General features: G+C 35.1%; 8 protein-coding genes and 1 pseudogene across 11 annotated transcripts in view; 3 read left to right on the forward strand and 6 right to left on the reverse strand.

Moving 5' to 3' along the window:
• The window catches only part of LOC144438087 (uncharacterized), a 44,481-nt pseudogene extending 42,876 nt beyond the window's left edge, over positions 1-1,605 (reverse strand). Inside the window, exons 1-2 of the transcript XR_013481024.1 lie at positions 1,517-1,605; positions 320-424 (exon numbers count right to left, since the gene is read on the reverse strand). The product of XR_013481024.1 is annotated as an uncharacterized LOC144438087 (transcript). The remainder of the gene's footprint in view (positions 1-319; positions 425-1,516) is intronic.
• Positions 1,606-6,522: 4,917 nt separating this feature from the next.
• On the reverse strand, positions 6,523-22,026 carry LOC144438088 (uncharacterized). The gene is made up of 4 exons (XM_078127117.1): positions 21,337-22,026; positions 20,036-20,090; positions 18,272-19,617; positions 6,523-7,425 (listed from the first exon to the last, which is right to left on the reverse strand). The coding sequence occupies exons 1-4, from the start codon at positions 22,024-22,026 to the stop codon at positions 6,766-6,768; spliced, it is 2,751 nt and encodes a 916-aa protein (XP_077983243.1). The 3' UTR covers positions 6,523-6,765.
• A 4,898-nt stretch (positions 22,027-26,924) lies between these two features.
• Positions 26,925-31,753, reverse strand: LOC144438090 (ganglioside-induced differentiation-associated protein 1-like). Its single transcript, XM_078127118.1, has 6 exons — positions 31,659-31,753; positions 30,948-31,042; positions 29,539-29,731; positions 29,077-29,244; positions 27,588-27,800; positions 26,925-27,247 (listed from the first exon to the last, which is right to left on the reverse strand). The coding sequence occupies exons 2-6, from the start codon at positions 31,011-31,013 to the stop codon at positions 26,925-26,927; spliced, it is 963 nt and encodes a 320-aa protein (XP_077983244.1). The 5' UTR covers positions 31,014-31,042; positions 31,659-31,753.
• Positions 31,754-35,319: 3,566 nt separating this feature from the next.
• LOC144438248 (ganglioside-induced differentiation-associated protein 1-like) lies at positions 35,320-42,182 on the reverse strand. 2 transcript variants are annotated; one of them, XM_078127295.1, is made up of 5 exons: positions 41,948-42,182; positions 41,580-41,772; positions 37,975-38,145; positions 37,413-37,634; positions 35,320-35,837 (listed from the first exon to the last, which is right to left on the reverse strand). In XM_078127295.1, the coding sequence occupies exons 1-5, from the start codon at positions 42,017-42,019 to the stop codon at positions 35,524-35,526; spliced, it is 972 nt and encodes a 323-aa protein (XP_077983421.1). In that variant the 5' UTR covers positions 42,020-42,182; the 3' UTR covers positions 35,320-35,523. The 2 variants fall into 2 exon arrangements, with proteins under 2 accessions (XP_077983421.1, XP_077983423.1); XM_078127297.1 differs by having other exon boundaries at positions 35,692-35,837; positions 37,424-37,634.
• Positions 42,183-42,288: 106 nt separating this feature from the next.
• On the forward strand, positions 42,289-44,661 carry LOC144437836 (EKC/KEOPS complex subunit Tp53rkb-like). Its single transcript, XM_078126865.1, has 2 exons — positions 42,289-42,586; positions 43,995-44,661. The coding sequence occupies exons 1-2, from the start codon at positions 42,358-42,360 to the stop codon at positions 44,480-44,482; spliced, it is 717 nt and encodes a 238-aa protein (XP_077982991.1). The 5' UTR covers positions 42,289-42,357; the 3' UTR covers positions 44,483-44,661.
• Positions 44,662-46,430: 1,769 nt separating this feature from the next.
• Positions 46,431-55,698, reverse strand: LOC144437658 (cytochrome b-245 light chain-like). 2 transcript variants are annotated; one of them, XM_078126654.1, is made up of 5 exons: positions 55,526-55,698; positions 52,466-52,532; positions 51,907-51,981; positions 50,741-50,824; positions 46,431-49,963 (listed from the first exon to the last, which is right to left on the reverse strand). In XM_078126654.1, exons 1-5 carry the CDS (start codon positions 55,581-55,583, stop codon positions 49,726-49,728), a joined length of 522 nt encoding a protein of 173 aa, XP_077982780.1. In that variant the 5' UTR covers positions 55,584-55,698; the 3' UTR covers positions 46,431-49,725. The 2 variants fall into 2 exon arrangements, with proteins under 2 accessions (XP_077982780.1, XP_077982781.1); XM_078126655.1 differs by having other exon boundaries at positions 49,961-50,006.
• A 261-nt stretch (positions 55,699-55,959) lies between these two features.
• On the forward strand, positions 55,960-64,607 carry LOC144438091 (DNA replication factor Cdt1-like). Its single transcript, XM_078127119.1, has 10 exons — positions 55,960-56,718; positions 57,926-58,144; positions 59,177-59,331; positions 59,729-59,920; positions 60,797-61,058; positions 61,556-61,744; positions 62,091-62,234; positions 62,635-62,747; positions 63,932-64,020; positions 64,450-64,607. The coding sequence occupies exons 1-10, from the start codon at positions 55,960-55,962 to the stop codon at positions 64,605-64,607; spliced, it is 2,280 nt and encodes a 759-aa protein (XP_077983245.1).
• Positions 64,608-72,370: 7,763 nt separating this feature from the next.
• On the reverse strand, positions 72,371-83,155 carry LOC144438317 (divergent protein kinase domain 1C-like). Its single transcript, XM_078127383.1, has 3 exons — positions 83,003-83,155; positions 75,364-76,215; positions 72,371-72,791 (listed from the first exon to the last, which is right to left on the reverse strand). The coding sequence occupies exons 1-3, from the start codon at positions 83,153-83,155 to the stop codon at positions 72,591-72,593; spliced, it is 1,206 nt and encodes a 401-aa protein (XP_077983509.1). The 3' UTR covers positions 72,371-72,590.
• Positions 83,156-83,507: 352 nt separating this feature from the next.
• LOC144437848 (phagosome assembly factor 1-like) lies at positions 83,508-116,222 on the forward strand. Its single transcript, XM_078126876.1, has 13 exons — positions 83,508-83,571; positions 86,713-86,795; positions 97,035-97,118; positions 101,935-101,978; positions 107,278-107,437; positions 108,610-108,716; positions 109,296-109,408; positions 111,340-111,473; positions 112,142-112,225; positions 112,661-112,743; positions 114,193-114,289; positions 115,206-115,337; positions 115,941-116,222. The coding sequence occupies exons 1-13, from the start codon at positions 83,508-83,510 to the stop codon at positions 116,016-116,018; spliced, it is 1,263 nt and encodes a 420-aa protein (XP_077983002.1). The 3' UTR covers positions 116,019-116,222.
• The last annotated feature ends 27,957 nt before the right edge of the window (positions 116,223-144,179 follow it).

A 144,179-nucleotide genomic window follows, 5' to 3' on the forward strand; every position in this document is an offset into this window, starting at 1 on the left:
TAATACTGAAGCATTTCGTTATGTAAAATCATGAAGACTCTCCTAAAGAGCACACATTTTATGAAAATATCTCTTTCCTGGAGTGGCATTCCCCTTATAAGTTATAATTGTTTACATACACACGTACATTTGTACATCAATACATACACACTCACCATTCCTTTAGCATACTGAACCAGCTCAGTTGTGCTAAAAGGGAGTTTCACTGTCTAATTCAAATCCGATACTGCTGACTCACAAATTTCTGCAAACAACAAACTTGTCATCAAGTCAATATGATACAATGGAATGGGTGGTGTTATGTATTACTACAACATACCTTTGTCAGAGAGTGTGTTATTCTCAAGTCGGTAAAGTAACACTTGATATGCTTTATTCAAGTCTCGTTCATATAGGCTGAATTCCAACTCTTCATTGTCCATTTCTGATTCAGAAAGCAAATGCAATTTAGTGACTGTTTAGTACAAAGACAAAAGATTGTATATTTTGACCACTAGGGGCGCTGTGTCATGGTGGGGAGAATACGTACTTCAGCATGCAAATTGTCCGTGTCTGTATGTTGCAACAGTATGGACCCATTAACAGAGGCTTGCGGGACGCCGTGCTGACGTAGTTACCCTTAGAAAGCAGATGTTGACTGTTTACTAATACATAATGTTTATTGGTGAACTGACCCGTCATGATTACTGTAGTCTGTAGTGTACAATAAATTCAAGGTGGACGTGCTCTTATCAGGCGGGTACGCGCGGTCCTACTAATTTATGCCCGAGACTGCCCGGACGCTGCCCGGGCCAAATGTAGGAATCTTTTTGCTGTTCTTGGTGCAGATTACTGCTTTTAAACCAAAACAAATCTTTGTCGCAGCAAAAATCAGAGTGTGAAGAGTTGAAAACACCGTTTTTACACACAACAAAATCCACGACCAAGTGATCTTATTTCAGGACGGCATTTTGATAGTCACACTCGACCATTCTACGATAGGGGTGCCAGGAAAGTTAACTTTGACGTGTGTAAGAACACATGCATGTTTGTGACACAAATATTTCACCATCCTTTTGTAATTACACAGAAAGTCTCTTGGCAAACATCCACGACTGTTGACAGTTTCTATATCGGGCGTTGCATGCAGTACTAAAAACTTTTCCGCCCATGCTATAACTCCTGCAACCCCTCCTACAAAATGGTCGAGTCTTGAGTACAAGATGGCGTTCAGTTTACTGAGTTAGTAGTGCAGGAACAGGGGTGCAATGTTTGTGTGATAAAACGGTGTTTTAAGCATTTACAAATCTACTTTTGCGTGATAGTAATTATGTTATATCTGTAGTGTGGAAATCTGTGATTAAAATGGTAAGAACACTTCTACTTTGGGCCCGGGCAGTCCCGGGCAATGTACGGGCAGTCCCGGGCATAAATTAGTACTAGTAGGACCCGGTACGCGGGTCTTGATTGTTCACTTTCGTCAATTTTGTCCATATATTCACTGTCAAATTACTTTACCTGATGATTAAGTACCTACCTAGAGTTTATCTTGTCTAGAAAGTGATTGGAGAGGGCCCCAGGATTGATTATCCGCACAGTGCAGTCCACAGACAGTGTCTATGTTGTCGTACCAGAGACGCCAACCAAAATCTTTACTAATAAGTCGTGTCATCGCTCATGCGCACATTGGTATTGTTTGTCTCACGTCTGTTTGGTTAGATTGGTACATGTACACTAACTGAATTGAAAAAAATTAGACTCCACGAATACGCTTCACCACAGGGCAAAACATCGGGAGTGTCATTTGAATCATAATTTTATGAGAATACTGTGTTGAAATATGAACCTCATGTTGTTGTTTTGACATTGTAATAATTTGATATATTTTACCATAGACCCTCCCTCCACCATGGTGGAGGGGCTGTGATTTAAACTAGCTGTAGGAGAGGGCGCACAATCAAAACGTGTCTCTGCGTTTATTAAGGTTCCGTTCATTAGTACAGCGGGTGGGATGGGTGAGAGAATGGGGAGGGCGGGGAACCTGAAATTTTGCGTCACTGTTATTGGAGGTGACGCAATTTCTTTAAATTTCGCCATGTCTTTGATAAACAAATGAATAGAATACACATTTGATAAAATCATGAATATGGTTTATTAATATCTTAACATGTATACCAAACATTTTAGTTTTAATAAAAGTGCCAATGGCGTTGAAGCATAACTGTTGACAGTAAACTGTAATTTTCTGTATTGATAATGTGGTCTTGTTGCTAGGTATATTTATATTTGCAATCATGTGGGTGTGATCTTATTGCCAGGCATATCTACATAATTCATTTACTTTCCTGTCACTAGTGCTATTTGGGCATTATACGTCATTGTTTACATGTTGCTATGGGCATGGTCATGATGCTTAGGGCATTTACATGTTTAAAATAATGTTTATTCAAATGCATTATCCATTGTTATATTTGTATTTAAAAAACCACTATCATTTGACTGTTGCTAAGGGCATGCTCACGGTTGCTATGTAAGTATGACACACTCACAATTTGCAGACTAACACTTTTAGAATCATTACCAAATTTCATCCCCCAGTAATTTGAGAGGTAAAGTTCAATACCAAAATCACTTGTATCAACTACAAGACAGACAGACAGACAGACAGACAGACAGACAGACAGACAGACAGACAGACAAACATACAGAATGACTAACTGACTAACTGGCTGACTGACTGACTGACAGACGGGCATTTCACCTCAAACCAAACTGTGGTTCAGTTAGGTAGAGAACGTTTATAAGAAAAATCCTGTGTTACTGGCACACACTTTAATACATTATATTGAGAACCCATAAAAATGTTAATGGATTAATTAGATCAATCATTTCTGTGCGCTCCTGTCTAAATATTCCTGAGACATATCACCAAAACAATCATTGGAGTTTGTTTTTTTTTACCAAAAATGACATTTTCTGACCCAAATCACACATCTGTGATACAATCATTTTACTTTCAATTTCCCAACTCGACACCACATGTAATGTTCCTACCAAATACCAAGTCAATCGGTCAGACAGTTTTTGAGTTTCAGTTGTTCACACACACACACACACACACACACACACACACACACACACACACACACACACACACACACACACCATGCCTATAGCACTACTAAACTTCATTAGTTTAGTTATATTGGCAATTGGTCTTCTGAAATGTATGACATCTTTGAAAGTCTAGATATTGATGAGTTGATTCCATGTAATACTGGGATTGTCAGGTTACGTAAACATTTGAATTGTACTGAAAACTGGTATATGCATGTTCGTAATAAACCGAAATTACGCACGTACAGTATCTTTAAAAGAACACATCGCCGTGAAAATTATTTATATTTAGATTTGTCAAGAGCTGAACGTTCTCTTTTTGTTCAGTTACGAGTAGGAATACTTCCACTCAGGATTGAAACAGGTCGTTTTAGGGGCGAGGTGTTACATACTCGCCTGTGTGTGTTATGTAATGCAAATTCAATTTGATTTTTTAGATTTATTGATTTGATTTATTGATTTCACCAGGAAAAAAAACATACATAACAAATAAATTAACAAAATATATCAATTAAATATATTAAATATATAAATTAAGTCAAAGAATATTCAATCAAATACATCAGTAATTACATGGACCTGGTGGGGGTTGTAGAAATAGTTCTACAGAACTAGGATGAATCTCACTTTTTATTTCACTGTTCATTCTATCATGATTTAAGAACACATTTTTACAATATTATACTTGAGTCTAATCCAAATTTTCTAAACTTTAATGAGACTGAGAAATGGAACTTTATAATGATCAATATGCCTAGAGCAACTTGTAAATTTATTCACAAAGCTTACACCAGAAGGTGTAATCATCTTTATATAACAGTGTAGTATGTTACTTTTCTTTACTTGTTATGACTGTCCTCTTTGCACCCCTTATTTTTAAGTGCTTTATACGAGTAATTCAGTTTTGTAGTGACTAATAAGCCCGGTGGGCTGGGTGATGTGTTTGCTTTCTGATATTGTTATTGCCAATTTGTAAAATGTATATCACATGTCACTATAATAAACAACCTTATACTATGCCAATAGACAAGCGACCTATCGGTCAGAATAGCTCCGCTGTTTTTTTTTTATTTTATTTTTTATTTTGGTGACGTAGAAGTGGTTCAGTTCTTCAGCTCTTCACTATGCAGTTTTGTTTTAGCGATGCAATAAAGTGGTTAGTGGTTCATATGATGTCTCACTATAAAACACATGTTACACAGAAGTTGGTAATGTATTGTACTTTTATACCATAGTCACCATTTTTATAACAAAAATCTACTGTTATGAAAAATTGCACAAAATCTCAGAAAAAAAATGACTGGGAAATGCACACAAGAAAAAGAAAAATAAGAGGAATTTGAGGTTGGCTATAAATAATTCCAGTGTCAGCTTTAACCCTGGAAAATTTTAATGATAAATGAAATAAACTAGGGATCTAAAATAATTTTGAGGCAATTTGAATTTCAATTTTCTAACAAATTTACCCAGTCAACAACATTCAACTTGTACAAGTTGTAGTAGATATATATAGGGAAGAAATCTTAGTTTCCGGACGGCAACAATCCCCGCCAAGTACCCGAAAGAGAGTCATTCTCAGCCATACGTTACAGTGGTAACACTCATTCATGTTCTATTACCTTTCATAAAGAAAACACAACGAAATGGTTGAAGTGATCTTTTTTTTATTTCTTTTCATCACAACAACAAAATCTGCGTGATCAAAAGTGTTGTAAACTAAACCAGAAAGAATTATCGGACTGGCTAAACTTCCCAATGAACTGGAGTAAGGTCCAAGTCCAAGTAAGCCTCGATAGTACTATAGTACGTGAGAAAATCGTCTCAAACTAGCGATACAACTTTCAAAATATAACTTGACATGTCTTCATTTGTTAGAGTTATACAATCCAAGACGCGTTTTCACTCGAAAACAACAATTCTGTGAATAATGACACTCTGAACGCAGCGATTTCTCGGACGATGTTACCACTGTAACGTATGGCTGACAACGACTTGCTTCCGGGTTAGTCCCTCGTGCATCCGGGTACCTGGGATTGTCGCCGTACGGAAACTAAGAAAGATGGCGATTAATACATACATCGTCTGATATTTTAATTTACAGTGTTTCTTGTGACCGGCGCCTGTCAGCAGACTCGGCCATTTTTTCATCATTCCATTGTATTTAAACCTTGTACTTGACATTTCGCAATATTTATAATTCTCAACAAAATACCTCAACATGCCTCACTTCGCTCGTACTCAAAGCAGCCCCTCGCGGTATGATCACTGATGACATGACGAGAGAGAACCTTTTCGGATTTACATGTAAAACGGGGAAAGATACGCAAAATGTAATGCAAAGTCTGAAGCCAAATTAAAGTTGTAATTATTTTAATTATTTTTACTTGCCAAATATTTGCATTTTGGAAATGGCAAGACACGTTCATGTCGTTTAACTTTACATGTGACTGTCGGCCAATAAACAAAGTTTGGTTGATTCACAGTCCGCAGTTAGACTGCTCTTGCATAACTTCAACCGCATGCCTAGGCATGCCTTCCTTACGCAAGTTGTCTTAATTCTGGTTCACTGTCACTCCAAATTGCACGACAATATAGAATTAATCACAAGTTACATGTTATCTGAAAACATCACATTTTTATAGTGGGTCTGAAGTGTGATTCTAGTGAGTACCAAGAACGTCCTGTGTTACTTGCTGTGGAAATTCACCCGGTCAAATGAGGTCAGCTTCAGCTTCTGGTCGAATCAGGATAGAGTATGCAAATAAGGATGTTGCGGACTGGCTGATTATGTAGAAGGGGTGCAGAATTTGGATTTGAAGTTTACAACCCTGTTTCGAATAAACGCTTGTCACTTCATGCATTTGGGCGCCCAATGCCTAAAATTATGACTATAGCACATATTACATTGCTTGTTTGACGTCAATAGTGTCTTTTGAAAAGTGGCAGTTTACTTAAAGTCTCGTCGATTGATTTCCAATATGGCGTCGGTCATAATACTCATTAACATATTCATTTTTTTTTCAAATTACAAAAAAAAAATCATAAAAAATAAAAATGAAGATGTGCTGACTTGAAATTAACAAACCTGAGTAAGCTACCCCCTGCGCATCAACACACCAGATATCAAAGCAATCTAACAAGAAGTTTTCACGGAGATGATGAAAATGACATTTTATGAAAAAAAAATCATAAAAAATTGAAAATGGCACAGATCAATTTGGCATGAACAAAGCTGAATAGCCTCCCCCAAGGGAACATGCACACCAAATATCTAAGAATTCTGACTGTCACTTTCGCAGAAAATAATGAAAATATAAAAGTTTGACGGACACCTATGATTCACTCTACTCTCTATACTCTATACAACCTATACCTAAAGCTACGCTTTCAGCTTTCGCTGACAGCGGAGCTAAAAATCTGGCTCGAGATGATTTCCTGCAAATTTCCTTCAAGGTATCCTGCAACCGATCATTCCATATTGTCCATAGAGTAAAAAAAAATATGGACAACCTTTTACAGTATAATCATGACATCTGGTAAACTACTCTGGCCAACTGGGAATTACATATGAATGTTTTTTTTTCATTTTTATGAATTCTCCTATGTAATTTCATATCGTGACACAAATATGGTTTATGATCTACATGGAGTCTCATATGAACATTTCGATTATTTCCTTGATGAAATCTTTTTATCACGCTCCTTACATACAAATAGTCTTTGCTTTGTATAGATTCCCATGTGTTTGTTCAGATTACCACTGTGAGCGAAACTTTTACCACACTCCTTACATACAAATGGTCTTTCATTTGTATGGATTCTCATGTGTACTTTCAAATCACTACTTTGAGTAAAACTTTTACCACACTCCTTACATACAAATGGCCTTTCCTTTGTATGGATTCTCATGTGTACTTTCAAAGTACCTCTTTGAGTAAAACTTTTACCACACTCCTTACATACAAATGGTCTTTCATTTGTGTGGATTCTCATGTGTACTTTCAGATTACTACTTTCAGTAAAACGTTTACTACACTCCTTACATACAAATGGTCTTTCATTTGTATGGATTCTCATGTGTACTTTCAAATCACTACTTTGAGTAAAACTTTTACCACACTCCTTACATACAAATGGCCTTTCCTTTGTATGGATTCTCATGTGTACTTTCAAAGTACCTCTTTGAGTAAAACGTTTACCACACTCCTTACATACAAATGGTCTTTCATTTGTGTGGATTCTCATGTGCACTTTCAAATTATATTTATGACAAAACCTTTTACCACAATCAGTACATACAAATAGCCTTTCATTTTTATGGGTTCCATTGTCATCTCCTGTAGCACTGGACCCTAAACAATGCTCCTCAGAGTCTGACAGAGTCCGTTCATTGCTAATAATATCACAATTTCCACATGTCATTGTATTTTCTGGAGAATTCTGGCTCTCATTGGTCACTAACACATCACAGTCACTTCTTGTACTATACTCTATACAATGCTCCTCAGAGTCTTCTTCAACCATGACTTCATCCAATGTAACAAGTCCATGTTGACAAAGACAATCTATTACCATGAATTTATCTGTTAACACAAAAAATAAAGGTGTTAGTCATGTGACTCACTGATCATAAATCTAAACTAACATTTTATGAATATTATGATTGTCATTAATTTTAAAAAGGCAGTGATCATCTGAAGACTATATGTTACGAACAAAGCTTGTCCATATATGTGATTTATATGAATGCAAAAATGTAATGAAACAACCAAGATCCGGAACAACTCATAGCAGATGTAAACAAAGCACATGACATTAGAAGGATAGAAGAAACTAAATGGTACTGTGCTGTGTAAGTCTTACCCATGGAGATGGACTAAATAACACCATAGCACTGCATTTAATGCTATATGTCAGGAAGATTCCTTTCAAGCAGTTGAAATGACAAACGGACAGAAAATACAGAATTCTGCATGTTTAATAATCAATTTTGTAATTTACCTATGGTCTCTGAACCAAGTTTGTATTGATCTGAAGTAAAGATCCCTAAGTACACCTGTACATTTGTTGGCAAATAATTGAAAAATAGTACCAATGGTGTTGTAGCACAATTGTACAATTCCTGATTACTCCCTGTTATCTTTGCAATATATACCATTGCATTATTTGGCTCTTTCTGTGTGTGTGTGTGTGTGTGTGCATGGCCTTGCTGCTAAGCACATCATACACACCCAAATTTTACTGTTGCTTAGGGAGCTGCCCTGTTGCTAGATATATTAGCATACATTTTTTTGACATACGTAAGCATACTGTTACACTGCTATCTTTGCAAAACATATTTGCATTTAGCTGTTGCTAAGAATGCTACAATTGCTAGGGCCAGTTGTCTTGAAAAATATCTGCAGAATAACTCCTCTAGAATATTTTGGCCCCATTAACAAATAAGTTTTCGGGGTATAACTTCTGTGGTATTGCCATGGCCAGTATTATGTAAAATCTAGCCACCCAACCTCAACCCCCATGTCATGTTACCTGGGTACGGACTTGTCACTTCCCATACAAAATTACCATATACTTGTAAAATTCCGCCTTATTGGCTCAGATTAAACTAGACTTTAGACAAGATTCAACTTCAGCAGACGAACGAATATGTAATACTTTATTTGCCGCTCATTTTTATATACCCAGAATGCTCTGGAATAAGTAAGTTCCGATTCCGGTGGAATGCGGTACATATCAATACACGACATCCCTCTTTTTCTTCTAAGTGAAATAAGTCATCAAAAGTAAATGTCCTGATCATGCACATGTCCCTTAATGGTAACGTTCTTTGGGGTTTTGTTTTTAACCAAACAATTAACAGCTTAAAGTTCTTCAGCTTCCAGCTTAACAGTCAACAGTTAATAGTTCCAACAGTTATTTAATTATTAATTCTTAAGTGGAGAAACAACATAGTCAAGACTTAAACAGTCAAAACGATAAGTCAAATTACTCAGTGTTCAAGAATAACTTTCAGGCTGGGGTGGACTACCCATTAACTATATGCCTCAGCCCTGTCATTTAGGGGATTATTCTGCCCCTTTACAATAGCATCATCCCATGATGAAGTCATCATATTTCACATCAAGTTGTCAGCTTGTTCATCTTCTCCTGGCAAATCAGTACTTCATCCCCCACGTTGATTTCTGATGGTTTTGCACCACTTCGCAAATCAGCGGTTATCTTAGACTTGGCTTTCTGCTCAGTGTCACGGTCTTGAACTTCGACGTCATCATGATGATGCGTTGACAAGTCTGGTAGTTTACCACATAGTTTACGACCAAATAACAATTCTGCAGGGCTGCAACCAGTTGTAGGACGAGTGAGTGCCCTGTACGATGCCAGATATTTTCGAATCTCTCTCCTCCAGTCTTGCTTTTCAACTTGTGCTATCTGCAGTCGTTTCAATAGGGAGGAATTCTGGCGTTCTACCTCTCCATTGCCCTGTGCCCACTTTGGAGTAACTTTAACAGCTTTGATGCCATTGACTTCACAAAATATCATGTAGTCTTCAGCTTTAAACTGGGGTCCATTGTCAGACCAAATTGTCATGGGAATACCATGACGACTAAGATGTTCCTCTAAACAGTCAATCACCTTATCTGCTGTGGTAGATGTCATTATCGCCACCTCATAATACCGACTGTAGTAGTCTGCCAGTACGAGTAATGAATGACCGGATGGGAGTGGTCCCAATAAATCAACAGCTAAGTCTTGCCAAGGACCGTCTGGTAGCATCGTTGACCTAATAAGCTCAGCTGGTTTAGCTACAAGTTGACATCCATGACATGAACGAACAAAACGTTCCGCGGCCTTATCATAGCCTGGCCAACTTTAGTACGCAAGTTCTGCTTGGTACCAACAATACCAAGATGTCCTTCATGGGCTAGAGCTAGGGCTTGCTGTCTCAACTTTGCAGGTAACACAATACGAGTCCCTCGCAATATCAACTGACCAATCATACACAACTCACCAGCCACATGTTGGTATTGTTTACAGCTTTCAAAATGACCTGAATTGATTGCCCTTCTGACCTCTGCAAATTCTGGATCAAGAGCTGAAGCTTCCTCTACTTCGCGTGTTGTCAACGAATATGTAATACTTTATTTGCCGCTCATTTTTATATACCCAGAATGCTCTGGAATAAGTAAGTTCCGCTTCCGGTGGAATGCGGTACATATCAAAACACGACATCACTCTATAGGGAAACACTGCCATTTACCTCCTTTCTCCCTTTCTGTTACTGTGGTTCCCCAATCTTAGCAAAAAGGAGAACTTTTCCATAAAAATTCATATTTAGCAGTAAATTCTGCTAAATCACACGCATTACTCATTGGTGGTAGACACAAACCTCATAATGCACAAGGTTCAGTTCAGTTGAAAGATATGGCTATTAACTTTGTCAGTAATACCTCTTATGTTGGAGTATATTTGGATAGTAAAATGTTATGGAATTGCCACATTTTAGAAGTGAAGAAAAAAATGAGTAAGCTAACTGGTATTTTGTACAGACTTCGTTATACAGTTCCTCAGCATATTCTTTTGATGATATATAATACACTTGTTCTTCCCCATCTGTCATATGGACTTGAAGTATGGGGCTGTACATATCAGTCTTACCTCAAAGATATACTAATCATCCAAAAGAAAATTGCTCGCATAATTACCTTCAGTAGTTACAACACCCACTCCCCCCCCCCTTATTTAAACGCCTCCTAATGCTAGATGTATACAAGCAACGTGATTACCAAATAGGAATTTTTGTTCACGATGTGATCAATGGCAATGTTCCGCCATACTTCTCAAATTTCTTTTCCAAGATAGGTCATTGTTACGACACCAGGCAACAGAAGCGAAATGATTTAAGCATCCCAAAATACAACAATAATTACGGTCAATTTAGCACAAAGTTCACTGGGGCCAAAATTTGGAACTCTATCCCTTCCCATATAAGAGACACTCGAAGTCGGACTACGTTCAAAGCTAATTTCAAAAGCCATCTTCTTAGCCAGTATTAGTTGATCACTTGATGTATACCATTTTGTTCTTTCTTTTAAGATTTGTCATTGTTTCCGAATTTAGTTAAATACTTCTCCGGATTTGTGTGATATGTATGTTTTTGTTTTGTTTTGTTTTGTTTTGCTTTGCTTTGTTGTTGTTGTTTTTTCTCTGAGGACAAAACTCGATTAGTTGTTTCGTCAACTATTTTTGCCCTCATTAAAAATAAATAAAAAAAAAAATATATATATATTCAGACCAAAGGCATATTTTTGACCCAAAACTCACATCTCTAATACAATCCATTTCATACAAAAATTTCTATCTCTACACCCTCACCAAGTACTATAGCATGGCAATCAGTCTGGAAGGTTTTGACATTAAGTTGTTGAAATACACACACAACATAGATACACACATTTCACCATGCCTTTAGTAATACTGAAGCATTTCGTCATGTAAAATCATGAAGACTCTCCTAAAGAGCACACATTTTATGAAAATATCTCTTTCCTGGAGTGGCATTCCCCTTATAAGTTATAGTTGTTTACATACACACACGTACATTTGTACATCAATACATACACACTCACCATTCCTTTAGCATACTGAACCAGCTCAGTTGTGCTAAAAGGGAGTTTCACTGTCTAATTCAAATCCGATACTGCTGACTCACAAATTTCTGCAAACAACAAACTTGTCATCAAGTCAATATGATACAATGGAATGGGTGGTGTTATGTATTACTACAACATACCTTTGTCAGAGAGTGTGTTATTCTCAAGTCGGTAAAGTAACACTTGATATGCTTTATTCAAGTCTCGTTCATATAGGCTGAATACCAACTCTTCATTGTCCATTTCTGATTCAGAAAGCAAATGCAATTTAGTGACTGTTTAGTACAAAGACAAAAGATTGTATATTTTGACCACTAGGGGCGCTGTGTCATGGTGGGGAGAATACGTACTTCAGCATGCAAATTGTCCGTGTCTGTATGTTGCAACAGTATGGACCCATTAACAGAGGCTTGCGGGACGCCGTGCTGACGTAGTTACCCTTAGAAAGCAGATGTTGACTGTTTACTAATACATAATGTTTATTGGTGAACTGACCCGTCATGATTACTGTAGTCTGTAGTGTACAATAAATTCAAGGTGGACGTGCTCTTTATCACAATAATATCAGGCGGGTACGCGCGGTCCTACTAATTTATGCCCGAGACTGCCCGGACGCTGCCCGGGCCAAATGTAGGAATCTTTTTGCTGTTCTTGGTGCAGATTACTGCTTTTAAACCAAAACAAATCTTTGTCGCAGCAAAAATCAGAGTGTGAAGAGTTGAAAACACCGTTTTTACACACAACAAAATCCACGACCAAGTGATCTTATTTCAGGACGGCATTTTGATAGTCACACTCGACCATTCTACGATAGGGGTGCCAGGAAAGTTAACTTTGACGTGTGTAAGAACACATGCATGTTTGTGACACAAATATTTCACCATCCTTTTGTAATTGCACAGAAAGTCTCTTGGCAAACATCCACGACTGTTGACAGTTTCTATATCGGGCGTTGCATGCAGTACTAAAAACTTTTCCGCCCATGCTATAACTCCTGCAACCCCTCCTACAAAATGGTCGAGTCTTGAGTACAAGATGGCGTTCAGTTTACTGAGTTAGTAGTGCAGGAACAGGGGTGCAATGTTTGTGTGATAAAACGGTGTTTTAAGCATTTACAAATCTACTTTTGCGTGATAGTAATTATGTTATATCTGTAGTGTGGAAATCTGTGATTAAAATGGTAAGCACACTTCTACTTTGGGCCCGGGCAGTCCCGGGCAATGTACGGGCAGTCCCGGGCATAAATTAGTACTAGTAGGACCCGGTACGCGGGTCTTGATTGTTCACTTTCGTCAATTTTGTCCATATATTCACTGTCAAATTACTTTACCTGATGATTAAGTACCTACCTAGAGTTTATCTTGTCTAGAAAGTGATTGGAGAGGGCCCCAGGATTGATTATCCGCACAGTGCAGTCCACAGACAGTGTCTATGTTGTCGTACCAGAGACGCCAACCAAAATCTTTACTAATAAGTCGTGTCATCGCTCATGCGCACATTGGTATTGTTTGTCTCACGTCTGTTTGGTTAGATTGGTACATGTACACTAACTGAATTGAAATTTAGACTCCACGAAAACGCTTCACCACACGGCAAAACATCGGGAGTGTCATTTGAATCATAATTTTATGAGAACACTGTGTTGAAATATGAACCTCATGTTGTTGTTTTGACATTGTAATAATTTGATATATTTTACCATAGACCCTCCCTCCACCATGGTGGAGGGGCTGTGATTTAAACTAGCTGTAGGAGAGGGCGCACAATCAAAACGTGTCTCTGCGTTTATTAAGGTTCCGTTCATTAGTACAGCGGGTGGGATGGGTGAGAGAATGGGGAGGGCGGGGAACCTGAAATTTTGCGTCACTGTTATTGGAGGTGACGCAATTTCTTTAAATTTCGCCATGTCTTTGATAAACAAATGAATAGAATACACATTTGATAAAATCATGAATATGGTTTATTAATATCTTAACATGTATACCAAACATTTTAGTTTTAATAAAAGTGCCAATGGCGTTGAAGCATAACTGTTGACAGTAAACTGTAATTTTCTGTATTGATAATGTGGTCTTGTTGCTAGGTATATTTATATTTGCAATCATGTGGGTGTGATCTTATTGCCAGGCATATCTACATAATTCATTTACTTTCCTGTCACTAGTGCTATTTGGGCATTATACGTCATTGTTTACATGTTGCTATGGGCATGGTCATGATGCTTAGGGCATTTACATGTTTAAAATAATGTTTATTCAAATGCATTATCCATTGTTATATTTGTATTTAAAAAACACTATCATTTGACTGTTGCTAAGGGCATGCTCACGGTTGCTATGTAAGTATGACACACTCACAATTTGCAGACTAACACTTTTAGAATCATTACCAAATTTCATCCCCCAGTAATTTGAGGTAAAGTTCAATACCAAAATCACTTGTATCAACTACAAGACAGACAGACAGACAGACAGACAGACAGACAGACAGACATACAGAATGACTAACTGACTAACTGACTGACTGGCTGACTGACTGAATTTAAACAATCATTTCTGTACGCTCCTGTCTAAATATTCCTGAGACATATCACCAAAACAATCATTGGAAGGTTTGTTTTTTTACCAAAAATGACATTTTCTGACCCAAATCACACATCTGTGATACAATCATTTTACTTTCAATTTCCCAACTCGACACCACATGTAATGTTCCTACCAAATACCAAGTCAATCGGTCAGACAGTTTTTGAGTTTCAGTTGTTCACACACACACACACACACACACACACACACACACACACACATATACACACACACCATGCCTATAGCACTACTAAACTTCATTAGTTTAGTTATATTGGCAATTGGTCTTCTGAAATGTATGACATCTTTGAAAGTCTAGATATTGATGAGTTGATTCCATGTAATACTGGGATTGTCAGGTTACGTAAACATTTGAATTGTACTGAAAACTGGTATATGCATGTTCGTAATAAACCGAAATTACGCACGTACAGTATCTTTAAAAGAACACATCGCCGTGAAAATTATTTAGATTTAGATTTGTCAAGAGCTGAACGTTCTCTTTTTGTTCAGTTACGAGTAGGAATACTTCCACTCAGGATTGAAACAGGTCGTTTTAGGGGCGAGGTGTTACATACTCGCCTGTGTGTGTTATGTAATGCAAATTCAATTTGATTTTTTAGATTTATTGATTTGATTTATTGATTTCACCAGGAAAAAAAACATACATAACAAATAAATTAACAAAATATATAAATTAAATATATTAAATATATAAATTAAGTCAAAGAATATTCAATCAAATACATCAGTAATTACATGGACCTGGTGGGGGTTGTAGAAATAGTTCTACAGAACTAGGATGAATCTCACTTTTTATTTCACTGTTCATTCTATCATGATTTAAGAACACATTTTTACAATATTATACTTGAGTCTAATCCAAATTTTCTAAACTTTAATGAGACTGAGAAATGGAACTTTATAATGATCAATATGCCTAGAGCAACTTGTAAATTTATTCACAAAGCTTACACCAGAAGGTGTAATCATCTTTATATAACAGTGTAGTATGTTACTTTTCTTTACTTGTTATGACTGTCCTCTTTGCACCCCTTATTTTTAAGTGCTTTATACGAGTAATTCAGTTTTGTAGTGACTAATAAGCCCGGTGGGCTGGGTGATGTGTTTGCTTTCTGATATTGTTATTGCCAATTTGTAAAATGTATATCACATGTCACTATAATAAACAACCTTATACTATGCCAATAGACAAGCGACCTATCGGTCAGAATAGCTCCGCTGTTTTTTTTTTTTTTTTTTTTTTTTATTTTGGTGACATGTAGAAGTGGTTCAGTTCTTCAGCTCTTCACTATGCAGTTTTGTTTTAGCGATGCAATAAAGTGGTTAGTGGTTCATATGATGTCTCACTATAAAACACATGTTACACAGAAGTTGGTAATGTATTGTACTTTTATACCATAGTCACCATTTTTATAACAAAAATCTACTGTTATGAAAAATTGCACAAAATCTCAGAAAAAAAATGACTGGGAAATGCACACAAGAAAAAGAAAAATAAGAGGAATTTGAGGTTGGCTATAAATAATTCCAGTGTCAGCTTTAACCCTGGAAAATTTTAATGATAAATGAAATAAACTAGGGATCTAAAATAATTTTGAGGCAATTTGAATTTCAATTTTCTAACAAATTTACCCAGTCAACAACATTCAACTTGTACAAGTTGTAGTAGATATATATAGGGAAGAAATCTTAGTTTCCGGACGGCAACAATCCCCGCCAAGTACCCGAAAGAGAGTCATTCTCAGCCATACGTTACAGTGGTAACACTCATTCATGTTCTATTACCTTTCATAAAGAAAACACAACGAAATGGTTGAAGTGATCTTTTTTTTATTTCTTTTCATCACAACAACAAAATCTGCGTGATCAAAAGTGTTGTAAACTAAACCAGAAAGAATTATCGGACTGGCTAAACTTCCCAATGAACTGGAGTAAGGTCCAAGTCCAAGTCCAAGTAAGCCTCGATAGTACTATAGTACGTGAGAAAATCGTCTCAAACTAGCGATACAACTTTCAAAATATAACTTGACATGTCTTCATTTGTTAGAGTTATACAATCCAAGACGCGTTTTCACTCGAAAACAACAATTCTGTGAATAATGACACTCTGAACGCAGCGATTTCTCGGACGATGTTACCACTGTAACGTATGGCTGACAACGACTTGCTTCCGGGTTAGTCCCTCGTGCATCCGGGTACCTGGGATTGTCGCCGTACGGAAACTAAGAAAGATGGCGATTAATACATACATCGTCTGATATTTTAATTTACAGTGTTTCTTGTGACCGGCGCCTGTCAGCAGACTCGGCCATTTTTTCATCATTCCATTGTATTTAAACCTTGTACTTGACATTTCGCAATATTTATAATTCTCAACAAAATACCTCAACATGCCTCACTTCGCTCGTACTCAAAGCAGCCCCTCGCGGTATGATCACTGATGACATGACGAGAGAGAACCTTTTCGGATTTACATGTAAAACGGGGAAAGATACGCAAAATGTAATGCAAAGTCTGAAGCCAAATTAAAGTTGTAATTATTTTAATTATTTTTACTTGCCAAATATTTGCATTTTGGAAATGGCAAGACACGTTCATGTCGTTTAACTTTACATGTGACTGTCGGCCAATAAACAAAGTTTGGTTGATTCACAGTCCGCAGTTAGACTGCTCTTGCATAACTTCAACCGCATGCCTAGGCATGCCTTCCTTACGCAAGTTGTCTTAATTCTGGTTCACTGTCACTCCAAATTGCACGACAATATAGAATTAATCACAAGTTACATGTTATCTGAAAACATCACATTTTTATAGTGGGTCTGAAGTGTGATTCTAGTGAGTACCAAGAACGTCCTGTGTTACTTGCTGTGGAAATTCACCCGGTCAAATGAGGTCAGCTTCAGCTTCTGGTCGAATCAGGATAGAGTATGCAAATAAGGATGTTGCGGACTGGCTGATTATGTAGAAGGGGTGCAGAATTTGGATTTGAAGTTTACAACCCTGTTTCGAATAAACGCTTGTCACTTCATGCATTTGGGCGCCCAATGCCTAAAATTATGACTATAGCACATATTACATTGCTTGTTTGACGTCATAGTGTCTTTTGAAAAGTGGCAGTTTACTTAAAGTCTCGTCGATTGATTTCCAATATGGCGTCGGTCATAATACTCATTAACATATTCATTTTTTTTTCAAATTACAAAAAAAAAATCATAAAAAATAAAAATGAAGATGTGCTGACTTGAAATTAACAAACCTGAGTAAGCTACCCCCTGCGCATCAACACACCAGATATCAAAGCAATCTAACAAGAAGTTTTCACGGAGATGATGAAAATGACATTTTATGAAAAAAAAATCATAAAAAATTGAAAATGGCACAGATCAATTTGGCATGAACAAAGCTGAATAGCCTCGCCCAAGGGAACATGCACACCAAATATCTGGAATTCTGACTGTCACTTTCGCAGAAAATAATGAAAATATAAAAGTTTGACGGACACCTATGATTCACTCTACTCTCTATACTCTATACAACCTATACCTAAAGCTACGCTTTCAGCTTTCGCTGACAGCGGAGCTAAAAATCTGGCTCGAGATGATTTCCTGCAAATTTCCTTCAAGGTATCCTGCAACCGATCATTCCATATTGTCCATAGAGTAAAAAAAAATATGGACAACCTTTTACAGTATAATCATGACATCTGGTAAACTACTCTGGCCAACTGGGAATTACATATGAATGTTTTTTTTTTCATTTTTATGAATTCTCCTATGTAATTTCATATCGTGACACAAATATGGTTTATGATCTACATGGAGTCTCATATGAACATTTCGATTATTTCCTTGATGAAATCTTTTTATCACGCTCCTTACATACAAATAGTCTTTGCTTTGTATAGATTCCCATGTGTTTGTTCAGATTACCACTGTGAGCGAAACTTTTACCACACTCCTTACATACAAATGGTCTTTCATTTGTATGGATTCTCATGTGTACTTTCAAAGCACTACTTTGAGTAAAACTTTTACCACACTCCTTACATACAAATGGTCTTTCATTTGTGTGGATTCTCATGTGTACTTTCAGATTACTGCTTTCAGTAAAACGTTTACTACACTCCTTACATACAAATGGTCTTTCATTTGTATGGATTCTCATGTGTACTTTAAAATCACTCCTTTGAGTAAAACTTTTACCACACTCCTTACATACAAATGGCCTTTCCTTTGTATGGATTCTCATGTGTACTTTCAAATCAATACTTTTTGTAAAACGTTTACCACACTCCTTACATACAAATGGTCTTTCATTTGTGTGGATTCTCATGTGTACTTTCAAAGCACTACTTTGAGTAAAACTTTTACCACACTCCTTACATACAAATGGTCTTTCATTTGTATGGATTCTCATGTGTACTTTCAAAGCACTACTTTGAGTAAAACTTTTACCACACTCCTTACATACAAATGGTCTTTCATTTGTGTGGATTCTCATGTGTACTTTCAGATTACTACTTTCAGTAAAACGTTTACTACACTCCTTACATACAAATGGTCTTTCATTTGTATGGATTCTCATGTGTACTTTCAAATCACTACTTTGAGTAAAACTTTTACCACACTCCTTACATACAAATGGCCTTTCCTTTGTATGGATTCTCATGTGTACTTTCAAAGTACCTCTTTGAGTAAAACTTTGACCACATTCCTTACATACAAATAGTCTTTCATTTGTATGGATTCTCATGTGTACTTTCAAAGCACCACTGTGAGTAAAACTTTGACCACACTCCTTACATACAAATGGTCTTTCATTTGTGTGGATTCTCATATGTACTTTCAAAGCACCACTGTGAGTAAAACGTTTACCACACTCCTTACATACAAATGGTCTTTCATTTGTGTGGATTCCCACGTGCACTTTCAAATTATATTTATGACAAAACCTTTTACCACAATCAGTACATACAAATAGCCTTTCATTTTTATGGTTTCCATTGTCATCTCCTGTAGCACTGGACCCTAAACAATGCTCCTCAGAGTCTGACAGAGTCCGTTCATTGCTAATAATATCACAATTTCCACATGTCATTGTATTTTCTGGAGAATTCTGGCTCTCATTGGTCACTAACACATCACAGTCACTTCTTGTACTATACTCTATACAATGCTCCTCAGAGTCTTCTTCAACCATGACTTCATCCAATGTAACAAGTCCATGTTGACAAAGACAATCTATTACCATGAATTTATCTGTTAACACAAAAAATAAAGGTGTTAGTCATGTGACTCACTGATCATAAATCTAAACTAACATTTTATGAATATGATGATTGTTATTAATTTTAAAAAGGCAGTGATCATCTGAAGACTATATGTTACGAACAAAGCTTGTCCATATATGTGATTTATATGAATGCAAAAATGTAATGAAACAACCAAGATCCGGAACAACTCATAGCAGATGTAAACAAAGCACATGACATTAGAAGGATAGAAGAAACTAAATGGTACTGTGCTGTGTAAGTCTTACCCATGGAGATGGACTAAATAACACCATAGCACTGCATTTAATGCTATATGTCAGGAAGATTCCTTTCAAGCAGTTGAAATGACAAACGGACAGAAAATACAGAATTCTGCATGTTTAATAATCAATTTTGTAATTTACCTATGGTCTCTGAACCAAGTTTGTATTGATCTGAAGTAAAGATCCCTAAGTACACCTGTACATTTGTTGGCAAATAATTGAAAAATAGTACCAATGGTGTTGTAGCACAATTGTACAATTCCTGATTACTTCCTGTTATCTTTGCAATATATACCATTGCATTATTTGGCTCTTTCTGTGTGTGTGTGTGTGTGCATGGCCTTGCTGCTAAGCACATCATACACACCCAAATTTTACTGTTGCTTAGGGAGCTGCCCTGTTGCTAGATATATTAGCATACATTTTTTGACATACGTAAGCATACACTGCTATCTTTGCAAAACATATTTGCATTTAGCTGTTGCTAAGAATGCTACAATTGCTAGGGCAAGTTGTCTTGAAAAATATCTGCAGAATAACTCCTCTAGAATATTTTGGCCCCATTAACAAATAAGTTTTCGGGGTATAACTTCTGTGGTATTGCCATGGCCAGTATTATGTAAAATCTAGCCACCCAACCTCAACCCCCATGTCATGTTACCTGGGTACGGACTTGTCACTTCCCATACAAAATTACCATATACTTGTAAAATTTCGCCTTATTGGCTCAGATTAAACTAGACTTTAGACAAGATTCAACTTCAGCAGACGAACGAATATGTAATACTTTATTTGCCGCTCATTTTTATATACCCAGAATGCTCTGGAATAAGTAAGTTCCGATTCCGGTGGAATGCGGTACATATCAATACACGACATCCCTCTTTTTCTTCTAGGTGAAATAAGTCATCAAAAGTAAATGTCCTGATCATGCACATGTCCCTTAATGGTAACGTTCTTTGGGGTTTTGTTTTTAACCAAACAATTAACAGCTTAAAGTTCTTCAGCTTCCAGCTTAACAGTCAACAGTTAATAGTTCCAACAGTTATTTAATTATTAATTCTTAAGTGGAGAAACAACATAGTCAAGACTTAAACAGTCAAAACGATAAGTCAAATTACTCAGTGTTCAAGAATAACTTTCAGGCTGGGGTGGACTACCCATTAACTATATGCCTCAGCCCTGTCATTTAGGGGATTATTCTGCCCCTTTACAATAGCATCATCCCATGATGAAGTCATCATATTTCACAGGTAACTTCCTTGTGCGAGTTGGTCTACAGGCAGCTTGTGGCACACTAGATTTACTAGGGTCATCCACTGGTGCTTCTACAGGTGGTTCCACTGCTGTATTATTAGTTTCAGGATTTACAAACAATTTCACAGGGGACGTGTTTCGCTTGTAACCAACACCTTCAGGTGATTGAACAGTTACCTGGTTACCTCTCTGTGCACAACGGTGTGTGGGGTGTCATTGAAGTTAGTTGTCAGCTTGTTCATCTTCTCCTGGCAAATCAGTACTTCATCCCCCACGTTGATTTCTGATGGTTTTGCACCACTTCGCAAATCAGCGGTTATCTTAGACTTGGCTTTCTGCTCAGTGTCACGGTCTTGAACTTCGACGTCATCATGATGATGCGTTGACAAGTCTGGTAGTTTACCACGTAGTTTACGACCAAATAACAATTCTGCAGGGCTGCAACCAGTTGTAGGACGAGTGAGTGCCCTGTACGATGCCAGATATTTTTGAATCTCTCTCCTCCAGTCTTGCTTTTCAACTTGTGCTATCTGCAGTCGTTTCAATAGGGAGGAATTCTGGCGTTCTACCTCTCCATTGCCCTGTGCCCACTGTGGAGTAACTTTAACAGCTTTGATGCCATTGACTTCACAAAATATCATGTAGTCTTCAGCTTTAAACTGGGGTCCATTGTCAGACCGAATTGTCATGGGAATACCATGACGACTAAGATGTTCCTCTAAACAGTCAATCACCTTATCTGCTGTGGTAGATGTCATTATCGCCACCTCATAATACCGACTGTAGTAGTCTGCCAGCACGAGTAATGAATGACCGGATGGGAGTGGTCCCAATAAATCAACAGCTAAGTCTTGCCAAGGACCGTCTGGTAGCATCGTTGACCTAATAAGCTCAGCTGGTTTAGCTACAAGTTGACATCCATGACATGAACGAACAAAACGTTCCGCGGCCTTATCATAGCCTGGCCAACTTTAGTACGCAAGTTCTGCTTGGTACCAACAATACCAAGATGTCCTTCATGGGCTAGAGCTAGGGCTTGCTGTCTCAACTTTGCAGGTAACACAATACGAGTCCCTCGCAATATCAACTGACCAATCATACACAACTCACCAGCCACATGTTGGTATTGTTTACAGCTTTCAAAATGACCTGAATTGATTGCCCTTCTGACCTCTGCAAATTCTGGATCAAGAGCTGAAGCTTCCTCTACTTTGCGTGTTGTCAACGAATATGTAATACTTTATTTGCCGCTCATTTTTATATACCCAGAATGCTCTGGAATAAGTAAGTTCCGCTTCCGGTGGAATGCGGTACATATCAAAACACGACATCACTCTATGGGGAAACACTGCCATTTACCTCCTTTCTCCCTTTCTTTTACTGTGGTTCCCCAATCTTAGCAAAAAGGAGAACTTTTCCATAAAAATTCATATATTCAGACCAAAGGCATATTTTTGACCCAAAACTCACATCTCTAATACAATCCATTTCATACAAAAATTTCTATCTCTACACCCTCACCAAGTACTATAGCATGGCAATCAGTCTGGAAGGTTTTGACATTAAGTTGTTGAAATACACACACAACATAGATACACACATTTCACCATGCCTTTAGTAATACTGAAGCATTTCGTCATGTAAAATCATGAAGACTCTCCTAAAGAGCACACATTTTATGAAAATATCTCTTTCCTGGAGTGGCATTCCCCTTATAAGTTATAGTTGTTTACATACACACACGTACATTTGTACATCAATACATACACACTCACCATTCCTTTAGCATACTGAACCAGCTCAGTTGTGCTAAAAAGGGACTTTCACTGTCTAATTCAAATTCCGATACTACTGACTCACAAATTTCTGCAAACAACAAACTTGTCACCAAGTAAATATGATACAATGGAATGGGTGGTGTTATGTATTACTACAACAACATACCTTTGTCAGAGAGTGTATTATTCTCAAGTCGGTAAAGTAACACTTGATATGCTTCATTCAAGCCTCGTTCATATAGGCTGAATACCAACTCTTCATTGTCCATTTCTGATTCAGAAAGCAAATGCAATTTAGTGACTGTTTAGTACAAAGACAAAAGATTGTATATTTTGACCACTAGGGGCGCTGTATCATGGTGGGGAGAATACGTACTTCGGCATGCATGCATGTAAATTGTATTGAAACAAGATTTTCATGTCCGCGTCTGCATGTTTCAACACTATGGCATGGACCCATTAACAGAGGCTTGCGGGACGCCGTGCTGACGTAGTTACCCTTAGAAAGCAGATGTTGACTGTTTACATAATGTTTGTTGGTGAACTGACCGTCATGATTACTGTACAAATTAAGTTCAAGGTGGACGTGCTCCGCTCTTTATCGGGCAGGTACCCGGGTCTTGATTGTTCACTTTCGTCAATTTTGTCCGTATATTCACTGTCAAATTACTCTACGTGATGATTAAGTACCTACCTAGGTTTTATCTTGTCTAGAAAGTGATTGGAGAGGGCCCCGGGATTGATTTTCCGCACAGTGCAGTCCACAGACAGTGTCTGACGAATAAGTAGCAACGCTTCAGAACGTAATACGCATGCGTATACGTTCTGCAGCGTTGCTCTAAGTCGTGTCATCGCTCATGCGCACATTGGTATTGTTTGTCTCACGGACTGTCAGTCCTCCATGTCTGTTTCAGTACGTGTAACCATGGAAGTTCTACTTCCATGGTGTAACTAACTGAAATTGAAAAAAAACAGACTCTACGAAAACGCTTCACCACACGGCAAAACATCGGGAGTGTCATTTGAATCATAATTTTATGAGAAACACTGTGTTGAAATATGAACCTCATGTTGTTGTTGTTGTTTGACATTGTAATAACTTGATATATTTTACCATAGTCTGGATAGACCCTCCACCAGCATGGTGGAGGGTCTATGATTTAACTAGCTGTTGTAAGTTTATCTCATAGATATGTGAAAAACTTAATTAAATATATACTTACATAACAGCTATCTGTGCAGAATGCAATAGCTGCATTGCAAAGTTTTTTTTTTTAATTGTTTTGTTTGGGACTTGGGGGCCTAGTGTTTTTTTGTGGCGGGTCACTATTTTTCGTGCGAGCATTTCGGGAGGGTCGCTATGAGGAAGAGGGGGGGGGGTTCACTATTTTCCATGCAATGATTTAGGTGTATTACATATTTCAAGTACAGTATGAGAAACACAACATTTAATGAAGATAGCTTTCAAATACATTAAACTCTTGTATATAATAAGTATTCTTTAACAAAAAATAAATATAACTTTAAAGGTTTGATAAATATTGTTCGACGTTCCATCTGCACGCCCTAAGTAATGTCCCTCCACCAAATACCAAGACAATTAGTCTGTCCCTTTTTTACTAGTTGTTTATACCAGGGACGTATAAACAGACTGTTTATACGTCCCTGTTTACACGCACACGCACGCACCGGCGCTCGCTAAATCATATGTTTATTTACAATATGAAGCTAACACTTTTAACCTGTTCTTGGATGATGAATAGAGACACATAAAACTCTATGACATTTCATTTAATCATTAATTATACTTTATTTGTATATATTTTCTGTTTCATTCTTGATGCTTGGATATAAGGTTGAGCAAAACATGAAATTTGACTTTGAGAGCAGACGAAGATCTACACCTTGTGCAAGTAACTCGCAAATAAGCCTTAGCGGGGACACTGTTGATCAGATAGGATCGAGATTCGGTGGAAACGTTCTAAGGGGGTGTTTAGATTAAGATGATGATCCCATCAGTGAAAATGTCTTTTCGGTTAAAAGTCTGTAATTCCAAACTACTGAGCAGATACGGCTGAAATTTGGTGTGAGCGTTTATAGGATGTTTAGTTTATAATTAAGACTTGTTCATAACGTGATGATCCCATCTGTGATATGCAAATTAGAGCTAAAAGGTGTCTTTTTGGTCAAAAATCCATAATTCCAAAACTGCTGAGCAGATTAGACTGAAATTTAATGGAGATACTCGTGGATATGTGTACATGAACTTGTGAAGGTGAATTTACAATATGATCATGATCATCCCATCAGCGATATGCTAACATGGTCTAAAAATCTCATTTTGGTCAAAAACTTACATCTTGAAAACTACATGGTGATTGAGGCTGAAACTTGGTAGGGGTGTTTCTGGATGTGATCCTGCACAGTTATTGTTCAAAACATTTTGACACAACTGGCCCTTAGCAACAGTGAAGTGATGATGCATATTACAAAGATAACAATACACAGGTTGGCAAAAGAATAAAGATTCAAAAAATGTATGTAAATATACCTAGCAACAGTACCACACCCATAGCAACAGCCAAATTATGGTTTATATTGCAAATATGAAAACTTGGGGGCCAAATGAAAAAAGATTCCGAAAAGGTATGCAAATATGTCTAGAACAAGATCACACCTATTGCAAGACAAATAAACGGTGTCTAATAATGGAGTAATAGGCAAGCACATAACTATTCAAAAATATATGCAAATATGCATGGCAACAAGACCACGCCCATAGCAACAGCCAAATGGTGGCGTATATTTCAAAGATAATCGACATGAGTAGCCACCTGCAACAAATTTCCAAAAGATGGAAGCAAATATGCATAGCAACAATAGCAACAGCCAAATACAGTTGTGCTACAGTGTCATTTGCGCTCTTTTTATGGTAGATATATGTACCGAATTTGAAATGTGCATTCTTTAGAAGTAGCTTAATTACTGAAATCATTAATTGTGTAATTTACTCACTAAAACTATTAGCTATATCAACAAAAATTTAAGTACATATGTTCTGTGCTATGTTTAAAGTATATACTGAATTAAACTGAATTCGAAGTATACATTCTTAAGATATAGCCCAATTACTAAAAACAATTAATTATGCACATCTAATATGCATGTCTTGCAGATACATCAACTTTTAATAGTCTGAAACTTGACAAGTAAGTATTAAAGTAGGCTAGTAGCTTAATGGCATTGCCAACTTTGGTGTGAAAGTTACTTAAAGTTTATTGGTAACTTCGTATATGGACCCCATTGACTTAAGTCTGAAACGTTATTTGTCACTAAATGGTCTATACGTTGCGGTATGCAATACCCAATACAAGGAGTGGTCTAATTTCTCAAGTATATTGTAGATATGATCCATATATACATCATGTAGTATTGTTGCTGGTGTTCAGTGTAAACAGAGGTAAAAAAATAATCCTGTAAACTTAAAGATATGTTGTCGTCAACACTTTGTAAATAATTCAACATCTTTTTAGACTATCATTATTTATATATCATTTCAACAAGCACATTTCAACCAAATATAAACTAACATAAATTATGGTTCAAAAAGCATAACTAGAGAAATTACACTAGATATTCAAATGAAGCTGTGAATATTCAACTATATGCCGTGTGCCAAAGAATACCAAATTCATTACTTGTTTCAGGAAAGATGTGCATCCAGAAGCATAAAATCTAGCATTGTCTAAGTAAATTACCTTGATACATTTAGAACAGTTGTGGCAACATCTCAATACCTCTAAAAACACGACCCAACTATCATTGTCTATTTAATTTGTCAGAGAAACAATGAGTCATGAACATATTTGTTGTATGCCCTACTTCATTTTTCAAAGGAGAGAAACCACATACAGGTATTTTCAGAGTTGGTCAAATGGTTGTAACTAGCTTTTCCAGATGAAAAGTTGTTGTCCATGTTTGACCCAGTGTCTCTTTTAACCATTCCTTTCTTTAACATACTTATAGCCAAATGCCATGGCAGCACCAATCAACCCAACGCCCAGTAATATTGGTACCACTTTCTTTATTTTCTTGACAATTAGTTTTCTAATCAGCATCGAGAACAAGGGACCAAATTCAACAATACAAGCCTTCTTGAAGCTGGGTCGTTGCTGTACTCTCTTATAATATGCAGTTAATAAAGGTTTGGAGTCTTGGAAGTGATGTAGAAGTCCAATAAACTTCAATCTGTTAAGAAGTACAGCCAAGAATACATCAGCTGCAGTAAATGTCTGACCTAGAAACCAGTACTCATCATCTGTGAAGGAATTGAAAAAGAAATTTGCCAATAGCATCGGAACACAGTTGATTATTATAAAAGTGTGTTAATTCAGTGAAATTAGCACCATAGTCAAGTATTCAGTTTAGGTTTGTGGTTGTGGTTGCTATGGCTATGGTTTAGGTCAATGTCACCACTCATTTACTCACCCACCCACTCACTCACTCACTCACTCACTCACTCACTCACTCACCCACTCACTCACTCACTCAATCAATCAATCAATCACTCATTTACTCACTCACTCACTCACTCACTCACTCATTCACTCACTCACGTTACAATTGCCTAGGACTTCTGAACTTTCAGTATTGTTTACCTTCTGAAAAGTTCTGACTTGTTTCTTGGAGTTGGTTTTCAATTTCTTCCAAGATAACATCCAGGTTTTCAATTTCCTTGTTGACAACACCAAGATCTGAGAACGTCTCTTGAAACCTTCTAAACTTGTTCATCTTCATTTCATATGTTTCCTTGTAGTCAGGATATTTTATCATATATTTTTGATACATTTCATCCGATAACTTTAGGTTCCCTTCAAAGTAAGAGAAATATGAACTTGTAATTGCCAGCCATCTTTAATTATGGGAAATGTGGTATCATTCCACTTACAAACCTGAATCAATCGTTGTTATAAACAAGCTGTTATTATTGATTGTAAACACAAATCTATGAGTCTAGGCTGCCCAGAGACCTTTGCAGGATGATAGTATCCTTCAGATTACCCCCAGATTAGGCAACAACTGTAAAGAAGCCAAAAAGGTCCCATGAATCAGAGCTTGCCTTATAACTCACAATTATTCTCCAACCTTCAGCAGAGTGAAAATGCATGATTTGAAAGGATTTCAAAAGTAACACTATGGCAGGATTAGGTAGACACCAGTAATTACACCTAATTACAAGGAGTGACGAATGGGGATATCACTTTTTATAGATCGGTTCTCATATTTTATAAAATGGGATTAGGGGAGAGTCACGTTTTACTTTTACTCACTGCACTGTCTAACTTTACATTATTTTGTGATATTGGCAACCCACCACTGCCTGGTCCCGCTGCCAGTTCTCACTGCTGCCATATCCCACCATGACATTGCCCACCCTTTTGCAGTAATATCTGAACATAGCAGTTTTATCTCTACCGACAACCTTGCAGTGAATCAATTGTTAGTTGTGATGTGAGGAGGGGAGTAAGTCTGAGAGTGGTAAGAAATTGGATATTGATCTTTGTCCCAATGCAACAATGTTGGTAGTGTGTCCACATTCACTAGTCTTTGGGAACGTGGGCCAATAGATTCAAACACAGGTATTAGTCAATGCAGTGTCTTCACAATGGTGGTAGTAGTGGTGTGAAACAACCAATGTAATTACAATTTTCAATGTGGTGACAGCAGTGCGACATGCCGTGCATGTTGTTAACAGTGATCATGAGTCTCAGCCTTGGGTCCCTTTTCATGTCTGACAACATTTTAACCATGTTTTTCAAAATATTTAGATGGGGAGGGGTGCTGTTTTAGAGAAAGGGAATTGAGGGAGCCTGGCCTATTTTTAAGAAAACAATGCGGGAGGGAATGTCACATTTTACATTAACAGTATAGGCGTGATTTCTCCCTGCCCTCCCCCTTGTAATTTCTGAAGGCTAGCTAAGAAAAAAAATCACAAGTCACTATAGATAAGAACATGACCCCACATGTGCATATGTGGGCTAAAATTCTTGTTTTTGCTGAAATGTATGGCTAAAACTTGGAGCTGTAATAAAACAAATGAAGAACAGATGTCTAGTGCATTGAATAATTCATGGAAAACTAATTTACCTAGTATCAGTTTTGTAGCAGCAGCTGGGACTTTTGAGTTTCTTGTTAGGTCTCTATGATATATACAACCATAACTTATAATTTCAATTACTACATCATTAATTCGATTTCTCCATCGTCGGACATTCTGTCCATCTGCACTTTCCTCATCTGGCTGAAGTCTTGGTGCTGGAGAAATGAATCGAAAACACACCAAACCATATTAACAATGAATATAGAGTGCTGAAATTATGTTAAATGTGTGTGTGTGTGTGTGTGTGTGTGTGTGTGTGTGTGTGTGTGTGTGTGTGTGTGTGTGTCCGTCCTTTGAACTGTGATATGATGGGAAATGTATGACTAACAGAGGAAATCATGAAAACTTTCAAAATATGGTAAAATGTATCTTGCATACGTAATTCTTATTATTTATCAATTTGAAATTAAAATCTATTAATTTACAAATCCCATTACAAATGGACATACATTCTGAAAACTGCTCATCCAAGAAATCAACAATCGTATTGGAATCAGGAACATTTTGACCATTGAACGTGACTGTTGGAACTTCTCCTTTGGGGTTAATCTGTAGATACCATGGTTCCTTGTTGTCTCCACTATGTGGATCTAGTATCTCTTCCTCATATTCCAATCCCTTTTCTTCCAAAGTCAGAAGTACCTGATGAAGTAGAAAAATAAACACTCAGTTCTGTTCTTTAATATATCATTATTGAAGCAGTTCAAAATCCGAGTCGATAATGAATACCATGATGTTCGACATAGCTATTAATACCATATTGACTTGTTTACTTTTTTCTGTCTTGATATGTTCTTTATTTATTTAATTTCTGTAACTCTTCTAGTGACCATTTGTTATATTTTTTATACATTTGTACCTAAGGCCAGTGGCCAAAGAACCAAATAAACCATAGGTGTGTGTGTGAGTGTGTGTTTGTTATGTAATAGCTTAATTTTGATGGTCTACCTTGTAGGTCAAGGTAAAGGTCAACGGTCACTCATGAGGAAGCTTGCATGTGATTATATGGGGTTTGACACTTGAATAGTCTTGAAGTTGGTTAGTTATGTAGTGATTCTTGCAGCCATTCAGTAAAATTACATGAACACCAAAAATAATGCATGTGTATATTTCTTTTCCTCAACATTTCTTGCAAAACATGATTTAAAAGAAATTGGCAATGTGTAAACACTGCAATGTGTCTGTGATAGGCAGGAATTGGCTTGATTTTGATAATTGCCCTTGAAAGTCAAGGTCAAAGGTCAAGGGCTCCATTGACAGCTTGTGTCCGATAATATGGGGTAGACGTTTGAATGGAGTCGCTATGTATTACAGTTTTTTAATTATGCAGTAAATAATGATTTATAACTACAAAAATGGCTGCCACTCAGTAAAAGTGACATGAGCACCAAAAATAATGCTCGTGCATATTTATTTTCTTTATTATGACTTGCAAACATCATTTAAAAGAAATTGGCAATGTGTAAATACTACAATGTGTCTGTGACAAGCATGCAATGGCTTTATGTTAATAACTGACCCTGAAGGTCAAGGTCAAAGGTCAATGTCACAAAAGATAGCTTGCATCTGATAGTATGGGTGGTAGACACTTGAATGAAGTGTCTGTGTTTTACAAGTTTTGAGTCATGCAATAAATATTAACTACAAATATTGGTGCCATTCGGTCAAATGACACTAAAGAGATGGAAATAAGACATACCCTAAATAAAGAAATCAATTCAAGCTGTATTCACCACATCAGATTTTAATCAGATTGGTGGTCAATATTGTGTAGAGCTGGGTACATCATTTGTATTTCCATTGTTTTACTTCATAGAGTTTTTTTTTAATGAAGCATGATACTAATATTTATACTTACCCTCTGTGAGAAGTATGAAAAAGGATGATAATATATTGTCAACTTTCCATTCCTAGTTGTTGCCATGGCTACTATAGAATCACTGATTCTTGGTTCTGTTAAGATAAAGACAGAATACTTATCACACAAATACATTGTGACATATATCGAGAGAATTTTTTATATTCTTCTTCTGTTGTTTCCTTTAAAACTTTATGACATCAGCAAAGTACCCACAATTGACATTTCAATAAATTGACATTTATCACGATGACTTACAAAGTCCATTGGCCAGCACTGCAAGCAGAAATATTCACTGCCATGACAAACCAAAACGGCCTTTACCCTACCTGATACAACGACAGTCCGCCTGGTGGGCTGTGATCACAGTTACCTTTACTCGACAATCGCCATTTCATGACGTCTCTTTTAGTCTGTTTGTGTTAACTTGAAAATTATAAATGGTGTCAACATAACAATGACCCCCCCCCCCCCCCCCCCCCCCCACGGAGAATCGGGTTATCACTTGAAAGATAGCAATTCACAAGGACAAATACTTGAATGGAAACATTTCGGTAGCATTTATAATTGTTACAGTAGATTAATGACGTAATTATGTTCGAGTCTGAGAGATTAATAACGCTGGATATGGATATACCAGGCTGCTTTCGGTGTCATGGAAGGTGAGAGGAGAGTCTGTCAAATTCTTGAACACTAGAAAATATTGATTACCTTGCAAATGTGAAGTGGTGATTATGCGTACGGCGGCTTTATAGACCTCTGTTGTGGGAACACTTCGGTACGTGTCCGAGATCTTGTAGTGGCAAAGTTTGTAACCCCGGCTATGATTCACAGGTCACACTGGTGTGCTCTGATCCCGGGGATGTGCTGTACATAAATTTGTATCCAGATATATTAAGGGTAGAACATATAAGATTATTTCAGAGCTGCGATGATACGGGGTCGAAGAGTTCTGTTTCCAAAAGTAGTTCTCAGGACGGATGACCTTGAATAGGCATGTACATGCAATGATCTACATTACAATGAGGTGGGGTGAAATTTGTTTAAAGGGAGGCCAGGTCTTTGATAAAAAAAATCAATAGAACACACCTTCACACCTTATTTGATAAAGTCATGGAGTATGATTTATTGATATATTTTCATAATAATACATATATACCGAACAATTCAATTTTAACACAACTATTTTAACATGTTTAATAACCAGTCAAACGTAATTTTTAAAAACATGAAAAATGGTGATAGATTAATTATTAAATGTATTATAATTGAAATGGCAGTTGGTTTCCTCCTCCTCTTTAATTTCCAAATTATGAAAAGCAGGTTGCATAAGCAATAATTACAATAACAATAAAAATACACATCTAATATGCATCAACTTTTAAAAAGTCTGAAATGTGTTAAGTGTTAAAGTTGATAACTTGAGACAGGCCTCTAACAACTTTAGCCTAAAGCTTGTTATAAAAGTAAGTTGGTAACAGATGACGGCCTTGCCAACTTTGGTCTGAAAGTTGGTAACTTGATATGGACCCCATGGACTCAAGTCTGAAACGCTTGTGGTATGTGTCTCAAACTGGACCAGGTCAAAACTTTGTGGTATACCACCCCAAAGAGTGGTGTATTACCCAAATATGTATTGCAGATAAATCACATGGTATAATATTGCTGGTTTTCAGTTGTAAACCGATGTAAATGATTCTGTAAACTGAAAGACATGTTGTCGTTGACATTTTTAAAATCCCTCCACATCTTATTGAACTATCGTTATTTATATATCATTACAACAAGTTATTCTAACCAAATACAATTGTATATGCTATTATATACTCTATGGCTCAAATGAGTAAACAAATGAAATTACACCAGATATGCAAATGAAGCTGTGAGTATTCAACTAAATGTCATTTGTCAATAATTACCAAATTCATTTCTTGTTTCAGAAGTGTGCATCCAGAAGCACAAACTCAAACATTTTATGTAAATTACCTTGATGCATTTTGTAATAATTGTGGCAAATTAAAATCTCAATACAAATGATATTTTAAGAAAAACACAACCCAAATATCATTATCTATTATTATCAGTGAAACAATGAGCCATGCATATATCTGTTGTATGCCCTACTTCATTTTGTAATCTAAATTAACAAAGGATAGACACCACATACATGTATTTTCAGAGTTGATCAATTGTTGTAACTAGCTTTTCCAGAAAAAGTTGTTGTCCATGAGTGTCTCCATTAACCATTTCTTTCTTGACATACTTATAGCCAAATAAGCTATATTCATCATGTATATCTACCATTATAAGAAATTCATTTCAAATATAAAGTTTGGCTTTGTTGGTTTGTTTGTATGTATGTATGTATGTATGTATGTATGTATGTATGTATGTATGTATGTATGTATGTATGTATGTATGTATGTATGTTTGTACCATGGTATAGTCTTAACTAGTGATTGACAGGAGATTAACTTTACCAGTAGTCAATAAGGAACTGGCCATATATTTCGTTTGCGAAAGAAATGCCACTGAATGTATGTATGTATGTGTGTGATTATTTATGTATGTATGTATGTATGTATGCATGCATGTATGTATGTATGTATGTATGTATGTATGTATGTATGTATGTATGTATGTATGTATGTATGTATGTATGTATGTATGCAACAACAACCAATCACTCAGTTTAATATTTTAAAAATCTGTTTTATTCTTTGAAGGACTGCATAACATGAAATCATTTTCTGCAAATTCTCAGTAAACATTAACAATCTATATGTTTCATATCTAACGTAATAAACATACTGCACACAAAATATGTTACATTAGTTTTAAAGATAATATATATACTTTTATTCCCCATAAAAATACTAAAATTCAGAAAAACTTGAAAAACATAAAATAGACAAAACAAATATATCAAGATGTAGCTGTACAATCGTTAAAATTCATGACTTGTGTTTCATAAAAATGATTTTAAACTTAGAATTATTATATGGATGCAGGAGATTGTGAACATCTAGCAACTGTATCCACCTTCAAGTTACACGTTGCCAAGTTTTGCCACTGAGGGCGCCAATCACAATCAAACCGCTGAGAAGTCAGGTCCAAACGGGTCCAAATATATGTTCATACTCATTATGGCGGGGGGGGGGGGGGGGGGGGGGGGGGGTATGAATATAGGATTTGGAGATATTATACTTCAAAGGCTGAGCAATCAAAGTTGTGAGGATATAAATAATAATCTTAATTAATTGTTTTGAACAAACATGAAAATGAATTTCAAATCTGAGTAATCAGTCGAGTAATGGGAAAGTTGAAATTTAAGACAGTGTGTATTGTTCCCAGATTTCTGAATATGATTGGCGCCCCCAGTGGCAATTTCATGTCCAGTTTATTCTTTCTCATAAATTTCACTACTTATCTTTAACAGAAACTGAAAAGAAACAATATTCTAAAGTTATCACTGAATGATATATAAATATTTTTTTTCATAAAGAGATGCTACAGAAAAATGAATTCTGAAAGAGAGTTCCTGTGGTGTTCTGATAGTCCATAACTTTGTGTAGAACATAGATCATCAGAGAACCAACAATGACTGCTTTATTCTCATTTCAAAAGTAATGGCAAGAAAAATTGGCAAAACTAAGTTTTCATACTAACTATTTGAACTTTGTTCAGAAACTATAAAGTTATCTAGACTTAGAGTCGGATATTTTGACTTGAAATGTTCTATAATCTATAACCATCAATCAATCAATCAATCAATCAATCAATCAATCAATCAAAAAATAATAATGAAAAGAAATTGTATAACATCAAAATCCAATACGACATAATGTTCTATGGCACTGAACAGGAACAATAGTAGATCAATGTAAAAAGTTAGAGAAAGCTCTTGCAAACAGATGTGTCTTGATGTCCTTCTTGAATAAATTGTCTTTCTTGATTTAATCATATATTGGTTATATTACCATAAAAGCTATGTTTGTAAGTTGTATGATATCAGCTGCAAATTTTACTATTTGATCAAATTTTCATAGTTTTTTTTTTTAATCACAATGCTCTGAAATAATGGTACAGTCTTTGAATATATAAACTTGAAAAGATAGTACTTCTACCGAACTATGAGAACATCTATAGAAATTAATGTGGGCACACTGTCCTCAGTCAAATACAGTGCATTTGTAAGTTTTTTGGCTTTACACTTATTTCAATACATCAAAATATATTAGTGTGAAAATATTATCACTTTCAGTGGTAAATTCTCAATTATCAGAAATACTAATGGTAGATTTATTGAAGTTTAAATGCACCAAGACAAGTACATTTACAGTAGCATTATCATGCCTTATGTTTCCACATGGTGGGGGTAGGGGTGGGGGTGAGGTGGGGGTGGGGCATTTCACTCTGGGCTGTACCCCTCCTTACAATCACACTTTATGTCACTAGGGGTAATTAGTAATGTACAATTGATTGTACCCCCTCCAATCACACTTTACCTCACACTAGAGGGGTATACTCAGTATCAGTGGACAATTAGTTGAACCCCCCTCGATCACATCACACTTTATGGTGGAATGTACTTATAGCCAAGTACAACAGCTGCAATCACCAAACCAACCCCAAGGACGAAAGGTGCTATACGTTTGATTTTCTTGACAATAGCTGGTATAACAATCAACCTGAATATGACTGATGGAATATTTACAACTGCCTTCCTATAGGTGGCTCTCTGACATAGTCTTACGTAGTAGTCTGTCAACAGAGGCATAGAACCTTGAAAGTGGTAAGCCAAGCCAGCATACTCAACTCTATTGAGAAGCACACCTAGGTACACATCAGCTGCAGTGAAACTTCGACTTATCAGCCAGTGTTCCTGATCTGCAAGTGAAAAGAAAACGTTTGCGTTAATATGTAGGTCAAAGGTCACATAGTTAGCATGATAAGGTCAAAGGTCACACCATCTTAGTTCCACTAAAGCCCTGTATGCATTTTGTATCAGTGTTCTAATGTACTTATCACTTTAATTGTGTCTTACATAATTATATGTTTGACTGATCTGGTTGAGAGAGTTTTTGTTTGCTTTTTTTTTCTATCTTTCAACAGTTTGTATTGACCAGAGAAACATGGCCGAAAAAAGGAAGACAACAAAAAAAGCCAGGGAATGCAAAATAGGAGATATAAAGCTGAATTACACACACTTACATAATTTACAGCAAAACACTAATTAATTTCAATATGCAGCCATCAATGAAAATTGAAATTTTATGAAGCTCCAGATGTAACTGCAGCAACCCAGGGCAAGTCCTTTCCATGCACCCCTCCACCACCCCCACCCCCACCAAAGATATGAAACAATTTGAGATTCTGATAATAGATGTCAGTCAAATTTTCATGATTGGTACAGTTTCCAGTGGTGCTGCACCTTTGTGTTGCCATGGAAATGAGTAATTAATAGGTTCTGAGGTCATGTAGAAACATATACAGTAGCTGTGTTTATAGACTGCCTGTCTAGACTGTGTACCTATAAGGCACTGTTAAGCACAAACTCAACACTTTCAAGAAAAACTGAAGATACAAATATTTGCTCAAAAAAGCATTTTGTATGGATCGACTCTTACTGATGGCATTGAACAAAGCTATAATAAATGCAGTGACTGCCAGTGTGGCATATTGTAAATCAATTTTGGTTGATTGACTGACTGACTGACTGACTGACTGCTTGATTGTTTGACTGACTGATTGACTGATTGACTGACTGACTGACTGACTGAATGCTAGTTTGATTGATTGACTGACTGACTGACTGGCTGATTGACTGATTGACTGACTGACTGACTGACTGATTGCCTGATTGATTGATTGATTGATTGATTGATTGATTGATTGATTGATTGATTGATTGATTGATTGAATTCATCAAATTCATATTATTTGCTTTAATAATACTGATGTTTAATTGTTTTCAATGTGCTATTGGCCAGTGCCTATTGTCAATCCATCTAATTCCGTTTTCAAATAATCCAGATGGGTATACTATGAATGCTGGCATGTCAAGTCTCACAGAAATACAGTGTATGGAAACTTTCAGTGTAAAGCCATGAAAGAAAATCCTAAGATCATAATGTGTGTGTGAATATCAGTCATTTCCAAGTCTAAATGCTTGATAGTTAATGCTGTTAGACCCTTGATCAATTCAGGTAACTCTAAAAGAGTCCAAACATCCCACAGCCCCAAACACACTCTCAAAGGCATATGCCAGAGGTACTGTCATCCTTATATTTTGTACAGCAACCTTCCGAGCACAAATCTGAGATCTTGTTTAATACGAGACTAAATGCTTGAGTGCATTTCTCTAAATCCCTGGTGTCTCATTTAGTTGCCATGGAAACGAGTACAGTAATTGGTAATTTGAGTACATGCAGTCATAAAAAACACAATATATTGATATCTTACTTGTACCATACATTAGTCTAGTTTTGCCAAGTTCACTTTCAATTTCTTCCAGGACCATATCAAGTACTCCAATTTGTTCCCTGACATTGTTGATATCTCTGACTACAGTTCCATACACATCAAGCTCTGTTTCCTCGTCGTCATCATCATCAGACGTCTGTGCTCCATGTAGATGTCCTCGAAACTGATGTCTGAAATGGTCTCGTACCAAGCCTATTTGATCTGACGGAGTCAAAGATAAAGAATCATACAAATTCAGTGCAATAATATTTTAATGAAAATTGAGAAAAAGCAATGAAATTAGAAGATGACAAAAACATGATAGGTACTGCCTAGTGATTTTTAGCCCTCATTTCTGTTCATGTGGAGCACTCTCTTATGAGAAATGTTTGAATTGTGGTATAACTGGAATATGAATGAATGACCATTGTGCGTTTTTCCACTGAATTTGGCTGAAAACATGCCTTCAGTTACAGATTGTGGTGTCACTTTAAAATCCTTGTAGCTCCTACCTGGTAAATTCTGTGGTACACTGTCTGGTATACTGGAACCTAGCACCTACCTGGTAAATGCCGTGGTACATTTTCCGGTATACTGGAACCTCTTGTCAGTTTACTCCTGAACATTATACATCCAAGTGTAATAAACTCAACTGGTATACTGTTGATTTTACTTCTCCAGTAGCGAACCTTCTGACCTTCAGAAGTGTAGTCAGGTGGTTGTAGTCGTGGAGCTGTAAAGTTTGAAAATATCAATAAAAACCTGTTAATGAATGAACATTCAGATGACGGAACAACGACTAACTAAATAATTAAAGTGTCAATTTGAAACTTGCAATCAAATCTCAAGAGATGAGGTACAGTGGAACTGGAAATACAATATTGTAAAATGTTGCAAATTGTTGAAAATATATTGTTACGTCACTAACAATGATGAAACATCACTACTTCAATGACTTGTCTTTGAATTCAAACAGTTTCTTTACATTAAAAATATGCTTATTTGGGGTATGAGAAATACTTATAAAAAAAGAAACACTCTTATGTACACTTTGGCATTTTTGAATTTAGCTCCTCACGAAAGGGCAGCAGTAAGACTTTCATGCTTCTATGCTGATGAAGTTGGTGAAATTGGTAAAATCATGCTGTAGGCAAACTAGATTGGACACAAACTAAAACCAATGTTGCATGACTTGGGTGATACTGATAACAAATGCCTTGATATGCAAATAGACAATCTGTAATCAAGATTTGTGTAAAAACTGAATGAGGTTGAATGTGTGGCCAGTTGAGGAAAACTTGCTATCAGAGATGTCACCTTAATGCGAGTGTATAATTACATGAACGTCTATTGACAACTTATATCAACTTGTTGCAACAGTAGTTTTGGTCTGTGTCAGAAGTCTGTTTTAGTTTGTATACAGCTTGATTTAACTGTTGGTGGGCTTCAACTAACACTGTGTAGGGCAAAGCTTACATATCTTTGACATGCAAGCTGATTGTTGGCTAAATTGTAGTCAAAAGGCTATCCATATAACGAGAACCCCTAGTCTAGAGGCTATCCATATAATGAGAACCCCTAGTCTAGAGGCTATCCATACAATGAGATCCCCTAGTCTAGAGGCTATCCATATAATGAGAACCCCTAATCTAGAGGCTATCCATATAATGAGAACCCATAGTCTAGAGGCTATCCATATAACGAGAACCCCTAGTCTAGAGGCTATCCGTACAATGAGAACCCCTAGTCTAGAGGCTATCCATATAATGAGAACCCCTAGTCTAGAGGCTATCCATATAATGAGAACCCCTAGTCTAGAGGCTATCCATATGAGAACCCCTAGTCTAGAGGCTATCCATATAATGAAACCCCTAGCCTAGAGGATATCCATACAATGAAAACCCCTAGTCTAGAGGCTATCCGTACAATGAGAACCCCTAGTCTAGAGGCTATCCATATAATGAGAACCCCTAGTCTAGAGACTATCCATACAATGAGAACCCCTAGTCTAGAGGTTATCCATACAATTAGAACCCCTAGTCTAGAGACTATCCATACAATTAGAACCCCTAGTCTAGAGGCTATCCATACAATTAGAACCCCTAGTCTAGAGACTATCCATACAATTAGAACCCCTAGTCTAGAGGCTATCCATACAATGAGAACCCCTAGTCTAGAGACTATCCATACAATTAGAACTCCTAGTCTAGAGACTATCCATACAATTAGAACCCCTAGTCTAGCGGCTAACCATATAATGAAAACCCCTAGTCTAGAGGCTATCCATATAACGAGGACCCCTAGTCTAGAGGCTATCCATACAATTAGAATCCCTAGTCTAGAGGCTATCCATATAACGAGAACCTCTAGTCTAGAGGCTATCACAATTAGAGCCCCTACTCTAGAGGCTATCACAATTAGAACCCCTAGTCTAGAGGCTATCCATATAACGAGAACCCCTAGTCTAGAGGCTAACCATATAATGAGAACACCTAGTCTAGAGGCTATCACAATTAGAGCCCCTAGTCTAGAGGCTATCACAATTAGAACCCCTAGTCTAGAGGCTATCCATATAATGAGAACCCCTAGTCTAGAGGCTATCACAATTAGAGCCCCTAGTCTAGAGGCTATCACAATTAGAGCCCCTAGTCTAGAGGCTATCACGATTAGAGCCCCTAGTCTAGAGGCTATCACAATTAGAGCCCCTAGTCTAGAGGCTATCACAATTAGAACCCCTAGTCTAGAGGCTATCCATGACTTCAAATCTCTTCTCACATCTAATTCAATGAGATGATGAGATAAAATGTCATTTCAAACAACTTAGCCTGCACCCACACAGTCTTCGAATTCTGCGCAATTAAGTTAGTCTTTATTGGGGACAGTTAATACGCTACTTGTACATTGTTTACATCATTACATTCCAACAGTCGACGTTTATAAATCATTTGCTACTCGTAAACTTGGAACATTTGGAATTAATATATGTTGCATGTTTCATTGATACAACAATTTATATTTTGGAGGAAACCAAGAGTTGCCATTCATGGAGGAGTGTCAAGTTTACATGAAATTCCAAGTGACATACGGCAAGCATCAGTCCTAGGACCACTTTTTTCATATTTTTTATCAAATGATCTGTGAGATGATTCACATTCAGATTCAGATATTTTATTGCCATTATGTTTAAAAATATTGAAATATAACTATTCATTAGCATTCCTAAAATACAGTGTAAAAAAAGAAAAGAAAGAGCATAAAAAAGACGGATAAAAAAGATAAAAGTGAAAATCAAGAATCATTTCAAAATTGAATTGCAGACAGGTAAAAGTGTTTCCTAAAACATTCCTTGGATGACATTATACTATGATGCTGTACAAAGTGACTCATATTATTTTTTAATATGCAAATGACACAGATTTTATGAGCAGTGTATCATTAACACATCAGACTGTATGCATTGGCAGGATGATGTATACAGTATATACAGAGCTGGGCAAATACAAGAGTACTACGTTTTCACTCGGATAAGTTTAATTTTTTTTTATTATGCAAATTGGCAGTTAAATTTGGATAAATTTCTTTACAAACTCAGAGAAACTGTAAATTAATGGAATTTGTTATGATGGAGAAAGATATAGGGATATAGGCATAGTAAGAGATAGGGGAACACCAAATTTTGGTGTGTCACTAGAAATCGTGTGTCAAATTGGCTTAGAGCGATCTTGAAATTTGAACTCTCAGAGAGCCACCACATTAGTCTAGAAACTATACATGTGGGCTCATTTGCTACAATCTCTCTCCACCGGATAGTCAAATGGCTTTCTCTAGCATGACAGTCCATTCTTATCAATGACAGCATTACTTTAATGCTATTACAGTGTTGATATAAATGTGATGATGTTATCACATTCTCACCTAGACTGAAGGGTTAGTTTGTAGTAAACCGAACGAAGTAATCAATTTTACAACTGCCAGTGTCGGTGTGTGATGGACTATACTACTGACATACATGTACGCTGTTCAACCTTTCCCCAGCAGGAGATTCTAACCTATATTTTCAGTTGAATATGTCCATTTGTGGAAAGAGAACTCATAGAAAACAAACCCAACACGTATAGTTTCTAGTTTACTTAAATTGAGGATGATCAATCAATCTAGGACACTTACTACGGGGAAACACTTTATCTAAATAGTCCAGCAATCTCTCGGAGTCTCCAACATTATATCCATTACAACTTATAGATGGGACTTCGCCTTGTGGATTGATTTCTCTATACCACTGTGACATGTGTTCACCAGTTTGACTGTTCACAAACTTTGTCTTGTATTTCAATCCCTTTTCTTCAAGAACTAAAGCGATCTAAATGAAATAAAATTGTGACAGAAAATAAAAAATATACTATGTATAATAATATAAGTAATTGCATATAAACAAAGGCCATTTTGAGATGCAATTTACTGGAGCTTTTGAACACAATAATGGTAGTTGTAAACCACGACCAAATATCCACAACACTTCAAATTTTAAAACTTACCCTTTGTGAAAAATATAATGCTGGGTGGTAATATAGTGTCATTTCATCCTCTTTCTCACGTGATGAAGCCATTGTTATGTTACTGAGGCAACAAGTACTACTACTAGTTTTTCCCAATGAGTTGATGGATACCGTTTTAGTCAGTTAGATCTCAAGTATGACTTTTTCACCAATATACATTTTCAGCACATCGTAGTACCTGTACTTTGGACTTACAGAGTATATAATGGAGAAACTGTGGTGCTATGCTATGCCTAATAATATAAACGACTTCCTTATTATTATTTATAACCAAAGGTCAAAAGGTTACCGTTGAGGGCACCATAACCCGAGCGTCGACATAGTCGTGCAACACATGTCTCGTACCATATCACAAATCTACAGATTTTAGCAGGAAATTTGGAAGCAAAATGGAACCAGACGGTGCACCAACGTCCAGTTTAGACCACATCGGTGTGAATGGGAAGCTAATAAAGCAAGGAGCTGAGGCTAGAGTGTATTCAAGCACATTTATGGGCCGACCTGCTATCATCAAGGAACGCTTCAAGAAAAAATACCGACACCCATCTTTGGATAAGAAACTAACACATCGACGGACCACAAGGGAAGTCAGCTGTATTTTACGATGCAGAAAAGCTGGTATGTATCTCAAGTATCAGCACTCCGATAACAACTTTCAAATATACTGTCGATATAACATTAATATGATCATGTTACTGAGATAAAACACTTGCAATATTTGTACATACATACATACATACATACATACATACATACATACATACATACATACATACATACATACATACATACATACATACATACATACATACATGTATTCATGTGAAAGACCATTAACTTGATTAAGTTGTGTGAAATCAACAAGCCACCAACCCGCCCCCTCAACCCCACACCCCACAAAAATCAACAAGTCCCCCACCCCACAACCTAATCGGGGACATTTGCAGTACAATATCCTAGCACACTGGTCTGAAAAATTCATTCTTCATATGTTCTTAAATTTCAGCAATGTTCTTGACCAATTAAGTCAAGTTACTGTAGTTGTATAAATTTACTTTTAATATCAAGTTATAGTTTTCTCTACTTTATTTGGGTATTTAATATAAAAAAGTTGTAACCATGTCTGTTGTCAAAACAATCATCAAAGACTCTCGCGTCTCATTGTTGAACCAACAAAATAGAAAAAAACTGCCAGAGTTTATATAGAAAATGCCTGCTACCAATACTGGTATTACAGTTAAAATATTTGTTCACATATATGTATATCCGTAGTTATATCAAAGTGGCCATATATGGATGAAGATTGGGTATTATTAATAGGATTTTTAATTTATAAAACAATGTTATCATGGCATCCTACTTGAAAAATCAATGTTGAAACAACATAGACCAAGTCTGTGTTTGTAACTCAATATTTTACAAAAAGCTATTTAAAAAAAAGTGTAATGTAAAGCGTTTGATATTTTATGTGCAATAACAAAATATTGTACACATTAGTTAACTTTTTGCAATGTGTTGAGTTACAAATACAGACTTGGTCTGTGTTGGTTCATGTTGATTTTTCTAGTAGGAAGCCATGATAAAATTGTTTTATAAATCAAAAATCTTAAATAAATACCCAATGCTCGTCCATAACGTACAGATCAACCATGCAATGAGTAATCAGAGTTACCTTGTATCTCCCAGAATTCACCCCAGACTGTGAAGCATACAAGCTGTCAGCAGCTTGTCATTCTTGAGAGAGAGTGCATATTTCCACTGACAACAAAATCTCTTGGTACCAGTAGTGCATCTTGGATGGTGCTGTAAAAAGACCTGTGGTTTAGTGATGATTCAGTTTGTTCATGCAGTCAAATCAGTGGTATGCTTTCTGTGTCTGAAAGTGCTGTTAAACATCTCAAAGCATAGGTGTACATCTTTCTAACATGCTTCTTACGTTCAGTGTAAGACACCTCATCAATATTTGCAGACGTTTGCGTAATACCTAAAAAATTTCAATCGCATCTTATACTTTTTATCTTCTCAGGTTTATGTACACCCACAGTGTATTTCGTGGACTATGAATCACACAAGATCTACATGGAAAATATAGAAAACTCTATCACAGTGAGAGATTATGTTGCGGAGGAACAGAAGAAAACTCAAGAAACAAACCCTCAGACGTTGATTTCATTAGCTCAGAAAATAGGAACAGCCCTGGCAACAATGCATGACAATGATATCATACATGGTGACCTTACGACCTCCAATATGTTGCTACGGCAACCAGTAGATCCATCATCACCTGTGATACTGATAGATTTTGGTCTCAGTTCTGTGTCAGGTTTGCATGAAGATAAGGGTGTCGACCTGTATGTCTTGGAAAGAGCTTTTCTAAGTACACATCCGAACACTGAAAACATTTTTGAACATATATTAGCAACGTATCGCAAAATGTCCAAGAAGTCTTCTGATGTATTAAAAAAACTAGATGAAGTCAGATTGCGTGGAAGAAAAAGAAATATGGTGGGATGAAATAACAAACAAACAAAACATTTCCAAGATGGAAGATTGGAAATTCTATATTTCAATTAGTTTGGTCGATAACATGTACAAAGTTCTGAAACATAACTCACTTCTGTTATGTGTTATGATTTTCTGCTTGTACTTTCACATTTATAATCAAAATTAAAAATTTCATCATTTTATTGCAACTTTTGTGGTGACTCCTGGCAGTTTCTTTGGAGTATAATCATACAAACATGTTCACATTCTACCAACATATCAATTTATGAAATAAGATGTTGTCGACAACGTGACTAGTCTGAAAGATACAATGTATCATACCATGCCTATCAGCTTGCCCAAAGGTGTTAAAGTGGCCATATGGATGAGGATTGGGTATTTATTTTGGGTTTTGGATTTATAAAACAATGTTATCATTGCTTCTTACTTGAAAAATCAATGTGAAACAACATTGACCAAGTCTGTGTTTGTAACTCAATACATGTACATTACAAAAATTTAAAAAATGTGTAAAATCTTTGTTATTGTACGTACAATAACAAACATTTTACACAATTATCAGTCTTTTAACATTTATTGAGTTTCAAACACAGACTTGGCATATGTTGTTTCACATTGATTTTGCAAATAGAAAGCCATGATAAAATTGTTTTATGAATTAAAAATCCAAAATAAATACCCGATCCTCATCCATATGGCCACTTTAACTGATGAGTGAGGGCACCCTGTCATGCCACACATATCAGCTTGCCCACAGGAGTGAAAGGTGTTGACTGATGCATGAGGGCGCCCTGTCATGGCGTACCTTACAGACTACAACTTGACTGTCACAAATGAAAAAATGACAGCGTAATTCCATTGAATCAGTTATCTATAATTCGGTATGTCGTACATTGAGGGAATCATCAACCATCTATGTTGAGTGACCTTGTTCGATTGTTGCCAAAGTTGTTATACTAATGCAGGAACAAGATGTATCATGGAGAATGTATTGTTCAGAATTCAATAGGACCCTGTACCAAACGTAATGCCTCCTCTTCTGAAGCCCCTCTGGTTCGATAATGGACAGTAAAATATAACTAATTTAGAACGGTAAATAAGAAATGAGTTCAAAGTTTATATCCATCTACTATAGTATGGCCCTTAATCATGCAATGATTCAATTTTTCGCAGACAATGCATTCTCACACACCAGAGCTGTTATTTCTTACGCGACACTGCGAAATAACGAGCACGTTTCGGATGGTGCCATAAAAGTGACTGTTGTTTATGACGATGACACAATGATGTAATTATTATTGTTTGGTGGTTCTCTTTGTTTCCATTTCGATCGTTTAGTGTTATATTGTAAGACGGATTCTAATTGGCTACTCGTGTGTAACCAATTTGAACGTGAACTTCTACAGTATTGTGTCAGGTAAATAAAGAAATCATGACAAGTTCAGTCCATCAGATTTTAATCAGATTGGCTAACAACGAAAGATGTGCAGCAAGGTTTACCATCATTTGGAATGGAAATACTTCAAGTGTGGTCAACCATTTGTTGAACTTGAATGAACAACTCTTTCTCAATGACTCAACTCACAGATGTAATGATAGATTGAGAATTCACTAGACTAACACATACCAACATCCAAACATGACCATCAGTGGTATTCTTTCTGTCCACTCACTTGCACAGCTCGGGAATATCAAGTCTTTGTTCACAAAACAACCCAGATCACATTCACATATTCTCACTCAGTCTCACGTAAGTATTGATATATGCTTACTCTTACTGTTACGCTGTTTGACAAATCACACATACTAGACATACATGTATATCAAGCCTTCATTTTTGAGGTTGATCTTTGCTTTGGACGAAGAAACAAACAAAACATTCAGAGACCACTTATTCAGATACTATTCTAGTTCTGTACTCATGCAAACACACAATGACAAAGTGTACATAAAATAATACGAGTAGTGTACTGCAATCAAAAACAGTATACATTTTATTTCCAGAAAGTAAAAATTCTGTAGCCACAGGTCTTACAAAATTGGGTGATCCAGTCACCTCTGAGTAATATATAGCTAATATTCTATCAATTATAGAAATCAAGAATCATTTTCATAAATGTAGCACCAGATTAATTTTCTTAACTAATCAATCAATATTTATCTAGTATATAAATTGTAATAGTGATTCCAACTTTTGATTGGCATAATGACTTTGATAAGTTCTTGTATTTACTGAAGTGGTGTGATTCATTGATTGAAGTAGTTTGATATCCAACACATAAAATTACCAGTGTTTTTTAGTTGACAGTTCAGCTTGTAATGGTCATATGTAAATTAAGTGATATACAAGTATGCTACTTGGTAAGTCATCCGTTTACATGACTTTCAATCTTTCAATGAACAAACATTCTCAGATTTATTCAACTGCGGTCATATACTACGAAAAAAAAGTGAGCTACCAAACAAACATTCACTTGATTGTTGAGTACATGTATGTGTTGTAGATTACACAAGTGGGTGATAGCAGTGCCTTGGTTATGTGGATATAATCACCTTGTAATCAAAATAGTGTAAACACTGAATGAGGTTGAGTGTGTGGTCACTTTAGTAAAATTTGCTAGCAGCAATGCCACCTTACTGTGAGTGTAATTACATCAACATCCACTTACTGTATCAACACGTTGCAACATTAAGTTCACTTTCTGTCTTAGTGTCTATCTTAGTTTGCTGAAAGATTGCTTTCGATTGTAGAAAGGTAAATAGATCTCAAATCCAGGACATGTTAGCAGCAGAGTGCCCTTGAAGCCAATTTGACGTGCTACTGACATACACAATTTCTAGTGACACACATCAAAATTTGGTGTTCCTCTATCTCTTATTATGTGGTGATGCACAAGAAATGCCAGTTTTTATCATTTTGACTCACAAGAACAAAATTTGGCTATCATTAGAAGGCACACTGGTTAGCCGCTTCTCAATGATACGATGGATTACATGGCAATCTCTGCTTATATTGAGGCCAGATCAGCTGTGTAGATCACAGTAAGTTGTTTATCTGTAAACATCTCTAGACCAGCAAGTGTGGATGAAAAGAAACATGTTAGCTAATTTTAAAGTTAGAAAAAACAAATTAATGGGTGGGTGATATTTCTAGTTAGGACAGTTTGTTGATAGATATGATTTCAGATGTAAAACAAGTCACAATAAGCCAATTCACAAGATTACAACATTAAATCTGTACAAGAGTTATATGGTACAGGGCAACACCACACCAGGAAACGAAGTCAATTTCATAAACTATGGGTTCTGGAAATATCAGGATTTTACATCACCTAAATTTAATCAGAGATGTTTTACACTGAAGGGTATTGACATTTTGAACTCTTCTATATTCAGTGTGCAACTTTGAACACATTATTTCTGGACTCCCATGATGCAATAGCCCATCGTAAAGATACCCTATAAATGCACAAGATCCACATGATGTTTCTCTGAAATTGCAAGTAATTGTAAGTAATGTAAAAATCATGAAATGATTCTCCAGAACATATAGTTTATAAAAATGACTTGATTTCCTGGAGTGGTGTTCCTGTTAAAAAAAGTATTGCTGTTGGTACAAGTATTTTATTTGACATTCAGAAAAAAGAGGTGCTATACAGGGAACATAAAAATGTTACTTTTATGTAAATGGCACATGGTACATTTGTAAGTCCAGCAGAAGTACCAGTGGAACAACAAAGATATCAATACATTATTGATCATTATTTAATCAGCTTCATGCCGTCTATGTACTCACTGTAAACCTAGATATTTTCACGTCACTACTATAAAATTTTGCAATTTTACAGTCTTCACCTAGTTCTCAAAGACTGTTTTTTTTACAGTAATTATCAGACTAGTATATTTTCTTTATGTACAAGAAGGTATTATACATGTATAGTCACTACTTATTTTTGCGTTTTTGTTTTTTGGTAAAATGAGCAAAAATAAGTCTTTAGTGAACATTTACTGGTTTACAACATACACTTGTCTACTGTATCCACCATGGCAAATTAACTTACATAATTTTTCCATTATTTCCTTATCTACCAGTAAACGTTAACATTCTGATAACACTGTTATAGTAAAGGGGCACAAGCTGAGTTGATGTGTTTGTTACAGAATGTTTACTGCATATCTACTTACTGTAGCACATGTAACTATCAGTTGCAATTGACTGAACTCAAATCTGGTATGAAGATATAACTTATGAATGATCCAATGCTGTGATTTAATTACTCAGTAACTGTATACATATAAAATAATGTTACAGAAATCCCTACTATGCAATCAACTTTTCTAATAATACCAGAAGACACTTGTAATATCATTGGAAGTCCTGCATCAACATTACATTATACGTTACATTAGGAATTATGTAAAATTGTAAGTATGTTCACTCGAGTGAGAAGCTTACAAAACCAGCTTGCGCCACATTATAGACCATAACTGTTGTAAATAATGGCCACTTCAAAGAGGAAAATAAAGAAACTAAACTTACCCTGTAGTATATAAATAAGAATATCAAACTAAAAAAACAAAAACAAAAAAACTATTTTCAATATTTCTAGATCTACCATAATGTTTGACATGTATGTTGCACCATAGATATACATGGATACATATAGATCTAAACCACTGTCATTTCACTGACAGTATGTAGTAGAAATAGATATTTCCTGTCTGGATGTAGTGGGGAGTACATAGGGATATACTAATTTCTATATGTATAAAACTAGTTATAAAATGCAAAATATTTTCCAAATATATATATAGCTACAAGTCTAAAATTCTTGTTATGTTTGTTTATTTCTGGCATTATAAGGTGAAGCACATGTTTGATTCACACACACACACACACACACACACACACATATCTCAGGACACCATGTACCACATGGCTATTATTGTTATCACTGTTATTAATCTGACTATGACAACCTAGCATGTAACTGGGGATGCTCGAACAAAATTTTGTTTCTTCACAGAAATTTACATGATTACCATAAGACCCCCACCTCCTCCCAAAACCCGTACATGGTGATGAGTAAAATTGCAAACTTTGAACTGGTGTTAAGAAACTGGATGGATTGGCTCTTACAAAGTGTGTGATGTGTGATGTGATGTGATGTAATGTGATGTGATGTGATGTGAAGTGATGTGATGTCAACAAACATCAAGCCCTTCATCCTAGACAAGTAATGTGTATCCAACTATATTACATTACTATCAGTTGGGGGATCAGTTGGTTCTGGTTTGTTGGTAGTTACTGGTGGTCGTGGTGGTGGTCTGGATGGTGGCCGTTTGGTGATTGTCCTTTTTCTCTCTTGCTCACCGACCGGTTTCCAGTATTCCCCTCCGAAGGCAGCCTTGAAGTAAATGATGCTGGCAATGAAGAGACACATCCCTCCTAACAGTGTAGGCAGCAGGAACACACAAGGAATACACGCTCTATGGTGGATCAAAATAGAAGTAAGGTGTTCATGGGTAATATCTGAATAGGATCAACATGTAGGAGTGAAAATTAATTGTCTGGCAGAGACAGACAAAGGTTAGTTCTGAAAAAGAGTGATCTCATGACTCAACTAATATTACTGACTCATTAGAAATGGCTCAACTAATGACTGGTACTTAATAAAGCATTGCAGAGATGACTTAGACTACAAATTTGTTAAACTTAGTCACTATTTGAAAACTAGAAATGCTCATTTTTTATATGGAATTGGAATAATATAATTGATTATGAACTTGAACATCTACAGTGACTGCAAGTCAATCGATAGCTATATAGCTGCCAAACTGCAACATATATATAATTGCATTTCCAGTGTTTTCCCAAGAAAGTAATGATAAAGAGTTTTCAGAAAGTGTGCATGACAAAGTATATTGTATATTATACTGTTGTTTGTTAAGATATCATAAGCTGAGATCCATTACTTAGACTATAAGATATGCAATGTCATGCCGCTATCACCAGCCTGCTCTATCCCTTGAAAGGGATTGACCAATGGGTGAGGGTGCCCTGTCGTGACATATGGTACCTTACAGACGATTTATCATTCTGACTGTAAAAACATGTGAGAACTGTATGAGAACTCTCCTTCATCGGGCTAATGTTCACCTCTCCTGAACATTTTGAGATATAACATCAGATTATTAAACCTGTTTTGATTTTGTTATAGCTCTATGATTTCCAGAATATGGTGTGTATAACTGAGTAAAACTTACATCATATATGCTACAAATCTCACATAGTAATTCTGTGTCACTGGGCCACACTTGGTCATCAGTGGATTCAATATTCTCTGAAACCTGTAAGTGAAATGAGAACATTTGGATAACATAACATTACTGAGTTAGGGAGTCATATGCTAGAAATTCAACAAACAAAGTAATGAGTACTTGCTCTACAGTAGAGCTGTGGTATACACTATTTGCAGCAATTACAATAACATGTACACTAATAGTTTGAAGGAACATACATGGGCTATTGCATCATGGGAGTCTGCACAAATAATGTATTCAATGGTTCAACACTGAATATTCATGACAGCTGTTTTACACTAAAGTGTATAGTATTTTTGAATAATCAGTGTTCAACCATGGAATATACTATTTCTGCTGACTCCCATGATGCAATAGCCAATAGCAAAGATACCCTATAAATGCACAAGATCAACTTGATGTTTCTCTGAAATCGCAAGTAATTGTTCTAGGTGATGTAAAATCATAAAATGACTCAAACAACCATAGTTAATGTTCAAGATAATTCCTTTGCATATTTGGTATAGTCTAGTTCCCGATGACTGTATTCCGATTATACACTAACGTTGTCTTCATACTATGTCTAGTCAATACCATTGCTAAAGGCGTTAAATGTGGTTCAACCCCCCATGGTGAGTGAAGTGCAAATAGCGCATGTCAGTTGTAATCCATCACAGATTGACGGGCTGTCATCATCTTTCTCATGTTTTTACAATCTAGGACTGATATGATATGTAAATATCCAACCAGAACTCCACCTCCAGTCTATCTAAACTAAAATCACGTGGGGACGCGACAACGTCATTATGTTTATATGAACGCCATGGGGGTGGGGGGGGGGGGGGGGGGGGCACAGATATCTGTGCTCGAGCACTGGGATTGACTAGACATAGTATGAAGATAAAACGCTAGTGTATAATTGGAACACAGTTGTCAGGAACTAGACTATATCCAGTAATACCAACATGTATTATAAATGTGGAAAGTGAAAGTGTAATCATCAATGGAATTCAATACTGTCAGTTTCCGTTTCATTGAATTTCTTTGTGTGACTTTGTGGAAATTCAAAACTACTAAATTACGTCTATTTATGACTACATATCCACATTATCAATAAATCTAAATCTTACTTTCTTTCAATAGTTGTACCCTTTGATCTTCGACTCCTTGGATACTCTAAAAGTGTGATTAATGTTCCAGCAATACTGAGAAATACAGTTAAGAATACATCCGCTCCAAACAACAAGTACTACCAAACCAGAATGCCTATAGCGTTTCAGTTCAGTGGCATGCTTTCTACATCTCACAGAATGTTTTTGTTACAAATCGCATAAACAAAATAGAGACTGATAGTGCTATTTAGTAAGTATATACATTTTATGACACTGTGAATACAAGTCAACATCACTGTGGGATATGAGACAGTGAAGATTCAAACACATAACAAATCTTGGACCAAATATGTCTTGAAGAAAATTTTGTTGCATTATGAAATATATTACTGTGATCTACATAATTACATAGAAACAAACACTATCAAAACGACATAGTGAGTATTGACTTTATTTTCTTTTCTTTTCTTGCAGTAATATCTTGATATTTCATTGAATTATTTAGCTTTTCTTTTCTTGCAGTAATATCTTGATATTTCATTGAATTATTTTGCCATCAAGATGTAGAAAAGGATACATTGCATAAACTCCATATTCCCAACCATCAAAGCCATTGACACCAATAATACCACCAGAAAGCATTACTGAAAAAGAGAAACAACAGAATCAAAGGTGATACTTCATTTTACGCTGGGATTATAGATCAAGTCTGAAGCAATTGAATGGTTCCAACTTATCAGAAAGCATACGCATACAGTATTGTCCCTCTCTCTGCTCATTTCAACAGTATACATATTCTATACTTATTCATAAACATAAACAAAACACTGAAAAAAAGTCCTGTTCCAAATTGGAAAGCATACATAAATATAGGCAAATAGATTTAAAGTTTGTACTTCAACAAAATACTTAGATAATTCCTGGCTTAACCTATGGAGTGGATGGTACTTCCATGCTTAACCTGAGTCCTTAGGTGTTCTTCAGATTTGTGAAGTCATGCATTGTTTACGCATGCGTGACTTCAAAATATTGTCCCCGACAGGTGGTAAAGTGTATTGCCCTGCATCTCTGTTGAGACGTGGAACCATCTGTGCAAACAACATGTGACTTCACACCCCTAAAGAAGACCCAAAGACTCAGGTTGAAAGCTAGGATTTATCAAAATATTCTGGTGCAGTACAAGTTTTGATTTATTTGTAACTACTGAATCACCTGCACAGATGAGTCTTCATCATAATGAATAAATATACTTGAAATGGAAATTCATCTGTGTTGGTAAACCATAGTATTCAATTTGAGGTCGTGTGTACTGAATAGCGGGTCAATCAGTCGACAATGACTGATGTGTGCAGTCGAAGATTTCAAGTGAATTTTCAAGTTGTGTTTGGAACAAAATTTCAAATTGAATATAATAAATAAACTTTGTTACTATAATTCTTAACAATACATGCAAAATATGTCACTCTTTTTATTTTCCATTATTGACCAACAAATCACTTACTCTTGTGTCAAGTTGAATTAACCCTGCACATCATGTAATGGTCTATGATCATACAATATAAATTTATCATTTAGATTTAGCCTTCTATATAAAATGCTTTAAACTCACCAAAATCTTACTCATAGTACAAGTTTATGATATCTTTATGTATTTGACTATATAATAACTTAGCATTAATTTTGCTTTGTTTTTTCATTCTGGTGTTTAAATGTAAAACAGATGCTAAAATTCCATAATTTAGCAGGAAACCAACATGTGGGACACAGCTCTGCATCACATATAACTTGATATTAAGTGATGTGGTCAAACCATAGACCCTGGGTGGAGGATCAGTGTTCTGCCGAGGGCGCGACCTTGTGACATTGGCCCCCTAAAATTACAAATGTCGCAATAATTGTCCCACCTTGCATCGCTTTGGCGCATTCATTTTACGGCAGACATCAAAATTATCTAAGTCCCGGGCCGGGCAAGGCGTCGTCATTCCCACAAGAAGTATACTGACTCCAAGGGAAAGTTTTGTTGACATCATATAAGATACAGTGACAACGCGCAGTTCTATTGTTAACATAAAAAATGCCACAAAACGATCAACTTTGATAAACTTAATCTACAAATTGAAACATTAGAGGGAGTAGATGAGACGTCGAAATGGACATCTCTCGTCACGTTTTGTCCACTGTCACTGTCGTGACCTCTGACCTACTCACTGACGTATGCGAAACACTGAACTTGCTACCGGAACATCTATCTGCCACAGCTCAGAAGCCTTAGTAAACCAAATTTATGGGACAGGTTGTGATTTTCATTTGTTGATGGGTTAGATTAATGGAAACAAAATGAGTAGATGTGTATTTTGATTCCGGAAAAGCTGTGTTAGGGGATCGTACCGAGTGTTGCATGATGTTGACAGTGACACATGTGAATGTTGGGCACTGAATCAATGCGTGATCACTGGCATGGCCACTATAGACGGCCGATGCACGTGTTCCCGGTCAGACATGAAGAATGAACTTGTTGTTCAAATCAGAAAATAATTACAGTGGTATATACAAAGCATCCCAACTTTGACATTGTTGATAGTTTTAGTTAAAGATTCAAGTTATGAGTTTCAATGTCAGCTAGCTTTCCGTATCAAGTTTACGGTATGTATATAAACTAATGCTGTCATTTGATATAGCAGGACCAAATCATGATACACAGCCAGTAACGGTAATTAATAAAAAATAAATTATTTTAAAGTTTGTTTGACTGTACTAATTGTTTTTCCTTCACATTTGGTACTTTTTAAAGTCTGTGATTTTTTTTCTTCAAAATGTCATGAATTTGAAGAGGGAATGATAAACACATCAGTGTACTAACAGTTTTAAAAATTAAACAAGTGGTTACAAGTTTAGGATTTCTCAAAGTTTTTATTCAATCATATGTTCACTGTGACTTATTTTGAAGTTGTTCTTTGTCCTTGTCTGAAAAAAGGGGAATTATAAATTTGAGCACTGCTATTCATTGATATTCAGATTAAAAATTGTGACTACCTGGCTGTCCAATCTTTCTAAACAAAATATAATATCACTCTGTAGAAATGACTTAAAATTTTTCTAAGGTGTAATGTGTAGTAGTGCAGTACACAATTTTCAAAATTCTCAGAAACACTGAGGAAGTCTTTATTTCCATATCTGATTTCCTGGTCACACCCATTGCATGCATTGGGCCATTGTCATACCAATTATAAATAGACATTGTAAATAACGCATTTTATTTGATGTCTGATTCAAATGATTGCATACTTCGTGATTATAGACAGTCTTAGTCTAGCTGCTAGACCTCGGATGTTCTTCCGATAGAATACGACACGTACACACGACCGAACATCACTGTGATAGCAAGCCCTCACTGCGAACTTCTTTCGCTTATTGTATCGGAAGAAAGCCCGAACGTCTAGCAGCAAGACTAAGACAGTCTCTTCTTGGCATTATATGTTATGTTACGTAACTTCAGCTGTAAGCTTGCAACACTGCACTGTGAGAGATGACAGACACCCCATGAGAGATTAAGACAAAGAAAGTTTGTTTTTCTCAAGTTTTGACAGCTTAGTGAAGTGACATCGCTGGACAGTGGTGTAATAAAGCAGATACTTACTCAAGCTACTTGCTAGGGCCTGTTCATTAGCCCACATCGCCCATTCGATCTGACCCATGGTGTTAGCGATTGCGTTTTTGCCTATTTGAAGAAACTGGTCCCAATCTCTTTAGTGTTTGGCATCACGCAATGACACAGTCAGTCCACTTCCTATAACTTCCTCGACCTGTGTATTATTCGCAGATTGTTTGTTCGTTAAATAGTGTTACATTTGTAGTGACATCATCAATTTAATTATTAACATTTCTCATTGTAATTTTTTTATATGTGGTGGATGAGATATTATCTTATAAAATTTAGCCTAGTTATCTTTTATTTTTTTCTTGAATTTTAAGGATTATTATGAGCTAAACAGGTGAAGCTGTGACAGGTCAAGGGTCAGCGTGATCACGTGATTTCTGTCGCGGGAAAACTGATTCGGCTTTTAAATCAAGATGGCACAAAGCAAAGTCACCGAGTACTTCAGTTCTCGCAAAAGAAATAGTGAGTTCCAACCATTTAAGCGTCGAAAAGTGCAGAGAACAAGCACTATACAGGATGAAATCTCTGATTTCTCAGATGGCTCAATCTCAGCGTCGTCAACCGTGAGTACGTCTTCCAAAAATATTGTACTCGCCTCAACAACAACGAAGAAAAGATCCGCCCGCATAAAGGGTCGATCCAGTTCTACGCGAAAGGCAAAAATAGTTGGTCCGATAGAACGAACTGTCCGTCGTTTACGAAGCAGTGCCTGTGAAACGGAAGACTGCTCATCCTCGAGTGATTTGGATTTACGTGTGAGTGATAGCGATTCTGCTTCTTTCACATCAGAATCGACTGCAGTTGTCGACGACCATGATGTTAGGATTTCCCCTCCAGGTACGCCGACAAAGCGCAGCAAAGCGTCGACCGACGTTCCAATCTCACGGAAAAGACGCAAACCTTCTACACGCACCCTCTCACAAAGCAGTTTTGATTATTTTGAAGAAGCAGTTGTTCCGACACCAGCAGAATTCGGTTTTGAGTTAACAGGCACAAAACAGAATAAAAATGACATTAAAGAGAGAAGAACTATCAGGAAAGTTTCACCACCCAAGGAGGCGGCAGCGAAAAAGAAACTTGAATTGAAATTGAAACCTAAAATATGTGAAGAGGAAATTGTCCAGGAGAAGGTGGTAACAAATCAGGATCGAACAAGAAAGAAAACTGAAAGGGTAAGTTTTGAAGGACTGTCTGATTGTGATAGTGACTTTTTGACATTGTATCTCAGAAAGAGAAGATAACATGGACTTGCAGTTGAAAATAAACATTTCGTCTTCAGACATTGAGTCGTACATCAAAGTACAAAAAATATTTTTCCATTTTACTTCATTCCAAGCAATTATAAAAAAGTAGAAAATATTAATATTAATCACCTTTGCTGGTACCATGTAATAATTGTAAATTATCATCACTCAACACTACCTTTAATATATTTACATTTCTGGGAATGAATTAAAATGAATTATATTAATTTATATCACATCATGGAAGTATAACCCATACTTCCATGATCACATGTACTGTAGTAAGTCACTTCCATCATTGACACCAATAGAGACAAGACATCCAAGTGACATCTCATATTCTGTTGATGACTGCCTACTAAGTCATAATCATAATGGAGAAAGTTTTAATGACATACTTGTTGTAGGTAATCATATTAGCTCTGGGTATATATGCTGCAGGGTTCTGACTCATCTCCCCTCTGCTCTGGTTCTTCCACTATTTTAACTTAAATAGCAAGACTGTGAACAGATTTAATTCACATAGATTGTGTGGAATAAAAATCACCCATACCCTTGCTAATGACTATAAAATATACAGAAAACAACTTTTGCTCGGGTCGTAACATGGTCGAGTGAACGTTAGACAAGAAATAACAGAATACACAAGATGTAGGTTGCATAATGATCTAAAGTTGTTTTCTGTATTTTATATAGTCATTAGCAAGGGCATGGGTGGTTTTTATTCCCCCAAATCCGTGCAAATGTTCGCATCCTCACTATGTAAGATAGGGAAGAATCATAGCAGAGGGTAGACAATAAGTCAAAGCCCTGCAGCATATACATCCAGAACTAGTAATCATATTATTCAATTACTAGTTTATCCTAAACTATTTTCTAGCACACTAATAGCCTAGAGACTTATCATTAGATTTCTAATCTAGTGAATCTACCGATCCCACTGAACATCTGGCTTTGTGTATGAAATATACACTAAAATAAATGTAACGGAAACACTGATCAACGTTGATCTAGGCTTATTAGATTTGAAAGCTAATGACTATAGCCCTACAATGTACTTCACCTTATTTGTATCTCAGTGTTTATGTAGAAAGTGACTTTCATTCATTTAAATTTATTTTCTTCATCTATTTAGTCTTCTGGTGAACCATCATCTGTACTTTTAACTCCAAAGAAGATCAAGAGTCCTGTTTCCATGGCAGCAGCAGTGAGAGCTGGCAAAGTGCCAACAATTAGTGACAAGACCATGTCTCCCAAATTGACCCCAATCAAAGATGGCAGCTCCTCAACTCTATCAATTAACAAATCACCTGGTTTTGGTACTCCTGTCAGAGACAAAGTCAGAACATTGAAGGTACAATACTGTGTTTTCAAGGATTTGAAACAAGAAGGGAAGGTGTTAAGTAAATTCCTTAACCCTGTACCAGTGTAACTTTTAGTAGTTGGGGTTACTGTGTGAAGAAATTAGGTTAACTGTTCTACAATCAATTACTCAAAAAAGCTGGTAAATTGGTAAAATGAAATATTTAGTTGTGATCAAAGCTAATTTGGATCATTCAGTCAGATCCAGTTTAGACACTGAAGTGATTTATTTGAAACATATATGTTTCAAATCGAAAATTGGAAGTAGAGAACTTTTGTATGAATTGAATCATTCATAGATTTTTCTTGACAAGCAGTGTTATAGTAACTTAGTTACCTAGTTCCTAAATATTGTAGACCTGGGAAAGACTTATTTTTGCTAATTTCACTAGAAAACAACAACGCAAAACTAAGTAGTGACACTGACTAAAATGCCTTCTTGTACATCAACACAACATACCAGTCTGGTAATTAGTAAAAATAAGTCTTTGAGAACTTGCTGAATACTGTAAAATTGCAAAATTTTCTAGTAGTGAAAATATCTAGGTTTACACAGTGCATGAGTTGCTGGATCTCACATGTTATATATAGTGCAAAATTAGTATAGCAAATCAGTTTCTCCAAGTTTTTCCTCTTGCCTGTTACTGAAGTTTCATTTCAAGAGTAAACATATCCCCCCCCCCCCTACGTTAACACCTATGTGTGTACACTCAATCTGTATATGTAATGCTAACACAATTTTTACTATGAAAATGTCAAAATGATCAGGGAGGCTATCAACATCAAAGACGACAATCCCAAGATCAACAGAGACGAGGACATCATAGTTCAAACTATCTAACAATTATAATCTGCTGACTATACTGCCACCTAGTGGTCACTGACTACTTATGGAATTTGCCAAGGATCAAAAACCAGTAGAGATCGAAAGCTCAATGCTAAAATTTTGAAGTGCCTGCCTTGTGTGTTATCACCTATATAAGTTATCAACAAGTAATTGTGTATCTCAATTTGATTCCAACAGGGAAAGTTATCTCCAGCATCAATTAAGGAAAAACTGTCCAAAGTCAGTAGCCTGTCAGAATTACAAGCACGTCTGGCAAAGGTCAAAGAGAATACAGACAAAGGCAAGAAGTCAACGACCAGACTAGTGGAAAAAGATGTTGAAACTAAAGAAAGGTGAGTTTACTCTTAAATTTATTTTCGTAAAAAAATCACTTTCCTAATCTGTTTAGTGTCTTGTCACAAAAATAGTATATTGTAAAGTGCAAAATGTAAGCGTGTTCAGTAACTAGAGTATCTGAACAAGTTCTTTTGAAATAAACTTCAGTCGTGTTAGAATTTTGTATGATAACGTAATATTAGTTCATGCACAGTAAAGTTTACTTCAACCCTACTAAATTGAATTCATGTGAAGTGATACTTTGATAATGTACCAAGTCCCTTTACAGATCAGTTAATCCTGTTTTGCTCAACATCTAATTTTTGTGTTGAAACAAATACCCACCACCCCCACCCCTACCCCCATAGAAAGAGGATTCATAAGTACTGTAAACATTTTCTTTTGTGTGTACAGCAAAATGCCAGCATATCAGAAATACCATTCATTGGCTGCACCTGTGCCACCATCACTAACTCTACCTTACAAGTATAAGCTTGTGGAAGAGATGTTTAGAAGTGTAGACACTATCGTCAGCCTTCTCAGGAATAGATCTGAAGTTTGTACATTTGCCAAACTCAAAGGTGCAGTGCAAGAAATGGTCAGAAAGTAAGTAGTTGAATATTTCTTTTTAAATTGTATTAACCGTGGATCAGTGTATCATGTACATCACCATTTTGTACTTCTGATATATTTATAAATTTTGTAGGTTTTCTTGCTGTTTCTGAGAAGGGAAAATATAGGGTTTGTATTTTTTTTAACAATGTTATGTAACAATTGAATTCTTGTCTAATCATATATGTGGTAGATGATATATATCTCAATCCAATAGAAGATTCATACATTGTCATGTGACTCAATGTCAATGTGAAATACATTGTAAGTAAGATATCTCCACAGTGTTTGTGGGGTCTCAGCTAAGTGCAACCTATGACTTTCTACAATGTGATGAGTCATCAAGATTTAGGTATTTTACCAGGTTCCCAGGCAATCAAAATGGTGGTACAAGATATAGAAATTATCTATGCAAGTCTTATTAGGTTTCACCTCTCTCTAAACTTTGCCACCCCACCAATATATTCTGGTCCTAGGTTTAGAAATGAAGACAAGTTTTCCACTTATGTTTCTGGTTTTATGGGGTTACTGTTTACCAAACCTGAGTGAAAACACTGCCTACTTACCTCCCATTATAACAACAAGACTTTCAATGTAAAATTGGATGTTTGGTTTTGCACAAATTGTCAAATACAGTTTTCAACAAAAATAAATTTGTTGAAAGGTCCAGTATTCAGTGTTTGTAGTAAACCATTTACCAAGCTGCCAACCAAATTGTGGCTGTTCCAGAATTCATGTACTTTTCTTTTTTAATATTACATTATCCGATATTAATATCATGAATTATTGAACCCCCAGATGTTCCCTTGTTATCATGTTAACGTCAGAAGTCTTAATGTTGAGAATTAAGATGATTTCTCTTTTTTGCAGAACTTTTGAACAGAAGAACCTTGGTCAAATCAAGACTGTGTATCCTTCAGCTTATGTCTTCAGACAAGAGAAGGGTATACCATACTCTAGAAATGGTCTCAAGTGCAGTGATTACCAGCTAACCATAGATGCCAATGTTGAGTCAGAATCATCAGAAAAGTCAAGGGGAGAGAAGAGTCATAAATTAACATCTGGTAAACTGATTGAGAGGAAAAATATATTCCATCATAGATTGGTAGATATTGTCAAATATCATCATGCGGTGAGTTCCAAGCTTTGTTATAGTGTGGTTCACATTCACATGGAGGAAAAACTGTTCTTTCCACCAGTGAATATTGTTGTGTTTTAGATATGAATGAAACTCGTGGTTACCATTTTTCACAATAAATCAGAAATTGGACATTTAATTTTCTTGGTAAAGATCTAAAGAAAGACACATTTTTTTTACCCAATATGTGAACAGAGGAGCGTAAAAGTGTTTGCATATCTAACGAGTATGTCACCCTAGGTATAACTTATACAATGTACATTCAAAGCATTCTAATTACAAAATGTAACTCATCATTGTCGCAAACCACAACCATTTTACGGTACCGTTCTTAATGAGCCGGTCCCTGCTGGCCTTGGATGATGCCAGAGTTTTCTTTCGAAGTGTAGTGAAATAAAAACTCTGGTTTGCGAGAATGCTATTGCATGTATCTTTTGCCAGAACATTTATCTTCAAATCTTTTTCATTTTCAATTTTTCTCAATGGTGTAGAATTTCCTGTCTACACTGACACCACCAATGTCAGTACCAAGTGATAAAATAACAAGATGGCATCCTAAGTTTCCAGTAGACCAAGTCCCTGATGTAGAGCCAGCACCATTACCAGAGGCACCAAATATCATGAAGTACACAACTGCTAAAGATGTATTGGATAAAGCCAGGGATATGCTGACACCAAGGGTTAGTTAACATTGTATCTCATTGTATTGTAATATCAATGATGCAGTGTTTGGTCTATTTTAGACTTCTCCTTTAGGGTAGTTACAGTACATTTGGGTTTTTTCGTTTGGTGGAGGCGAAGGGGGTGGGGGGGGGTGCATCATAAACCATGATTATTCATATACATTTGTATCCTATATCATTTAGTGATTTCACTGATGTCAAGATGTGTTCTTGATATCTTTAAGTGAGTGTGATTCCATCAGTGCATATCAATACTGAAAGAAATAAACTTATATTGGTCAAATACTAAAAACCTGTATAATTATGAAATATTTACTACAGTTTTATTTTATTTTCTATGTAGGTTGAGCAGGCACTTGAAAATGTTGCCAGGAAGTCTCAACTTGAAGAAAGTGCTAAGACTGAGAAAGTTGAACCAAGTCCCGCCCAGACACCTCAAAAACCAACCAACAGCATGAAAGGTGTTCCACAATCTCTACTAGAAAGGGTAAGTTATCATGATGGCCACATCAACATAAAATGCATCTTTCCAGTAACAGATCCCTAGTACCATGATGTCATTTTTACCGACTGTCTGTCTACTCTTTGTCCAAATGCTGGGAAAAAAGTAATCTGAAAGTTAAATTTTTTTTGTAAAAATCAAGAAAGAGAATTCAGTATGTCATGAATAATACTGTTCATAATTTTCAAAACATTGCAGCTGGTTACCACTTGTCTGCCCAAAACTGGAAATAAATATACATAATTCCAAAAAATGAACCAAATTGTTGATTTCTAAACTATATTTAGTGTAAGTTTTTTGAGCTAAAGCAAAACTGCTGTATGTTATTTATTGTCGTACACAAAATATGACATTGAAGGATTACATTTTTTGTTTTGAATTTCAGATCAGAGCTAAGGAGGCCAAAAAACTTGCAGCATCCATGGTTAGAGACCCAGCTGAAGACAAGAAAACTGATCAGATGGAAAGATTACCAGAACTGTGTCGTATATTGAGAGGGTATCCTTTTCATGTATAAATGAATTGAGATCTACAGATTTAAAAATACGGTATAAAGAAATGTTAAATACGCCATATTCTGATTATGGGAAAGATAAAAGATTTCATAGTTTGACCACTAGGAGTGCTGTTCATAAGCCGTTTGGAGGCAGGAAGTGAGTGCCAGATTAGTATAGAGTATTGTAGCATAAAGACAGCAGACACTAAGATACCACATATTCTGTATGTTGTTCCAACGATACTATTTTATTAGCAACTACCACTACTCAAACTTATCTAACCACCACTGTAATGCTCTTTGAAGAACATTCAGAGTTCTTTCATACATACATTTCATTCACTGCTTCATGTAACCAGTGGCCATGACGAAATTCTAACTCTCACTTTGCCAAATCTGGTGCGCTCTCTTTTCGTGGTTACCTGAGAAATAGCTGGAACTTCAGTAACCAAATATGGAGTATTAAGAATATTATGACATACCTAAGAGTGCAGTGCCATGGTGTGAAGTGACCGGGGTTGCTGTCATCACATGGCCCCCAGATGCTTGTGACTTGCACTCAAACTATTGTCCACCGGTCACTGACAAACGTAATCCTAAAGTCTGTATGTAACTAAACCAATTCAACGTGCAGTATTACTCTCAGACATAAAATGTGCAGACGCTGTAACCATGATTTTTGTTACCCCTCTACTAGGTGCAAATCACCATACAAAGTTGTGTTTTCAGAATTTTCGGAATACAAACATGAAAAAGAATGGAATGTACACACGTATGCGTGTTGGCATCTTCTGTCCAGAAGACCACACACAAGACTGTTTTTTTTAAAGATGTCTGTATTTGTCAGCATTTTTGCTCATTTTTCCTGCAACTACCCAAACGAAAAACCAAATAATTAATTTACAGTTATGCTTCTGAACTTTGATATACAAAATACGACATTTAATAGAAGAAAAATGACAAAAACTTCACATGTATTTAAAATTATGTGTAGACTGCTATTTTGACATAGCATCATCTGATACAGAACACCTGGGTTGCTTCAAATCATGTGACTACTATGCTATGCTTATATAGAACATATGTAAATACAAGCATCTGATCCTCTGTATTGTGTTAGGAAGTGCAGTTTGATTATCTATTAATGGAGTTCCAGATTGCTGTGTTTTCCTTAATTCCATCATAGTTTCTTCTTGTCTGAAAAGAAAGCAGCCCTACCATATGATTTAGCCTGTCAGAAACTAGCAGAGAGTTACAAATCCTGTATTTCTACTGGTAAGTTGTACCTAGTGTAGATTATGATGTTGCTGTATGTTTGAAGTAGTTAGCCAGTTGTATTCTGCAGATGAAAACAGTAAAGCCAGAGGCGGTAGACAATGCTAGTAATAAACCTCTCTCCTGTCAGAAAAGAGACAAATAATGATCATTTTTGTAGACTGGGCAATGATTAGGTGAAAAGTGTGTAGCAACCAGTGATTGACTTGGTATAGTTCAGTGTGTTGAAAATAAACCATATTTGTTACCTTGTGTGAAGTCATTTTAACATGGTTTCTGGTTTTTTTCAGGCTTGCTTAGTGTTTGCAGGTTTTTGTTTTTTAACAATTGAATATTTCCATAGCAAGTGAACTTTTAATTTGACCTTTGACCCAAAAACCCCCACCACAGCTCAACAGTGATGTTTACCTCATATTGTTTATGTTACAGCCCAAGTGGAAGAACACATCAAACTTATGGCTGAATTCTTACCAGAGTGGTTATCAATTGTACATATCAGAAAATCAACATACCTGAAAATTGACAAGAATAAAGATATGAACAGCTTGGCCAACAAGATGAACCAGTTGGTGAAACAAAGAAAGTGATCCACTAGCTGATAGACAGTTTGTATCTCCAGAGGGCGCTATGATGCTAGGAATCCCCCATGACAACTCTGGAGATGGAAATGGACAGCATCAGTGAAATCAATACTGGATTCCACTGAATATTATTTACAATTTAGTCATGTTTTAAAATTGACCAATGACCATCCTTGTATTCTGGTACGCCATACTCTCCAAAGTTCATTGATGAATGACCAATAGAAATCTACCTTTCAAACAATGTGTCATTCTTTTAAATTTAGCCAATAATCACCTTTGTATTATGCTACACTGCATTCATTTCAAATCTTAGGACAATGACCACTCAAAATCCACAGATCAAACCATTTTTCAGGGTTTAGAATTAGCCAGTCACCAGCCTTGTATTATCCTTCTGCAAGAGGAGAGTGACCAATAGAAATCAACCTATCAAGCAGTGTGTTAATGCTTGAAATAAGCCAATCACCATCTTTGTATTAATATGCTACTGCTTATTCTCATGAAGTTAGCCTTTCACTGTCCAATCAAAATCCAGCTAACAAACAACAAGTAATCTAGTCTGAATGAGAAGTATAGTCATTGCTGGTGTTTTTAGAGATATGTTAACGAGTACAAAATGTATGTCAGATCAATACTGTTACAGTTTTGAAATTCAGAGGACAGAAATGAGTGTACCTATAAATGGGTCAGTGTAAAAGGGACTCGTGAATATTTCAAGTATTTTGTGCAATGGCATCAATTTATGTCGAATGTTAAATTTTTACCTCCCATCATCATTGGAGTTGTTAATTCGCGATTAAGTGTATAGTTAGTACGTCAGAGTGAAATCACATGTTTGAAGTGGAATTTGTGATGTGATTTTTAGTTAAGGAAATTATATGTAAAATCATCAAAACCTGCCATATTTACTCAAAAAGGTGTATATTGCCATTGTCTTTGCATAGAAATGTAAATTAGGTTTGTATTTTATGTGATGGGAAACGAATGGTATAGAATGTGCACAACTTTTATAGCATTCAATCAGTACCTTCAATAACATTCTACCCACATGCTAGGGGGTCAAAATAGAACAAGAAGGTTGACTTATCCTCACAGGCATCTATAGTTAGTAATGCATGTGTAGTGTGTGGAAGTCTTAATGTTATCCAAGAAATTGAATAATTGTTACCTTTGTGACATGCCTAGGTGATAAAATTCCATTTCAGGTATCAAGAATTTGGGAAAATTAGGAGCTGTCTAGATTTTATTGAGTATGAACATTGAGTTTGTGTCAAAAATCTCACATATAAGTAGTCGGTAAGGTACGTCGTGACAGGGCACCATTGGCCAACCCGTCCCACGAGAGGAGGCGAGTGAGGGCGGAACAGCACGATGTATCTTACAGTCTAAGATATAAGCAAAATATAAAATAATCAGGAATCCACAATTAATCATATGATCAATGAAAGATTCAAATTTGTAAAAAAAATGTATAAAACTTTTTGTAAAACTTTTCTACTATCTAATGATCAATGAAAGATTCAGATTTGTAAAATAAGTCATTTCAGGTGGAATTAGAAATGAGAATAGTGATCTCAACTCAAAATTATATGTTGTTGCTCTTTTGACTACATGAAGAAATTACCGTCCGAGTTACATGTACCTGTTCCCTTTTTTATTGGTAATTACCGAAGTTGTTCATTTTGAAGACAGAAAGGCAATTGATAGCTATTTGATATGTAAACTTTAGTTAACTTTGATAAATTCTGGTGTATTTTAAGCATCAGGCAGTATGTAGGACATAATTCCATTTTTTGTATTATACATGTAAATTGAAGGAGAACTCTCTGGGTACAAGTTTTATCCATTCACATTTTTTTTCTGTGTGACATTTTGAAAAGACAATTATTTTTGTACAACATTTGCAGTTTACAACCAGTATGTTTATTAAAATGTGCAAAAATTTACAAAGCAGAAGTTTTTGTGTGTTTTCTCTTCACAAAAATAAACAGAGGTCAACAAGGCTGTGAAAACTGACCATAGAGGGCACTGTTTTCTTCACAAAAATAAAGGTAAAGGCTGTGAGTTACATTAATATTCATACTATATTCACGAATATTCTTCTAGATACGGGCGTTGTCAAAACAAACACACAGTTCTCATTTGTATGAAAATTCGGTGGATTGATAATATACAGTAATATCATACATCAGTTTCACTATGCACGGTACAATTTTCTAATGAAATATTAACTGTTATGTCCACAGATCTACAATCAAAATTACAGATTTTAGTAAGGCACAGTCTTCACAACATCACTCACTATAGTTTAACCCATCATCAGTTTTTCCTGTTGACTCTGAATGGTCCTTTAAAATGTGTAACTGTAACATATGTCAATGACAGTTTGTTACAATACAACACTCACAGACATAGTATTTGGTGAAGACATTGCTTTGAATAACAATTCAGACAGTACGTTCGTTGTCTGAGATAATGTCATATTTTGAAAGTGTTGTGTCTAGTCAACATACTTAACCACAGGCATCTTTACAGCACCGTCCATTGCTTAACCCATTCAGTACTGAAAACTTTGCCGCCAAAATTATTTGAACAAAATTCTTGTTTTTATGTAAGTTTTTGGCATATATCAACTTCATTTTAGACTGGAATTAAAGAAATGTTATTTCGTAATGAAGTAATATTATTATAACTATGAAAATGTTCACATAAATTGGGTCCCAAAATTATTTAAAACTCGTCTCCAGTCATGAAAGGGTTAAGCAGAAATACAGGCTCTGGCTTGTGAGAATGTGTCTAGTAACCTTTATTAATTATCCCTGCAGTGAAACACTGTTACACAGTTACACACAGACTCAAAAATAGGCACCCAGATAGACACAGAGAAACATCAACGCTTGGTCCAAATTATAATGATGTTATGGTAACTATACTTTGCAAAAAAACTCTAATCTTGGATTCTTGGTTATGGATCCACAATGTCAATATCCAGGAAAGTGATTTTACTATTTAGTAAAAGACTATTATTAAGGCACCACACAGTCTTACCATGCACCAATTTGACTGGAAATACACACAAAAAGAACAGTTCATTGTCATTTGGAACTCAGTTTTGTTGCACCGTTAATTTTCGCAACTTGGAACACTCTTGATTCATTTCTGGGTGACATATCACATGTTCATCATTTGCCATCTTACAATGACCTTTTGAACTGTGGAAGAATTCTTATTGTGAAAATATGAATTTTCATACCAAATTCTTTATCATAAATATGATCATGAATTAAGTAATTCTACAAATCTAGCCAAGATATTTTTTTTTTGAAAACTAACAGAAGTGTAAAATAATGTAAAGATAAAATTCTGTTGTGTATATACTCTAAGAATACAGATTATGAATATTCAAATTATCACAGATGAAATATATAATTATTATATATATATAATGTTTATGTTCTAAAGGCAGATATTGTCACAATGTATATCAATGTTTCTAATCTGTAAGATACAACATTTATGCCATGCCAGCAGTCACGTCACGGTAAACCTGATAGGGCTGAACAACACGACGTATAATACTTAGTCTACAATGGTTCGTGCCCAAGTATTACATCACAGCTATACTCTGAGTAAAAAGTGTACAGTTCGATACTAAAATGATGGCTGTTGGTGGGAATGAATCTAGACAATTCTATTATGTCTTGGAAATAAAACAATTGTCATTTATAAAGAGCTGTAAATGTTGAAATATTTTCTAACGTTTGGCAGGTAAACATAATTTGGTGTTTCTTGGTATTACCAAACAAACTTTACAGCCATGAAATGATTCTCCAGAACCCCAAACTTGAATCCAACCATAGACTGACCCTCCACCAACGTCATGTGGAGATTTCACTGTCACTTTGCTCCTACCATTCCTGGTATTTTGCTAATGACCTATTTTCAATGTCACTGCAGGGAAATCATAATTTATATAATTTTAGGTTTCACTATATGACTGTCATAGTAAAATACCAGGCTATATACTTATACTTAGTGGATAAGTGAGAGAAAATCCCAACGTTACTGGATTCTAGGTTACAAGAAGTTTATGAAAATGCCTTGTTCATTTTCTGGTGTGATGTTCCCCTTTCTATATATTGTAAAATCTTTCTGTACATCTGTTGTTGGGTTAATATACAAACACAGAAAGGACTAAATTGCTATCAGGTCTATTCTGATATATTGATACTGCAATTCATGAAATTGCTTTGTAATAAAATGATCCTAACAAACAAAATGATTTTTTATTTTTTTTAAATCAAATTCTGCAAATCTTTAAAATCTTGGCAAAAAAAGTCCTGATGCACATTTCAATTAAATCTAAATGATCAAATCTCCATCATACCAAAACAAGATTGCATTGAGCTGTTCTAAAAGTTTACATAACTTGTTCACAAAAAGGTTTTTTTTTCCCAACAAATTTTCCAATTTTTAAGATCAAGGTGATTCATTTACTAAAGTGTAATCATACACAGGCACTTAACATTCCACTTCTACGTACTAATATATAGTGTCTTGAGAATTTGTGTTTCTATTTATATTGATAGTCAAAATAAAACATGACATTTTTGCACCTTAGCTGTTCTTGATTCAACATGTTTAGCCCTAATTCTCACTGGACTTCCGTGGTTTCTGAAAAATTTCAGTTTATTTCATTGTTTACACCAACAATTAGTCTTCATAGTCCCCTAAAATACTAAATTTTTCATCCATGGGTCACATGACGAAGACTATAGAAATTGTGGATTTGCACACAAAATATGGAGTTCTGTAAAAAGAGTGATAAAGTACCAAAAATAATGAATGTGTGTGTTTCCCTTGTTCTGTAACAGCTAGTAGTGTGTAAATAAAAATTTAAAAGAAATCAGACACCACAAAGTCTACAATATGGAAGAAATGGGGCACAAGACTATAGAAATTGTGGATTTTTACACCAAATATGGCCAAGTTCATTCAGTAAAAACTAAGATAAGTACCAAAAATAGTGAATGTGTGTGTTTCTCTTGTTCTGTAACAGTATATTAACTGTAAACAAAGTTTAAAAGAAATCGGACACTACAACATCTACAATGTGCAAGAAATGAGTTGATTTGGGTACTTGATCATGATTTCCAAACAGGGGGAAGATGCAGGGACTGCCAAAAAGCAAAAAAGTGTTTATGGTCATAAGATGTTTTGTCTAGTCTTTGCTGGACTGCCTTAATAGTAGGCCCAAGACATAGCAGAGATGTCCAGAACATTTGTGGTATACACAGTAAATGACAGTTGGTAACCATGGAAATTATAAGAGTATCACTAGGAATATTACCCAGTGTTGCACAAAATAAAATGGAAAAAGAGTACCGGAATAGCTTGGATTGGGAAAATAATGGACCAAATCAAGAAATTCTCTTTGTGCAGCTATATACTCACATTGTGATACAATCGATCAAATCCAATTGATTTTAAGGTCCGCACCCAATAATCAGCACCCTCAGGGGGATAACGATTTCAATCTGTCAGTGTTACTGTATATGGATGAAATCATCCTCTAATTATCATGTACAATGTCTAATTATTGGTATTTTAGCAAATTTTCAGTGAATGTCTTGATGGTTTGTCTGATTGACAAAATAATATCTCAGTTACAGCCAGTGCAGCTTTAACCCTATATGCCCTTGGTGTCTACAAAATCTATAAAATAGTTTATTACAGTAACTGTACACTTTATATGGTTAATATTATTAGTCAACAAACAAACTCTAAATCATGCTCTTTTTGTCAAATATTTCTCATTTGTATATATGCAAAATAGAACTTTTCTAAAAAAAAAAACACGAAAAAAACCTATCTTATAAACTATTCTGTCTGTGATGTGAAAGAGTACTGCAACTAAGTGGGTTGGTAAATTACGAATCAGTTGTGTAACAATGCCTCGGTGGTTTCTGTGTTTATAATGTATGCAAAATATAGCCTCTTTCAAGTGTGAAATAAATCTCCATCTCAAAATTACGGATTTTGTTATGAAGCACAAAACACTTGAATAAAATGTAACTAAATCGTAGCATGAAAATAGATTTCAAAAATAGAAAATATCAAAATAAATGTTGTTAAAGTTTCAAAATTATAGATTTAGCAAGCAACTTTGTTAATACAACAATGCCTGCACACCATGGATGGACTTGTCATGTTTAATATTTCATATTTCATTTTTTTTTTTGAAATTTGGAAGATCATGCATCCTAAACATGATTTGATATGTTTAATTTCAGAAACATTTCTAGTCTTGGTTACCCAGACTCTCACCACTGGGGGGCTCTTCTATGAGACCAACCAGACGGGAGTCTGGGAAAACCACATTCTAACTATCCCACAACGAAAGTCACACAGTACATTCCTTCCAAGTATAAAAATTGGGCTTACGAGGCCTGACTTTGCTGTAATTAGTATACATCAGTCGATTGAGAAGTGATAATCAGTAGTGAAGGTACCCAAATCATTCAGCCTACAATGTTGGACATGAAGTACTCCCCATGATGCACTGTTCCAGAGGCTACTTCCTGCGTGGGATAGTTGAAATCTTGTTTCCCCACAACTCTCATTTGGTGTGGTCTCGTAAGCAGAACCCCCAGTGGCGAGATGCCAGGTAAGTGGGACTAAATAACCTTCATATTAGGTCTTCACATAAATCGGAATATAAGTGACTCTTATGCACTTCATCCAATATAAGTATACAGGAAGAGTACTGATTCATGATTTGTCAATTTTCTTGGAGACATGTGTCAAGGTGTACCTCTAGAGGGCGCTTGTCTACGTAAATGGGAAATGTAACAAAAGCTATTACTTCTGTTTACAAATATTATATTACAATTTTACTATTGCTACTTTTTCATCATTTTTCAGTCCATAATTATTGTGTTTTTAGTAGTCATGTAGAAATACATTTTTACATAAAAATTTGTAGTGATCCCTATTAAAATAGAAATCCATTGTGTTTTTTTCCAATATGAATTCCAAAGTTGTAACTTATCCATAGGCCACTCATCAATAGTGATCATATCAGCAAGTCCTTAGTATCTAGCTAATCTGAATAATTATACTTTTGGTTTCTAGAAAGGCTACTCATATTAACCAATGGGAGTGACACATTCAGGTTAAAGTGGCCATATGGATGAGAATTTGGTATTTATTTTGGATTTTTATTTGATAAAACAGCTTCACTATGTTTTTCTACTTGAAAAATAATGCGAAAGAACATATACCAAGTCTATGTTCATAACTCAATAAACTGCAAAACATTAAACAATGTATAAAATGTTTGTTATTGTACGTACAATAACAAACTTTTTACACTTTTTCCATCTTTTTGCAATGTATTGAGTTATGAACATGGACTTGGTATATGCTCTTTCGCATTATTTTTTCAAGTATAAAAACATAGTGGAGCTGTTTTATCAAATAAAAATCCAAAATAAATACCAAATTCTCATCCATATGGCCACTTTAACGTTTCCTATACATTTGTACACGGCCAGCGTGATTGTGATGAAAACAAGGCGAACAGTGGTGAAATCTAACAAATCCCAACATATATACTTTTGCCAAAATTTATCTTCAAAGAACTTGTTCTTCAACCTTTATCAAGACTGATTTATTGTACAATGGTCAATCGACTTTCAAATTGAGAGTTGTTGATGGGGAAGGGGGGGGGGGGGGGGGGGGTGTCTATGTTTTGGGGATAATTTAAATACCTCTATTATATGTCCTGTGGTTGAGAACACAAGTACACTCTGAATGTAGGGTATTTGGCTTTACTGGGTTATGACCTGCTTTCTCAGCAGCGAGGGAATAGAAAAGAACACTAAGTAATCAACACAAGTGTACTAAAGTAGAAACAAATCTGACTGGGTTATTTGTCAAGTCTTCTACAAGATTCACCACATTCCGTTGTTCAACTTCACATCATTATATCGGAATACTCAAACTGTCACTGAGTAAAACATACAACTTCTTGTAGACATCAGTCTTGGAGGCCATCTGGTTGAAGTCACTTTCAACAACACACTTTTGTAATAGTTCGTTAACCTTCTCATAGATAGAGGGCGGTGGGTAGCGTAACAAACCTGGGAAGCCATTTTTTGACATGAAAATCTTCCTACAAATAGCCTGTAAAGAAAGAGATGAAAATTTGTTTTAGTTGGTGAAGTTTTGAAGAAGAACATCAATAATATATACATCTAGATTTCAAACATACAGACATATGTATACTATATCAAACTGACAAACATTCCTTGGTTATCAGGACTGTACAAATCCACCATGTTAAATGGTAACTTTTTCTTCACTTCAAACTGACATTAGATTACGACTTCAGAAGTTTTATGCACATACAATTCATTTTGATTAAGTGGCACAGGCTTAGTTTATAAGCTTTTTTTTATTCAAGTGAAAATATTTAGGATACATAATTTTGTCAATTAAATTCTCCTAGTACACCGTTAATATGTCAATGCATATCTTCTATAACATTACAATTGTCGTCTGGCATTGTTAGAACAGTTGATTACATAGTATGGATTTCCACGACATTTTTTCACATGTATGAAAAATTACGTCGTCGGTTCATGTATAAGTGATATTTTGATACCAGGTTTGAGTTCAGTCAGTTACAAGTGGTGGTTATGTATGTTTCAGTATGTCGATTGCCCTTTCAAATATGCAGCATAATTTTACACCCAAAACGTACATCTATAAACTCAGCTGGTGCCATTTTAAAATATAAGTAACCTTGATAAAAGGGGAATCTATTTTATTTAGAGTGTTCACCTGCGTTAATTAACTAATGTATGTTTCATTCGAAGCTTAATTTTCTAAAAAGCTAAAAAAGCTTTAAAAAAAAAATATTAAAAAAAAAAAAAAATTTAATAATCTTTTGTCAAATGGCAAATTAAATATCCTGTATAGTGTAGGGTGTACATCTTAGTATTTAACTGCCAGAACTGACTATTTCTGACGAGTTTTACATGACCAAAATTGTTCATCAGCTTACTAGATTAAATGATTTAATTACACTGGTTGAAATGTACAAACAGTGAGATTAAATGACATACACCGATTGAAACACAGTTTCAAATGATTAGCAGGCTTACGTGAGGAAACTGACGATTTTTTTCTGTTAAAATGAGTAAAGTAGACTTTTACATGAAAACTTTAGTTTCCAAGTTAACAAAACAGTAAAAATTTACCAGAATAATACAAATTATACAATAAAACCTTAGTGGGCCATTGAGATATAGGTTTCCAAAGACTTTAATTCTACAACTTCTATGGTTTCCCTAGGTAGTCATATAACCCTATGTCATCTAATGCAATACAGATAAATTAGGCAGGACTGTCGCTGATTAATAGTATTCATGTAAAAGAAAGTTTTATTAGATTTTACTCACACCTGGGCACTGTTTGTGACACATGGTTCGAATTCGTCAAATTAAAGTTAACTTAAACACAGTAAACACATCAAGACTGGTTTTGTTTGATTGTCAATATTTATATTCCCCTCTTGTATGGCATTCAGCTCTTTATAAGGTTTAGGACAGAGACTCAGTAATTATAGGTTTCTGCTGATTATAAAAAGGGAGTTTTAATTTTGTTCATATATTTCATTATATGAAATTAAGTCTCAGAAAGGGAGAAAGGTCACAGCTTTAATATGCCTGATATATTTCATCATATATAATTGAATCTTATAACTGATGAACGGTTGCCATGGTTTCCTTAGAAATTCATTTCAGAATATTGATAGCACTGATCATACATTATGGCTATTTATATTATATAGTTGCCCGCAGAGTCAAGATATGTCATTGTAAGTGTTCACAGCTGCGTATAATTGTTGAGTATCATTATACACTGATTATTCGGGAGCAACACTGCAGGGATATAAAGGAATTTGATTGTAAACTTTGGTTCTGGAGTCATTTCATGATTTTACATAATAAACATTAGGCACAATTGCTGAGAAACACTTATTTGTTTTATTTGAATTGAATATATGCACATACTGGTATTATTTGCTGGTCATTCTCATAAGGCAGTGTATGTGTCCAATGGGAAAGGACTTCCACTGAGCAGTGAATGAGGGAATGGTTTTCAGCTGAGTGTTTGTTGGCAATTGCACATAATGTAAGTGATGTAAAAATCATGAAATTATTCTCCAGAACTAAAAGTTTACAAAAATACAATTTTGTTTCCTGCAGTGCTGTTTCATGTTAATTTTGTAATAGTTTTGAGTTTTAGTAAGTTATCATTTTCATATTCCAGAATCAGCTGATATATACACTCTAGCTCTTAGAATAATGTACTACTAGTACTATTTTCTATATCAACTTAATGTCTTGTGAGGTAATCATGAAACTTGATTTGAGGGGTTTCTAGACCACTGTACATGTAGTTAATTGAAACTCTCATAACTTGATTTGAGGGGTTTCTAGACCACTGTACATGTAGTTAGTTGAGGGGTTTCTAGACCACTGTACATGTAGTTAATTGAAACTCTCATAACTTGATTTGAGGGGTTTCTAGACCACTGTACATATAGTTAGTTGAGGGGTTTCTAGACCACTGTACATGTAGTTAATTGACTCTCATAACTTCCTAACATTCACTGCACAATTTTGGGTGTAAAAGTATGTCCAGACCGAAATCATTCATATTAGTGACAAGACTTTTTCAAGTTTACCTGTAAGTTGTGGTCTTTTCTGTCCTTTGTACATTTCTTTGTTTTCATATCACAGTTTCCATGGCAATCAAAGAAATCACATTCTTCATTCGTGGTGCAATTTGGTTGTGCCAATGTTTCCTCCATATGTTTATTCAGGAATGCCATGTCAATATCAATCGCCACGATAGAGAAATCTTTACGTACACCGAAGTTTTCATTTTTAACATCACATAAATGCATGACATCACCGTACGCATTATCCAAATTTGCAATCAAGTCTAAGAAACCTAATGCTATTCGTGCTCTGTTTGGCCAAGGAGCGGCGTTGAAGTTTTCCTCAAGACTCAAAATACTAGGGTTTAACATCTTTCCTGTCGGTATGTACTCCATGGCGTAAAAATGCCCACACGAGCCAAACACTTTCGGTAGATGTTTATCATTAAAATATTTCATATATATATACTCATCCTGTTGTAGTAGACTCCATAAACTTTCTTTCTCTGCCAGCGTCATACTTTCGACACTCTCAATGTTTTTCGTCCACATTCTCTTCAGAAGTTCAATTTTATCAAACTCTTGTGATCGGCCAAATGCAAAATACACTGAATCGTGAACAAATTTTTTAAACGTTTCGACATCTGGGATATGAGTCACTGTTTTGTCATTTTGTGTGAATTTGACTAAAAGGTGATAAAAAGCATCAAGGTTGCTGTGTTTTGCTTTCAGGATGACGTCTTCCTGGTTCCAGTCCATTAACATCACTTTTTTACCCCTCTTGAAATACAGGCATGACTTGTACTGGATTGAATGCTCTGTGCAAAGGTTTGGACATAGGTTTCCATCTATTTTATTGGCTTGGTAAAGGTCACACTGCAATCAAAACAAAAATGTACATTTTTGTTGACATTCAAAAACGGCGATTATTTATCATGGCTGTGAAGTCGGCACTATATTCAGATTCAGATTTGGACTGCAGCAACCCATTCGATGTTGAATCTGGATCCTTACTGTGACCCTTTCATTTTTCCCCTTATCATTACACCCTAAGATTTCATTTTGGTAAAAAAAAACCAGAAAAATACAGAAGAAAATATTTTTTTTCACTGATCTGGCCATAGAGGGTGATATTTTCATTTCATTGTTTGGTCATATTAAGAAATATAGGGCTGGTGCAGACATGAGAAAAATATAAATAAAGAAGGCCACCCTTATGTTGGGTATGATGTTGGCATCCTTCTAGCTTGCCAATTTAGCTGACACTTGGATACAAATCGAATCAAGTCATTCAATCTGAGTCTGAATTACAAACCAGTGACAACTTCACATAGTTACATTTATACCACAGGTGATTTCAATTACGCCTTAACAGCCTGCAGCATTGAAATGTGATACACTCTAATGAGCTAAATTAGTGAAAATGCATGAACCTTTCAGAAAGCAAGTCAAAAATGTGAACGTACAATTTTTAGCTTCCACTGAAATGATTTCTAAATTACACCAAAACATATTATCCAGTGGTTACAATTAAGATAACCTGAAAAAATGGAATTTCAGTTACTGAATAATTCTTTTAACATTTTTATACCAATTTCAGATTCAAGCAATCTAAAAATTCTAGTTCAAAGCCAAAGATCATATGATTCAAATCAAATAATTCATAATGTCATTGTTGTACTTATCTATTGCTGGTAATAAGGCGAAAAAAATGTGTGTATTTCTAATAAACAGCCTTTGAAAATAGAGTAGAGGTAGGTTAGGATTTTATTTTATTTTATTTTATCTTTTTAATTGTTTTTAATTTTGAAAAATATTGTTTCACCCCCCCCCCCCCCCCCCCCCCCAAAAAAAAAAAAAATATTGGTCAGAACATCCCTTCTGTGATAGTTTGATGAAATAAAACAGATATGCATGGAGGTCAAGAAGACAAAGAATTTCTTATCTTTTTGTTTTAAAGGTTTAAAAAATGTTAGATAGACAGCTTACACTAGGGTCGGTTGGGTTATCGGAAACACACAATATTTTTTATTTTGCCTTATTCAAATCATTTTTTAAAAGCCAGCTTAAATGAAAAACTACAGTCAAGTCATTTTTTCAAACTCATTTACTGGTAATCATCCATGAAGAACTTGTTTAGAAGCACTTTATACTTTGCCATTAGAGATAAGTGAAAGTGCACAGTGAAATGTACATGGTGAAATGTACACAAAGAAAATGTACACAGTGAAAATGTACATGGTGAAATGTACATGGTGAAATGTACACAGTGAAAATGTACATGGTGAAATGTACACAGTGAAAATGTACATGGTGAAATGTACATGGTGAAATGTACACAGTGAAAATGTACATGGTGAAATGTACACAGTGAAAATGTACATGGTGAAATGTACATGGTGAAATGTCCATGGTGAAATGTACACAGTGAAAATGTACATGGTGAAATGTACACAGTGAAAATGTACATGGTGAAATGTACACAGTGAAAATGTACATGGTGAAATGTACATGGTGAAATGTCCATGGTGAAATGTACACAGTGAAAATGTACATGGTGGAATGTACACAGTGAAAAATGTACATGGTGAAATGTACACAGTGAAAATGTACATGGTGAAATGTACACAGTGAAAATGTACATGGTGAAATGTACATGGTGAAATGTACACAGTGAAAATGTACATGGTGAAATGTACACAGTGAAAATGTACATGGTGAAATGTACATGGTGAAATGTACACAGTGAAAATGTACAGTGGTGAAATGTACCGTGGTGAAATGTACAGTGGTGAAATGTACAGTGGTGAAATGTACAGTGGTGAAATGGTGAAATGTACAGTGGTGAAATGTACAGTGGTGAAATGTACAGTGGTGATGAAACGGACATCCTTATAAAATATAAATGTGTAAGACTTCAATTGGATATTGTTAACATTCCTTTATCTTGAAGCTTTTACCATGCCACAGATTACTAAATGGATTTAACATATTTCTGTGTTTGTAATTTTATGTTACATGTATGTGTGAAAGAGTGAGTTAATGAGACATTACATTTGTGCTTCAACAGCGACATAAACTGACCGACAATTTGTAATGATGCAGTAAACTTTCTATGAACCCTGGCAAAGTGTGTTTTGCACAGCTGAGTAATTTTCAGATCTAGTAAATTTGTCTCTTGTGTGCTTTGCTTGTTGGTTTAAAGTATGTATGAAATGTTAGACTAAACATACAAGTGTATATCTTTATATTGTACAATAAAACATCATGTTTTCTGCTGGGCAGTTCAAACACAAACAGAATTTTTTTATGATGTATTATTAAGCTGCACTAGCTGTAACTTGAGTATTTTTTTTCAATCAGACAATCAACAATTAATATATTCACAGAAAATTGACTAATTAGACATTGTACATGTTAATTAGGGGTCAATTTTATCCATAAGCAACAGGTTGAAACTGTGATTGTGTTGGGTTGCTGGTTTTTGGGTGCGGACTGTGCGGATTGGATTTAGTATACCATATTTCAGTTGTGTAACTCAGCTGCATAATACTAGTCTGTAAGGTACGCCATGATAGGGTGCCATCCCACATCGGTCAACCCCTGGGAGAGAGGATTGAGGCCGGAGTGGGTGGAACAACATGACATATCTTCCTACAGTCTACACAAATACACTTACCCAAAGGTAATTCAATACTGTCCAGGGTCTGCTGTATTATGAGTAATTAATAATAATAATAATAATATTATTAATAAAGGTGATTTATAGTGTGCCTAATCTCGCCAAGCTCTAGGCACAGAGGACAGAAACAGAAAGGAAGTAAGTAATGATGACAAAGTGATTTACTGCTTGAAGAGATGAGATGTAAGTCATGATATCTAAATAAACAATTTTGTTTAAATGTTCCAGTTACAGCAAGTGCAGCTATATTTTAATACTGTGCATGGTATGCAAATTTACCACAGTGGCTATAGCTTGGAAAATAGTAACATGTATTTGTCAGAATTTGGTTGGATTTTTAAGTGATTTCTGAAGTCTAAACTTACCAATATTTGTAACATGTGTTTAGATTCATCATCAGTACACCTTGCTAGGACAATACTGGAATTATTGACTTGTTCATGTTCTCTCTAAATGTACAATATTAATTATGGATCAAATTAGATTAATTAAAGTGGTCAATATGGATGAGGATTAGGTATTTATTTTGGATTTTTTTAATTTATAAAACAATTTTATCATGGCATCCTACTTGAAAAATCAGTGTAAAACAAGATTGACAAAGTCTGTGCTTGTAACTCAATACATTGCAAAAAGCTAAAAAATAATGTGTAAAAAGTTTGTTATTGTACGTACAATAACAAACATTTTGCACAGTTATTATGCTTTTTCAATTTATTGATTTGCAAAAAAGGACTTGGAATATATTGTTTCACGTTGATTTTTCAAATAGGAAGCAATGATAAAATTGTTTTATAAATCAAAAAATCAAAAATAAATACCTAATCCTCATCCATATGGCCACTTAAAGTTTGTCTAAAAACTGCAAAAAATGAAACACAGAAAATATGTACATCAGGCAAATAAAAAAAAAATAGTATGTTTCCGATAACCTGACCGACCCTAGTTTAAGCCTCCGACCCTGAACATTTTTAAAAACATTTAAAGCAGAAAGATAAGAAATTCTCTGCTTTCTTGACCTCATGCACATCTTTTTTCTTTCCCCAGTGATGTCTGTACATATTTCATCAAACTATCACAGAATGGGTATTCTGACTGACAATTTGTTTGGTGTTGGGTCAATTAAAAAGGATTATTTTTCAAAAATAAAAACAATTAAAAAAATTTAAAATGAAACAAAATCCGACCTACATTGTACCTACTCTATTCTGTGAGGCCATGTTATCAGAAACACACATTTACTTCTTTTTTTTTTGCTTCATGTCTTTACTTCTTTAAACATAGACAATGAACACACTATATGACTCTTATGGCTACATTGATATGAAATATAACACTAATGTGAAAACCTGGGATTGAATCATTGGCCTTTAAATCTTTTCATTTTTACTTTTTTTATATTGTCACCAATCAAAGAAATAATATACAAGTACTGAACATTGACATGTTGTTTCATAAATCCACATAAATCACATTATACTGGGAGTTAATTTACTGAAGGTATGCCAACATTAAGTTTCAGTATCTTGTATGAGTTTTCTGATTTTTGTACAACTAAGAACTCCAAGGTTCAGTCATGTTATAGAGTCATGGTGAAGTGTCTATCCAACTGTCTGTCTGTCTGTCTGTCTGTCTGTCTGTCTGTCTGTATGTCTGTATGTATGTATGTATGTATGTATGTATGTATGTATGTATGTATGTATGTATGTATGTATGTCTGTCTGTATGTCTGTATGTCTGTCTGTGGACGACTTAAATAAAAAAATCACTGAGCTTATTACCGGTGAGAATGTTACTTAGGGTGTTTAGTTGGGAAAGTGTTCAAAAAAAAGTAAGAATTTTGGGGCAGATTAGATGAGAATTTTGGTGAAGTTTAATATGAAAATGTATACACTAAATCCTATCAAATGAGTTGAAGTATTTCTTGAAGTACTACGAGAGCTAGGTCATATGCTGTGTTACATAATTGCATGCTATAAAACTCGATTATTAGAAAAAATTCAAACTCCTGATAAAATACTGACTGTATGGAAAACTGGAACTAGATGATCAGAGATGTTGTTATTCATTAAAGCTAAAGCTACGGTATTTTACAATTTGAATTTAGAAGTGAAAATATGAGTTTTGGTCCTAGACTGCAGAATGAGTTTAAATGAATTCTGTATGTATATAATTTAATATGTGCTACAATGCTGTTGGTGCTATTTTTTTCAATAATGCTTGTATGTAAGAGCTTAGTCCATTGAGATTTGACGCACAGTAACTCTCATAAAATGGCACTTGAAATAAACTGTTTGATTTAATGGCAACAGAAAATAATCAAAAGCTAGATCAACATGTGCCCATTGGGTAAAAACAGAACAATTAGGCTTCTCGTAGTGAACAGAAAATCAAAAGGGATCAATTCTATAGTTAAATTTCAAGTGACATTTGAAAATAATGTTTTTTATTAGTAACAGAAAATAATGAAGGGATCAGCTCTTCATGTATACTCATTGGATAAACAGAACAAGGCCTTTTATACTGAACAGAAAATCAAACTCTATACATTGTAGATTCAGCTCTAAATTTCCGAAGCCAAAGAATTCTTGCTGTTGTCATAATTAGCACATGTCAAATGGAGTTGTATAATGATTGATTACCCTGACAATTCTTTACTTTCAAAGGGAGCATTGACTGACAAATAGTGTGCACCCTATTAACCAATTTGACACACCACTGACGCACAACGATATTGTGTGATGCATCATCAGTTGGAGCTCTTGTATTATCCCTTTGTGGGTTACGGACAAGAAAATCCAATTTTCCTTACAAACTAAAACTGTGTCTCTTATTAGAGAGGACTCTCCTAATTGTACTTTTTAATCAATTATGTCAGTAATTTGAAGACAAAATAGATCCAAGTTTTTCAACTTAATTTCTTAAGGATATAAACTACTTTTTTTCTTCTGAAATTTTTTTTTATCATACATGACATGCAATGAAATTCTAGACAGATAGAGGAAGAGAAAGTTAATGAAAATATAGAATGTCAAGTAATATTAATGAATTGTTGTTAGCTATAATGTTGCATTTGGTACATTAGTTTATAGAAATAATGCATACACATTGTATGTACCAGGTCTATGTCTAATGTGGCTGTGTATGATATTTTTGTTGGAGGAGAAAGGAATAGCAAGGAAGCTAGGATTTTATCATTGAAAAATACATCAAATATAATAAATACATATAATATAAATAATGCTACTAAATTATTACTGAAACAAAGTTTAGGCCATTTAAGCTTACTTAGATTATCGATTAACTATAATTCTCAATTACCTGGAAAAAAAAAAATTTAAATTCTAAAACAATTATTGTACGCAACTCGAACTTTGTTGTATGTTTTCAACTTAAAATTTGACCACAGATGACAACAGTATAAATTAGAACAAAAAGACTTCAAACCTTAAATTGACTAGTGCAAAATAGCAAATTCCTGCAGAGAAAGTTACCACGTATGTAAAGTAATCACATTTGTCTAGTAATATCATCATCATCCATGAAGAAGAAATACACCAAGATATCTGTACGAGTCGACAAACGAAAGCTTATTATCATTCAAAGAAATAACAGGGGTGTGCAATTTTTCATCGTCGCCAACTACGACCGTTTTACGGCACCGTTCTTAACGAGCCTTTCCCTACTGGAAGAATGAAAATGTTTGGGCATGACAACCATACAAACTGTTTTTTTCTGATTGTAGATAATATCATGTTCGATACCGTAAATCTCACAAACATGTTGTCGGTGTTATGTTTTTTGATAATCTAATTAAACTTTAAATTGTTATATTATTTTTTTTTAAGTTTTTTTTTTAAGTTTTCATTTTTAGAACAGTTATGTGTGGAATAACAGTGCAATGTAATGTTCTTGCGTTGGGAATATGTGTAAACATGTTACTAGTATAGTTTAAGCAACACTGCAGCTTCGTAAACTTACCAACGTCTGCAGCAGTTTCTTAGAGTACTCATCGGTGCATCTCTCCGGTAAATGTAGCACTTTCCGTGGTCCATGATGGAAGACGTAAACGACAACCCCGACGATGAAACACACCGTCACCGCTTTCAGGAGTTGTTTTTTATGGACTCTCATCACAGTTTAGAGACATCTGAAAGTGAAATGGAAACATCTGACTATCTGAAGCACGGCTACCTGCTACCTGCTACGTGTCTACACACGGAAATAAAGACACGATGATCAACGTTTAGTTTCTAAAGGTGAACTTACCCCGGAAGTGTTGTCTGCAGGTCATCCTACGGTGTTTGTTTGTAAACAAACCATATTTACGCATGCTCAGAAATTGTATTGTATTCAAAATGGCGCCTTGATAAACAGCAAAGCAGAAAGCGACGTACAAAAAATATTAGAGCTCGATAAAATTTGATAAGTTTAATGACCAAAGTGAATTTTGAGAGTGCAGGGAGTTGTTCTGTAGTGGTTAGAGATGTTAGATTTGGAAGTTGTCCCGGAGAGATCGCTCGGAAACGAACAATGGGAATTCACTCTGGGTAAGTGCCAAATAGAAATTAGAACAAGCAACGTCACGAAATGTACGCAATATTGCGTGCTGACGACAGATATTGAAATATATTGCTCTGGCTGCGGATGGCCAAAGAAGCTGTATAGTTTTGTAAATTACTCTGTAATTTCTTCTGCACAGACGTCAAATGAGACCACCATAAGCACTTCTTTGCGTGATGCCACACTGTCTGAAACACAGTCTGAAGTTAACGTTAGTCAACTTTATCAATGTGTTTCCTTCAGTTTTTGCATTTTGTGACGAAAACACTCTCACCAATGTGACTTTATTTTGTAATAGTTAATTGGTAAGTGGTATAACTGAAAAATTAAAGAGAGACATGAAGGAAACAAAAATAATTTTAAAATTAAAATAATAACATAACACTTAATCTCTAATGACGAATGTCGACAGTGTGGAGGGTCTATGGTTCATAATATAGGAAATAACACTAACAGTGGTTGTTTATGTGTGGTTTCCTACACTGCTGATAACATTAAAGTGTTCAAGGACAGTAATGTTTACCATGGTAGGAAAGATTACCGGATATAAAGTGACCAAGCATAAGTGAAACATTAATACTTCTAAGTGTAAATGCATTATTAAATTAATTATGCCATGGGCGTGAGCCAAGTTGAACAAAAAATATGGAATATATACTCTGGTCATTCTATGTCATGACATTGCGTGTCTATGTCATGACAATGCCTGTCTACGTCACTGGTTCTTCTGTGTTCGAATTGTAAGTTGAAATGTTCAAAATTGCCATTACTTTCACCAATTTTTCTTATATTACTTGCACTGGTATAATTATCTTATTCTCCTATAATTTTCTTCATTCAGCCGTAAAATATTCATGACTTAAAGGTGAATTGTCACTATTCATCTAGATCTCGCGACTTGTATTGACAAGGGACCCTAAGGTCACTCCTATTTTCCTTGGCTGAGTGAAGAAAAATATTAATAACATCAAAAGTATTACAGCGAGTCACTGTATGATTTTGTATGAAATACACAGTTATGAAAGGTTTCACATTTCAAACTTTTAAAGCCACAAAGAAAATGTATTGTACAACAATGATTAGATATTATTTTCAAATATTATTCTTTGTTCAGCTGAGGAAAATATGAGTGACCTAAGGGGCCTTGTTAGTACAAGTCGCAAGACAAGTAGTGACAAACCCCATTTCATGAGATTTTCCAGGTGAATGAAGAACAATATTGCCCCCCCCCCCCCGAGAATAATATAATTCTACCTACACAAGCATGATTTATGAAAAATTAGGGGGGGGGGGGGGGGGGTTAGAACATGTTGACTCATATTTCATTCATCGCAGAATCAGTGACATAGACACGAGTCGTTATAGTGTAGATTTGAGCTTTGACCAAGGTATAAAAATCCGTATTCAGCCTGGCTTGTTATACGTATAGTGTAACAACTCTTCATTCCCATTTGATTCTATCTGGATAGCTGTTTACCAGTGCCAGACTTTTGAAATATTCTTGGTGCCAACAAGAGACAACTAAATAATCTATGAAAAAAATCAGTCCTGATTACTAAATACCATTGCATTATACTAATTGCATATCTCTAGACTTGGTGTACATGTGTTACAATTGTATATAAGTATCAGAAATTGTTTTTTCAGAGACTGGCTAAACCTATTTTTTTTCCACCCCATCTTGGAATTTTTCAAAGGTCTTCCACTTGTAAACTATTGTCCAAAGAATAGTTGGGTAATTGTTCAGTTCCACCTATTACCTTTGTTTTTGCTTTTGTCGTGGTTTGTTGTATATGTTCACCGTTTGGTCTTGGTAGGAGCAATGACCAAGACCAACAAGTTGAATATGTTAGGAAGAACAATGCTAAACAAAAAACAAAGGTAATATTTCACTAATAGTGAACAAATAACAAACCACTACATGAAATGTTAATCAGGAAACCCTAGAATAAAAGGTTTGTCATTCTGGGAACTTTCCTTAAACCACACATCACATACATAATCATATTAACACAGAGTAGCAGCTAACCAGAATGTATTTGTTAAAATGAAAGAGTACCCACAATAATTAATCATTCGGTCTAGGGGAAAAGATACAAATGCCATTCAAGGATTAATAATAGGCGGGTGGGTGGGTGGGTGGGTGTTTATGATGAGTGGGTGGGTTGGTGGGTGGGTGGGTGGGTGGGTGGGTGTTTGAGTTGGTGGGTGAGTGAGTGAGCGAGCGAGTGCATGCGTGCGTGAGTGAATAAGAGTGAATGATCAAGTGAATATCTGCTACACAATACTTACTGGTCGATATGAGTAAATGAATTAATGAGTGAGTGAATGAATGAATAAAATATCTATTTACTTATTTATTCATTTATTCATTTTCATTTACTTTGTGTACAATGTATTGTATTGTACTTTCTGTACTTTTTCCTGTTTATACATTTCCAGGCCGGATGAATACTTTTTATTTTGATAATCTTTTCTGTGAGATTTTTGCCTTTGAAGAGCAAGTCTGCTGCATAAGCAATTTAATTTCATCTAACAAAGATACAGTACAAAGAAAAGATGTTTTGATTTATACTTTACAGTGACAGCTGGTCTACCATAACATATTGACTTTCCCTACCCTGAATACCTGTACATTATGTAGGTTTTAATACCAAGAATGATGGACTGTGAAATAAATGTCTGATACATTAGAATTAGGAATTTGATGTGAAAGCCTTGTCAGTAGTTTTATATGAAGTACAGCTTAGATTTCATCTTTGTATGAAAAAAACTTAGATTTCATTCTAGTTTTGCACCAAAGCTGATGACTTTTTTCATTCTCTATGATATCTTTGGAGGTGTTTCATTCCAAAGAAAACTGTTTTGCTTATATTCTATTGTTGCTCAGCTAATTTGTCAAGAAATGTCGGTAGAGAAATCTTGTTAGTGTTGCTTTTGTAAACCAAAAAAGTGACATCAGCCAAAATAATTATTATATCAGCAAAATTGTCTGGGAATCATGAACCAATTTATCAGTAAATATTTTATCATTATTTCCTGAGTCTTAATCCTAGAATGATTCATTCATTAAATTTGGTGATTATTCAGTATTTGAACTAATCATGGTGTAAACTGTTTTCTTCTAGGTATGCCATTTATGCAAGCTGTTAATATTCTCAAGAGGCAATGTAGAATTGTCAAGAGTGTACAAGTTGTATATAGTGAATCAGTAAGTAAAACAAAATATATCTGGTGATAGTAGTAAAGTTACCTTATTGGAATCTAGTTTTTAAAGCAACTACATAGCTTTCATCCGAATCACTCGGACGTCATCAGTATAATGAGGTTATGCCGTTCGGTCATGTGACTCCCTGGTGAAATCACCTACATATAAAATATAGTCAAGTATCAATTTCTACTCTACTATATTTGCTGATATTCTCATTCCCCAATATTTTTCTCCTTACAATCAAAAATTTGGGATTTATCAAGTACAACGGCAAAACCCTTATGTCACATATTTACCAGCTGAAGGAATGAAAATATTTGGGAATATGACAGTAATACCTACCTAAACTTAAAGTGTTCAGGAAAACAACAATGACTTTGAATGTTTTGATCCATATAATACCATGCACCAATTAAATAAACATGTGGCACTATGATGTGGAACGCCAAGAAATATATCCAGTATTTTGTGTTACAACTTGGGCTGTGGTATAAATTATCATACAGCAAGATCCTGATAAACCAAATTTTACAATGAATATTACCTGCAAGCAAATAGATTTAATATCAAACTTTCAATTTAATTCATGTCTGATAGTGAAAACTTTGTTCCAAACACAAAAGTGGGTGTTGGTACACACATACATGTACTTCCAGGAATCTCTGATCCTTGCCTTATTACTGGGTGGACCTGTCATTAATGCCCCATGTTCTGAAAAGACAGTTATCCCATTGATAAGACAACAGAGCACATTAAAAAAAACTTAGGGTAGCATTTTCTCCTTTGGATTTGGCACAACAGTTTACTTTTATACAATACTTTGCCTAGTCCTGTCGATAGTCATTGTTGAACTTTATTTGCTTGTTCTAACACAAAGCAGTACCAACATGATAAATTCATACATTTGGTAAAACATAATATACAATATTCTGATATCACCAGTAAGATTTATATGAAATGCAAATAATATTTTACAACTTACAAGGAAGAATGTCTCTTGGATCTAGTAACTATTTTGATACTATTGTAACATTACAGCTCTAAACTTAAACTATTACTTGTCAAACCCTCGTGTAATTTCTGAATGCCTTCTTTATATGAAAATAATATCACAAACCACTTCATTTTGTGAAAAATGATATCAAAATGACCACCATATCTCACATGCATCCTTCTAGTCTATTTAGTACAACAGAAAGTACTGGTGTTTAGCACTCATGTCTCAAAACTGCCAAACACTGCCATGGACTAATGAGAGTTAGAGCTTGACTTTGATTATATCAAGAAGGCCCACAGAAATGATGTGAGTGTTTGGCACCCTTGTTAACGTGTTCAAGGAGAACACTGTGATGTTTAAAGTGCTGCTCCCATGTCTTCATTCATGGTGTTCACTAAATGAATATAAACCATCCCTGACAACATATATTTTCTACAGTACCGCATTCTTCATTTTCAGTTTGTCAGACCTTTCTCTTGTATAATCCGTGCAAACTTTCCTCAGACAAGGTCGTTTAATTATTTTACTGACAGCAACCTAAAATGGATAGCCTAGTCTCATACATGTGTAGTTCCTAATTGGATCTATATAACACCATACTTTAGATGAATTGCTACAATTAAAACAGCAAATTGTGCATTAAAATATATCAAAAGTAAGCCAATTGAAATTCATTATATGTTATACAGTCTTGGTAATTGTCTATGTCCAAATTGAAATGAAGAGTGTGAGTAGTAATTTGATTAAACCACACCTAGGTCACTGTATCAGTGTTGATAGTTCAGATCAATTGAATTAAAGATAATAGAACCCAAGGTTTTCATCTACATACCCCAAAGTCATGTTATTAGGCACCACTTATATGTACATGTATGTTGGTGTTGTAGCCGAGAGACTTGGCTATCTACATGTAGATCAACATAGCAAATGGCATTGTTAGCCAAGTCTCAGGGCTGAAGATTTTTGTTTTGAAGAATTGGAGTGAGGGGAGAAGGGGAAGGGGCATTGCATCTTGTATTTTTGTGATTGTTTAGAAGCAAGGGAGTGAGGGGATGGAAGTTGCATCTCATTTTCCAAAGTTTTTGAAAGGACAAGATTGAGAGGAGCAGGGGAGGGCAGTTTCATCCCACAATTTCCAGATTGTTTGGAAGCATTATGAGGGGAACGGGGTTGGGAGTTGAAACTCATTATATTTTCCAGATTGTTTAAAGCATTGGCGTGAGGAGGGCATCTTATAATGTGTACATTTCAGTTTTCAAATAATGGATGGGACTAAATAAATGTAAGGTATACTACATTATAACTTACAAGTGAAACTGTCAGTGTGATTAGTATGTTGTGTCACTTTGAAGGATGTTGAACTTTTGACCTGGTACTTTGCATGGGAACATTTGTTTTCAGCAATAATCTGGTAACACGTTTCTTCTAATGTGGACATCTTTAGACAAAACAAAACAATTTACTTATAACACTTTAAAGCCAGGGTTTTTGATAAGGTGTTATCACATGATCAGTGGAGCCACAAGGATTACATGTGATCCATGATTCTTTGGTGTGGCCAACTCTCAAGCTCTGCCAGACAACTGTTTCCAACATCTTAAGTTTAATCCTCATCCAAACTGTACCCTTGATAATATACTGCAGTAGCATGATATTAGTTACAACATAAAATACAATTTCATGAGAACGCAGTATTTGTCGTAGGTTTTGTTGGTGATGGTTAAGATTTATTCTAGTGAGTTGACAGTGTATGAGATTAATCTTCAGCTGAATGGAATTAAATTTACTGGATGTTTTTATGTAGCATATCAAAATGTAGTTATAATCCTACTCTTAGGTCATACAGTTGAATTAAATGATAATATTTCATATATATGCAGAATTAATGCTGATATGTAATTCACATTGGTACACTTTATATCAAGATGAATGAGTTTGAATGATAACGTTAGACTTTATTAACATACACTTTGACTTAATTGAAATAGGAGAGAGATACACATACATCATGTACACTTTAACTGCAAATTGAAATTTGCAAATCATGACTTCTTTTTTTTAAATTGTCAGTCTTTTGACCAAAGGCTGTCAGTGTAAACTTTCTTTTTTAGGAGAACACTTAGTATTCTTTTCATGTATCACTACTGAATTACTTGCATATCAATTTCTTTCAAACAGGAAACACATTTCAAAATAAATCTATCTTGATCGGGCTGTAAAAAATAGCCTGTCTCGAATACTATAGTATTATTGAGTTTGTTGTCTACAACAATCAAATCTGTCTTGTGATGTAAAACAAGAATAAGTTGACGTCAACATGGGCAATCCTGTCATTCAAAGTGACATTTTGAGAAACTGCAGATGAGTCGACCCAAATTTCAGAGTTTCTGAGCTATTCAGCTGTTGAAAATGTCTTTGCTGACCTTAGTAAGGATTCTGAATTAGTCACGTTTAAATTGTAAAGCAAGTGACAATAGCAGTTTGATAGGGGGGAAATGAGTTGGCTGGTTCTGAAAGGAAAACGAGATAGAAATTAGAAGTGGCAAATTTGGAATAAATGTTCATTTCCTGAAAATGTTGTGTGATGTATGATGTATCTTGGCTTGTACTCAATTGTCAATCAATGTACTGATGTGTGACAGAGAAGGGAGTACGGTTTAGGGAGAATCGCACAACGTCTCACAAGCTCAATACATTACACGAACTTCGTTCGATTAGGTCAAAAACCCCTCCCCTAAATGAATGTTCACAATCGGCATCGACACATTTACATGTATATATGATGTAATTTGTAAACTATGATGAAAATTGTAGCGATCACACCACTTCGACACAATGTACTGCACAATGCTACATGTATGATGGTAGACACATTAAAATACTGAAAACACTACTGGAAACCATATCACATTTATTTTTAGAAGTAAATTTTAATCAACTTATCAACATCTCAGTAGTAAATACAGAACCTGTTATCATTGAAAGTTTTCAAAATTTGGTTAGAAGTGCGAAAATTAAGTTCAGTGATCGCACTGATGCCAGACCCCTCATCCCTCAATGAACAAAATTCATTTATTGAGTTTGTGTGAAATTGTGCAATCGTCCTTACTATTTTTCATCGGACAGTCATAGTAAAAAAAATATAGTGAAAATTATAGTGAAAAAGTGATAGACTTAGAATAAAAACATTATTGTGAAAAATTTATGAATAATAAAATATCAAAGTAAAAAAATTCTAATGTAAAATACAATGTAGAGTTTTTAGTTACAATATAACATGTAGTGAAAAAATTAAAAATCATAGTGAAAAATGATGCAATCGGATTATGGTAAAAAGCTATAGTACAAAATGTTTTAGTTTGCAATGTAACAAACTGACTCCAGAGTGACAAAGTTATTGTGATGTTAAAAAAAGACCAGAAATGTGTAGATTGTACTATGGAAAACTTTTGGATTGTGGTGTTCATAATTAATGATTAGTTTTAAAATAATCATTGTGAAAACATAGATTGCAGTAATTTGTAGTGTACAAAATTATAGGGAAAAATAATGATGTGGATTGTTGACATTTGCAACTTGATTTCATGATTTATTATTGAAATGTAATACTTTCCATGTCAGTGATTATAAGAAATGTGATGATAATTACACCCTAATGTCAGTAGATATGCTTGAGTAAGAATGGTGTATACATTATAACACTCTGTTATCAAATTGTCTGCATAGTTATACTGATTACATTGTAATCAACTATAGTATAGTTTCCTAAACAAATGTACAATTAGATTTAGAAATATAATTTGTTTAGACCCCTCCTCCCCAAAATATATTATTACATTTATGAGATAAATGTACTTTTGAAATCAGAAAACAGAACTACAAAGTGTATTTGTAGTCACATGTTTAATAATATAATAACATTAATATCAGAGTTTTATTTGTAAATGTCTTTGTGTTAAACCAAACTATCAATTAGTATAAAATATAAATGCTGCAATATATATTGTTGTACATTTACACCCAAAATGTCTACTGAATTATTTAGTTCGAAGACGAGCATCTACTTCACTGTGTTTTCATCAAATTGGATTTGTATATTTTTGTCATTTTGAATATGACACATTTATCCCTAAAATTCACATACATGTACATATCGCTAAATTAAATACACATTGACAAAAAAGAAAAAACATCTAAAAGTGCAAATGTGATTGACTGGACCTTTCCTTTAACGTGAACTTGAAACTTTTTCTGTTAAAAGATATGCTTTTCCCAATTCTACATTTCATAGCATCTTTTGACACTAAACGTGATGAAAAGTTGCACTCACACTGTCCATTGCACTTCATAAAACTGAATACTGTAAACCTAGATATTCTTGACCACTAGAAAATTTTGCAATTTTCCAGTCTTCAGCTAGCTGGTTCTCAAAAACTATTTTGTACTAATTACCAGACTGGTGTAAATAGAGTCATGGGCTCATGTGGTGTTTATACTTTGATAAGTTACCAACACTAATTACATTGTATGTCTTCACATGAAACTTGCCTCAATCCTGCTTACCACAAGCAAGTGAAGTACATCAGTATTTTTACATGGGTTGTATGTGCATGTACACGTATAATTCAGTTTTATTTGCATATTTACCGGGTTACATTAATATACATGTAGCAGTCTGCTTGTATGAATATAGTGAACCTATGTCAAAAGAAATAGATTCACATCCAAATAATAAAGTATTTATCTGTGGTATTATTTCCTACTTTAATACATTTGTACATGTACATGTACATTTATCCTTACAAGATTTTCACATAGTGAATGTGACTGTAATACTTCATGTAATTGATGGTCGCTGCTCAAACAAGACATGCTCTCTCTATACATAATTAACCCCTTGTCTACAGTCAGGAGTTTTAACAGACTCCATGACGTTTCAAAATAGAAATGGGAATAAGCAGAAAAAGATAAAGAAATTGAGTGGCAGAGACAAATTTCATCTTAACTCAAAAAAAAAATACTGTCGTGCTACTTGTAGTAGACAGTAATTGAAGATTTTGAAGTCAAAGATTAAGTATTTAAGAAGGAAATTACTCTTTCTGAGATGGTAAATTCATATTACAATGAAAAGTTGATCTACAAATACATGTACAATGTAACAATAGAATGGTAGAGACTAATTTTATTACAACTCCAAAAAATTTCACTCCTTGTAACAGAGTATTTGAAGATTTTAAAAGTCATGTTTTAATGTACTCTATTCTGAGTTGATAATTCTCCACCCAGTATGTACTTTTATTGAAATTAAATCTGTTTTCAAGTTATTTCACTGACTAAATGTTCTATGACACTGATAAAAAAGAAAACTAAATATTGTAAAAATTAGACAGATTTGTAATTTTGCTATACAACACAAAACCAGTAAAATGTATCCTTCAGCTATCCTTGATGTATAAATATTGGTTGAGATAAAATTGAATTCATAGGACTTAGACAGAAAATAGAAACCTGTTGAAAATCAATATTATGACAGTTATCTATTAAGTGTTTGGTAATTTCAAAATATCAATCCTTGTGTGTATAATCAATAGTTTTGAAAATATTGATTGCAGGTGGTACATTTGTAGTAGTACATGTGACCTTCCTGAGGAAGGTCTCCAGCAACAGACTGAAACATATAAAAAAATAAGTTATTTTTATCCAAGTGAACCTTGTGACTTGCTTTTAACCAAACTATAAGTATATGGTAATACCAATAGTTCTTCTGTTACACTGATGAAGTATGCTAGCAGGGTGTGAGACAGAATCAATTTGCTTTCTAAGTGCTAAGTTATAGCCAATTTGACATGCCAGTGACGCAAAGCTATTTTTTGTGATGCAAGACTTCAGTGTTTCACTATACTTTACTACAACCCACTTAACCATTTTGGCTCATAGGAAAAAAATGTTGCCTTTCATGAGAGTCACACTGAGAGAATCATACATGTATCTATAGTAATGGAGACCAAAAAATCATGTACAATGTACCATGCCTCGAGTTATATGTATTATCTTTCAACAGAAAATATGGTCGTTCTACATCATGACGACCCATGTCTATGTCACTGGTTCTGTCGTTCTACATGTCAACCCATGTCTATGTCACCGGTTCTGTCATTCTACATCATAACAACCCATGTCTATGTCACTGGTTCTGTCATTCTACATCATAACAACCCATGTCTATGTCATTGGTTCTGTCGTTCTACATCATGACGACCCATGTCTATGTCACTGGTTCTGTCATTCTACATCATAACAACCCATGTCTATGTCACCGGTTCTGTCATTCTACATCATAACAACCCATGTCTATGTCACTGGTTCTGTCATTCTACATCATTACAACCCATGTCTATGTCACTGGTTCTGTCGTTCTACATCATTACAACCCATGTCTATGTCACTGGTTCTGTCGTTCTACATCATTACAACCCATGTCTATGTCACTGGTTCTGTCGTTCTACATCATTACAACCCATGTCTATGTCACTGGTTCTGTCGTTCTACATCATTACAACCCATGTCTATGTCACTGGTTCTGTCGTTCTACATCATTACAACCCGTGTCTATGTCACTGGTTCTGTCATTCTACATCATGTCAACCCATGTCTATGTCACTGGTTCTGTCGTTCTACATCATGTCAACCCATGTCTATGTCACTGGTTCTGTCATTCTACATCATGAAAACCTGTGTCTATGTCACTGGTTCTGTCGTTCTACATCATTACAACCCGTGTCTATGTCACTGGTTCTGTCGTTCTACATCATGTCAACCCATGTCTATGTCACTGGTTCTGTCGTTCTACATCATGTCAACCCATGTCTATGTCACTGGTTCTGTCATTCTACATCATGAAAACCTGTGTTTTTGTCACTGGTTCTGTCGTTCTACATCATAACAACCCATGTCTATGTCATTGGTTCTGTCGTTCTACATCACAACAACCCGTGTCTATGTCACTGGTTCTGTCGTTCTACATCATAACAACCCATGTCTATGTCACTGGTTCTGTCATTCTACATCATTACAACCTGTGTTTATGTTACTGAATCTGTCGTTCCACATCATGACAACCCGTGTCTATGTCACTGGTTCTGTCGTTCTACATCACAACAACCCTTGTCTATGTCACTGGTTCTGTCATTCTACATCATTACAACCTGTGTCTATGTCACTGGTTCTGCAGTGCTCAAAACACGAGTCCAAAACATTCCAAATTGCCCCCCCCCCCCCCCCCCCCCCATTTCTCATTTCTTATAATTATATGTGAGGAGGTATAATTATATTATTCCCAATATAGCTGGAAAATACTCATGACTTTAGGGTTTTGTCACAACTCATCTAGCAATTCGTAGTGACAAGGCTCCTTAGGTCACTTGTACATATGTTCTCCTTGGCGAAACAAAGACAAATATTGAGAAACTGTGATCAAGTATCAATTCTTGTTTAATTTTATGTACATTAGAATTATACCATTTCAGAAGGGAATCCAACTCAACTGCTAATAGAATAGAGTGCCGGGTACATGTATATTTTACCAACTCAAAGGCTATGTACTATGAGTGCATAGAGGACACTCACTAAAACTTTCACATTTGACATCAGGAAATACTTCTTCTCAGAGTCTTAATCATTAATGCATTAAACTCAGTGGAACAATTTACCAAAATACGTCATCCAAGCAAAAAATTGTTGTAGACTTTTAAATTATACTGGACTAGTACATTACAAGGGATATATGAGCCTTTTAAAGATTTCTTCCCTGTCTTGCCATATACAAATGTAGTCAGCATGCTATCATGGCAGCAGTCACATTAAAATACTACAGTATTGATAGCATTTGTAAAATTTGAGAATTTTTGTTTTCCCAGTTTGTGTTCAGGAAAAGAACAATGCTGCATGGAATGATAATGACACAGCAAGTTAGAATATTATACAAATGTAGTATTGTATAATTTAGTTAAGGATTACTGAACAGTGAAAGTAGGAAATCTTGTGAATTTTTTACTTTCCTCTACTTCAAAATCTTTACATTCAAAGAGTTAGTCCATGAATTGTTAGTAGTGGATTGAATTTGAGGTTCAATGCATTTCACGTGCATGTTACAGTAGCACTATTCATTTGTACAGAGGATATTCATATCAAAGTACTACGGTAGAAAGTGAAAAATCAGTTGTTGTTTTTCTGCTATTTATCAGAGCAAAGCTTTGCAGATATGCAGCCATGATAAATCTTCTTCTCGACAAATCATAAAATCTACTTCAAAGTTAAACCAATTCACCTGACCCCTACCTCTAGTTGATTTATTTCCAAGTAACCAAACTGATCCAGACACAGATTGAATCAACCTAAAGCCTAAAGGAGATGATTTTGATCCAATCACTGTATGTACCGTACATACGTACGTAACATGGACAGTAATTTGTATATATGATTGTTTCCATTATATTGGAATGTTTCTATTTTGAATATTTTGATAAACTGACTTGATTCAATTTAGGTTTAGTTGACATGTATTTTTGATTCAATGAATGATAAGGGAGACGGAGACTCTGAATGAATTCCATATTCAATTCTAAATCTATAGATTAGTTTAATACAGATTCAATTTGAATCATGTTTGGGCAGAAATCTTTTCACTGTGCCTTGAGAACCCCAGTAGCTGAGGGGAGAGTTCTGATAAAACCTGTAGATTAACGCCAAAATTTTAGTGGGGAACTATCACATAGTATCAGTATTATACCTGGGAAACGCCGCCAGATTTTACCATCTGTATATCCACATTAATTACAATGGCTAACACTGAAGTAAAGCACTTTCTCTATGTGCTACCCTTGTTTATAGTATTCATATCAAGTGTAAAACTAAAAATATACTGTTTCAATTGGTTTATTTACAAGCCTAGCATGTGGCCTTTCTAATGTGGTCAATTAGCAAATGAAACAGTATACTTTTACACTGATATGGATGAAATACAGAAAACACTTTACTTTGGTAATATGGGTTGTAAAAAACACTGTAGGGATATACAGTACATGTACACAACTGAGTATGATCATGAAAATTGAATCATAATTTTGTCTCTGTATTTGGCTGACAATTCACTCATACTCTGACTGACTATGATTGAAACATGTACTTTTGTCTCTGTATTTGGCCAACTTCTCATTCCCATCTTGTGTCTTTTATCTCCACAGACACCTTTATCAGTGGATTTAGTTCTCAATTTATCTCAGGATGGCATCAGGTTGTTATTTGATCCTGTTGTTCAAAGATTAAAAGTAAGTATCACTTTCTCTCTGTTGTGTAGCGGTATGAAATATAACATTCACCCTTTTCACATAAACTCTTCAACAATTATTCGGTTTGCTCTTTATCTTTCTCTAAGTACATTGTATTATATTTTGCTAAAGGAAAGTGCCATTGTGAAAACAAAATCTAGCAATGTACTCTACTGCAAGAGGGCTTTCCAAATGGACTAATAGATAGCAAAAATAAAAGTTGTGAAAATTTGTTTAAAATATGCCACAACTATACAATAAATATGCTATATTTCCATACTCCCACCCTATCCCATATGTTGATGAATTTATCTGTAATGAAATATATTAACAAGTCTGGAATAGTAACAGAGGAGGGTTCACACAAATTTGACAAAACAAAAAAGATTTCCTACAGAAAGAACAGTTTTAACATTTGATATTCACTGTATTCACCAATCAAGTATTGCATGTTTATGTTAGAGTAGATCTCTTCCCCAAGCTCACACACATAAAAGAAGAAAGATTCCCAACAAGCGTATCATTTACCAATATTCATATTATTCACTAATAAAGAATGACATTACATGTTCATGTTAGAGTAAATCCCAAAGCTCACCATCCTAAGAGAAACATTTCTTACTGAAATAACATTTCCACCAATATTATATACTAATCAAGTCTGACATTGCATGTTCATTTTAGAGTATACCATTTCCCCCAAAAGCTACAAAGGTTGACAGTTGTCTACAGTAATTATTTGATTACTTGTCAAGACTCCATAACTTTAAAATAGTTTTTACTTTGATGAACATATCAGTAATAAAATATTAAACATAGTCCACCTTTGTCAGTTTTGATTAACAACCCCAACCCATATTATGATGGCTATCTGTGTCAAAATATGAGTGTACTCTACTTTTGATGAAAAAGTTTGAAAAAGACTTCCTACAGAACTAACAGTTTTACCAATTGGTATTCAAGTTATTCGGTAATCTAGAATGATGTAATCATGTTAGAGTAGCTCTTTTCCCCAAGCACACAAAGATTTCGTACAGAAATAACTTGTTCACCAATTGATGTTCATTGTTTTTGTCAATCAAGTAGACATTACATGTACATGTAGCAGAGCAGATCTTTTCCTAAAGCTACAAAGGTTGGCAGTTGTCTTCAGTAATCACTTGATTACTTGTCATAACTCTGTCATAAGTCTGTAACTATTATTTCCACACACCCACATCCAATATTTTTATGAATGTAAGATGTATCTGTAACAAAATATTAGTATACTCTACTTTTGATTAACAAGTTTGCAAAAGTAACAAGAGGTACATGTGTAGTCTCAAACATCTAAAAGAAGATTTCCTACAGAAATGATGGTTTTACTAATGGATATTTCTTGAATTCACCAATCAAGTATTACAGGTTTATGTCAGAGTATATCTTTTCTCCAAGTTCACACGCCTGAAAGAAAAATATTTCATACAGAAATAGCATTTTTACCAATCAATATTCAAGTATGACATTACATGTTCGTGGTAGTATTTTTTTCCCTGAGCTCACACACACCTGAAAGAAAAGATTTTGTACAGAAATAATATTTTTACCAATCACTATTCAAGTATGACATTACATGTTCATGCTATAGTATATCGTTTCCCCTAAAGCTAAGAAAGTAGATGGTTGTCTATAGCAATTACTTGATGGGAAACAAAATAGATGTCAATGCACTGAATAATCCAGAGATTGCATGCTATTGTGTTATGTCCCCAAAGAGATTATTGAGCCGTTTTGATGTCTCAAACCGTTGTCTTCAAAACTTTAAATCCATTCGTAATAGAGGCTTTCTTGTTGATGAGTATCAAAACTGCGCAACTATTTTTGTAGTTGATTTTCAAAGCTGCTGATGCTTATTTGTAAGACGGTCCCCTGATATGTGGTCTGAAATTGCTCCTTACAAAGTGAAACCTAATTGTCAAGGAAGTGCGCTCGCTCATGTACTGCAGATAAAAACCAGTGACGTACCTATCCGCATACTGCAACCTTTTTAGTTAAATTTACATTTCTTTATTAATTTGTATTGAATATTATCAAATCCTGGTTCAAAATTAGCAGTAGTTCAGGACACACAGACTACCAAGTATCACAGACTTCAAAATTAAACTTTAAGTTTATAAGGTGATAGGTAGTCTTAGACCAATGGCTGGTAATCAGTAGAAAACTAGTAGTTGAAACAGTCCCCTTGGCAAAATCTGACTTACCAAGCATAAAAGTTGAAGGGGAACACCACTCCAGGAAATAGAGACATTTTCATAAACTCTGGGTTCTTGAGAGTCATTTCATGATTTTATATCATCTACAATTACTTGTGATTTCAGAGAAACATCATAGTTGATCTTGTGCCTTTATAGGATATCTTTGCCATGGGCCAATAATATACAGTATTGAAGTTGCACACTGAATATTCATGAGTCCTGAGTGCTTACTACTACCCTTTAGTGTAAAACAGCTTTCATGAATATTCATTGTGTAACTTGAACATATCATTTCTGTTGACTCCCATGATGCAATGTCCCATAGCAAAGATTCCCCATAAAGGCACAAGATCAACTTGATGTTTTGCTGAAATCACAAGTAATTGTAGGTGATGTAAAATCATGAAATGTCCAGAACCCAAATAGTTTATGAAAATAACTTCATTTTCCTGGAGTGGCATTCTCTTTCAAATTTGAGCCCTGCAGCATTAATTATATTAATGGACAGGGATAAAATGTATGTTAACAAAAATGATAATTAGGTGACAGACAGGTCATTCACAACTGTTTGTTTGATAAAGTACTTAACACAGTTACAGTAACTGCATTCTATTTCTACACTGTGATGTTTTGAAAATATTACCGCAGTGATAGAATGTCGTTAAACTTACAGTGATCCGTATGAATGAAAATGAATGGATCATTTGTTTGTACATAAAAATCTACAAGTTGGTAAAAACAGGATTTTGATCTTCATCTATGAACAAATAAAATTAGTAGAATAATTTCCCATTATGATATTGAAATTTCAACTCCCAACAGTGAAATTCCATGTAAGGATAATGAGATATAAATAAAACACACATTCTATTATTAATCAATATTTACCTACCATATGGTACTGTAACTTATTACTTCAATATAAAAGCTATTTAATAGTTATATTTGCATATATCTGGTACACGTACTGATGCAAATATTTTAACCATATAATTTATATTATCTAGGTAATCCCTGTGATATTGACTGTTGTCAACAAAACATCTTTACTATTTGTAGCATTTGTTGTAAACTACCACAATGCAACTGTCCACCCCTTTGAGTCACCATTTGTATTTCTGCATTTGTATTTCATATAATTTGCATAGTAATATTTCTTATGTCAGAAACAGAATGCATAGTGTATGTGAAATTAATTATCCTGTTGCTTTTACCTTCTTATCTTTCTGTGTTTGCTGATGTTGTACTTGCTGCATATTTATGATTTATAGTAAAAATACATACATTACCTAACACTATTGACTATCCAAAGTTGACGTAATGAGCTTCAGAGAACTGAAATTTTGAAAATATAAGAAGGCCTACGTAGAATCTGTTGAAATGTGATTTTATGTTTGTGAATTACAATGTAGTTTATGTTCTTCAATATAGGCCATGAATACTGACAGTCTGATCTTAGAACTGTGATATGTTTGTAGTGGCATAACATTTTGTATTCATTAGTATTGGTTGCTGCTATAAATCTAGCTATAGCCTGGATTCACATCCATTTCAAGATGTTCACAGGAGACCTGGAGAGATAATTGCCACAAACTAGCAATAAATAAGACCTGTAATATGTACTTATACAAATGTATGCTTATCTGTGTTTTTCACTAAGAGTTCTGTCTGTCTGTCTGTCTGTCTGTCTGTCTGTCTGTTTGTTTGTCAAGTTTGTTGTCCATCTTTGATGGATGTGTGTTTATTTGTACATTTTGCAACATAGTTCATTCAACTTGATTGGGAAAACTGTGCTGTACATTGAAATGCATAAAGATAAATACATTTAAATGAATAATATAAGAAAAATAAACAGAAAGTGCTATAAAGTTCCAACTACATGTATACTGTATATTGTTTTGGGATATTAATTCTCTAGTATTGTCACTAATCTGATGGTTTCTAGCAAATGCAAGCGATGTCCACATACATGTATGGTACAGTACATGGCCATTATGCCATAGTTTTTACAGTTACTTTGACTCACTAGATGTATACAAATAAGTACTTGACTCTGAGGTCCAATCCAATCTGATTGAAATCTGAGGATTTGGAGCAGTTAGTACATGAACATGTGCACGTACAAATGTAGTCATGTAATTCAATAGATTACTGCTTTCTACTTGTGACAAGTCAAGCAAAAATAAAGGTATTAACTGCAATTGAATCGAACAACTTTCTGCCTTAGATTAGGATTTTAATCAGATTCACTGTTAGTTCCAGCCAAACCATCTTTATGTGGTTTAAGATTGTAAGTCTTTTTTTTTTTTTTTTTTTTGATTATACATGTTTCTTATCACATCATCGCAATCTCAAAAAAATGCCCTACATATCTAGTATTGCACTAAAAGTACACAAATAAACCTCACTCTTACATTTTAATAAAATTTTACTAACCAGATGATGGGCTGTGAACTGTGGAAAGCTTTGGTCAAGTATTTGATAACAACCATCCTTTTTTTTTGTCTTTTGTACCTTAGTTGATAAATAAATTGTATTTTAATCACATACACGGTGTTGATATTTTCTAATGTTTATTTCAGATTATTGAAGTTTATAACCTTAATAAAGTGAAATTAAAGTATTGGTAAGTATTCTTTCACCTTATTGTAATAGTTTCAAACTTACTGATGAGCCTCAATAGGAGACAGTTTCAACAATATGCATGGGGGGGGGGGGGGGGGGGTGATTAAGAAATACTGAAATTGTAATAAATTGTAAGTAAGTAAAATGCCAAGGTCTTGCGCTTTGTAGCTGAAATTGTAAGTAAGTAAAATGCCAAGGTCTTTGATTTTAATAAAACTCTCCAGATCATTATCATCGTACACATATAGTTAAAATCCATATCATATATTCAAAACTTTAAACAGTACATCATTCACTTTTTAGCTCCGCTGTCAGCGAAAGCTGAAAGCGTAGCTTTAGGTATAGGTGGGTATTGAGGTATAGAGAGTAGAGTGAATCATAGGTGTCCGTCAAACTTTTATATTTTTACTATCTACTCCGGAAGTGACAGTCGGAATTCTTCGATATTTGGTGTGCATGTTCCCTGGGGGGAGGCTATTCAGATTTGTTCATGCCAAGTTGATCTGTGCCATTTTCAATTTTTTATGATTTTTTTTCATAAAATGTCATTTTCATCAACTCCTTGAAAACCTCTTATTAGATTGCTTTGATATCTGGCGTGTTGATGCGCAGGGGGTAGCTTACTCAGATTTGTTAATTTCAAGTCAGCACATCCTCATTTTTATTTTTTATGATTTTTTTTTTGTAATTTGAAAAAAAAATGAATATGTTAATGAGCATAATGACCGACGCCATATTGGAAATCAGTCGACGAGACTTTAAGTAAACTGCCACTTTTCAAAAGACACTATTGACGTCAAACAAGCAATGTAATATGTGCTATAGTCATAATTCTACGCATTGGGCGCCCAAATGACAAGCGTTTGTTCGAAACAGGGTTGTAAACTTCAAATCAGTCCGCAACGTCCTTATTTGCATACTCTATCCTGATTCGACCAGAAGCTGAAGGTGACCTCATTTGACCGAGCGATTTTCCACAGCAAGCATCTTGAGTATCAACACAGGACGTTCTTGGTACTCACTAAAATCACACTTCAGACCCACTATAAAAGTGTGATGTTTTCAGATAACATGTAACTTGTGGTTAATTCTATATTGTCGTGCAATTTGGAATGACAGTGAACCAGAATTCAGACAACTTGCGTAAGGAAGGGCATGCCAGACATGCGGTTGAAGTTATGGCCGACAGTTCACATGTAAAGTTAAACGACATGAACGTGTCTTGCCTTTCCAAAATGCAAATATTTGGCAAGTAAAAATAATTAAAATAATTACAACTTTAATTTGGCTTTAGACTTTGCATTATGTTTTGCGTATCTTTCCCCGTTTTACATGTAAATCCGAAAAGGTTCTCTCTCATCATGTCATCAGTGTACGATTGCGATTCACTTCGTCCCATTTTCAACTCGTCCCATTTCAACTCGCCCCAATTTCAACTCGCCCCATTTTCAACTCGCCCCATTTTTAACTCGTCCCATTTTCAACTCGCCCCAACAACACTAGTAAACGTTTATAAATCTAAACGATACATGGACTCGAAGTACGGGGACCGAAACATTTACATGATTTTACCTACGTAGCCAGTCGAAGCGTAGCAAATGCAACATTTCGTAGCAGAAAGTGGTGTGGCTTTTGGCTAAGTGTTTGGTAGATCTAGACCTTATACTAGCACAACAACTTTCCTCAGTCATGGAATATCACTTTTCACACTTTTAGGACTTAATGTTTACAACCCAAATAAGAAATAATAAGCTTAATGATAATAACCAGGGAGAATATTAGTGACTGGCATGCTTACGACTTCCGCGCGTACGGGTTTTTGAGACGTGTCTCTTCTCCCTCGTACTTCATTAGTGGAATACGAGATACCACACACCCTCCAAACTGAGTACTACTAGATTCGATTTCATACATGCACAGGTAAATTATATTGTAAAGAGTTGGGGCGAGTTGAAAATGGGGCGAGTTGAAATTGGGGCGAGTTGAAAATTGGACGAGTTGAGTGGGACGAGTTGAAATGGGACGAGTTGAAATTGGGACGAGTTGATCCGTCACCTCAGTGATCATACCGCGCGGGGCTGCTTTGAGTACGAGCGAAGTGAGGCATGTTGAGGTATTTTGTTGAGAATTATAAATATTGCGAAATGTCAAGTACAAGGTTGAAATACAATGGAATGATGAAAAAAATGGCAGAGTCTGCTGACAGGCGCCGGTCACAAGAAACACTGTGAATTAAAATATCAGACGATGTATGTATTAATCGCCGACAATCCACCCGTATGCACGATGGACTAACCCGGAAGCAAGTCGTTGTCAGCCATACGTTACAGTGGTAACATCGTCCGAGAAATCGCTGCGTTCAGAGTGTCATTATTCACAGAATTGTTGTTTTCGAGTGAAAACCCGTCTTGAATTGTATAACTCTAACAAATGAAGACATGTCAAGTTATATTTTGAAAGTTGTATCGCTAGTTTGAGACGATTTTCTCACGTACTATAGTACTATCGAGGCTTACTTGGAAGTAGTAGGACCTTACTCCAGTTCATCGGGAAGTTTAGCCAGTCCGATAATTCTTTCTGGTTTAGTTTACAACACTTTTGATCAATCACGCAGATTTTGTTGTTGTGATGAAAAGAAATAAAAAAAAAGATCATTTCAACCATTTCGTTGTGTTTTCTTTGTGAAAGGTAACCGAACATGAACGAGTGTTACCACTGTAACGTATGGCTGAGAATGACTCTCTTCCGGGTACTTAACTTGAGATTGTCGCCGTACGGAAACTAAGATGGCGATTAATACATTTCTTCCCTATATATATCTACCACAACTAGTACAAGTTGAATGTTGTTGACTTTGTAAATTTGTTAGAAAATTGAAATTCAAATTGCCTCAAAATTATTTTAGATCCCTAGTTTATTTCATTCATCATTAAAATTTTCCAGGGTTACAGCTGTAAGACACTGGAATTATTTATAGCCAACCTCAAAATCCTCTTTTTTTCTTTTTCTTGTGTGCATTTCCCAGTCATTTTTTTCTGAGATTTTGTGCAATTTTTCATAACAGTAGATTTTTGTTATAAAATGGTGACTATGGTATAAAAGTACAATACATTACCAACTTCTGTGTAAAATGTGTTTTATAGTGAGACATCATATGAAACCACTAACCACTTTATTGCATCGCTAAAACAAAACTGCATAGTGAAGACCTGAACCACTTCTACATGTCACCAAAATAAAAAATTAAATTAAAAAAAAAAACAGCGGAGCTATTCTGACCGATAGGTCGCTTGTTAGTAGTTATCATCACAGAGCAGTGTGTTCACAATTAGAATTTATTTTACCAACATCTTGTTAAAAAGAAATTATTGGAAACATTGATTTTAAGTGATATAAGGGGCTGTGTTCTCTACAATTTTTATACTTAAAGTGTATATCAGTATAGGCAGGTATTCCATTACAACAGTCACACACCTGTACAGGAATGTTACTATGTTAGTGTTGATTACAGTGCATACATGTACATGTGTATTGATACTTTCATTAATGCGTTGTTATGGTGACATGAGATTTATGAATACCTTAGGTAATAAATTGTCATATTTCTGGCTTTGGAGTTGAAATATTGTGTGTCTAACCAAGTTTCCATGGTGTTACAATATATTCACAAGTTTGACTTCGAAACATTTATCACTGTAGACATTCTGATATAAATGTCGACTTAGACCCCTTACACAGGGCAAGTTGTCATGGGATTGCAATATACTGACACTTTCACTTAGAAGTTTGAATCAACATGCTCACACCTTCACTTAGAAATGTGTTTCTGGCTTTCTGACCTGTAATGTTGAGACCCTGTAATACACTCTAGCAAGTTGTCATGGCATTTTGAGATATATACTAACAGTTTCACTTAGAACTTCTTATCAATATAGTCACATTCTCATTTAGTAACCGTTATCTCCAGGTTTAATGATGACATACATGTATATGTAGAATGTTCACTTAGACTTCTTACACTCGGCAATGTGTCAGCTGATGGAAACATAAATCTTAGTGTAGTTGATGCTATGAGCTAAGTGTCTGACTTTCTCATTCAACAGATAAAATCATGTAAAGAGATCAAATAAAATATCTAGAGGCTATCGTGCAATGATTAATTGTTTTGTTCCATTGTGTAGACTACATAACCATTCAATCTTCACTAGTATGTGAATTATAATGCTCAGCACTTACATATATACAAAAAATATATAATCTGACACTTATAATTATGAATTATGATCATAAAATACTATTATTACATATGTACCAGAGATTCACTACAATGCACTGATGTGTGGGCATACTAGTGGTATTTGCACTGCAGTGCAATATTTTACCAAAGAAATTATTGCGTGCTTGCTGGGAAATAATATGCAGATGAGGGCACGATTGTTCGTTGTGCTTGAAAGCACAGGATTGCACAGTATATTTTTTACAGAAATTTGCTGTTACGGATAAACATGTAATAGTAACAGAACCCCATTCGATGTGAATTCCAGTGTGGTACATTTGTATTTACACTCATGCTTGCAGTGTTTTCATTCACTACACTTGTGCTTGTGCAAATATCCCAAGTATGCCACACTTACACTTGTGATTCATAGAGTTCTGTCATGTTATTCTTGTGTACTATGAATTTGATGCTGCATTATGCAGCGGTGTCTAAGTCACATGATGTAAAGTGTGTGTACCAAGGTTTGAAAATCACAGTATTGGCTAGGAGAGGGTGAGGTCTGATAAAACTTGCGTATTGATACTTGATACACATAATTTATAGTGGAGAACACTGGTAGCATACCTCAGGATTTTATGTACCAGTACTTACCATTCTTAAAAAATGATGGGGAACCCTGGTAATTTGACTTGGGAACTAAGTACATGCAAGAGTTTACCTATGGTACTTGCCACCCCAAACAGAAGAAAAAATATGGTAGTAGGGAATCTGATAAAATACCTTGGGAGCAAAGTTAGATTCTACCCCCAATATAGTTACCACCTTTTAAATTTAACAAAACACTGGTAGGGAATACTTGTAAAATACCTTGGGAACTGACATGTCATTAGACTTTGAGGCAATCATTGTGATATTTTGACTTTTCTCATGAAGTTAAGTACTAAATAATCCTGTTTTGAATTCCATAAATCAGCTTTCAAGAAATTCTTACCTGGAAATAAATAAGTCCCCAGTATGTAGTATTTATAGATATATCTGAATTATGAACTGTCTCTCTTTTATATGCCTATTTTCATTTCAGTGGTGTTCATTTTAATTCACCACAAGTCATACCAACGATAGATCAAATTGACCAATCATTTGGAGCAACACATCCTGGCATTTATGATTCTGCACATCAACTTTTTATCCTCAACTTCCGAGGACTTTCATTCTCCTTTCCAATAGACTCCAAATTTGAGGTAAGAATTCTAATCTTTGGTTCTCCTTTTATTTGTGATGGACTTCAAACTTGAGGTGTCTGATGGAGTATGAAGTAGACTCAGCTACACAGGAATTTGTATCACATATTACAGAGTATTTCAAACTAGTAAGAATGTCTAACACCTCCCTACATAATCAGCATTCTACTATTGGATAGTGGTCATCACATGATCACTCTGAGTATTATGATTGGATCCACATATTGCATATGCATGAAATTATTTAAATCTGCCATAGACTTTGCTATCATTTGGTATATTTGTCAAGATGCACCCCAGTTGATGTCACACCAAGGTGTAATTCACATTTAATACACTTCCTGCTATTATATGAATTAACTACTTAGTACTTGACTCTAAACATTCATGAAATTTATACTATTCTTTAGTAACTTTAAAATACTTTGTAATCTGTGTTTCAAATTCTATGTATACCTTCATACTCCAACTCAGGGTGAACATTTTAAGTCTACTTTTAGGTGGAAACTTAAAGACCTCACATTCATATAGCTAGTAACATGCCATATCTGAAGCATGGGTAACTTTGGTTTGCCTTATTTGTACATGCAAACTTTACCATAAATGGAGTCTTGTAACACATTATGATCACATGCAAAAGGCATGAATTTGAAATATTCAAGGTTGAAGTTTTCAATTGCATACAATTAGGTCTTTTCTGAAATTTTCCTTTCCAATCACACTATACACCTATTCATTTTATCATAGTATCCAATCTATTTTCCTTTCCAACCACACTATACACTTATTCAGTTCATTTTATCATACATGTAGCTTCCAATCTATTTTCCTTTCCAACCACACTGTACACTTTTTCAGTTCATTTTATCATACATGTAGCTTCCAATCTATTTTCCTTTCCAACCACACTATACACTTATTCAGTTCATTTTATCATACATGTAGCTTCCAATCTATTTTCCTTTCCAACCACACTATACACTTATTCAGTTCATTTTATCATACATGTAGCTCCCAATCTATTTTCCTTTCCAACCACACTATACAAATGTACACTTTTTCAGTTCATTTTATCATACGTGTAGCTTCCAATCTATTTTCCTTTCCAACCACACTATAGACTTATTCAGTTCATTTTATCATAGTTTCCTAAATCTGTGTTTCCTTTGCAGCCACATTATACACATGGTTATTTGAGTTCACTACAGTTTCCTAATGGTGCCTCTCCGGTAGTATCACGTATGTGCATATACACTGGTAATAGTTTAGCTGATACAAAGTAAGTCCTTTTACTGAGTTACTATTCCATAGTCTGAAGCACTGTTTATGCTTTACTCAGCTTTTGAAGTAGTATGAATATTATATAAGATCTTGTGCACAGGTAATAAGAACAAGGGAGAGACACACACCTACATGTACTAATGTTGGTGCTCATCATTTTTTGTACTGAATTACAACCATATTGGGTTTCAAAATCAACAATTTTTGTAACAGCTCTAGAACCAAAAGAACTACAGATTTCATTCAAGTGTCTAACTCCTATAGAATAAGATGTTACCTTTGTATAAACCAGTATCTTCATATATAACCTAGACCTTTACCTTCTAAGTCATAATTTAACAAAACATATCCTAACTAACACAAAAGTAAAGTAGTTGAGGGGGACTGTAAGAGTTATTGTTTTTTGGAAACGAATGTAGATTAGCAGCACAATGAAATTAACACTTTTAATCAAGCAGTCATCAGTTATGCTAAAAATGAGAATGTTTTTTGATCTCTTGATGTCGTACAAAAACAACAAGTATGCATATGAATCGCTGGTACATATGTAATAATAATGTCTGTCCTTGTCATTTAGACCACCACCTATGCCTTTGAGCTGTTTCCATGGCAATGTATATACAGAGTCAGTTGTGGTTTTGTTTGAGAATGATATACCATCGGGACTGAAGTTTATTCTAACAACAGAAGGTGAGTGCAAACATAAATCTAGCTAATCTATAAGAAAAGACGTGTCTTACTGCCCTATTAAATTCACTAGTGATGTAGTGTAGGTGTTAGCGCAGCATGACTTTGATACTAGAACATACTTGGCTCGTCATGCGTAAATACTTTATTGTGCTCAGAAGTGTGAATATTTGGAACAGTCTGCCACAGTCTGTGGTTTCTGCACTATAAGTGTTCAGTCTTTTGAATGACGACTTTATATAAACTTTGGAAGAAATTACCTCTCAACCCGTTTAGACATCAACATTCACTTAATACCACATTACATGGATGATGGCAATCTGGTTTTAGAGGCTGTGTAAAATAGCGTAGTATCAGAATTTAACTATACACCCATATGAAATGTATCTTACAGACTAACATACCGGTACACTCGGTTTATGTACATGGAATAAAGCTATTAAAGTACACTTACATGATTGTCTAACACTCAATCTTACTTATTTCAACACATTACTAACTCCTGAGGGACGACAGAAGGTTGTACAGTCAGCTGCTATACAAATACTTATAAAGCAAGACACAGATAAAATACATCTAGGAATACTGTCTAAAACCTAGTCTGTAATTTGATCCAATTCAATTCAAAGCTGTGAATAATAAACACTTAAAACTATTCTACGGTATTAAATTGTAAGCTACAGATACCATATACACAATGTATGACTATGTACATGTATAAAACAAGACAAAGTTACCGGTACATGTCTATGATATGAAAAAATACTATGTGACTCAGTTTGAAACTGTGATGCCCAACAATGTTGAATGTGTGTAATGACAATTTTTAATGTATGTGTAATATCTGTTTTAATACCATTTAGGTAATATTATTTTATATATTATTTATACATGTCCAGAGTAACTAATTTCACCAACCAGATTAAAACTTAAAAGTCAAAATACAAAATTTGTCACCAAAGAATTGTACGCTATTGTATATGCCACATGTGAGAATTAATGTTTTTTGGAGTCTTGGTTCATGTTAAATGTAAAACATTGCTATTTTGTGACTGTGAGTAAAAATATTACATATTTGATAATACAAGTAGTATGCTATTTGTGTTGTTGGAGTCAGAATACGGTTTTATGTGTAGGCATTACACAGCTGTTGGCTGGAAACTTAAGTTGACTGTGAAATTAGACAGATTTGTACGTAAACCGTAGGTCATACAAATTCACTGAACTGCCATTTACTGAAAGATAAATTAGCATTTGTATGTGACCCATGTACTGACCATTGTAGCCTATCACAGATTAATCATTTGATGGTAGAATTAACCTTTGCTATTAATGTCTCTACAGCATGTTTTAGACAGTGTACAAGTTTCAAAATGAATACACTACAATTATCTGAAATGTTTATAGGAAGTGTGTGACTAGCATAGTAATGGTTTTGTCAGACTTACTGAATCTGCTGACTGTAAAGGTCAGGGGGGATTGGTTGTGACATCTGTATCACAGATATGAAATCTTAGATTTGACTTACGTATTCTTATCAGTGTATGGTTTGGTGTCCATGTCAGTTTTCAATTTTTCCAGTTATATTTTTCCTGTGAGATTTTGCTACATTAAATAACACTCCTGTGGTATTGGTCAGTAATCTTATGACATTTTACTTGTCAAATCTTTTTTCTGTTGAGACAAGACCTTTCTCAGAAACATATTAAAGTAAGATATGTGACCTTTAGGGAATTACTTACTTTTTGTCTGTCTATCTTTCTTGCTGTCTGTCTGCCTGTGTCTGTCTGTCCATCCATCTATCTGTCTCTGTCTTTCTTTCTGTCTTTCCGTCCATCTGATCTATCTGTCTGTCTGTCTGTCTGTCTGTCTGTCTGTCTGTCTATCTGTCTGTCTGACAATGGAAAATAAGACAGATATTGTGTTTATTATAGGATCTGGACCAGGTAAAATATCAGAACAAAGAAGGAGACTATTGGACAGGACTGTTAAATTTGGTGATAAACCTGAAGACATTTGTTCATCTTTAGGATCACCAACTAAAATATTCTACAAGTCTGAAGACAAGGTCAGAATATTTTTTGTCTCAAAGTGTATTACTTTTATTCACAATTATACCATGCATAAGCCAAGTTATTGTCTTTGAACAGAAAATATAGATTATATACCCTGGTCGTTCTATGTCACGACAACCCATGTCTACAATACAATGCTCAAAAAAAATGTTCCAAATCGCCATCATTTTCCTCTTTTGTTATAAATTATGCTTGTGGATGTATAATTATATTATTCACCAATATTTTTCTTCATTCAGCCAGAAAATACTTGTGACCTAAGGATTTGTCACTACTTGTCTCGTGACTTAGTGCCAAGGCCCCTTAGGTTGTTCTTATTTTTCTTTTCATAATGATGAAAAATATTGTGGAATAATATCTAAGTAGACATTTGTAAACTGTTTTGAGTTATCTAGTCGTATGTCAAAATTGTTCCAAGAGATTAAAACCACAAAAATCTTCATCAATAATCTTAAAAGATATTTTTTTCAGTCATACACCTTTTTTGAAGGTAGGAATTTTTTTTTTTAATTTCCCTTTGAAATGATGATGATTTGTAAAACTGATGGTAAAGATAGATACAAAAGTTTGTCCAGTATAACAGCATGTATATGTATGTTGAAGGTACTTGTGTTAGTCTGCTATATCGTATTGTATTATATCGTTTGGGTTTTTTTCATAGATGAGAATTCATTCATCATCTGCCAAGAAGCTAGCCCCTGCCAAGAATTCGGATTACTTCTTTAACTATTTCACACTTGGTGTGGTAAGTTTTCTCACAATTATTACCTTACAAACTTTATAGAAATATCCTTCCATGAAAATACAAATTAAAAGAGTGTGAAGAGAAACAAATTTGGGTAAACAATGATGTCATCACCTGAGGTTTTCCCATAAACCCTTGCAGGAAATTCCCAAAATGGCTGAACACATGTCAAGTGCAGTAGGACTTTTGTACAAGTTGAATGAAATATCAAGGTACTATTTTATCACTCAAATTGTAGACAAGTTAACGTTGATATAAATGTGTACTCAAAGCAGAAATGTGTCTGACTAGACTTTTCCTTTTACTGATGTAAGATCATTTTGTGTTCATCTCACATACACTGTACTTGTAAAGCATAGAGAATTTTAATTTTATACAGTTGTGAAAGATGACAGAATCACAGGTATTCATTTCTAACATACATATCATTTACAGGATATTCTATTTGATGCCAGTACTCACACTGTCAAGAAATTTGTACTACAGACCAATTATCCTGGACATTTTAATTTCAATATGTAAGTAAAGTTGGACTTTTAATTATGTGTATATGCACTAATAGCCACAAATCAAAATGTGCTGTGTTCTTCAAGGACTGAGACATTATAAAATCTTATATTAAATTTTTTTTAAAACAGGTTGTGAAATTTATCAAAAAGGAATATTTCATTGATGAAATTAGAAGTTGTGATAGTTTTATCAGATTAAAGCGTTTTTTTTTAAATGTCAAAATTGATGAGAGAAAATTATATCAAGCAATAATATCCAACTGTATATATTGTATGATGAAGTTGCAGTGAACATAGACTGTGTTGATTTCAATGTCTACCAAAAAAATACACTGTGATGTGTGTGTTGTATGTTTTACCCACTTAAGTTAATGTTTGGGCAAACACATTGTTGATTTCAATGTCTACCATATAATGATGATGATGATGATGATGATGATGATGATGATGGTGATGATGATGATGATGCAGTGAAGTGTGTGTGTTGTATGTTTTATATACCAGGTTTATTTTGGACAAAATACATAATTTGTTGATTTTGAAATATACAATATGGCAATAAATTAGTAATATGAGTGGTTATGGTTTATCTACCATGTACTAATATTAGAGAGTTTCGGCTACACGTTCAACGTGTACGCGAACGCGCAACTCACTCACGTTCACGTTCGCGTATCAGCTGTGACCTAATTTTGCTTCGGCTAGCCGTTTACGTATATCAATAACAGATTACATGGTTAGCCTAAATATTACATTAATGTTTTGGTTATATGACATAAATAGGGCAATGACAATAACCGTATGGCTCGACATTATGACAAGACAAATAATTAAGCAGATATATTTACGTGAATAATCTCGTATGTTCACAATAAAATCACCCTGTAGTATCTTGAAGATTGCAGCGACAGTCATCATCGTACATTGTGATTTCTGTGCGAAATCAGTTACGTGAAGGCAGCCACAGATTCAAGGCTGCATTTTAAATATTTTATCAAGGAAAACAAAATTACTGTGGTGTATTATGTTGTGAAGGGTCAACCTTGCTAAAAGCATCAACATTTTTGATAATATTAGTGATTATTTTACAAAAAATTTTAAAAGAAATTTCACGTTGTTTACTTACGTGTAAACAGCCGTCGCCACGTTCGAAACGCCCGCGAAACTTGTCAGTACGCAGATAAGTAGGTCAAAATTGCGACGTAGTAACACAAAATCTCCTACGTCACACGTGCGCGTACACGTTGAACGTGTAGCCGAAACTCTCTATTAATAACATATCGACATAGACATTGCTAATTTCAAAGTCCAGCATTTAATGATGACCCAGTATTATGTGTGCTATATTTTGTTTATAAACTACATCATGTACCATAGGTAGATTTGAATGTGGACAGAGCTGATTTCAACCTCTTCTATACAAAGATAAATCAGTAGTATTTGTGTTTTGTCTTGTAGGTACTATAGGTGTGATTTTAGAATTCCTATACCAGTCATCCGAGGTTCTAGAGCTGTTGGTACAGAAGAACCTCTAGTTCTCACTGCATTTTCAAAGGTATGTAGCAAAGTCACTGCTAGCTGCAGTAGTTGAAGGGTTTCTTATATCTTGAAAATTGGGATATACTGAAGTTGATTTGATTTCTTCAATTCAACACATACAAATTGCATTTTTGTGATGTATTAAAATGTAATTTAATATTTGTGGTAAAAAGAGTAGAAAAATAATCTTCTTGTGCCACTAGATTGTGTGCAACAGATATTCAAAGTAGATTCACTCTTTGAAAATACTGAAAATGTTCAGTTTATGATTTGAAAATGACATTTGTGAAATAATCTGTCCAAATATATTGAAATTCCCACTGTTACTTGATGAGTAAACTTTCCATTTGTGAGAAGTCAAATAGTGACCCATGTCTGCTGTTTGATGGATGGATTGATGGATGGATGATTGTGGGTGGATGGAGTGTTTGGGTGGAGGGGGAGGGGGAGGGGGGGGGCGAATGTGAGTTGGTTATTGGGTGAATGCAAGAGTGAATATGCAAGTAGTTGAACTAAGGCCAATAAATTGTTTCTGGTCAGGACATATTGTGTAAAATGGTGCGACAAGCCAATTTTTTTTTTAATTCTCAACAAACCTGTCACTCAATCTCCTATTTATGGCAGTTGTTGTTCTTTTTGTCTAGTACTTTAGAGCAAGTATGTATTTGGGGCAGATGTCATTTGCTTGTTCATGATTGGTCCTGCAGTTGTCTTCACCGAAGTAGCAATTAATGCAGGGGAGGGATATTTTTTTTGTTTTCCCTTGGATCTGCAGACTGCATGGGCTGCACAAACACACACACAAAAATTGAGACGGGGGTATTTAAGTGATGCACACACTGACCAGAAACAATTCTCTTCTCTTTTTTTTTAACCTAATGACGTACATATGCTGACATTAATTTAGATTGTTTGTTTTTTCTTTGATATAGTGGGACCAAGTTCAAGAACTGCTTCTAACACCATCGCATAAACCAGTGGTGTTAAACAGAGCATCATCAACAAACTCGACCAATCCATTTGGATCCACATTTTGTTATGGTGTCAATCACATGATTGTTGAGGTAAGTAAGACTATTGGTGGTCACATTCGTAAGGACTTGTGAAATGACAATAGATTGACTATGGTGACCTTCTGCCTCATAATAAGTCCACCTCTAAGACTTTTCTTCTCAGAGTTTAGTATTACTGTTGTTTGTTGTTTACTTGTTTTTGTTTATCATAAAATAAGGTAGATATGAGTCTGAGTGTAAATGAAAGTATTATGAGTAGTAATATTTTGTTATGTAGTAAAATCAAGAAAAGTTGCCATTGTTTAACTACAGAATATTTCATTGAGTTGAGTTGGTTCAAGGCTGTGCCCCTGGAACAAGGATTACATGACGTTTGGTACATGGTGGCCATTGTATTTGAACTCCACTTGCTTTGTCAGGAAAATAGAATTATAAGAAATAAATGTAGTAGTCGGTATGTAGTAGGTTTTTTTTTTTTTTTTACAGTATTTCTTAAATGTCTCTTTTAACTTATCAAATGTCTCTTTTAACTTATTGTGCAGCGCTTTTGAATATTTTCTTTTAAATAGAGGAAGCGCTTTAGAAATGAAATAAATGTTAAATGTTAAATGTTACATTCTGTAACACTATCCATTGTCTCTTTATTGGTTTCAGGTGATGCCAAACAACCATATAGCATCAGTGACTCTGTATGAAGGAAGGAAAGATAGAGATATGAGGGACGATATATGATATAGAATTCACTGCCTAGGAGAAATTAGAAGACAGACAGACAAACAGACGTCAACTAAACTGATGCAAACATTATACCTAAACCCATGATGTGGTGAAGTGCAATGAAATGATGTTATTATAATTTATCTATGTAAATAAAGCAAGTACAATGTATATTTGCTTTGTGTACTTTTCAAGGTAGTTTTGAATCAAAATGAGACCGAGAGATAGTGATAAGTTATGCTGTAGATGTCAGGGATATTCGTTATGTAATCAGCACTACAGTGTAATTAGCTGCCATTGTATGATGTCCTAGGTTGTACAGACTTGCCCTTTTGTATAAATAGTGCCCTCTAGTGGTGCAATTGAGCATTTGTGACGTAACTCAAATGGTGCAATTTTACCCAAGTCAAATAGTGGTCTTGGTAGTGAGATCGCCCTAGTGATGATGTTAAGCCATTTGTACCCAGAAGTCATACCATGCATAGTGATGAGATCAGAACAAGAGTAGAATCAAGATAGTCAGCTGCTTAGATAGGCTAGGTTGTTGATTTTATTGAAGCTCAGCAACTGCTGTTTGTTTCCTATCTTGGTCAGGTTCTATTATGCATTGGTTAGCCAAGATGTATGAATGGATTTCTGTTAGAACATGTTACTGTACTCATGTTACTTATGTGATTGTTACTTTAGTCTCTGCCATTACATACTTGCATACTACTGTCACCCGGTCTACTTTTTTTATCAAGCATTCCCCAGTCGATGTTTGAGCAGGGTTTGCAAAACTTCCCAGTTACCACTAAAAGGACATAAAGGAACCAATGCTAAATTATTCTGATGCAGTACTAGAAATAAACCCAAATATCATTGCTCTAATGTACCACTAGAGGGCACCATACATTCAGAAGGACTGTTAGATAATCCTATGTAACAGTCGCATTTACAGTTCATAACTTGACATTATTCAAATATTGTCTGTGTGATTAGGTTGTTCTCAGATACTGTCTCCAAGATAGATTGAATTTTTGTGAAATATTTGAGGTTGACCGCACAGCGTCATTGTGGTATGTCCATTTTAAATTTCAAAAGCATTCCATCAAAATGAAATTACCAAATTGTGGGCTGTCACATGATTTAATAAAAATGCCACCATTTCACAGAAGATGAATTATTCATGATTTTGGAAATCCCATGAAAGAGCCATTGTTATTGGCCACCACTGAATAAAACTGGATTGTCATTGGTCAGTGAAAGGATAAGTTTTAATAGCCTTTGAAAGGACCATTCTTATTGGCCATTGAAAGAAACATTCTCATTAGCCAATGAAAGAATCATTTTGATTGGCCTGTACTGAAATCCAGAGAATGTTGTATCTCAGTATACACAATTTTTTTTATAAACATTCTAAAAATTCTCAGACTTAAATCTTTTCATATACCAAACTGGGAAATAAATTTTTGTAATTTTAGGCATATTGTAAAAAAAAAAACAAGTGGGAGGGTTATATAAACTATGCCAAGAGCAGATAATTTGTCCTAGATGTTGAACACTGCACACGCCAGAACTACATGTAGTAAACGTATCGTTGCAATATATACGGAATACATTACTTGTATCAAACTCACTGAAATTATACATGTTATGGTAGATGAGGCTGTCCTATGGAATATGAAGTGTCCATGTCACAGGGTTGGCTTTAGTTTCCTCCTCAACAACAACAATGATAATAAACTTTCCCCCTCATGTCTCATCACCCTCCCCATTGTACCAGATGTCGGCTTTAGTTTGCTCTAATATTGTAGTCAAGTTTGAGTTCCTCTTTCACTGTACTGTGTGTGAGCTTACTTGTTGTAGCGTAGAAGTAATTTTGAAACTTCAAGAAAAAAATTCCTAACGCCTGCTTTGACCACATCAAAACATGAGAACAACAAAAGAATTAAAAATTATGTGATGTCATTGGTATTCAAAAACAATTTAATATTGACGGTTCTTTTTCAATCGTTAGATTCAGAAAAGGGGAAATATTCATTTCACAAATGGTAGCTACTTTAAGAGTATACCATTGCATGTAAATAATAAAATGCAATTTTTGTGGCATTACATGTAGTGATTATAGTAAAATGATAAATAAAAAATGGTATTACCTATGATGAAGTTTGAAATTGGCAGACACTTTTGATGTAATTTGGAAAATATTGACATTGCAATTTCAAAATTGAAAATTTGTGTACAAAAATTTTTCCAAAATTTGGGACTCGTCATACAACGATTTAGATAAAAACAATAGATATTGTTGTTGTGGTTCAATTTTTGCATATCAGAGATTTTTGAAGTAAAGTGATATTTTTTTGGGCTTTAATATTGTGTAACATTAGATTGACATGTTTTGTAATATCTATAATGGCGGAACAGTTTTTAGCAGATGTAGAAAATCAATCTGTGTTGTAACTTGTCAAGTTTCCCAGACTACAGCCTTTCTGATTGGCTATTTACTGAGTGATTCACTCTTTTTGGATCAAAACGTCCAGTCAGAATAGTTCATACAAATACTTCACATGGCATTTTCTTCCATAAACTTATACAGATGTTTTGAATATAGACTTCATGCAAACAATGCAAGATAGTTGTTGATTGGCTGATGAGGAGATATATTTCAGGGTTACTTCTAGTCAGCCAATCAGAATGTATGTTAGAAATTGCTGCAAGTCAGTATGTATACACATTATATTTACACAAGTCAAACTCTTTTGAGTTATCAGTTTTCAGTGCATGGCCATGTAATTGTTACCATAGTGATGCCAACTTTGATATGCTGAATCACCATGGTTTAAATTCTTGAAATAAAACTCATTTGGCACTATTGTAGCTTGTAGTAGTCACAGCACAATTTAAGCCTGTACTAACTGTAAGTCTAGGCTAACCTTTCAGATTTGTAGATGTTTTGCCTTATCCCATTTTGGTGGACAAAAACCTGTTCCTAGCAATAAATTAACGCTATGTGGATAATTTCCTGTAAACTTATTAAATGTCTTTGTTTATACAATGTATTGTATCACAAAGTGAGCAACCAATGCACTATATGAGGCTAATTCATATGCATTTCTGTTAATTCTGTCTTGCGTGTCAAAAAAACTTTTCTGCTCTCACAAAACAAGTATTGAAGGAACAATCAGTTGCAACAAAGAGGTCATGTTTTTGGACTACCAGGTGTTACCTCTTTTAATTATTAATATCATTTTGGTAGTCAAATTTACTAAAACTGACAAGGTTGTTGATGTGAAATATACATCAGCCTCGCATTTTGCAATGTATATATATTCCTAACTGTACTGTCATCATACTTTAGGGCACTTGAGGCCACTAAGTGTAAGTCTTGCATAATTTACAGGTAGTCAATAATGTATTGACCAATATTTTCAAATTTATTCAGCAAGACACATTGTCAAATCTGGTACAGTAAATTTTGTCATGGTCATCTCAATGTAGATGTTCGATATGCATATTCTACAATGCACTAGATTCAGTAATGTATTCAATTTAGTATTTGGGAACCACTTACTTGCTGACCCAAAATTCACAGACTATCCTAGTAATTTACAAGTTTTACAGTATTATGCTTTTTGTTTTAGTTTATGTTGGTATCAATAATTTGTATATGGGCATGAAAGAATTCACAGATTTTCAAGTAGTTAGCAAGGTTTACAGCACTGTGTTTTATTTTAGCTTATGGCTGTGTCACGTATTTGTTTATGGGCATAAAAAAAGTTGTGCATATATTCCAGTGGTTGGCAATGTGTACAGTTTTGTTTTTAGTTGTAGGTCAGTAACATTGTATTTTGTATGGGCATAAAACATTTGCATATATTCCAGTAGTTTGCAATGTTTACAGTTTTGTTTTGGTTTAAGTCAGTGACATTGATTTGTATATTATATGGGCATCATTCCAGTTCAGATCCATGTATCTTTCACTGCCATGTGATTGGAATGGTAAATTAATATTTACATTGTGTCAGTGATGAACCAAGTGGCATGATAGTTTTTACTATAGAAACAGGGTAGGTTTAGAGTCAGTTAAAAGTAGCACAGTGTTGTTATGTCTCCATGACAACCTTGGTAGTAACTTACATAGACAAAATATAGACACTGATACTAGTATTAGTACACACATACACACATGAAAAATCAGCGGTGAACAAATCCACTGGTCCTGGGTCTGGGACTAGCGATTTTTTTGGGCGGACCACACAAATTTTACCTTGTCTGGTCCGTCGGATCAGTGCCTTACTGTTAATAACTGTGTTAAAAAGTCATCTGAATATACGGATTCATAGGTAAGATTTAATGTTTCACATTAGCGGGACCTTTGAATACTAATTCTTTCAGCAGGACCACTAGATTTTTTAAGGCACCGGTCCGGGGACCACCAGTTCACAAAATGATTTGTTCACCCCTGAAAAATGATACATTTTGTCTAGTCTAATATGACTTTGTGTATGTGGTAGTGATGTATATTTGCTTCACAGTAAGATCAAATGTATCATTTTTATGTATATGAGGTATTAGTGTGTCTTTACTTTGTTTGTGTAATTTATATTGTTGAAGTGTTGTGTTGAAAAAAACTGACCCTCTAAACCTACATAGTTTGTGTAGTACAATCTAGATGATCTAGCAAGAGTTATTAATTCCATTCCAACCCTTCAAGACACTGGTGTGATTTTCATGTATGAAGCACGCCCTCGTACGGCAGAACTCATTAGTGGTAATCAACAACACTTCTACAAAGTGACTGAAATAAAAGGACCTTTCTGATTGGTCAATAAGTTGCAGGGTAATGGCATTTTCTAGTCATGTGAGGGCGTTCTTCATACATGAAATCACAAGAGTTTCAAGGGTTTGTTAGGAACTAAACAGAACTTGCTAACTGAAGAAGTTTTACTTTGCAATTTCAAAATTTAATACCTCATTTCTTCAAAGTTTGAGACAAGAATTCTAACAAATCTTTTAACTGTTTCTCTTTCTGATAATTATTTACCAGCTAACTTTTCTTTTTAAGTTTCTAGTTTGATATACAAACAATTCCATTTTTTTGTCTTTTCCACGAGTTCAGCGGTCTCTGAGTGACTTTTGGGAAAGGGAGATGTTTTTTCTTCATTTTACGATAAAATTCTTTTGCATTCATACTGGACAGATAAAGGTTTGTGCAGTAAATATCTCACTCACAAAAAAATTTCGCGGGATAAATTTTCAAAAGAAAAAAATGTTATATTGATATTATAACAGCTATTATACAAAGTGTTGTATATGTAAATGTCTAGTTATTATTACTGGGAGAGATTGTTCTTTTTTATCAAGATAAAAGTGTGTTGCATTAATATTGACAGCTAAGTTTTGTTTTGTAGATCTGGAATAAATCTTGCCGATATGTAAACACTTTTGCACTGAGTAACAAAATACCATTTTGCTCTCATAGACACAAGATAGACACAAACTAAAACTATTCTCTCAATATGTTGATACAACACAGTGATAAGTTATTGAATGTCTGTTTGTTTAGTAGGGCAGCTCTCTGACAGCTAGTTCCATATACTCGCTGTGTACTAGTTTGAGACTTCCAGTGTTTACATTGTCTTGATCACAGGGTGATTAAATTTGTGCAACAGAGGAACAATAATAGTTTTAGTTTGTGTATATCTCAGTAAACCAAAGGCATTTTAACGGCTTTTCTAGTAACAAACAAACCCAGATTGACAGTGTTTTGTACCGAATTGTCTCTACTATGTTTAAATATCACCTTTCTGTGGGAACACCTGCATTTCACAGACATTCACAAGTCCACATGTACCAAATGTATCAGGAAAACCACCAGCTGCTCATTATTACCATGGTTTTTCAGAGAGGAATCAAGACATTGTTAACTGTCTGCATTCAAATCTGACAATAACCCCCATGAAGTTAGGGGACCTTTTATACCAGCCTTTCCGGTTTAATTACCAGAGTCGTACATGAAGGGGTCCTTGTTCCCAAGTGCTGAATTATGTTCCAGTCAAATCTGCAAGTAATAGGTTATGTATCACTTTTATGGAATGACATTGTATTATTAAGGCTGCTATAGCATAATGTACTTCTGTTCCATCCTCATCCCAGCTGGATACAAGAATCAGCTGTCCTGCTGACAATCACGCAGTCCTGTTCAAACTCTCTCACTAGTCTCCAAGATTCCATTCCAATTATACTTCATTTCCAGTGTAAAATTAAAAGGCAAAAAAGTTCTCAAAATCTAAAAAAAAAAAAAAATCCTTTAAACTATGGGAAATATACTTTCCTCATGTTCTATGTTAGTATTGAAAGTATAAAGCTATATATTCTTGACTGTGAGACATCTTGATATTTAAAAATTTGCAGAAAACGTGTGTCACCCAAATCACCACTTAGATACGAGTTTGAGAATTGATTGTACTGTCATGGTCAGTCAGTCTTGATAAATGTAAGAACATTGTTCAGTGAAGATTGCTGCAGAAAAATAATTGCAAAATGTATACAGGTTTTGATCCAGTGTTAAACTATGTTTACATGTACTTTATAGGTATATGTTTGTTGGCATTTGTTGTAATCTTTATATTGGGGGTTTTGTTGACATTCATCACTGTGACAGTAGAATTGTTTTCATAGCACTCTCTGTGGGCCTGTACAAATGTACCTTTGCTACTTCATGTTTCACAATTCTTGCTATCTGCAATACAATTCTATGCATTGCTAAGGAGTCAAATGGAACACAGTCTCGCGACCGCGCTTGCATTTGTCGACACCTACACTTCTGGTCGCCTATGTCAATACATGTGAATGTTTCTTCCAAACAGTTTAATTTGTAACAAATAAGATAAACGCAAGTTTTAAGCTCATATAATTATGGAGGTGTGAAATTTCAATGTACAGTATCTTTCCAGAGCAAAATTACAAGAGATGTCTACAACTGAAAATGGGAAAGAAACATTCCTGTGTATTAGCATAGCCGACCAGAAGTGTAGTTGTCGACATTAGAACACGTTGTTGCGCGACTTCGTTCCATTTGACTCCACAGTGATGTGTAGAATTGTATTGCAGGTAGCAAGAATTTGTTGCTGTATGTACACCAGTGTTACTACAACCCTTGCGGCAGTTGTCTAGAGATAACTCTGATCAGAAAGTTGTTTTAGTAGGGGTGAACAGTTACAGTGTTTCCAATCAAAGTATGAACAATGAAATACTGCAACATATTGATACATTACTAAACCTGTCCTGATGTATTGACATAGATTTAGCTATAGTAGTCACAACATTACCTACACAGTGGCAAAGTTGAAGAACTGTTTACTTTGATAATGCCTCCAAACAGGCATGCAATTTGTTACAAATATACCCTGTCTATTGGATGATATTGTCATGGGTAGACATACAGGGTGATGTATAAGACAACAAACATGGTTAACAGTCTAGGGGTGCCAAATTTTTAATTTGTTATTATTGAAGTTATCAGTAATGACGCACACAATTGCAGCATTGCTTTGATCAGACCCTGCTAAATGTTGTACAAAGACACAGACCTACTTTGGTAATGTGTCTATATGTTTCAGTAGTTTCTTTTCATACTTCAATTGGAAGCACTGTAAAACTAACTTTGAATGTGCCAAAAAATCTTCTTATCACTATTAAACTATTAAACACATTGCTACAAAACAAGAGGGTAGGTTCATACCATGTTCTTATCAGTTTGTTTATGTCTGTGAAAGTTTAATAGTTATATTATTGTATACCACATGACTAATTTTAACAGACTGATAGAAGCATTGCATGAATCAACATCAGAGGCACACCCTGTTGTTTTGTTTCAATGTATGTTAGTTTGATAGTGTGATAAGGAGACATTTTGGCACCTTCAAAGCTAGTTTTAGTTATCAACCACTGATAAAATGATGTTCTGGTGATACAACCCTAGCTACTACTACTGTGGCAATGGTTGTATTATCCCCAGAGGTTGGGTTTTATGTTGCATATGAGGATACAGAGACTGGAAGTTCTGTTTTGTCTACGTAACGTTCAATTTTACACCTCATGTGATAGTTAAAATAATATTGGCCACTCTGTTTAAAAATTTACTGTAACTTTGTCTCTCTGTAAGCTTCACTGTAAAAATTCATTCCCAATGTTTTTTTCATGAAAGTAACCAGTCTGCACAATATATGTATTTGAGCTTGTTTCTAAATCGGTGAAGGACAACAAGGAAGTATTACCCACATTTGTTTGATTTTGAGACACTTTACAGGTATTTTGTGTTATATATCATTCCTGTGGGATATAGTAGTTAGTTAGTTAGTTAGTTAGTAAAGATAAATTAAAACATTCATTTCATGAGGTAATAATTACCACCCTTTCACTCTGTACAATATCATATGTGTCTGTTGACAGTGGCTAACTTGTATAATTTATTTCTCTGTCAATTACAAGTGGAATTTTTTTCCAATAAACTTAATTTTTACTCAAAGCATTTGTCTTTTATTTACTGTAGTACACATGAATAGCCATTTTCACAAACCAAGGGATATTTTTCTGCTGATGTATAATAATTATCCACCATGGGGATGTGTCTTGGATGGTGACCAGAAAGAGGCAAAGGTCTTGTGTTACAATAATAGTTTTACAGCTGAAATATCGAAGGGTCGTCAAAAGACTGCGCTATCACACACATTTTATGTTCCCCAAGAATGATTTAGATTGTTGTTATCAGTTACCTTGTACAGAATTTTGTAGTATTGAGGGATGCACCTATAGAACAACTTGAAATGATATTGGGTATATAGTGTGCGAGAGATTACAGTAATTTCTAATACATCCATGATAGGACTAAAGCGTTATTTATCATCATACTGAAGAAAGGTGACATTCATGAATGTCAAAACAACAGAACGATATCCCTTATATCACACGCCATGGTCAGTAAAGTCTTGCTATACATCCTAATGGAGAGAGTCAGCCAGTACCTCGAAAGAGAAATTCCAAACAATCAGGCTTGGTACAGGGGCAACATACTATGGCATACATACACATGTTAATTTGTTTCATGATACGATCCAATATGGCCACCTAGCAGCCATTTTGTTTGCGAATTTTCCCTGTCCAAAGCCATAACTCAGACATGCTTGAACAGATCTCATTCAAAGTTGGTATTAGGACAGTGTTCTATGACATACATGTGCATATTCATTGTTGTCGTGATACTATCCAATATGGCTGCCTGGAAGCCATTTTGTCGGCGCAGTTTTCATGTCCAAAGCCATAACTCTGACATGCTTGAACAGCCTGGTCCCCCCCCCCCCATACCCGACCCATCCTTTATTGTTGAATGGTTTCTTCCATGACATTATCTTGAAGAGTAGGCATGTCCCATGTCGAACGAGGAGACACAGCATGAGTAGGCATGTTCCATGTCCAACAAGCAGACACACCATATCTAAGTCTGTTTGATTTAGGTTCACAAGTGTTGTTGCGTGATCAGAATAGTAAAACCCAATCATAGCGGGGCCTATGTCATTCTCAATGACTTGTTTTACAAACTTGTATTATATCTCCCCCTCCATCTTCTATACTTCAGAGTTGGCAAATTAAGCACTGATAACCTCTCCTCATATGAAATGGCATAGATCATTGATACAACAAGAAGTACTTCTTCTCTGCACATTTTCTATTGCTTTTTTATCTCTTTTTGTTGTCGGATGCCATACACTGTCTCCATATAATCAAGGTGAGGTCTTACCAATGCTTTATGGAGTTTAATAAATGTTTTTTTATCTAGATGACTGAAGCATCACCTGATTAATCCACACATCTTGTTTGCTTTGTTTACTACCTGACTTAATGTGCTTACTAAATTTAAGATTGTCCTGGAACAAAACACCTAAATCTCTTTCTTCTGTTGCAATTTCAAGAGGAACTGCTCTACCATCGTATTATACATACTGTGTACAATATCACAATTCTCCTTCTTGGCATACTGTACTGACTTATTTGCATGAAATTACAATTATAACTAATTCTGCAACCACTTACATAAACTAAAACTGTCATTCTGAAGCTCCATTTGATCAGCTTCATTAAAAATAAACTTATACAATTTCATATCGTCTGTGAACAGTTTGCATACAGCCTTTACTACTCCAGGTAAGTCATCATTAATAAAGATAATGAGTAATACTGGCCCTAGAACACTACCTTGAGGTATACCACTAACCACTGGTAACCAGCTCGAATAAATCTTGCTGACGACTGTTGGATAAAAAGTTATCGATCCATTTTAACAGAGGCCCTCCAAATGCATATCAGCCTTCTATGGGAATCAAATGCCAAAATATTACATCTACTTAAACCCAATTGTCTATAGCCGAAGACCAGTCTTCTAATATCTACAACCGCTGTAGAATTGCACCACGGCGGTCTCTAAAGCCAACTGGTAGTCACGAAGCAATCCATGTACATGCATATATGTCCCATAATTGCAGATGTCACTATCCTCTTCAAAAGTTTACACACAGCTGACTTTAGACTGATATGTCTATAATTCCCAGGATTGGCCCGTCAGCTTTTTTGAAGATACAACAAATATTGGTCTCTTTTCAAGCACTTGGGACTTCTCCACTTCTGAACATCTTCCCTTAGAAATCTTGGATGAAATCGTCGGGACCAGCTGATTTGGACAGATCTAATGCCAACAAGTGATTTCGTATATTTTCCACAGTAAAATTTACATCACAAATTGGAGTACCATCAAAAGAATAGTTAACATCAGGTAAATCCCCATCTGGTTCAGCTGTAAACACAAACCTAAAGAAATTAATTATTCAGTATATTTGCCTTTATTTTAGTGTTGATTGTACATTGTGTGTTTCCACAGTTGTCACGCAAATCTGGTAATCCTAACTTAGTCATATTCTTTTCTTGAATATACTTCAAGAATGATTCCGTATTTACATTGATTGAATCAGCAAGTCCTTGCTCATAACTCGTCTTGGCGAACTGTATTGTCCGTGTGGCTACGTTTCTTAATTCCTTACAATACTTTGTATAATCTTGATAATTGTTTGTGTATGTATACTTTTTCCACGACTTATACTTCTTTTTATCAACTTTCATGGCATTTTGGTCCATCCACAAGGGTTTACTTCTTTTTTTTCTTGTCAGGGCTTCCAATAGGGATGGTATTGTTCATACACTTTTTGATAATGTCTGGCTCTGGCCTTGGAGTGAGGCCATGAGTCCGAACTCGGCTTTGATAAATAAAGTCTATGTTCCGGTTATACACGTACATGTCCATCGTCTCATATTCAGTTTCTCCTTATACTACAATACCAGGCAACTCTAAAAGATTTGATACGTCACTACAAAAGTTTTATTTATACTTGACATAATTACAATGAACTGAAGTCTCGTCATCCTTATCCATAAAATACGGGTAAATAATGGATACCGTTTGAAAGAAACTCTGTCTTCCTTGACTGTACTACAGTTACGGTAACTAGAGCAATTGATGAAAAAATGAACTTCAGATTCCACTTCATTGGAGTCAAACAAATGGCATATTCTGTCTCCTACTGGTATATTAATTATAGATCTACCCATTTCAATCTCTTCTCTCACTTATGCCAATGCCAAACAGAAGCTCTTCAGTGTCAATGACCTCTACTGTGCTGCCCATCCTGTACTCGCTCTCCAAGAAATTGCAGAAAGCACCCTGAAGGAATGGGAAGTCATTGAGAGCAATGGTCACAAGCTTGGGAGACAAAACATCACCACTTGGGCTCACAAGGATTCAGGGACGAGCTGTGCCATTAGATCACTATGTGATGCTTTTGGGCCTTCTGCAAATGAATCAGCTGGCCACCCCAACCAGTTCCAAGCCTTCATTGGTGAAAGGGACCTACAACTTGAATCATTCAGGGGAAATAGATTCAACTGCCTCTTTAAGAATGCAACTGCAGCTTTTACCATGCCCAGGATACCATTGACTATTGTAAAAGTCTGCCAACTACAGAGAAAAACCAGTTGATAAAGTGTGTCAAAGCTGACTTCACAGACCAAGTTTTTATCACTGGTATTCATACACTTGGTGATGTGGAGAAAAACATCACAACACCATACATGGACATGGTCACCAGTGACATGCACATAATGGATGCACCAAAGTATTTCAGTAGACTGAGAGACTGTCTCTCTGAGTGGAGCAAGGATGCCAGTGACCTGATGTCCGGGTCGGCAATTCTGTTTCCCGAGTTCCAACCAAAGAAAGACCATCTATATGACAAACTCTATCATGACAGAAATAATGTTGCAGAGGTAGAAGTACTCCTTTCAATAATCGGTACTGGCATGCTGGCAGTTGTTGAAAGACAATTGGCAGACCTACTACCAGGAGGTAGGTTTTATGATGCAGACCAGACAGTGAGAGCAGAAACATCATCAATGCCTCTACGCAATCTGTCTTCAGAGAATTTGTTTGCCAAACTAGACAGACTACAGAAGAATGTGCCAAATGCCAATACAGTCACTATGGAAGGGATACTTCTCTGGTCTAAAACTAAAACATACAAGTACCTTAATTCCCTGGATGCTGAAAAGAAAGAACAGTTAATACAACAGGCAAGGTAGAAGTCTCCTCGTGTGCTGCAGGCCTATAGAGAAAGAAAACACTTGGTTAGGGAGAAGTACCGAGAACAGCTGAAAGAAAAGCAGAGGAAGAAACTATTTGCTGACCAAAAAAGAATCAACCAAAAAGATAAGATAATTGATGATATAGTAATGAAAGGAGGGCCATGTAAATCAAAGGATGACATTGCAAGTGCCCTTGCAACAAAAAATGACAAAGAAAACTTGTCTATCTACAGGCACAAATCAGGTACCAGAAAATGTCCATGGTGTCAGAACTGGCTTGGAGTGGCAACTGTATCAGTTTCAAAGTAAAGGAAAAAAATTTACATGGAATGAATTAAGGCAAAACTTGGAGAAAATGTTAGAGTACTTACCTCCAGATGATGAACAGGAACCCACTTCACAATCACAGTCACTTCCACCTTGTAACCCTGGGGAAAAAGAAGAAAAACTTGTGCAACTTAAAAGAAAAATGCTTGATAAAGTTGAGCAACAGAGAAAACAAAAGAAACACTGAGTGAATTGTCTTGTGTTCAGGCAAAAGTGTATTTTGTCTTTGTAATCATCACATCACACCGATTTATATCTCAACTATTCAACTACTCATTCCAAGAGTTCAAAGTTACTGAACAAATGTTTATGACTGGATGGTAGTATTATACTTAGACTACTTACCTTACCAGACAGGTACCAGGTACAAAGATGCCACACTTACACAGTATTTCCTCTTGGTTTTTTTCAGAGAAAAACTGAACTGAAACGTTCGTTAGTGGTTGTCATGGTGAAGACATCACTGTCTAGTTTGTCATTTGTAACAGGATCAATCAGAAATATGCATTTTTGGAAAAATCAAAAACATTTTGTTTGTTTTTGTTGCAGGGACAATTTAAAATTCAAAGATAACTTGACTAATTATAATAAATACAGTTTATTTTATTCTTTCATATTTTACGTGTACATTTGCACAATTTGGCCCGCCTCATTTGCATATTTTTGGAATCTCGTATTTGTAGCCCCATTACAAATTTTTGAATGGTGACATTGGATTCAGCACCTATTGAAACATACAAATCCCTAATTTCATGTTGATAGCAAAAAAGAAATATGCATACGTAATTAGGGGACTTATTTTTTTTCTGGAAAACAGTTTTCTGCCGCAACTGATTTTTAGACAAAGTTGTGATTTCAGTGTACGTTTATTCACATGATATATGATATATACTTGCAATAATGCCACTTTGCCTAAGTTTACAAATACTTTTTCTGTATGTAAAACAAATTAAATGCTCTTAAGATGTCATTTTCTTGTTGAAATTATGGTTTAAAAATGAAGGAAACTCAAATTTTCAAAATTTCAAAATGGTGGCAGAAAAAAAATCGGAAAATTTGATACTTTAAAAATCTGTATCTTCAACAGTTGTCCGATTTTAATCATTCAAGTGTCATTTTCCTTCTTTCATCGAGATCTATCTAAGTATGGCAGATTTAATGAGCAATATGTGCATTGAAAAAAAGTGCCTGACCTGCCTACTGTAAGGGAGAAAGGTTTTCCCTCTAATTTGCTACATGCAAGTCTAACCGGTTCGCAATCTTCGAATCTTAGAAAACGGCCTATTATACCACATGGTTTGCCTTTCCTTGTTGCTCTGGTACGAGGGACCGCGTTGGAACTCTATTTTCTGTGAATCAAATTTACAACTCACGTAAGATGAAGTTTCGTAGAACTTGCTCAGTATCCTCTTTCTTTTTCTCTCTCCTGTATTCCAAAGATAAAGAAAGGCAAGTTTTCGCGCCGTTTGTAGCCGTCAAGTTCTGTACACTAAGCTTCATGATCATTAGCTTGTCTTCATTGCTCAGTACCTTTTCATTCATTTCTTCGACTTGGTGATGTCAGTGTATATAGAATTTATTTATTTATTTATTTATTTATTTATTCATTTATTTATTAAGCCGTGTACACAAGAAGTGAGGAAATATACCAAAAGAAACACTGATGTAATATACATGATACATGATTGGTCCTTGAGTCAACATAATTGTTCAAGCAGTGATTTCATTGGTTCACATTGTCTAGCTTATCTTACTGCGTCACACTCAGCAGCCATGCTTGAAGCGCGATATTTGAAAGACATTTGAGAGGCTGAACTTCACGGAATTCAAGATCAACGAACTCCCAATCTACAGGATGTTTCATGTACCCCAGGCAGAAATGTTAAATTTAGGGAAGTGAATTACTAAGGTAAAAATTACGTCGTTTTTTTTTAGTTGCTCGACTGAATTTAGTCTCACACACGAGTCACTTACACAATTACATTTACAATTACAATAGTGTGTCGTAGATAGATACTCTACAACATCATGTACGAAGTTGAACTTGTGAGCCGCTTCTGTGACATTTCAAGTGATAACCTGTCCGTTTAATCTCTCGTACGATAAACGGAATGTATCGTATGCACTGTAAATAGACTATGTATACATCTGTGTGTGCTATGAATTGTATGGTACTGAATAGTGTCCGTGGTTTATTTATCTCCTAACATGACTACAAATGAAATGTCGTCCCTTTGCCTTTGGTGTTCAGCGAAACCTCAGACCACTACGTACTACAAATAGTGGTCTGAGGCGAAAAGTATGCACCGTGTGCAAGCAGGACTATATTTTACCCACAGTTTAACCCATAGTACATGAACGTTAATGGTGTAACAAGGTATTTTGTTGTACATTAGTACATATATGCTATTGTATAAAAACGATGTTTAGCACAACTGAACTGGTAACAGGTTAGTCCTGCTTGCATACGGAGTCAGAGTCAAGTCAGCAATATAGACTCGTGCACCGCCTGTAAGCAGGGTTAGTAACAGGTAAGGTTCAGTAGTGCTGTAGACATGGTATCGTGTTAGTCTTGCTGCTAGACGTTCGTGTTCGGGCTTTCTTCCGATACGATAAGCGAACGAAGTTCGCAGTGAGGCCTCGAGGGTGGATGTTTCATCCTCGATAGCGATGTCCTGTCGTATTATGTCGTATTGTATCGGAAGAACATCCGAGGTCTAGCAGCTAGACCATGTAGACTGTATGTAGGTGTCTGTGTGTGTGTGTGTGTGTGTACGACAACATCTTGTATCTCAAAAGTGCTTAGTCAGTGAGACTGAAACTTGGTGAGATCATGGAAGTATAACCCACTTCCATGGTGAGATGTTTCAAGAAGCGTTATTCTGCATATTTCGTTGAAAACATTTTGACACAATTGGCCCTAGCAACCATGATCACGCCCTTAGCAACAACCGAATGGCAGTATATTTTGCTAAAATATGAAAGGGCTACATGTAGATTGGCAACAGCCATTAGACTTTTGTAATAATATATCTACATGTAACACTGTGTGAATATTTTAGTTGATACAATGGAATTAAAACATGATACTGATAGTTTGTTAGAACTCTGCCTGTATACAATGAAGTAAGGACTAGATAATGATTCATTAGAAACTAAATGCATTTTGTTTTGTATTAATAAATCTTACAATTTATTTTTTTCAGGCTAAATATATGATGCATCAATGAATGCAATTCTTCAATTATGAAGGAAGCCTGAAGGAAGTCTTTTGGAAGGACAAGAGCTAAGAGCCTGTCAATCAATCACAAGATAAGTTATATCTAATTAATATGCAAATTGTTTGTTGACCCTGCATGTCTCATGAGACACTGAGCGACTGAAGCATAACATAGCCTCCCCTTTCAGGAGGTAAAAAATAACATAAAATTGACTAGATATCGATACTATGTAGATGCAGCAATGTGAATATGACTTTCACCAATCTTGAAGCATGTTTGTCTTCAGTATGTCATGAAATTTCATAGCAAGAATAAGACAAGTGTGTCAGTACATATATTGGCAATCATGGTTAAATATATATTGTTGAAATGCACAGAAATCAGATAATAGTGTGACCTTTTTGAACTCCAATTTCAGTCCCTGCTAGCTATTCCTATGGGATAACATGTTATTTACTAGGTACCAGACTTAAGGAGGCTTGCTATGACTTACTTAATGGCATAACAGGTTTAAAAAAATTTGCACAGGTATAATAAAAAAATTGAAAAATCAAAGTGTAAAAAAAAGATTAGTCACAGCTCTAATTTTGGAACAAGAGCGCCCTCTAGTGACAGTATAGTTTTTGTATATTTCATTAGGAGTTGCATACCTTTTTAAAAGCATTTTTGGAAGATTTCAGTATGGACTATTAAACTGTTTAGCACATGTAGTATTTCAGTGCATGATACACAGAATAATATATTATTGAGAGCAGCCTATATGTCTTCTATGCGTTACTCAAAATGGGGCATTTATATAAGAAATTTACTTGATAAATATAGTGAGAACAGCACTTGGTCAAATCTTTGCAAATTCAATTATACAATCAAAAAAGTTCATGATAATTTATGTAAAGAATTTTGTAAATCTTGGTTCAGGGAATTACATAATGACATTAGAAGAAATAGTACTGATAAAAACAAATTGAGAACATATAGATTGTTTTTAAAACAGATTTTGTTTTTGAGAAATACCTTGTTCATATTAAAAATCCTGTTCATAGAACACTAGTAACTAAATTTAGAATTTCAGATTATAACATTCAAATGGAATTAGGAAGGCGTTGTACTCCTAAGATTCCTGCGGATGAAAGATTCTGTAAATTTTGTCAAAATATGGTAGAAGGTGAATTTCATCATTTAATTATTTGTTCTCATTACATAAATGAGAGGAAGAAACTTTTTTCTTCTTTTTCATTAAGTAATTACAATTTTCATTCCTTAGATAACAAAAGTAAATTTTTGCATATTTTGTCTGCAGATGATAAACTTTCTCTTGGAAACTTTCTTGTTAATGTAAAAAATATAGCAGTTGGCTAAATGATTGTATTTTATTTACTTATTTTTGTATGCTTTACCATGCTCGCTAAAGCATGATGTTACGCAATAAAAGATTGAGATTATTAAATTAAACTGGTCATTTTGTTTGGAAATGAATGAAAGCAAGATATTTTGTCAACAATTGGTGAACAGCAGTAGATTCATGAATGTTGGTCAACTTTTCAACTATTATAAGCAGTTTTGCATTTTTTTGTGAAAACTATGTAAATATGTAATTTTTATGGCCGAGCAAGAGTGCATTATGTGCTCAGATAATCCACTGCAAATCCAGGCTCCTCAGATAATCCACTGCAAATCCAGGCTCCTGATTAGCCAAGCCAAATCATACTTTGTATTATGAATACTTAACATTTAGTTTACACGTCTACTTGAATACACAGTATAAAGTATGGATGAAGTCAAAACAACTATATCAGTTTACATACCACATAAATTTATACAATGAAAATTCCACCAAAGAATGTCTGATCACATACACTTTTATAGTTAAAGTTAGAATCAGGCAATCAACAAGATGAGTGACATAATACAAAAACCAGGTACTAAACTAATGCAAACTAAACTGCCCATGTGAAACAAACATGAGATGTATGAATCAATAATGAAAAGACAACATTGTAGGTAGAATTGGGTAAAAAAAATGTTGAAGGCAACAAGTGATTTAGAGTTCAGTAGATTATGTTTACTATGAATAATTTGGTCACTGAATAAAACACACAAAATGATTTTTTAAAAATCTGATAACTTAAACAATATTCAAGTTAGAAACAAACTAAAACAGTAAAAACAATAAATGTAAGACTTTCAGCAACTAAACAATATTTAATTACCAAGTGTCAATTAGTCATTGTGAAATACAAAAATAGCGTAAGAAAAATGCGTTAAAAATTCAAGGAAAAACTTCACCTAGTTTGTATAAACAAATAAATACTAAAAACAAGTGATAAATAAACCAAGAACATGAATACAATATAATGTTGATTTATCATTTTGCAAAGAAAATACAAATTAATATATACATCATGTTCGGGTCAATACGATCTAGTAAATGGGTCATTGTGAAGCAAAGGAGTGACAAACGACACATTTTAATAAACAAATACATATTGCATACCATGCAGTATATTAGGAAATGGACTAACATACATTGTACTTAATACTAACCAACTAACAACTTACCCATCCCACCCTAAATGAAAGTGCACCCTGCCCATTCCCTGCTCTACCCTACCCAACCAGACCCATATAGACCTGCCACCAACAAACCTATCACCCTACCCTGCCCATCAAACCCTACCAAGCTCCAATTCATCCTCAGCTGCCACCCCATCACATTTCACTCACCTATCCAAACCTTTATCCCATCATCTCCTACCCTACCCTAGCAAACCTGTGCAATTATTAGTCTGGTTTGCCGGACTAGTGACTACATGTATATGCAAAAGCACTTGATCAGCAAAGATGTAAAGTATATCGCTAAGAAGAAAACCACCAAGTCTGCGAGGTTGGAAGCATCAGGAGAACAATGTCGATATATGCAAAGTACTTCTAATCCCCGGTCAACATCCTAAGCCAATAACAAAGACATGTGGGCTGATGCAGTTTGAGAGCTCAGGAGTGAATCCAAGTTTTTTTCAGAACATTGGATGCTAACTTTGCAGTGGTTTGCATGACTAGAGTCAGCTGTTCAGTAAAGAAAAATCCTGCTTCTGGAAATCCCAGCAAGTTATTCCTGTTGTTCCGGCTACTGGAACACACAACTATTAATGACATTGTTATTCAGTGAAGAAAAGAAATTGTCAGCAGATGAGTTGTCAATACCGGTATGTTTGACTCTATCTGCCACCTGTACATATTCAGCAGCCTTCGTGATTCAACAGACCTTTGATTCATTCTCGCCATCAGTGATTTTGTATGCCAACATTCCAGAAAATCTTCCAGCAAGACATCGTAACTTTGTATCACTGCACACATAGTAATATCCTATTACGCATGAACAAAGCATCGATGTCTTGCAGCAAATCTACCCCTTTACGCCATACCCTACTTGTCCAGTCCTGTATACCCATCCTTAAATTGCCCTACCCTTCCCATCCATACCATACCATCCCCACATAACCCAATCTATCCCAGCCCTACCCTACCTAACCCTCACCAAACCCTACCCTGTCCATTACAAATTCCTCCTCCTCCCAGCCCACCATATCCTCCTCTTGCCTGCCCAAATTGAAGTTACTCAGCCCCATCTTGACCATCTAAGACTAATGATTAACCAACGTACTAAAAACAATTTCAAATCAACTCATAAATGAATCAAATTATAATACTAACCATTGATGTGTCAACCAAATTTATTGTTACCGTGTAAACCAACATTGCAGTGATGAAATATAAACATTGAGTTTGAAAAACGTAAAGAAGTCTTAAGTTTTCTTTGAGCAAGTTGCTCAGTGTGTGAAACAAGCACATGAATATAGAAGTTAAGATAATCAACATTAGGTAAATGATGTGCAAGAGAATCAAATACAGAGGACTTTTAAAACCTACACTGAGAAAATGAAGTGAATATATCAAAAAAATGCAAGAGGTAAAAACCTCCTACAAAATGAAAAAATTGAGAAAAACATGTGAATATGAAATATGTGAACTGATATATGAACAAATGATTCTCTGTGTAATCATGGAAAGAAACACAGAATGAATATAAAGTCCATGAAACAGATGCATACAGTGTAATGCATGGCGCATGTGTTTGCTTTTGGCGTTCCATTCTTTTGACATGACTGTGTACAGATTTGGCATGGGTAGTACATCATACCAGTATGTGACAATCCTTTTATGACATATGTACATTTAACTGAAGTGTATGAATTGATATGCTTCATCTATTCCTGTAGACATGTACACTAACATATATTTATACCATGGGTTGACTCACATGACCAATCAGAAGCCTGGATTTCCAGTGAATTTTCTGGACACATAATCCACTCTTGTTCACACATAAAACTGTGCTCATTTGGATGCAACAAATTGCAAAAACTTGAACATTTTAAGTATCAGTTTTTATACGCTAAAGATAGAGAACATGTCATTGTCAACAAGGCAAACGACTTTTCAATAACCTACTAATGTAAAGCGATAAAACTCAAATGAAAGTGTATGTATGGATATGTAATTATCTTGGACAGAAGTCAATGAAATTGTATTTGCAAAATCATTTCAAACATACCATAATACCAATTGTTAGATAACCATATGCAACAGAGAGGCAGAATTTTGACATGTTTGTGTCCATTCCGGAGACTTGATGTGGATCTGACTGTTTTCAAAAATCATCTCTTCGATGTCATCTTGATGTACAGAGATTCACATGTTATTGTGCCAGTCATTGCATTATAGAGAATGGCGTTCATTCAATTTAAAGATCAAATGACTTTTCTAGCAAACTGTCCATGATATATTTGAACTGATATTGCCATAATGTTATCAACAACAGCAGACATAAAACGAAAAATGTCCGAAATGCCAAACAACATTTTGAAACACTTGCAACAAAAAATAGCCTTGATGTACATTGTATCCAGTGGTAGTGACACCTGTTTAAGTTTACTGATTTAATTCCCCCAAAATGGTACAATTCTGACCTACATGTATATCAAGTCTTGTTCATGCCATACAACAAATTCAAGATACTACATTCTTAGTGAAATTCATACTATTTCACTGCATCATCCTCATGAGTTTGACTTTAATTGTTTGTAGTTAAATCTACTGGTCACTATGTAAAGTATCAAGTATAGTAAATCTGCAACCTACATGTATCTCAATTTGATCTTTGCAGTTCCACGTTCCACTTATTCTGCGAATGCCTGAAATAGACATGTCAGAGAGACACTGGTCATTAGAATTAAAGATGTAAAAGATGTTAAATGTACTGAGTAATAGCCATTCAAACAAAACACAAAATGCTAGTTGTATAATTGTCATTTTAAAACAAAGACATACTAACATGTTGGTTGACCTTTATCGTTTATCTATTTAGTCTTGTCAGTAGAGCAGAGTACACTGTCCACGACACTTGAAGAGGAAGAATCTGCTTTCATCAGTGAAGCGACAAGCAATATATATATGATTGGAAATACATCTATGGAGTCTAGACAGATCATTCTAATCTTCTACTTGAGTCCAAAACCACATATCTTGGAGTCTGGACATCATTCTAATTGCCGTCCTCAGGGGCAAACCACCTTTCATGGAGTTGGGTCGTCATTTTAGTTGCCGTCCTGAGTGGCACACCACACTTCTATCATCAATCTAGTGGTGACACTGGTTAGGAGAGAGAAGCAAGTATTGACTAACAGGTACCATTTGTTCCCTTTCCATCATATGAATAGACAGTACAATTTGTTGTTTGTTTTACAACCTCCTGTATGTGATTGATCTCTGGATTTCTTATTTCTCTGTCACCCTCGTATCAAACAGATTGTATGACTTGCATTCAAACTAAATATACATATAGGGAGAATCAAAAACAGAATTTTTTTTAGTAATTCCTAATACATTTTATTGTAATATTTTTATAAGCTTTCCTGTGAATTGATATTAAATTTTCCAATTGCAGGTATCAACCCCATCGCATCAATATATTGCAAAGAAAGAAGTAAAATTTGCTGAGTTTGCTGTAGAAGTTGTACTTATTCATAGACTTGTGGCCTATAACAAGTGAAAAATACCATGTTCCACCACTGTAAGTTTTGTGTAGGAAAAAGAAGAAAGTCTACCAGTCCTAGTTCGCAGCCATCACCATGGATAAGTGTAACCCTAACCAAGCAAAGAGTGAACAGATCTCCTTATAATGTAGTAAGTAAAATGTCATGCATGTAATTTAGAAGGAGATTCTGAGGTACTACCAGTCCTAATGCAAGATCTCCACACCTGCAACATGAAAATTACGTTTCTTAAGTATTGTTCACACTTTCAACTTCTGTATTGTATGTTGCATATGTATCAGGTCTGATACAATCCAATCAACATCCCACTGTTTTACAATTTGTTTGTAATCGAAGTCATACTTGTTTGAAGACAGTTTATGATAAATCAAGCCAGTGTGTATACCATTGTATACAATAAACAATAAGTTGGTAAATAGGCATGATCTAGGTACTAAAGTGGCCATATGGATGAGAATTTGGTATTTTATTTTATTACGTACAAAATACACAAAACTTGTCACTACTCGAAAATTAGTGTGGGGACCCCAACTTTTTTTTTCATATTTTGATTATTCAAGTCTCTTTTCTTACACCTGTGCAAATATTCAAGAAAACATTGTGTCGTTTAATAATTAATAGCAAACCTCCTTAAATCAATGTGTGAACTCTTGTGTGTGTATGACCTTTTTGATCAGGATCACAAAACTGGGATTTTCACATGTTTTCTAATAATTACATTTAATCATATTGTGATTATACCGGTATGAATACATGACATAAAGATTCACAAAATTAATTTTTGAAACTCTGAAATTTTGGGGGATTTTTTTGGAAAAAACATGCGATCACAATTCACATGCTAGAAAGTATTGCCATTGATGAATTCAGAGCTGTCAATGAGTCTTGCACAAATGAACTTGCTCATTCCAATTATGTTTATTTTATCTCCCACACCTGCTGATTCAATAAACAGGATTTGTTCACATACTTGGTAAGACACCCAATCAAGCTACATACTTCTATGCTAAAATCATAGAATACACATTGTACTTTACATTGCAAATTGATTGTTAGTCATATGTTGGTCAGATAAAGTTTATAAATTGTATGTATGTAAACTCAGTGTCAAGAATAATCATGAAATGGTGACACAAGAAACTTCAAATATCATTTCAAGCTAGTCATTTCTGCATTTCAAATTTGAAATTATTTCACATACTATAACAGGCCATAAGTACTGATTGCCTCTAAGATCTGGATCAGTCCATTCCTATTTCCTACTGTAACATGATATCAACAACTGTGGCATACATGAATTTTAGGTAGCTCATGTAATTTTACCATAGTAGTGAACTTTTTTAATGGCTTCAAAAGAAATTTTCTTTTGAAGCCATTAAGCTAATGATTCAGGGAGATGAGTTAGGTATTAAGGAAGGTTTTGGTGATGTTGACTTGAGAACCACAAATACTTCACCACTATGATTAATCTTATTTATTGCATAGTTTGAACTGTTTCTAAACAATTCTCATTGACAACCAGGTTCATCTCATCTATCTCCTATATACCTCATGTATTTATGTAAAAAGAAAAATAACCAGATGTAAACTGTAGGGATTGTTATTGCTGTATCCTATATCATCAAGATAAATACCAAATTGTATGAATTTTGAAGTGTGCATGAATTAAGACATTGCCTGATTACCAATTATAATTAATTAATTATGCAAATGACTCATGAGAATGGATAACTACATCTGTAAGCTTTAAATCATTGGCTTTATTATTGTCAATATATTCACCAAATTATACAAAATTTGAAGGTTTCATTCTTGTTATATTGCTAATGATTGAACACCATTATTTATGCAAATAACTCATAAAAACATGCCATACAGGACACATGCATTTAGTATTGCCAATATATGTACCAAATTATATAGTCTAATTAATTAATTGTTAACTTTGCAAATGTACTATTGATTTCCATAGGATCTTTACCAAAACCTAATCAGTTCATGTCAGTAATATAAATGAGATATACAGCAGGTTTCATGTAGTAATGTTTTAGACATTGTGTTCACAGACAGACAAACAGAACCATTTCATTTAGTCTTCCTTACAGAAGGCAAAAAACAGCAGAGCAATGTCCACCACTATGTTGCTTGTTATAATACTTGTTTGGACTGGGAACATTTGATCGTACTATTAAAGTTGTGACCTACATTTTGTTTTCAAAGTAATCCACATACGTGATATGCATCACAGCATATGATCAATGCAAAATGAAGCTCTTTCATTTACAAACCCAACTGTTATGTATTAGGGCCCAATTCTAGTTGAAAACATAATGATTCTAATGCAATTTAAGGAATTTTGTGTATGACGTGATTTCATAGATTTCAACAAGCTCAGACAACACTGCCCAGATAACAAATACTACTGCAGCCTGACAGCAACCTCTGGTATACACACCAACAAGGGGCACCTAATATCCAGATTTAGATTGGGTTTCTTCTGGTTGATCGTTACGGATTCCTTCAACCTGGTTCTCTCTGTTCAAGATGTTGACATTCTTCATGTCACACTAGTTAGTGTTGTGACTTCTATGGGTCACCAATAAAGGTTGACTGCCTCTGATGTGTTCTCTAAAAGAGACAGGCACTCTCACAGTCCGATTGAGTTGCATTCCCCACACTTGACATGGCAAACAACACCCCATATTGTTGTTCAATTGGTGTTTTGTCCTTGGGTGTTACATGTACCACCTCCAGTTTTGCCTAATGGTATAAGTAGGCTTTAAGTATGTGGGCACACCAGGTGTTTTGAAGATATTAAATTTAAGTTCTTCGGAGAAGCCACTTATGTTTATGACCTACATTTGTAGCCCAGTTGCAAATTTCTTGTTGCCCTCAGGTGTCTTTTTGTTTGTCATTGGTTTTTTCTTTCTTCTTGGGTATCCTGGTGACCCAAAATTTGTAGCCATTGGTCCTCAGCACTGTCTTGCTGTAGTCCATTTCCATACATTCTTTCTGACAATTTTATTTGCATGGTTAGTTTGTTTCTGGTAATACTGAAGTGGACATGGTTGTTTTTTCTTATAGGTTAATTATGATTGCTTGTCTATGGTAAATAATGACAAGTTTCTAAAGTTCATTTTACAGCCTTTGGCATTATAGAGAGAGAGAAAAAGAGAGAAAAACCACTGGACCAATTAATTGTCTTGGTATTCGGTAAAACATTACATTTCTGCCCATCTACTTTTAAAAAAATAAATTGTGCTTAGATGTCTTTGTCAAAGACTAAAACTCAGAAACGGCAAGATTGATTTAATGGTGTGATACATTTGGTCAGGGTAATCCTATACATGAGATACAGCAAGATTACTTAATGGCTTGATAAGTTTGGTCAGGATAATCCTTTAGGTGGATTATCTCTCTCTTGCAATTGTTTGTCTGGGAAATCTACAATGGTTGATCTCCACAGGCGGCCAAAATGATCTTTCTCCAGCCCTTTGCGGCGTTCTGCAGCTGCATGCTGGATTTTCTCGACAGTTGGTGGAATTGATGGACAAATGGTGTTGGCTGTGTATTGGTGTCATTGATGGTGATGTTAGGTTCTGGTGATGATTTGGAGACCAACCACTGCAGCTACTGTAGTCAGTTTGTTGACCTGATCTTGTGTAGCTTTAACGTTGTTTAGCAGAAGACAGATACCATCTGCAAACCCGGGTCATATATAGTCTGCATTCAGGATGATATGGTTATTTGTCTAACACCCTATAAATAACAGACATAATAGTATATTTGACAGGGATATTGTGAGTTTCTAAATTATTTACTATGACTACAAAATGGTAGCAAGTTGATCAAAGCAAAAGGCAAAATAGGTAGAATTTAAGGCTCATATAACCCCTTTGAATGTATGGGTTGTCAGGTTTTAAAGTCATCCACAGTTTTGGCTTGGATGACGTACTTGAGGTGATATTGTTTCACTGAGTTGCATGATGAATTGAGAAAAAAATAATTCCTGATATCCAATGTGACAGAAAATTTTGAAAGTTTCAAGAAGTGTCCTCTTGTCCTGTTGGTTTTGCATCGAGTGAACAGCAATAACCCTTTGTGAATTTTGTCAACTCCTTCAAGTTCAAGAAAATGCAACACTTGAATTAAGTTGCCTCTCCTTCTTTCTTCTAGTGTAGTGAAGTTTAGTACTTTCAATCTGTTCAGATAAGTTAAGTTGCTTTAAGTTCTGGTATCAGCTTTGTAGCTCTTTGTTGATTTTTTGAAGTAGGTCAATGTCCTTATCATGTAGATTCCAAAACTGAATGGCATTATTCAATATATGGTCTGACTCTGACAAAAGAAATGAAGAGCTTCAGAATTTATATTTATATTTATAGTGTTCCTTTTGATCATACAAATGGAGTCCTGTTTGCATTTTTTGGCTGCAGCTGCACAATGATTATCAATGGCTAAGAAGAAAAATCAGTGACCACAATGATTGATACAAACAAAATTGGAATATTGGTCTGCATTTTCATTATATGTGAAATTGAAGTACGTTAAATTTGCAACCCAATGCAAACCTTTATTGTATTATGCATGGTAGATTAAGTTGTCCCGTCCATCTGCACATGCACATCTAGGCACTTAACCCTTTACCTTTAACCCTAACCATTAACCTCAAACGCTAACTTTAATTGTAACGTAAGAAATGAGGCAACTGAATTTACCTTGATTGTAATATAATGATGATTTTGGGATGGTTTTTTTACTACTGTGAATATTTAAGAAACAATAATTTGGGGTTGATCTTTAATCATAAGCAAAGCAGTATTTGTTATAGAATAGATGTAGATATAAATCCATATGAGGAATACAGCTTGTAATTTAAAGACGTCCACTTCCATGAGGCAAAGTATTAACGCAAAGGATTTAGCTTTGGTAAACAGCATTTTGGCAGCAGGTGTATAGCGTAGTTAACATTATAGTTGGTAGTTATTGGATATTTCATTTGCCTTATACTTATTTAGTAAATTATCTACCTATTAATAGTTAACTGTCTACTCAGTGTTCATGTTCTGAATTCATTCAATATTGATATTAAAATGAAATTATAGTTATCAGAGGAAATTCTTAGGAAAATATAATTGGCAAAAGTATTCAGAGACATTATATTCTAACAATCCTTGCAAACATTAGTTGTTGTGGGTGTCTGTTTGTCATAACTCTATCAAGACAACAGATTACTTTGTACGTCAAGTGGTTGATATCAACACAGTAGATTACTTTGGCAGTAGGTCCTGTTGTTAATATGACTATTAACACAGTAGATTACTTTGGCAGTAGGTCCAGTGGTTAATATGACTATCAACACAGCAGATTACTTTGGTAGTAGGTCCAGTGGTTAATATGACTCTATCAACACAGCAGATTACTTTGGCTTGTACATGTAGGTCCAGTGGTTAATATGACTATCAACACAGCAGATTACTTTGGTAGTAGGTCCAGTGGTTGATGACTCTATCAACACAGCAGATTACTTTGGCTGTAGGTCCAGTGGTTGATACGACTATCAACACACCAGATTACTTTGGCAGTAGGTCCAGTGGTTAATATGACTATCAACACAGTAGATTACTTTGGCAGTAGGTCCTGTTGTTAATATGACTATTAACACAGCAGATTACTTTGGCTGTAGGTCCAGTGGTTAATATGACCATCAACACAGCAGATTACTTTGGCTGTAGGTCCAGTGGTTAATATGACTATCAACACAGTAGATTACTTTGGCAGTACTAGGTCCTGTTGTTAATATGACTATTAACACAGCAGATTACTTTGGCTGTAGGTCCAGTGGTTAA

The sequence above is a fragment of the Glandiceps talaboti genome, chromosome 7 (assembly GCF_964340395.1).
Source record: "Glandiceps talaboti chromosome 7, keGlaTala1.1, whole genome shotgun sequence".
NCBI lineage: Eukaryota > Metazoa > Hemichordata > Enteropneusta > Spengelidae > Glandiceps > Glandiceps talaboti.

Excerpts from the sequence above, each read along its gene's own strand:
- LOC144438088 (XM_078127117.1), bottom strand. The coding sequence starts at position 22,026 with ATGCTACCAGACGGTCCTTGGCAAGACTTAGCTGTTGATTTATTGGGA. Across the intron at positions 20,091-21,336 it reads ACACCGTTGTGCACAGAGAG|GTGTACTTAGGGATCTTTAC; the intron begins GTAACCAGGTAA and ends ACAAATGTACAG. Across the intron at positions 19,618-20,035 it reads ACTTGGTTCAGAGACCATAG|ATAAATTCATGGTAATAGAT; the intron begins GTAAATTACAAA and ends TTGTGTTAACAG.
- LOC144438248 (XM_078127295.1), bottom strand. The coding sequence starts at position 42,019 with ATGGCTTCATCACGTGAGAAAGAGGATGAAATGACACTATATTACCAC. Across the intron at positions 41,773-41,947 it reads CATTATATTTTTCACAAAGG|ATCGCTTTAGTTCTTGAAGA; the intron begins GTAAGTTTTAAA and ends TATTTCATTTAG. Across the intron at positions 38,146-41,579 it reads AGATAAAGTGTTTCCCCGTA|CTCCACGACTACAACCACCT; the intron begins GTAAGTGTCCTA and ends CAAACTTTACAG.
- LOC144438317 (XM_078127383.1), bottom strand. The coding sequence starts at position 83,155 with ATGAGAGTCCATAAAAAACAACTCCTGAAAGCGGTGACGGTGTGTTTC. Across the intron at positions 76,216-83,002 it reads AGAAACTGCTGCAGACGTTG|TGTGACCTTTACCAAGCCAA; the intron begins GTAAGTTTACGA and ends TTTTGATTGCAG. Across the intron at positions 72,792-75,363 it reads GAAAAGACCACAACTTACAG|GCTATTTGTAGGAAGATTTT; the intron begins GTAAACTTGAAA and ends CTTTCTTTACAG.
- LOC144437836 (XM_078126865.1), top strand. The coding sequence starts at position 42,358 with ATGGAACCAGACGGTGCACCAACGTCCAGTTTAGACCACATCGGTGTG. Across the intron at positions 42,587-43,994 it reads TTTACGATGCAGAAAAGCTG|GTTTATGTACACCCACAGTG; the intron begins GTATGTATCTCA and ends TTATCTTCTCAG.
- LOC144437848 (XM_078126876.1), top strand. The coding sequence starts at position 83,508 with ATGTTAGATTTGGAAGTTGTCCCGGAGAGATCGCTCGGAAACGAACAA. Across the intron at positions 101,979-107,277 it reads AAAGTGAAATTAAAGTATTG|TGGTGTTCATTTTAATTCAC; the intron begins GTAAGTATTCTT and ends TTTTCATTTCAG. Across the intron at positions 115,338-115,940 it reads TCAATCACATGATTGTTGAG|GTGATGCCAAACAACCATAT; the intron begins GTAAGTAAGACT and ends TATTGGTTTCAG.
- LOC144438090 (XM_078127118.1), bottom strand. The coding sequence starts at position 31,013 with ATGGCAACAACTAGGAATGGAAAGTTGACAATATATTATCATCCTTTT. Across the intron at positions 29,732-30,947 it reads TTTCATACTTCTCACAGAGG|GTACTTCTGACTTTGGAAGA; the intron begins GTAAGTATAAAT and ends CTACTTCATCAG. Across the intron at positions 29,245-29,538 it reads GGATGAGCAGTTTTCAGAAT|CACCAAGACTTCAGCCAGAT; the intron begins GTATGTCCATTT and ends TCATTTCTCCAG.
- LOC144437658 (XM_078126654.1), bottom strand. The coding sequence starts at position 55,583 with ATGGGTCAGATCGAATGGGCGATGTGGGCTAATGAACAGGCCCTAGCA. Across the intron at positions 50,825-51,906 it reads GGTACAACTATTGAAAGAAA|GTTTCAGAGAATATTGAATC; the intron begins GTAAGATTTAGA and ends TTTCACTTACAG. Across the intron at positions 49,964-50,740 it reads AGATTTGTAGCATATATGAT|AGCGTGTATTCCTTGTGTGT; the intron begins GTAAGTTTTACT and ends GATCCACCATAG.
- LOC144438091 (XM_078127119.1), top strand. The coding sequence starts at position 55,960 with ATGGCACAAAGCAAAGTCACCGAGTACTTCAGTTCTCGCAAAAGAAAT. Across the intron at positions 58,145-59,176 it reads ACAAAGTCAGAACATTGAAG|GGAAAGTTATCTCCAGCATC; the intron begins GTACAATACTGT and ends TGATTCCAACAG. Across the intron at positions 59,921-60,796 it reads GTGCAAGAAATGGTCAGAAA|AACTTTTGAACAGAAGAACC; the intron begins GTAAGTAGTTGA and ends TCTTTTTTGCAG.